Source organism: Athene noctua, chromosome 1 (genome assembly GCF_965140245.1).
Source record: "Athene noctua chromosome 1, bAthNoc1.hap1.1, whole genome shotgun sequence".
Lineage (NCBI taxonomy): Eukaryota > Metazoa > Chordata > Aves > Strigiformes > Strigidae > Athene > Athene noctua.
In genome coordinates this window covers 8,559,387-8,703,565 of record NC_134037.1, presented here as the reverse complement: position 1 = coordinate 8,703,565, position 144,179 = coordinate 8,559,387, and the positions used below count along the sequence as shown (strand labels likewise).

Here is a 144,179-nt window from a genome sequence, read left to right as displayed (position 1 = left end):
TCATGAAAATTCAAAGAAGCATAAATAAACAGCTCCATGCCAAGTCAAACTACAGGATAACTCTTAGCTGCTGAGAAATGCGGGGTGAGAAACACTGGACCAGTCTGTGAAGGTGGTACATTCATTTACCCTAAGTGTATTATTGTCCAAGTGCCTGCTCTGTGGGCTGAGCTTGTTGGGTTAAAAAGAACCTCACATCTTCCCTTGCAGAATGAGAAGTTATTCTTAATGCACTTGTACTTGATGCAAGAGTAAAGGCAAGCTGCATACTCACAGAAGAAAAATCCATTTTATTATGACTCAGTCATAGGGAGAAGGCCCAGAGTCACCCAGAGGTTAGAGATGGATTTGCCTCTTTAAACTGCTCACCCCACAGCCATCAGGCTGGAGCAAGAGCAGTTAACTTCATGCTCTGCAGTGCCTGCCCTGCTGCAGGCTCTCTCCTCCACCTCCCGCTCTCCCGACCTGCTCAGCACTTTCCCCTGAGCACGTTCAGTGGCTCCTAAGGAAAAGTGCAAACTCATTTTCCTTTTCCCCCTGGTTTTGCAGTTTATTTGATGCTCAGCAGCAAGGAAAAGGCCAAGAGGCAACCTTCTTCCCTGCTGCTCACCCACAGCCTTTTAGAGGAGCACAGAGATATCACACATACCGAATACCATCGGTACAACAGCCGGGCTCTGAAGCACAACCCCGGTGTTGCCATTTCACTCCTCTGTGTGTGTGTAGGTGCATTTATGTGCGGCCCACAAACATTCCCAGAGAAACCTCAGTGACTGTGCCTGAATATAATGTTAAACTTTAATAAAGCCGCTTGTGCTGAACAACCTTCCTGCTCTCTTCCCTTCCCACGCCAGCTCCGAAGCCTGATTGCAGAGGCACTGACTGATGGGCGAGTGTAGAAAAATGTAAACAATTCTGTGAGCAGGGTTTTGATATTGCTGTAAGTGCTGAAAGCCTCATTGACTGGTGTGATGCTCTCAGATGGTAATTTTTGTCTCAAAGAAAGGCCATTCTTACACTTTTTTTTTTTTCAGTGATCATACAACATGTATATGGCTCAATTTTCTGCAACGGCACCTTAATTTGTTCAATTTAAACATTAAATTCTAGAGAGGGTTGAATAATTTGCAGATGAAATAACACATAAATTGGATTAGTTTTTTAGAATACAGTGTGGATCCCAAATGGTCCCTTTGTTCTAACAGGAAAATCAAGTGCTCATTAAAAAGCTGAGTAGCCAGTGATAAAATTTAGCAAAATCCTAGGAAAACACTGTTAGTGATTTCTTTATTGTTTCCTCCAGCCCATAAAATATAAAGTATATACCCATCATAATGTCAGATCCCTGATATGGGCCAGTCTTGGGCAAGAACCTAAGTGGGTACAAGAACAATTAGTGGTACAGTCTACAGTTCATTTTCATGTGTCAAAGCAAGAAATTATAGTTCAAAGTGATTCTTTAATGGAATATCAGACATCAAGATACTCTTGAACCAGAAAAGGCAGAAAGACAATGTAGAAATAGAAGCAAAATGACAAAAAGTTGGAAAGGGATTTTTATATACTTTGAGAGCGAAAAAAATCCAGGAAAATGCAAAGAAAATTTAGGATTTTATGTCAGGGCTACATTGATCATAATTGGTAACTGAGAGCTTATTCTCCATTATCACCTTGTACTTTGGGGAAAGGCTAGATTCCCACCTCAAGCAATTAAATTAATACTGGTTTTGCACTTGTTCTTTGTTTCCTTAACTGCACAATGTCATGAATTGGTATCAACCCAAATTGTTTGTATCAGCTGTAAGGGTCACCAGCTTTCAATCCAATTCCTCTTCATTCACTGTCCTGGTGCAGTTATCTTTCAAGAATATGCATAAATTTATGTTTAGCTAATGTCTGATTTTTGAAATATGTTTGTATGTGTGTGCAGTGTCAATGTTTGCTGAATTTAATCAAGAAATGCAAAGATAGATTTATTGCCTGAATCATTAGGCTTATATTTTTTTAATCATTATGTGTTTGTACCCACAATATCTTTTAAAAAATACTTGATCAACATACAGAGATGATATAACATGGTTGGAAGGACCATGGGGAACAAAGTGGAACATCTGTGGGCCCCAGTCCAACATCTATGTAGGATGAAGTGAGCCAACCTCTCCCTTCACCCCATATGCCTGCACCTTGCTGTATCTCAACAGGGATTTTGGTGCATATGACTTGGATCTTCAGCAGGTTTCTCTGTCTCTGTGGTTCCTCTCCTCCTTCTGGTGTGATTCAGCAATTTTACACAGATTTAGAAGTTGGCTAATATCAGTAGTCAATAGTAAAGCTGGCAAAAATATTACTTAAGCTAGTTAAAGATGTAAATATCCACCCATTTGAGTTGAGGGCCAGAGATATATTATTGAGTGTCTCAGGACATGTCTTCTGGAAGAGGCTGGACCTTGTGATTGCCTTAGGACAGTCTTCAGACCATTTGCCATCTACAGAGGTAAGAAAACCCAAAGAGGTGGGATGGAAAGAAAATTGAGATGCTGACACTGAAAGCAGTATAGGCAGGAGACTGTACCTCCTAAACTGGAGCAGAACTTGACTGCTGAATTTGAAGCTTTTATTTACTTCAACAGTACAGTTAAATCTGATGCTTCAACATCAGCTAAGTTCACTGATCCAAAGCCATCAGGTCCATGACATGATGGCACAGCTATCCTACCCTTACCTAACCTCCTTAGGTCCCAAATATATTGTTCTTAGCTGAGGCTTTTTCATCCTTTAAAAAAGGATCCTCTAAAAAAAGATATTTTTTTTGTTTTTTTTTCTTTTGGCTTCCATTATGGTAAAGCTCAGCCAGGCAAAGATAATGCTCAAACTACTTAAAATCTTGGAAGTGGTTTTGTTTAAATTCTCAGAGCCTCTTACATACTTCAGCCTGCTTTAAATGTTTAATTTAATCCACCTATAGGCTCACATGACTGAAAACAGCACACGTGTGTTACCCATGGCATTAGTTCAAGGTCATGAGAAAAAAACACTTATTCTTTGTCAAACGCTAACCCCAGAGTAAAATGATTAGAACACAAGTGGAAACATGATTAACACTTAAAATTCTTGATCTGTAGTCCATAACTTCAAAGAGATGTATCTTGGAGGTACTTAAAAAAAAAAAAAAAAAAAAAAAATCCGTGAAAGAGCTGTGCCAGCTATGCCTCTGCACCTGATAATCCTTTCTGTTTAAAAAAAAAAAAAAAAAAGAAGTGAAAAATTTATGACTTTCAATGCCTGGATGGTACTATTCAATATGCAGCTGAATAAAATCTATAGAACAAGTCAAGTTTTGAACTTCTGTTTTCAACAAATATAGCTCATAGATCAACATCTCTTGTCAGAACTTGTAGGGAAATTGTAGTCAGAATCTTAATTCTCGGGACTTCTTTCAAACTGTTTTTCTCCTTTAAGAAAGCCTTGGTTTTCAAGTTAAAATCAAGTACAGGGAATTTGAATCTGAATGGAACTTGATGAAAGATGACAGAAACTAAGAGGAATTCTTAAACAGAAGTGTTGAATGAGAGGTTTTTTATGAGACTCCAAGTCCTGTAAATGAGTTGTGTGTAACCGAGTGCATGTTCATAAAATATGCTTTCTCTTTTATGCCTTTTTATTATCTGATCTATTTATCTAAACCAGTGTAGCTAACCTTAGCAGCTCTTAGAAGCTTTATTAGTTTTTATCTTGCACCTTCAAAATAACAAAAAACCATAAGCTATGAAACCAAAAAGCAAATGTAAATATTTCAGACCATAACCATTTCAGGGCATCCCATGCCATGGGCTAAGAGATTTTATGAGTGGAGTGGAGTGGAGTGAATCCACTGCAGCTGCAGTTCTCTCCCTGCTTGCAAGACCTCCCCCTGCTTGCAGCTTTCAGTCTGGGATGGAACTGACCTTGTTACTACTTTTAAGCACATATATATATGTTAGTTGATTGCTGCTATGCAGATGATGGTGAAAGGAAGGAGGAGGAATGAGTAGGAAAAAAAACAGAGGACAGAAAAGTAGCCTTGATTTCCTGCCACATGCAAAGAGCATCAGGAGAGCAGTAATGGAACATCTTTGTCTTCTTGAAGAAATAATGACAAAGCTGTTCCCTAGCCAGGAAATGGATCAGCCTCCAAATAAACCTGAACAAATCAAGGAATTCCTTCTTACAGAAAATATACATTATCTTTTTTTTTTTTATTTATTTCAGTTTGACTTTCTTCTCTGAAACCCTGGGATTCTGACATTTTTTGGGGGTGCTTTACTTGCAGATCTCTTCTATCCGTTCTGCCTACAGAGTGTTTACCCCCATGGGGGATTTGTGTGCATCTCTCCAGCTAAGCAGAACTCGCCTACGAGAACACTTGACATTGGTGGGTCCTGGGGCATGTGACAGCATCAACGACTGAGGTGGTGCTATTTAATTTATTAATACAGATATAGCTATAATGTCCAGATTCAACTATTACAGTCAGCAGCTTACTATGGCTAATTGATACCCATGACCTGTATGCACAGCATGATGCTTCCACATTTAATGATATTGTTATCAGTGATCCCTAATGGCCCTCTGTGCACTCAGCCATTAAAACGTATCTGCCAGCAGCAAGAGTCCTCCTGGACTCTGATGAGCTCTCCAACCACCACAAGCAGAAAGCTAATTTATAAACTGCAAAACAGCAGTGGAGATTGCAGTTCACTTCATCTGAGCTGCCTCAAATGTGTCACTTGGTTGGCTTACCAAGTGAGCATCTCACGTGGCTTGATGAAAGTCAGCCACGTCTGCCTGCTTCATATCAATAGAGTAAAGCCAGGACAAGGGCTTCTATTTCGCCTCATTCCTGGGAGCTCTTGAAGAATGCTTTAAGAACCACTTAAGCGTGCAGTAACTCAAGTCCCACAGGGCAGGGGACTTGACTCATGTGATATCACAGAGCCAAACTGTGACACCTTCTTCCCAGGCGGTGCTTCCACCATGGGCAGATGGTGGAAAGGTCTCACCACTTGATGGAACATCTCTGCATGGCAACAGGCCAGGGCTCTGGTCTGCCCCTCCAGAGCCCTCAGCAGAGAAACTCAAACAAACTAGAGACCCAGCTAGGCTTTAACAAGTTTGCTTTTCATTTTTCTTCTGTTAGGGTGACAGGAGCAAATGAACAATTACAGTATTTTTTGTCCAGCTGACAAATTATATGTTAGCTCAATTTAGCCTAAGCACAATTTCACAACCAAACCCAAACCCAAGCAACGAAACAAGCTTATATTTTCTAAAATTCATTAATCCTGCTTGTCTTTTTCACCTCTCTAGATTGTAATTATTCCATTTTCTCAACCAATGAAGAGAGCAAGGAGAGTTTCGGTTTTGTTTTGTTTTTTTGTTGTTGTTTTTTTTTTTTTCTCCAAAGGAGCCTATGTTATAAGGGTTACGAATATTTAGTTAAAGAATGGAAATTCTGCTGAATGACCAAATGCAATTAAGCTATCCAGCTCATTCCAAAGTAGGATGTGAATTTAAATAAAGCTCAGCTTTGTGGAAGCTGCCTCCCTCTGATGGACACTTTAGCTGTGGATAAAAAGAAAGAGAGGCTAATTTCCTACTATTCACTCAGCTCCGCTATTAATACAGATATCTGGTTAGAGTCACTGCCAGACTGCAGGGACTGAAGCTAAAGAATACCAAAAAATGTCACAGAGAATGAAGAAGGAAGAGAGGTATGAATTTAGATGTGTTTAGCTCAGAGTTTTATATTAGTTCCTCAGGGAGCAGGATCCAGAATAACCATCTGTGTGAGTGGGGATGTGCCCAGAGCTGATCATTACGATACCGTGCAGAGAAGTGATTTTTGCAAAGAAGCATAAATGTGGGTACCTAAAGAACCTGCATGACAAACAGGATGATTCTTTCTAAATTCAAGTGTCTCCACTGGTGAAGGGAGGGATTTTGGGATGAGAATTTTAAACTTAAGTTTCTGCATCCATCTAAATAATATTAAATTATGTGTGCATCTTCCTAAAGTTTTTGATTGGCTGTAGATTTTATTTTTTAAAAAAGCTAAGATGGTGGAGAACAACAGGGTATCTGCTTGTCCCTCACCCCTTTTCTTCTCTCAGCCCAAATAACACAGATAACATCCTGCAGCTTGTTGAAACAGTAGCTAAATCACTGGGACTGCCACCATTTTCTTAGACTCAGAAAGTCAGAGAAGATAAATGATAATGGTTAGCTCTTGTAGCACATAATGCTTTTCATCCGCAAAGCATGCAGCTAATATTCATACAAAAACAGAGGGATTTATGCAATAAAATTCAGCTTATAGACACTTTTCAAATCACTGTAGAAAAGACTATTAGCCAAAAGCCAATGAGGCATTGGCTCAGCCATTAAACACCTTGTAGATGTTTCCTAAACACATAACGGCTGGATTTTTGAGGAAATTGCAATTCCAACAGTCAAAAGAACATATATTTTAAGGCATAGTTAATTTTGCCCTTGCCCTCGGAGTTATTAATTTTAGACATGAAATACCCTTTCAGTGTCTATGCATCTACGTTTAAAACCAGACACTTTCAGGTCCAATGTCTCTGACCACTTTTAGACTTCCATTTTAGGATTAAATGATCCCATCCAAAAAGGCCATATATTTCTTCACTGAGACAAGGGTGGTCTAGTCAAATGTAGACACTTATTTTAGAGACAACTAGTTTTGGTTGGATGTACTCACTTGAAGTGGGTAGAACTCTAGAACCTTGCCCTTGTGTTGTAAATAATCTTGGACACGTTGTGCACAATATTTTTTTTTTTTTTAAAGATTTTTTATGCTATTCTTTATATCTTTAAATATTTGGTTTTATTATGTTAGAACTAACAGGTCTGGCAGACTTTGCCTCTATTAGTAAATAAAAAGGGACTGAGACATGGGATGAAGTATTACCCATGAGTGCCCATATTACTAGTTCAATTCCCAGGCCAAACTAGTTGAGTTCCTGAGCAAAATGTTCCCAGATGTTGTATAGGCCTGGAGCAGAGAACAGCATCAGCCAGTGACTGTTCCCGGTAAGCAGTTTGAACTGGGGAAGGAGGTTAGATATGTACAGAAGATGTGCAGATATGTCTGACCTCACTGCTAGAAAACAATCCTTGGAAAAGTTATTTGATTATGTAAACACGGGTATATCATCTCAAAATACTTGAAGTTGCTGTGGAATACTTCAGTAGAAAAAGCCCAAACGGCTATGACATAACATGGAAATTTGACTTTTGAGGTATAGGTGTAGTGATGCATGTTTATGATGCCTTACCAGGCCATAGTCTTTTTTCTTGCTTGAATAAAGCTCTTTTTTTTTTTCTCTTTCTTGCATAATACAGTGAATGACATGGAACAAGCTTGTATTCTTTGAAGCAGAATCATCTGTCAAATACTACTGAGGTGGAAGTATTGATTTTACTTTATAGACAACTTCTGAGGCATGACGAAATGAGAAAGTAGGGAGTGGGCTGAATGGTTTGATCCAAAGTCAGTCACAATTCCTTTGCTTGACATCCAGTGCCAGTGAAGACAAAAAACCCCACACCCTATTCACCTTTATTAGTAAATACAGATTGAAAAAAATGATAATATGAATTGCTATGGATAATGGCTCTTCACTGATTGGGTATCTTCTATGTTTTGGACTCATTACTGCACAAATTTATGAAAAGTGAGGAAGCTGTAAGATTTAGATTTTAAACTTTCACTTAACACATCATCTTTGACAATGCAAACTGGACTGAGCACCTGGAAAAAAAATTTCACTTGGATAAGTTTACAAATAACTTCTGGTACTTCCATATCTTTGTCCATATTTGCATGAACCCGTTCATTTCAGTGAGTGCTTGCATAGCTTTTAAAACTTAGACATGAATTAATTAGGACTAGAGCTGATCTCAGCTCATGAAGTGCTCCAAAGCACTCGTGGAAGTCAATGACTGTGTGATGCAGTCTCACAGAGCACTCAGTGATCTGAAAAACTTGAGAATTTTTTTTTTTTTCTCCATAGACTCATTTAGGTTGCAAAAGACCCTTAAGATCATCAAGTTCAACAATTAACCTAGCACTGCCAAGTCCACCACTAAACCATGTCCCTAAGCACATCTACAGGTCTTTTAGACACCTCCAGGGATGGTGACTCAACTATTTCCCTGGGCAGCCTGTTCCAATGCTTGACAACCCTTTATTTCAGTGAAGAAATCTTTCCTAATACCCAATCTAAACCTCCCCTGGCACAACTTCAGGTCATTTTCTCTTGTTCTATCCACTTGTTACTTAGGAGAAGAGACCGATCCCCACTTTCCTGCAACCTCCTTTCAGATAGTTGTAGAGAACTATAAGGTCTCCCCTGAGCCTCCTTTTTTCCCGACTGAACCACCCCAGTTCCCTCAGCCACTCCTCATAAGACTTGTGCTCTAGACCCTTCACCAACTTCATTGCTCTTCTCTGGACACACTCCAGCACCTCAATGTTTTTCTTGTAGTGAGGGGCCCAAAACTGAACACAGTATTTGACATGTGTCCTCACCAGTGCCAAGTACAGGGGGACAATCCCTTCCTTACTCCTGATGGCCACTCTATTTCTGATACAAGCCAGGATGCTGTAGGCCTTCTTGGCCATCTGGGCACACTGCTGGCTCATATTCAGCCAGCTGTTGATCAATACCCTCAAGTCCTTTTCCACCAGGCAGCTTTCCAGCAACTTCCCCAAGCCTGTAGCATTACATGGGGTTGTTGTGCCCCAAGTGCAGGACTCAGAACTGAGCCTTGTTGAATATCATGTAATTGACCTCAGCCCATTGATCCTTCCTACCATCAAGCAGATTAACATGCCTGCCCATTTGAGTTCCATCTGCAAACTTAATGAGGGTGCACTCAATCACCTCATCCAGATAATTGATAAAGATATTAAACAGAACTGGCCATAATACTGAGCCCTGGGGAACACCATTTGTGGCCACCAACTGGATTTAACTCCATTCACCACAACTCTTCAGTCCTGGCCGTTCAGCCAGTTTTTTACCCAGTGAAGAGTATGCCTGTCCAAGCCGTGAGCCTCCAGTTTCTCCAGGAGAATTCCATGAAAAACTGTGTCAGTCAAAACCTTTACTAAAGTCCAGGTAGACAACATCCACAGCCTTTCCCTCATCCACTGAGCAGGTCACCTTGTGATAGGAGATCACATTAGTCAAGCAGGACCTGCCTTTCATAAACCCATGCCCACTGAGCCTGGTCACCTGGTTGTCCTGTACATGCCATGTATTGGCATTCAAGATGATTTGCTCCGTAACCTTCCCTGTCACTGGGGTCAGACTGACAGGCCTGTAGTTCCCTGAATCCTTCTTCCAGACCTTCTTGTAAATGGGCTTGATGGATACCTAGACAAATACACCACACTGCTATAACTATATTCAATACCACACCCAAACTAGTTTGTTTAAGGATAGCTAAGTTAGCAACAGCAGGGACTGTGCTGGCTTTGTGTTGGTGGCGACAGGACAGAACTATCCCTAGTATCAGCAAGATTCAAAGAGCATGAGAAACAAGGGAAGGGACTTTGAATTATTAATAAATTACAGCAATTTTGATCTCACAGAAAGAGACAAAATAGATCATTCTCACAACCAAAGAGAAGAGAAAAAACTGAAGCCTATATTTATCAGAAGAGTTTATTCTGCTACTGAGACCATTTTGACATTGAAAAAAAATGAAATACCATGAATTATGGAGATTGTTTAATGTATCTGATGGCTTTGAATAGAAGAAAGTACAGAAATATGTCAAAAGGGTGGGAAAATTAGCAGCTGAAATTGGCAGCTAGCTAGGAAAGAAGACCATGTGCAAGGAGGAGGATGAGGATGAGGACTAGGATGAGGTGGAAAAAACTGTCATGGCAACATTTCATATGGTGTGGCTGGGTTCAGAAGTATGAGTGTACAGGGCAAAGAGCTGCAAGCAAGTCATCATAACTTTGTGAAGCCTGATGAACCCACGCCTCCAAGGCATTTTAATCAGAGATAAAGGAAAAACAAAGACAAATTAATAAAAGGAAAAGATAAGGAAAAACTCAATAAATTCCATTCATGGATAAGGATGGCTTCTGCACCCACAAATCGATTAGTGAAAACATTTTAATTCAATTTAATGTTTTGGTCATAAATTCTCAGTGTGGCATAAAAGTAATTAAACAAAGTAAAGGGGTCTGCAGAAGTATCTAATTCCCACCTGACAGTTGTGTTATGAAATTTAAGGCTAGTTACAGGCACAGACCAAGCAAAGAAGTTTGCTAAAGATTTATTTCTTTTCTATATTAAAAAATGTGCCCTTTTTTTCCCTCACAGAAAAGGGTTCTTGTGTCTCAGTCTGTCATTAGGATTTCTTTCAACCCAAAACCTTGTTTTACACCTTTTTTATTCATAACTATAGCTATGGGCTGGTCCCATTTTCATACCAGGAAAATTCAGTTGCTTTCAATACAGGCAGTCGTGGTCAGACTTTTGTAAATGAGATTAGAATTGAACCTATGTCAAACACAGTAGAGCCAGAAGAAAATTTATTTAGATCATTGAACTCTTCAGGTGAGGATTTGTCCCATTAAATTGTATTATCTATTGTATTTGGACAGCATGGCCAAACTAAACTAAACCTCAGAAGTGGATGTTTGGAAGAAATAGGCTTCTGTTTTTCTCCTTCAACACAAATTCTTTTGAGAGCTTTTGCTTATCTGGGGGCTTTTTAAAGACCCAAAAAGATAATTCTACAATAATCCTGAAGACTAAACCAACACCTTTGGTGAAAGTCCTGCTCTGTGTTTCAGTGGAACGAGAGGGTTCTTCAGGGCACTCCGAGTTTGAAGATGCACAGTCTGTTATAGCCATTGGTGCATTGGCTAGAAAATTCTTCAGGAGATTTGTGTTTGTGGGGTGAGCAGGACCTCGTGTTCACTTCAGTCTTGTGAGATCTAATTAGAATAGAATAGAATAGAATAGAATAGAATAGAATAGAATAGAATAGAATAGAATAGAATAGAATAATTTCAACTGGAAGGAACCTGCAACAATCATCCAGTCCAATTGCTTGACCATGTCAGGACTGACGAAAAACTAAAGCATGTTACTAAGGGCATTATATAAATTCTTCTTAAACACTGACAGGCTTGGGGCACTGAGCATCTCACTAGGAAGCCATGCCTAGTGTTTGTTGTGCAAGTGACCTGCTGAATTGTAGTGTTTCTTCTGATGTCTATTCAAGAGTAAGTAAAATAATCCCTTTTCTTTAGCACTAAGCGACAAACAGATGCAGTCAAAATGACTATTACCCAGAGGAGTGCAGATCCCCGTCTTACCAGAAGCCTAAAACTCACCAGGAGAACTACTCTTACAAACTTGCAGCACGACCCCCAAATGTTCTTGGGTGAAAGAGCTAGAAACATGGTTTTTGATAACTGCAGCTGTGTCTGCCAAATACTTCTACAGAGGATCCTTAGGAGCAATGTTCCCAGTGCCAGTTTTGTTTATGAATTTCCATGTTTGACCTTGAATATTTCCACTGCATCTCTGATGGAGGTGACTGTTTTTGTGCCTCCTACCATTTACCCTGGGTAGTCAGTCCTGGACATCCACGATATGTGTCTAAATTATTCAACATAGGTACCTGTCGATGCTAAAGCCACAATGTATGTCTAAAGTATTTAGCACTGATAGGTCCCTAAATCCAGGAGGGATCATTGGTTTTAAAGGATCCAAGGCATCCAAATATCTTTAAGAGTTTGAAAGCAAGCTTTTTTCCTTCTTCAGGTGTCATACACTGACCTTTATTGCTTTCCCTTGGTTTTGCTTCTGTTCCTTCCATTTCTTGATGTCGCAGTGGTTCTCAGACTAGCTGATCTTGTCTCTCAAAAGACACAGATATCCTGAACGTATGTCTCTTTCTGTGACTTTTGCAGGTCTCTTTTTCTTCCACTGAAGTCTTAAAATAAAACTCTTTTTCATTACACCATGACATTCATTTTTGGGGTATGATACTCGGATAGTAGCAGTATTTACTAAAACTATAAAAAGAACATGAAAAGCTGATGTGATGAAGGAATAAAATAGGCAGGAGCACAATACTCCTTAAACTAGCTCTTTTAAACTTAGATATTGCATTCTAAAGATGCCAGCAGTGCAGTTGAAAAGGAATCACATCAAGAAATGTGAATCACAATCCCGTTTGAAGGGCTGCATTGTAATTAGTTTTTCTTCCTCTTGGCAGACTCAGTAAATAACTGTTGAAAGAAACACTAATGGCATTAGGAGTGCAGGAGTGCGGAGCCCGTGCCACTACAGCACCATAGCCATACTGCTACCCTGCTGCAGGGTTCTGAGGTCACATCAATTACATTGATATCCACCCTGAAAGGGAGATTAAGATGCAACATCAGGCACTCTTGTGGATCCAGGAATGGTTTTAAAGGTCACTGACCCTCTACCTATGCTAGCTGAGAAATGATAACTGCTCATTAGAGCAGTCCTAAATCCATGCCAGCTCAAAGCAAAATAGGTTTTATAAAGAAAAACCTATCAGTCTTTTCAGTCCACGTCTTGCTCACGTCAATTAAGAAACATTTTTCAGCTCAAGATAGGAAACAGGTCTTGAGGCTGCAGAGTGGCGCTACTCACCTTATTTGCTGTTTATACAGTCCCATCGGAGATGTATAGCTCAGGAATTAACAATTACTGGTATCAACTACCCCTTACAGGGCAGTTTCATGTCAGCCAGGTATTGTATAAGCAAATATTCATTATTTATATTTACTGTAGCTTCGGGAAGGTTAATGCAGTTTTTAAGGCTGTATATAGTGACTTCCAAACATGAGCTAGAAACCAAGGAAATCAAGGCTTACATTGATATAGACAAAAAAAATAACCAATTTAGAAATACAAATGTGCATTACCCATGCTTAAATAGAATATATTGCACTATTAGTAGGTATGAAGAATAGTCATATGGCATTTATAAAATCAATAACTGCAGGGGCAATTAGTTGGTAGCTTATATTCAAAACTTTGGTTATACACAAGCTGGTGGTCAATGTTCTGGGAAGAAATCTTAGCTAATTTACCTGAGTTCAGAGGCCACTTTGTGAAGGTTTCAGGGGATCTGGAAGCAGGAACCTCAGCCAGATCACAAGTTCAGTAGTGCCTGGAATGACATTTCAGCACAGAAATGTTTTATTGTCATATCACCTAGTATAAAACATATGACTCTCTGTACAATTATCAGGTGTTCTTTTTATTAAATTACTTTAATCTGTATCAAGTAAATAACTGCAGACACTAGTATTCTAAAAAGAGTAAACAAGTGTATCTCATGCAAGCTGGCTTTCAGTATTCATGTGAGAAAACCCCAACCCATTACTTATTTTGTAATATTTTTACTTTCCAGATTTTCTCATCTTCCTCATTTCTTATTAATTAGCAGCTTCTCATTGACATTTTATCAAGTGGTTTTCATATTGTTCTTTCTGATGTTATGCCACTGAAATATCGAGGTATACTAAATGAATAATGTCTAAATGATACATTGCAGGTACATCACAAAATTGACTGAAGTTGTCCTGTAACATATACTTAAGAGCATTTAAAGAATACAGAACAAAAGCACAAAACTAGTCAGTTATTTCCTTCAGTGAAAAACAGTGTCTCAAAAATACCTTATGTGGAAGCCTGAAACCAGGCTGGTTGATGTGAGAGGGAAACAGTGTGGTCCTCCTTGGGCTGAGTAGGTATCCTGCATTCATTGCCCAGGAGATGAACAATGTAGAGCTCTATTAATCATAATAAGGATTTCAATAAATCATAACAAGGATTCTGTCCCAGCCAAGGAATGATGCAAACTCCAAATCCGGGGCTGAATGCAGAGACAAGTTAATTCATCAGTGAAATGTCAACGAAGAATGTGCCTTAATCTTAATTATTGGTAGACCACCATGTCAGAGCCCTGAAACATGTCTGAGTATTAATACAAAGAGCAAACAAGGTGTCAGCATGGAGTGATGTGATAATTTCACAGCCTGAGGTGATACCGGCTACAAATGGGAATGCTTCTTAGATTCACAAGCACCTTTAGCTCTCCATCATCCTCTCCTTTATGAGCTATGCTGCCCCAGATGTAGCATACCAGCCAACAGCAAAGTCCTTCTCTGTCTTCCATGCTGGAAGATTATGGATCTCAGGCTGCTAAGGAAATGGCATTTTTTAATTTGCCTTTGAGCATGAGGAGGGAGAACACGAGGCTTCTTGCACCCAGACAAGCTAATCTGTACAATCTTGTGGTCAGGCCCCTGGTGGGGTATTAAGGTAAATATAGTTGACAGTAATGATTATTTTTATATGTAACACAGCTGTCTAGATTCCCTTTATAATAACGAGAAAGGATTAGATGCTTGTAAACTGAAATGCATTTTATCCTAAAACGGAAATTACAGTAATAATTTCGTAAAAGTGTTTATTTCTCTCCACCGATAATTAAGAGATTACAGGTAGCGCAGGTGCAGGTATCTGTACAGTAAACTTCTGAAGGCAGGTGAGGAGAACATCCTCCTGGTTTCTTGAAGACTTGTTGCCTTTGGCAACAAATAATGTGCGGCGTGTCCATGGGTTCAGTAGGACAACATGCGATGTACAGAAGAGTTCCCAGCATGGTCTGAGAAGAACAGATAAATGTATCTGTCATGCTATTCATCACTCCTGGGAAGGCAAGACAAACATTTTTAGAAGATGTCACACACATATGTAGGCTTACATTTTACTAACAGATAGCTTACATCGCTATCTGAGATCTGTGTTCTCTCTGTCACTAAAGTGATGCTAGCAAAGGGGGCCAAAGTCCTTTGTCTATACAAGTCACAGACACTTTTATTTAGTCCCCAAACACCTATTTCTTACCCATTTTTATATCCTACACTGAGGTCACTTAAGTATGATGACCTGGAGGCATTTACTTATCAGCAAACCTGATTGGATTTGGGGATAGTTTATCTTGTAGCAAGAGAGTCTCCTTGATATGTGACTTTCAATAAAGTTTTGCAATTTGTAATTTTACCCCAAGAGGAAAATCCACGAATTTGTGAGTGTCAAGCTGAACTGTCACAAGCACCAGCTAGCACTAGTTTCTGATCAGATTTAGGGTGGTTTTTTTGTTAAGAAAGAAGTAATCAGTCAAAACATTCTGTTCTTTCTTGCCAGGATCTTCATCTCTAACTGCCACCTTCAGCAGTGTATTGTCAAAGTCCTTTCTTTCTTTCTCTAAATGCTATACCAGAAATTTCTCTATCACTTTGGATTTTCAGTTTCAAACATATTCAAGTGATCTGTGTCTTCTTATCAATTTCTGCCATCATTACACTCCCCTCTTTTAGATATTAAAGCCTAGAAACTCATGCAAAGCAATTATTGTTCTTTTTCTAACTTGGCAGTCTTTATTTGTAGTTCATACTGGTTTTCTTTCAAACTTTTTCCCCTATTATTTTTTATTTTACTGGCGACTGTGAGCAGTTCCTTTCTAAGGTGACCTACAAAGGATTTTTTTTTTAATTGGACTTATACTTTGTCTCTCTTGTGTACAAATATATTCTTTCTTTTTGTTTGTTTATTCATAGCAATTATTTTTTCTTGGCTATTTCAGGAATGTCAGTGCTGGCCTTTTCTGATTTTTCTGGATGCTACTTTGAATCTTCCCAAGGACAGTTATTATTAGCTCTTACATTGCAGCTGACTGGATCTGAGTGTTGAAAGTTTAATCTGTTATCTCCATAAAATATAATTACTTGTACCCACCAACCTTGAAACGAGCCCATATTTATATAAAAAAGCTAACTATTTCTCAGTGAAAGCAAAATTTACTAGCTACCTTGTATCTTCCAGAAATATTCTCTAAAACTGCTAGCTTCATTAGATATATATCATCTTGGCTAAATCTCAACCAGACTTTCTTATCTATATGCATGTACCTAATATTAATAAAGTAAAATCTTGCAACTTCGCTCTCACTATTGCAGAAAGAAACACATTGCATCTAATTTCCTTCAAAACTTCCTGAGGAAGATTTCACTGGCACTGTGTAGCTGTCTAGCTTGCAGCTTCTTATCCTAACATTAGTGTTCAGGCGAATCAAACCTTAAATGCCTGTTTCTCTTCTTTGAGTATAAAGACTGCTAGCTCTTACAGCAGTATGTTTTGTCAGGTGAGGTAAACCCCATGTCTTGCCTTCATCCCCTAATTTCCCTTCCCCAGTATGTTCCTCTTACCCTCCCTAAGGAAGGCTCTATGATTTACATCAGAACATACAACATGAGAAATACACCACTGATATTGGCCTTTATGCTGTCAGAAGTAGCAGTCAGCTTGTGTATTGCCTTGAAAACTTTATGCACAGGTTGGTTTTGACATACATGGACCACATGTAATCCTGACACTGGAACTCTGTTAAATACGTGTCCAAGCAGTGACTTCTGCCAGCCCTAAGGGAATGCAGCCTGAGCTGTAATGCACCACAATGAAGCATTGCCTAAAGGAGAAGATCACAGCTCCTCATGTCTCTGATGCTTGCATTTTTCACAGCTGACTTTCAAACCATTTTTGGTGACTATTTTGGTCTTTAGGGTAATTAGATCTTCTCACTCCCCAGGTTTATTTTTTACCCCAATGGTTTCTCATCCCTTTCTTTTAACATTTTTTTTTAATTAAACTGAGTAGACCAAGATCCTCTAGTCCTCTCTTACTTAACAGGGAAACATTTTTTCTCTGATCTTCCTTGTAGACATTTGTAATTTCTCTTCCTTGATGGTGCATGGCCAGGACAATGTTCTAGATAAAGTCTTGCAGGGACTTTCTTCAGGGCCACTAATAAGAAAACCCTCTCTGTGGATACTAATACTTAACTGTTAAATTGGAAAGTAGACATCACTGAGGAGGAAAGATGAAGGACTGTTCCACTCAGTGATATGTCTCTCCTCAAATTTTAATACCATTGTTTTATTGCCATTTGATGGAGTAAACAGCAATCCTGTGTTAAAATAAAAGGAACCATGGCTCAAACACCAGTGAAGAGAAGAAGTTGTTGAATTGTGTCCTCGCCTGCTGTGGCCAACAAGCTTAATGACAGAGACAAATATAAGTTGGCAGCATTACTGGATCCATATTTTAAGTAAAAACTGAAACCTCGCTTCAACAAAGTGCTGACATGGCTATCTGGAAAGATGAATTAAGTGCAGATCCATTCTTCCTTAACTGCTGTACTGAGTGCTCTGCAAGTTGGTATTTCACATACAAGTGGAAAGAGCCACCTGATGTAGCTAAGCAAATCTGAGTGGAGAAAATACCCTAAAACCAATCAAGGTCAAAAGCTCTGGACAGGACAATGAGCCTAGAATAAAGGTGTTTTGGGTTACAGTTCTGGCGGATCTGAAGGTGTGGAATCAGGACAGGAGATGACATATGCTGAGCTGGTCCATTGTAAGACACAGACACACTCCCTGAGACCAAAATGTTTTCATTTTTTATTATTTCTTAATTACTTGGTCCTAACCGGAAGGAAGGTACTGTTCATTTCTATACAGGCAGCAAACTATATTTGTGAACAAGACTCTGACTACTTTAATCCTGTCTATTCCAAGAACTGGTTAATTAGGATATAATTCATTTTGTATAATAATTTATTTGGTTTTTGTCTTAGAAAGAGTTTCATCCATCAGGAACAATTTCCAGCTTTGTCTTACCTTTCCAGAAAATCCTGTCTGATTTCAAATAAGTGGTTGATTGCTAAGTGATGACCATTTGTAGATGTCATCATCTTCAGTCAAATTTCTGAGTGATCAGCTATTCTGAAAATTAGGTATATATTGTCTGATGGAAAAATTCCTACTTACTGTGTATGAAATGAAATATCAGGATAAGCCATGTAGGTTATGTTTCCTATGTTTTTACCCCTATACCTATAATTTTCATGGAGGAGTTGGCTGTATTTCATATATGCTAGCTATTCAATTGTTTATACAAACAGTAACGCTGATATCAAATTATTTGGAAACGGTAAACATACTTCACTGTTAAATACCACCTACAGGAAAGCCCAGAAGTAAAGGTCTAGGGATTAATCTAAAGAAGGATCTTGACTAAAGCTTTACATTAAATTAGAGAGGGTTGGACCTGTAGGGCTAATATAGTGATGATTCTTCAATATTTCCCAATGCCAGTGTCTCTGTGCTGCCTGCTAGGTGATTCTTCAGAATTATGTATTACCTTCAGCTATATTCAATTTGTGCCCATACGACTAGTGTCTGACAACAACAAAAATGTGTGCTCTTAAAAGCATAGCCATTATGGTATCTTCTTTTATTGTCTGGTAGTTGCAGTGTGTTCTATTACATTACATGAAAAATAGTGTCTGTCTCTTCTGTGATTAGATAGAGAGGAAAGATGGGGGCTGTATTTTGTCAGAATTTACAGCAGCTGATAGGGTAAATGAATAAAATATTCTAAGTTAGTGTTTATCTTGTTTCTTTCTTTGCTGACTATCGAGATCACTTCATATTCTTTCTTTTTATATAACAGACTTAGCCAAAATTACTTTTTTTTTTTTTTTTTTTCCTGATCTTCATCATATTTAGTGAATGCTGGAATTTATGACGGTGAATGCAACTTTTACAGTGGATGGCTGCTTTCTGAGTGGGCTAGGGGGAGGATTATTCTTGCCTTCCCTGCAATGGGTCATTTAAATAAAAGGACTACAACTGATGACTACTCTTGACCCTTAAAATCCTATAAAATCATCAATGTCTGACTCTGTTGCTCTGTTTGTGTGTGGAAGTGGAGAAGTTCTGTAATGGACAAATTTAAAGCCAAAAAGCAGAAATAAAGATTTTTCTCCCCAAAGATTTAGCTTTTAATGCATGCATTGGTTTCCTGTTTCTCAGATGGCTTTGGAGATTGTTCACAGGAAAGCCACTATAGGAAAATCACCGCAGGAAAAAGTGTGAGTGAAGCATTTCTGGTATCTATTACTAGCTCTACCAAAAAACAACCCAATGTAAGAATATCATGGACTAGATTTCTGAAGGAGGCTAGTAATTTGGGGAGGCCTAATTTTCAAAGCAGATAAGTATCCAAAACCACAAGTGAATTCTCTTAGAACCATTCTTGACACCTCACTGTCAAGTCACGTATCTTCTTTTGGACATGATATACTTTTTTGCAAGCCTGCAAAAGAGACATACTTTGGAAAAGTAGGATCTTTGGTGAATTTGGGATAAAAAAGATTCCATTCATGCAAGACAAAGAAAAATTAAACAAACTCTTCTATAAATGAGCCATAATTCATCTCCCATGCTCAATTAAAATGCTAGTATATCTCTAGTCTGACATGTATCAGTTCAAACTGAAAATTGCCAAAGCAACATTCTTAATCTCACCCATTCCCTGTACTTGTATTCTTCTCTCCTTTTCAGTCATTCTGAAAAATAACATCATCATCCTTGTCAATCAAGATTATAATGTGGGCATGATATTCACCCAGATGGATTTCTCTACATCACATCAAGCTGTTGCTAAATCCCACAGACACTTCCTGGAAAAACATGCAGTTTTTTTAATCCATGGAGTCAAGTTGTATCTGGGCTCTGCGTACCTACCTGATGTCTCAATCCTTGATAAACATAGTTCTGTCTTATTGATGTCTGTCCAGAATTTGGGTGCAAAAGTAACTTTCCTAGCACATTATTTTGATCATATTTCTGTATATTTCTTTAGTCATGATGGGTCTTTTCTCTTCCACCAAATATATTAAAAAAATATTTTTCATAGTTTTACTTAGCTCTCTATGTCTTAACTCATCCTTTGCTTCAAACATAATGCCAACAGAGAGCTTTATGTTTTGTCCTTGTTTTGTTCTGGATGCTTGGAGTAAGTTCCCCCAAAACAGGCTTCGGTTTAGTATTAGTCAATATGAACAAAAGTCCAGAATATGGATTTGGTACATATCAATGTGTTTACTGATTGCGACCAACCAGTAACACAGATGATATTACCAAATTCTGGTCTGGTATGAGCTGAAGTGACTGTAAATGAAGATCAGTTTAAGAGATGATCTTGGATAGGAATATTTTTTCACATTGTTTCTGCCATTAAGTTAAATAGAATGATCCAATCTCCCTCTGTCTAAGTCAAGAGAAAAAGTAAAAAGTATTAGGGTAACAGGCATGAAATCCGTAAGTCTGACTCAGCCAAAACCACTATTCAGTAATTCTTAGCTGGTCCATCATAGTAAAAGGTTATGGAAAAGGTTTAGCTGATCCCTTAATATAATTGTGTTTACAACGTAACACTATACATACCATCTGCTAATAAGCAAATCAGCTAAACTAAAATAGCCAGATGATATTATGATCTGCCAATGATTTGCAAAGTCATGTGTTCTTTTTTCTTCATATTTTTTCTTGAGTCTATTATTTTCTGTGATGTCTATAAAAACTTGATAGCATTCAGATTAGGTGGGTGCTGCAAAGCACTGCCTGTAACATTATCCATTTCTTTATGACTGCCTTTTTTTCTCACCTATCAGAATTACCTGCTTAAGAAGTTTTGAAGAAGGAATAAATTTTTCTTTTATATTTCTATAGTAGCTGTAGGGACTACAGTAAGATTTAAAAAAAACAAACAAATAAACAAGATAGTTACTATATTTACACCAAATTACTCAAACCATTTACAAAAGTGAAAATCTAAAAAATTGCATGGAAACAGCTAGCTCAATTGTATCCAAATATCAGAGTAATCTTGTGAACGTCATCCCCATCTTTATCAAAGATAATGACCTTCAAATAATGGTAAATCTGAAAACATTTTGAGTCATCCTTCTCTATAAGACTGCAAGGCACACATTTTAAATTGGATCAGTGTTTACCTCTCCTCTTTACTGAACTGATCGTTTACTTTATTCCAGCTTGTTTACTCTACAAAATGAAACTAATGCCTTCTAATAATGGTTGGCACAGAATGCTATGCTACTTGGACATGTTTACATGAATTTTACATAAATGAATAAGTAAAATAATGGTGGCTGTCAGTGCAATATTTATCATTACTTGCTGAATTGCGAGTGTGTTGTTTAAAGGACATAACTTAGTACCAATGAGAATCTGCCCAGGTTGTTCTAGCAAATGTCATCTTTTGTGATTTGAGCTTCAGTTACAACTGAGTGGCCAGCCGTATTAGCTATAATTCATTTGTCAGTACAACAAGAGTTGCATTGGTAGGAAACAACTGCGGCCTCGCTCCTCTTCAGGGGTATATAATCGTGATACTGCACCAGAACCACCCAGGCAGGGACAACGGAGTGAGGACCCTCTCCTTTTGGATCCCTCCTGGAGGGAGGTGCAAGAAGCTGTCCCACAGGATTCCTGTCACATCTGCTAGAGCCAGGTGGGTGTTTCAGATGCTCTGGTACATACCAAGTTATTAAAGCCTCATGTGTGATCAGTTGTGTTGAGTCCTTGGGTCATATGTAAACATGCCTGTAGACACCTGCAGTTAACAATAACTCTAGACTGCAATACCCTTCGAGATGTTGAGACTATGTTAACATGCACTGAGTGACAGGCAGACAGCAGAGAGAGGGGTATTCCCTCAAAGTGAATCAATTCCTCTTAAGACACAGGGAATTAAATGATGCGTGGACATTCCTTGAAAATCTTTACATCTAGTTCACCAGACTAAAGTAACCACATAACAGTTAGACATATAAAATTTGGGGAAATGCTTCTTGGCCAAAAAAACACAGGAAATAACAAGAAATGGAGATCATGATTTTTATCTAATAAAATCTGACTGCTAACACAGAAAATGGATAGAAGTGCAGGGTCATCAGAACTGAAAGCACATGACTCTAGCAGATGAGCTGCAGAAATAACTCTTAAGGGTTAGTACAGGCCAGCTGAATAGCCTGGAGGCTGTGTTTTAGAAATGTACATGCATGTGTGGCCAAAGCTCAACACAATATGCCTGTTTTCACTTCATACTGTTGAATTTCCCATGTACTTGCAGATGTTCATGAAATGGGACTGAGCTTGAAAAGAAATCCTTACATCACAAGTTATTCCTGACAGACTAAAAAGGTGAAAAATCAGCCTTAAGGAGCTTATTTCTGAATGTGCAGCATTTGAAGATAGTGTAATATCAACACACCAGGGGGTGAACCCAGCAAGAGGTGACAGGAATTGATACCTGAACCAAACCCAGGCTCCAGGAAGACAGTAAAACTCACTTCAGAGGAAAAAGTTCTTATAAGTATAGCCAACTATCCATGGTTTTTCGGTTTGTTCATGTTCAGTTTCCCTGTTTAGTGCTTCATAACTAGAATAAGAGAGGTGGCACCTCACCTAGATGCCAGAGTATATGCTTTCAGGACACAACTCATTTTACTAAACTGTTGCTGTCCAACAGTTATCCATCTAGCTTAAGGTGGTTGTCTCAATTTCTACTGCAGTCATCTTACTTCTGGGGGTGGAGTTACCAAACTTGTTTTAGAACCTGCCTTTGGATGGGTTGAACACACTTCAGGAGATGAACAGCTTGTGGTGATGCATGAGAGAAATTTCTTATGCCTGCCTAAACTGGAGCCATCCTGCCTGTAAGTTAGTGACACATTGGGTGCTGGGCTGTTCTCAGCTGGCCTCTGGAAAGATGTTTGCACCCACTCAGGGCTTGTCCCGTTGAACAGAACCAGAGTCTCCTCTTTTCTAGAAGAACTGCTGTGACTTGGACTTGGTAAGGTTTTAGCAGATGCTTCCCTTGTATCAATGGTCTTCACAGTGTCGCTGTTAGTTTTTGAGCAGTTGGGTTTCCATCTTCAGTTGACATAAGAAACACGCCTGGGGCAGGATCGAGGCTTGTCACAATTCTCCGAGAGAAAAAACAGATGCTACAAAGGACTGACCAATCTCTGTAATTTTCCTTGCATGCAGAGTGATCTGTTTTGAGTTATTTTAGCTGAGACATCACATTCAACACGCAGAGCCCATGTTTGATTACACAGTTTATCACACCCCTGAGTTTAAATCAGGAGTAACACTCCCTGGCGCTTATCATGGCCACTGTGCTGCGTATAAAACCTACCAAAACTCCTTCTCGGGGAAATGAAAGAAATCCATGCAAACATCAGCAATCAAGGTGTCAGGCCCAGCTGTGCCACAGCACCTAACTTATATATAGCTATATTATACATTTATAACATCATATATAAAATATATGTAGTATAATATATAATTATAGCTGTAATATAGCTGTATTATACATAGGATTGTATACTTACCTATGTAAGAAATACTGTAAGCTATGATGTGTATATATATGATCATAGCTTATACTCTTTCTTTCATAGATAAGTACTAAATCAGGTCTTACTATGTATCTAGTTAAAGGCAAAGAGTGTCTTCATCAGCTTTTCTATTGACTACCTACATACTTCCCATATGCTCTGCTCCTGGAGGGGCAACCGTTTTGTGTTCAGGTATAATTTGCACAGCATATATGACACGCAGTGCTGTCTGCAGCAGTTTTCTTCCACAGGGATTGCATTTTGGTTATTTTCCCTCCAGAAAGCATCCTCTTTGAGAATCTCTGACTACTGCTTGTACAGTATTGCAATGTCTGTATTTTTCCCAGTGACCCCTCAGGCAGCTGCATTCCCTTAAACACCTGGATGTTCCACATTATGCAAAGTGTTCTCTGTAAATGCCCGGGATAAATGATGAGATTCAACTGCTAGGAGAGTAACCTAATCAACATACAAGGTCACATTCAAAAGCTTGAATGTTACTTCCCAATTACAGCTATGTATCTGATGGAAGGCAAGAGATTAAATATTGATGATTTTCTTCACTGGTTAGTGATTTGTTTTGTCCAGGGAAGCAGTTACAGTTTCTCAGCTGGTGTCCACACACAAGAAGCATTCTTCCACTAGGTATTTTTTCTTCCCTTAAATCAGTAAAATAAATCTCAAATAAAATTTGAAAATGTACCCTGCAGCAAAGACAAACCCAGAGGTGTGTTTTTCCATCATTCACGTTGTGGATTAAAATCACAAAGATAATTGGCTGCGTTCTGTTTCCAATTACCCCTACTTCTACTCCACTGATATCATTAGGGTTTTCATAGGTGCTCCAGAACAGATTTAAGTTCGAATATCTTCAAGGCAGTAGGTACTTCCATGTGGTAGGAAGGTTGTTCAACAGGAGAGATTTCTGGACGAGAGGGATAAACAAGATCTAGAGACAGCCTTTGTGCATGGCAAAAGCTGAATCTGAGCACTGTGAGAGGCGTTCGGTGCAAGGATGTTGAACCACACTGGCAGCACATAGGGCTTCTCTTCTGCTTATAAAGAGTGATGTGGCAAAGTATTGCAGTGACCAGAAGAGGCTTTTAAGCTGTATCTTTCATAATACCTGTTTCTGGGCTGTAGCTGTCACCATCCTATGCAACCATAGGCTTGCTGTTCGTTGTTTTCCTCTTCTTTTGCCCATTATCAGTAATCCATTGCCTTCTCTCAGCATCATACATTTATATTATAGAAAAACTGGATTATACTTTTCAGTGAATTTTAGACTCTAAGGCTCCAGAGCTGCTTGAAATTTTGCATACTATTTGGAGAACCGTTTTTGACCTCAGACATTGACATTTATTTGAAACGGTTTGTTTTCAAACTGAAGTATCCCCCCCTCAAAAAAAAAAAAAAGTAAAAAAAAAAAAAGTATTATGTTGCCACATCACCTGGTCTTACAAAATGATCTGAAGGATATTAAAAGGGAAAAAAAACACCTAAAAGTTTCATGTCAAGTCCATCCACATTGAAAATATATCTTAGATAGTAACATGGCAGTAACTGAACTGGAAATATTGTTTTGTAAGCTCCCATTCATTGCCTAGACTCTTCATATTTGTTGAATGCTGGATTTTCTTGCTATAATTGCTTCATTGTGTAATTAATTTTACTGGAGAATTCATTCACAGTTATTGCTTTGCATTATTCAATAATTAATTCCCTATAAGCAGCTTCATGTTTTTTGTATATTCCCCATATTATTCCTGAATCATCTTCATTTTGTTAAGGTGACTGAAACAATCTTATTCCCAGCCTTTCTTTCTGTCCTTCTCTCATCACTCTTTTTCTGTCTTCTGGTCCTCAGCCCCTCAGCACTCTCCAGTCCTCACTTTTGACATCAAAGACAATTCTCATTCCTTGCATCACAGCCAAATGAAGCCAGTTTCAAGACACACACCCCCAAAAAAGTAGATAGATGAGACAGCGACAAGGTTTTTTGGAAGATGGTTCAAGCTGATGAACCCTTTGATGGTTCAAAGTTGGCTTTGGGTTTCATGGCAGTGGTAGGGCAGTCTCAGGGATGTCAGTGAAGGCTGGAAGTGGCCAGTAAGTGTTTGTGAGGTCTGAAGTTGAAGTACTAGGAAGACTTTAAGAGACTTCATGAAATTCCAAAGACCTGAAGTGAGTGAAGGGATCTGGGAGGAGATTTCAAGGTGCCCAGTGGGGGGAAACATCGGATGAGACCATTTTGTGGAGTTTCAGAGGGCTGTTGGTAAGAGGTCTGCCTCCTAACCGTGAAAGGCATCATAAAAAGTAGAGAAGTTTGGTGAACTCACTTTTCCTGGGAGCTTCAGCAAATACCATTTGTTTTTCTGGATCATAACACTCAAATTGTATGCCTCATTGTGGATTCACTTCAGATTTTAATATTCACAGAGCTCACGTTTTCTTCACAGGTTGGTTGTTTCTCAAACACAAGCTTAATCTGAACAGCTTTTTCTTAATTTCTGTTTTGTTACTTTGTTTATTAGGTTTTTCTTTCCCCATTTGTAGTGCTTGATCAAACAAATCAATGGCAGGTCAATATTTTTTATTATTTTTTTCCTCTGTTATACCTTATATTGATTACTATTAATAAATGAATGGCTTTTTGGTAAAAATTTGGCTTTTCAAAATTAACTGTGACCCTATACGTTTTTGTCTTGGACATGAGTTATGCCAATGTTATAGAGTGCACTTTTTATACTCCATAGGTGGATACAGTTAGGTGAGATGGAACCTCTGGATGGTCTCTTAGAAGAATTTCTTAAGTGAATTTGCATATTTACAGGTTTGTGATTTGCTTTTGCAAATATTTTGTATTTCCCTCAAACTCATTTTTTTCCAAGTAAAATTTCTGTCACAAAGCTTGTTTACTCTAACATTTATCTAAAGGAGATAAATAAAAGAAAACTCAAAAACTTAGAGCAACATTATTCATTGACTCCTTTGCTCAGTCCAAAGTGCTCACTTCCAACACTTCCAATGACTTTATTTGCCTTTGGATTAAGTTCTGACTGCAAAGTTTGGCTATCATCAGGCACGTTTCTGAAGCACAAGACACTGTTCAAATCACCAGCCCAAAAGAGATCTGTGCTTCAGGGGAAAGCAGTCAGAATACAATTAAAAGATGATGTCTGGATTTGTCAAGCTTATGGACACTTCTTGTGTCACAGTAGAACTCACATCTTAATATGCCAGGGCTCATCTACCTTAAATAGTCCATGATATTCCAAGTACTAACTTTGAAGTTGCTCATCAGAAATATTCTCAGTAACCATCCTTAGAAAAGTAATACAGCCTTTAGGGATTAATCCAATTATCACTGGTGTTGCTAGGAGCTTCACTTTAAATACATTGGATCGGAGATATACCTGATTAATCTGCTTTTAATCTGCTTGTTTTGTAGCTGATTTCATGACCTTTTACAGGCTGGTATTGGTTCATTCAACCCATAATCTGAAATGGCTAGTAGCTATTGATAACGACAGCATGACACTGACTTTGAATTATATCTTTTTTATTCACAGAGCATCAGAACTGTGTCTCTGTGATCATGACTGTGCAGCTTCTTGTCAGTTTGAAGCATGGACACTGAATGAGCTCAGGTCTGCCCGCAGAAGATGCTGCAGCACATTCTCCTCCATCAGTTCTGACCCTTAGCAAGAGCGGGAGAACAAACATTTCAACCTCAATCATTCAAGCCTCGTTGTTAGAAAGGCTCTGGAAGGGCAGTCTCATGCCATTTGCAGAGTTCAAGAACATACCTAATACTTGGTCCTATTGGAAGCACAAAACTTTGATGTTGAATTTCTTTATGCAGGCACAGCACAACAGGATCAGCATGTTAGATGGACTCAAGATGCTCTGAAAGTCTGCCCTTGCTTATCCCTCATTAAAACAAGATTTAATATGAACTTTATTTGAACGCATTAGCATACATATATTACCATTATTCCTTGATATTTTATCATAAGAACACATTAAGATGGCTATATATGGGTACTGAGTCTCTGCTGGATGAAATTTGCCTGTATAATGCACTCACACAAGATCCAAGCTTTCCCTCATCCCTGCCAGCATAAAGTATTATTAATAACGTTAAAATACAATTTTTAAAAAAAATGAACAAAGACAGAGGTGTAGTGGCAAATAGTTCTTTGCCACGGAAAGAGAAATTTAAAGTTCAGGAAATTTTAATTTTAAAAAAAAAAGAAAGAGAAAGAAAACTGGGTTTAACTTTTCTCAACAAACTGATAATTTCAAATTGAAAAAGTTATGATCTGCAAGAAAATTTGTTTAAAATTTTAATGCTGATTTAGGATAAAAACATTTGGGGAAAGTTTTTAAATGTGTAGATCTCAGTATTTCCATCAGAATGGAACCTTACATTGGCTATTTTGTTGCAGACTCCACAAATGTTACGTACAAATGTTTGCAAAGACTATGTCCTTCATGAGAGAAAAGGGAAAATGTTCTCGCTTGGCTAAACGTCTTGCTCCAGGCTCAGTGAACACCTGCAACAGATTTCCAGTTCCCCAGCATTTCTTGCTTCTTGCTCCTGCAAGGACCTGTGTCCGTTGTTCATGGACTCAGCCTGTATCCTTGATGATTTCCCATAACCCTACTTTACTCTGTGAAACAGTGATGATATTAATTCTGAACATTAAAAATCAAACCTTGGCATGCAGTTTTCTGGTGGCATCCTAATCATGAAGATTAAATATGTGTAAACTATGCTTTCCTTAGTGTTTCAGGGAGGCCTTTCAATGAGATTGGGACTATAAACTATAGCCCTTGAGAAACTCCTATCAGCTTTAATCTGAGATTAAATTTTATATGCTCAGCCATCTTTGTCATCAGAGGTATTAACTTCTGCAGTTGCTGCTGCGGAGTTTATAGGCTCTGTAGGTTCCTTCCTTCTTGTACAGATTACTATCTTTAGATAAGGTTTCCTCCTGTGGAGGAAACTCTTCTTTTCCCCAGCTACTGTGAAGCCATGTAAGATCTTCAAGAGAATGTAATTTTCAATAAAGGATTAGTTTCTTCACTGAAATGGATTCCTGTGCCAGTCTGTATTAATACTGATTTAATGTGATTATATGATAGTTTTAACAATGCCACTTATTCCAACGGAAAAACTGTTGACCATCTTTGATATTAGCTGCAGCAATCTATTTTCCTTTTAGTTTCTAGATGGCTTTCAGTTTAAACTGTTAATTTTTCCTACCACTCAAACACACTCAATGTAGGAAGAGTAGCTGTGGCCTCCAAGAATATCAAAACATATAGGTACTTCATTATTTAAGAAAAACTCACACCTGTTTACCTCTCACTTTAATTCCCTTTCATTTTAGTAGTACTTCATTAAGCGAATTTTTCAGGAAATGTAAAGAAAAACTATATTTCTCACTCTTCCTGTCTGGCTGCAACACTTAAAACAAGTATAGATGTTCTCTTCCCTCCGTTTTCTTTCTGTCTGACATCTGTCTGCTGTTCACTTGCCATTACAAGACAAACTCATGTGATTTGTTACAGTTACGTTCACCACCAAGGTTTGAAAACATATAATGTTTTATGTTTTGTGGCTAAAATACCCACACAATTTTGCATCTGATGTTTTTTTGACACGTATTGATCTGTGAGACTTGGTGTTAATGTCACTGTCATGCCAAAATTTTAGAAGAAAGCAGAGATTGGTGGCTTAAAGCTAGATTGTTTTCTTCTACACCTTCTTCCCACATCTGTGTTCTGCACTATGTATTAGGCTTTTTTTTTTTTTTTTTTTTTAAATGCACATAATCTTTAACGTCACTGGAAAGTTAAGGAGGAAGAAAAGGGAATGTGTTTCGGTGTTGAATAGCAGCCAAATTTTTTTTGGCAGTTCTGAGTTAAGAAAGCAAGAATGAAGGTTCAGAAGCCTCTTTTGAAGATAGATGTTTACCAAGAAAAAGATCAGATTGCCTCAGCATATTCCAAAAATTTTAGAAGTGAAATCCCGACTCCATTGAAATCCCTGTCAAAACTCCAATTTGTATCAATGAGGCAAAAGTATGTGTTATAAACTCTCTGATTTTGGAGGAAAGTAGTTACAGATGATCTGTTAATTTGGACATAGAACAATCAATTAAATGATGAGGGATTGCTTAATATTCAGCATCCCACTGAAATAAAAAGTCTTAGCCTGAAAAAAACCCAAATATCAAGTCAGGCAGGGTTTGCTGTACAGAGCAGGATTAGCCATACCCAGCCTTTGCTCTTTAAAAATTAGGCCTGTTCTCTGAGGTTGTTGTAGAGCCTGGGATTCAGGTCCAGCTTCAGACATCTACATGTTGGCACGTCCAGGTGGATTCATGAAAGTGTTTAAATTGCTATTATGCTCAGTGGGAATTTAGTCAATACTGTCGAAACAACCTGCAAAGTGTTTTAACTCGTGTTACACTCAATGCCATGATGCTGTTTCCAGTCACAAGGAGGAAAATGGTACCTCTGGAGGGAAATTTATCCCATTGATTTTGAGACAAGATGGACTGTGATCCCCCATGGGGCATTTGCCTCTCCACTGACCACAGAGGAAGCCCAGAAAAAACAATTAAGATTAGACCTCTTAATTGTTGTGATAAATAAACGCATCTTGTAACAGGAGGGCTTTTGCAAATGCTTGTGGCAGGCTAACGTCAATCAAATTGACTCCTAATCATTACAGATGTGCTCCTTTACTCCGGTAGCTTCTTGGCAGATAGAGAGAGGATGGTGCTGGGATAATTGCCCAGGGTTAAATTTCTGAATGGAAAAAAACTGTTTTCAGAAAACCATTGGCATTGAAACTTTGAGATCAATAAGATGCTTGAGATTTCTGTGGATGAAATATACGTGAATGCATACACCAGCTTTGAGCACCGTGGTCATGTAGCATTATACTATCTCCATGGAAATATGTTTTGTAACATTCTCCTCCCTTGGTATGGAACTTATTTTTAACCTCTGACTCCTCCTAAAAATGACTCCTTACTGTGCTTCAGAAGGGAAGATGGCTGAAAATGGAAGGAATGTTGTCTTAAAAATAGGAAAACTATTAAAAATAGAACACTATAGATTGGGGGGGGGGGGGGGGAATTAAAAAAAAAAGAAAAAAGGAATGTTTCTATAAGTAATGGCTATTTTTAAAAAGGCAATTCCATGAGTCTAACATCCAGAAGCTTTTCCAGTCCCAAACTTAGGAAATCTCAGGGATGTAGTGTAGAAAGTTATGCATTTAGAACTGGAGATAAGGAAAAAATGGAAATTAGATAATGCTTACCTTGTCACTGAAAAACAGAACATATTTTTATGTCAGTTATGGTGGCTATACATAAGTGTTATCTGATATTCATCAAGAACTGTGCATATTTGTCAGAGCTAAGCAGTACCATAAAGCCCTTAGTGCCAAACTGTCCCCTTCTGGAGTAGAGATAATTAATTTGAAGGTAGTCAAACAAAACCTGAGGTATTGGAAGCTAGAAATGATGGAGGCAAGCATGGCAAGACTGCAATCTTTGCAAGTAGGAAATAGCAAGCAACTCTAATGAGAAGGGACTGTAAAGCTGCCAAATTAATACCTATAACCACCTTACCATGGTTGCACATCATATACTAGAAATTCAGCCCCTTAGTAGGAAGTGAAGCCTTAATAAAACTAAAAGTATTACCTCTGTTTCTAATGAACATCAAAATCCCAAAGGTAGGGCTTATGTTCTCTGCGTGAAGGGTCACAGGAAGCCTCTATACCTGGATTATGAAGGGCAACAGAAGCAGAAAGTTTAGGCTGCTGGTAAAGCATAAATAAAAAAAGTGGTCAAACTAGAGTGGAAACAGCTTTTCAAATCTAGATGTCAGATTATGAAGTAGGTAGGAGTTGCTGCATAGGAGCTATGGTGCATTTTACAAATTAAATTGAACTAGATGGTCAAAATGCTTCAACAAACTCTGAGCACTGGAAGATTTTGGTCAGCTTTCTATCCTGGGAATTAAGTCTGTGAATTTTATTAATGGGCTGTAAAAAGCTATGGTTGTTGTTTTTCATGGATTTATTTTTATTACAATGTGGGAAATCATTAGTTAGGTGAACAAGATGCCTGGTTCTTACAGGTCTCTGGATATTATCTGTTCCCCTAAAACAATATGTCTTTGAGATATTGAGAAACTGTCTCTGTAGTTTCTTCCAGGAAGCACATATTTCTTGACATGTAAGCAGACTATAAGCACTGACTTTTCACTAGATCCACAATTCAAACTATTTTTTTTTTTTTTTGTTTAGCATTGGAAACACTACAGATCATTATGGCACAACGAGCATCATTTTCATGTTGCATTGTGTGGGTTTTGTTAGTAACCATATCTTTTATCTTCATATGGAAGCAAATTGATGTGAAATAATGCTGGACTTTGTTTATTTATCCTATTTTAAATGTCATTACTGGGCACATGCTTAGGGTGATAATGCCCCATAAGATGCATGGTATTGCTAGGTTATTCTTTTACCATATTTCCAGGCACAGAAATCACTAGCATCCACTGAGAGGCTGTGATTCCGCAATGACAGCTTATCCTATGCTCTTCATGCATGTAGCAAACCCTGGTCCAGTGCAAGGAAGGAAATATGCCTCCTGTCCATCCAATGGACAGGATAATGCCTCCTGTCCATCCAATTGCTAGGATATTTCTCGCCAGCACTCATTTCCCATGTACCTGAGCTAGTCCATCCCATGCACCTTGGTGCAGTCCCATCATCTGTGTGCTCAAAGACCTCTCCTACCTTGTTTTGAGCCTTCAGCAGTGTAAAGCTAGAAATACCAACAGAACTGTAAATTCAATACCAAAATTTGCTTAAGAGATAATGTCAGGGCAATACAGTGCTGTGACAGGATAATGGTCTCCTGACACAATAAAACTGCCAAAAAGAAGTCAAGCAGTTTATAGATAATAAATGTCAAGACGGAGGTAGATGTTTATTTTCAGAGCATCACAAGCCTATTATCCTGTCAGGCCCTCCTGTTTCAATTTCTTTATTTCCGTTATACTACATGAATAAAGAATAGTAAGGAATGAGATATCCCTCAGGCCAATCACAAGCTCGTTCTGCCTGACAGCTCCAGCAAGGCATTAGCTCACATCAATGTTTATTGAGGAGCTGCACTGCTCTGGATCACTGACACATGAACTTCAGATGAGTGGAAGTCCCTCCATCTCTTCAAGGAGGTGTTTACCTGCCAACCATAAAGTTCTAGTTGCTGTTAAACCATCTTCACTTCAGTGAAGGGGGCACACGTGGAACAAACAAGGAGAAAACATTTGTCCCTGCATTACACTACTGGCATCTGTATCAGTCTGGCAGAAATGAACATTAAGTGAGTCTTTAGAGGGGATAGGTGAGGATTGTGGCAGAGTCAAACAGGTATATATTTGTGTAAAGGCTGTGAGTTTCTAGAAGGGGATAACGCAATGGGTATCTTCATTTACGTCCACGTTGCTAACAGATGTGGGTTGAGTAAACCCAGTGTCATCTCTTATCTTGACATATGTTTCCTCAGATAAGCATTTTGCATCATTCACTCATCTTTTTCTGTTGTTGTTATTATTATTATTATTTAGAAATAATTATGTGTCTTATGGAATGGACTAGTAAAAATAATCTCTGCCCCAAAAGATGGCACTGTCCAGAAATGAAAGAAAACTTGTATGTTGCTGAACAAAAAGGGTAAATGGAAAAGGAGCTGGCTGTGATTTTATTTGCCACTGCACATAGCAAATAAAATTCAGAGCTGTTGTAGTAAGATATCATGAACAGGCCACACTGGCATGGGTCTGGAGAATGGTCCAGAGAATGGATCTGAAGGAAAGAAAGAAGTAGTGTCTGAAATGGGATGAAAAGTGTGAGAAGTAAAGATCATCCTGTGAGAAGAATGCTGTGGTGACATTTGGTCTCACAAACATTATTTACTTCATGTGCAGCTTTCCGTTCACCAACTAAGTGGAGTCAAAAGGTCTCCAGAAAAAGCAGCACGACGAAGGAAACTCTTGGCAGCTTTCCTATGCAGGGAATGACAAGGGCACGGTATTAACCTTCAGACTTCCTGCTGGTCCCTTTCTCCTCCTTTGCTGTTTTTCCTCAGGCTGCTCCACCTTCTCTTGGCAGAATGGCATTGCATTAACATTTTTTACTCTCCTTCTTTCTTTATGACTGAAAGAAAAACACCCAAGATAAAAACCCTCCACAGAGGAGTGCTTGTCTGGAGATGAGCCCTGATATTGTCTGGACGGCAGCCTGGACTTTAACTCATGTACTGCCTAGGAATTCCTGAACATTCGAGAGTCAGTGTGTGAAAAATGCCCTTCCAGGAGGAAGACTGATCTGTGCACCAGGGGTAAGTGCCAGCATGTCATGATGAGGCTATTTCAGGATTATCTCATGGTAGATAGATTCAGTCCTTCGCGTTTGCTGTGAATTGTAACTGCATCTGTCCACGGAGCCATGTTAATTAACATCAATACAGAAGAGGGAACAGACTTACTGAAACATTCCACAGTTTCTGCCTCATGCCTTTCCTGACCAGGTTTATCAGCACCTTTGCACAGAGCAATGTCTTCGGTAAACCACCTGGATGAATGATGGTGACTGACAATGTAAGTGACCCTCATAGTCTCTAAGAGTCCGTTCATCTTACCTGACTTCAGCTGTCTGAAGGTTAGGTATCTCATCTGAACTAACCGTCAAGGAGCCATCAATAGTCCCTGGAGGCAATCATGTCCAAAGGCTATTTCATCTCCATCTAACAAAAAGTTCTAAGATAAGTCTAAGATGAATCTCCCATTGAAGATGTCTTTTTGATGATTATTAAGGGACCTACCTATGTATATGAGACTGGGCACTTAATTTTTAAACAATTAATGTTAGGTGAGTTGTAACCCATCCCATAAATGAATTTCATTACTTCAATATTGCAATACAAAATACACTCTGTAAACCGAAATCACAGTAAAAATGAATATATACTAGAATGTTAAAAACTTATTGTATCAGATGATGAGATTTTCAATTAGGTTTTTATTTCAATAGTATCCTTAATATTTAATTTTAAATTCTGACACCTCTGTTAATCTATTTAGAATAAGCTAGAACTGAAAAATATGGTTACTGCCATTTATATGAATCATTTAAATTAAAAGAATTTCAAGCAGTTCAAGATTCTTACAAAAGTTACATAAATGTGAAACCATTTAACCTGTGAAAAGCACCAAGCAAGTAGCAGGAAGTGCAATTTGTTAAACAGCTAAATTAATGCTGATGTCACTAAGCTCTGTCTCAGTGCAGAGTATTTTCTCTTTATACTGCTGATACAGTCAATTTGTTCAGGTGTTAGCATGTTCAAAGTAAAGAAATCAAACTGGGAACGAAAGAAGTGGGAAAAGTCTTTATTCCCTTCTGGAAGGATGAGAACTGCTACTGTAATCCTGTGGTAAAATCTTGTGGGGTTCTGAAGTAATCTGTTCAATTTACTGTTCAATTTGTTTGTAGAGATTATAGTTTAAATTCATTCTAGATGCAAAACATGTTAAAAGCTCTCCAAACATGCTTATGCATCTAGGACATTTAAGATATTTTTATTTGACTAATAAAAATAGTTTTTAAAAGCCTTGGTTTCTGTACTTCAATTAAATTTCTGGATACATGTGAAAGCTATTTGGCACTTACTGTGCAGGGGAAGGGGAAGTTAAGTGCATCTTTAGAAAATAATAAATTTGTCATCATACTTTTTCAGAAAAACAGAAATGAAAACATAAAGAACCTAAATTAGGTTATTCTGTGTATTTTCTTATGTAAATATATATAGAGTATATCCAGAATTTCCAAAAGTGTGTCCCAGATTCTGCCAACCACGGAAATTGAACATAAGAATATATATCATACTTTTTTTTTTTCTTCCTCTTCTTGTTATAGGAAAAGAAGTACCATCCAGGTTTTCTTTTTTCTTTTTTCTTTTCTTTTCTTTTCTTTTCTTTTCTTTTCTTTTCTTTTCTTTTCTTTTCTTTTCTTTTCTTTTCTTTTCTTTTCTTTTCTTTTCTTTTCTTTTCTTTTCTTTTCTTTTCTTTTCTTTTCTTTTCTTTTCTTTTCTTTTCTTTTCCTTTCCTTTCTTTTCCTTTCTTTTCTTTTCTTTTCTTTTCTTTTCTTTTCTTTTCTTTTCTTTTCTTTTCTTTTCTTTTCTTTTCTTTTCTTTTCTTTTCTTTTCTTTTCTTTTCTTTTCTTTTCTTTTCTTTTCTTTTCTTTTCTTTTCTTTTCTTTTCTTTTCTTTTCTTTTCTTTTTTCTTCTCTTCTCTTCTCTTCTCTTCTCTTCTCTTCTCTTCTCTTCTCTTCTCTTCTCTTCTCTTTTCTCTTCTCTTCTCTTCTCTTCTCTTCTCTTCTCTTCTCTTCTCTTCTCTTCTCTTCTCTTCTCTTCTCTTCTCTTCTCTTCTCTTCTCTTCTCTTCTCTTCTCTTCTCTTCTTTTCTTTTCTTTTCTTTTCTTTTCTTTTCTTTTCTTTTCTTTTCTTTTCTTTTCTTTTCTTTTCTTTTCTTTTCTTTTCTTTTCTTTTCTTTTCTTTTCTTTTCTTTTCTTTTCTTCCCTTCCCTTCCCTTCCCTTCCCTTCCCTTCCCTTCCCTTCCCTTCCCTTCCCTTCCCTTTCTTTCTTTTTTTTTTTTTTATCCGTGAGGAGGGTGAGAGTGGAGAAATATGATCTACTCCACAGCTGGTGAGTTCTGCGCTCATACTCGTCCATCAGGAAGAGCTTCAAGAAACTTATAACAGACTCATAAAACTTTCCAGTGTTGAAGATGGGACCACTTCTCTGGGCAGTCAGTGCTAGTGCTTACCTGTTCTGTGTTAGAAGGTTTTGGTGCAATACCCAACACCCTGCTTGTTGAAGTTTATTACATGTTATCCTATTTACCAAGGACAGGCAAAACACATTAATTTTTCCTTCTTTTATTCTGCTTTCCATATATTTGAAAAAGAGCATCATGTTCCCTTTGTTTTTTACCTTTGAATATGCATACTGCAAGGAATATTTTTCTTAAAGGGAGTAATACTGCCTCAAGAGGAAACTAAATAGGTAAAGCATGAAGAACTGAGAAGTTTGCAGAGAGAAGAAGATTTAGGATTACGGAGAAATCTCATAAATATTTGGGAAGGGGAAGGAGCGTGATATTCTCAGAGTATCACATCATATTTGATAAGTTGGTCCTAATATGCAAAATACTTAATGATCTTGGCATGGCATTCCTAAAAGACGACATAATTTTCTCATTTTGGCAAGATGGAGCCATTCACAGCAAAGAGAGGGCAGTCAGGTCGTCTTATAGCAGAGCACTGTGCAATTAGTTTACTGAAATTCTACTTCATAGTCCCTCACCATGGGACAGTGTGTAATTGGAATCAGCTCAGCAAAAGTGAAAGAGGCACATAATGGGTTTTATTACTGACATTTCGGCTGGGCAACTTGACTTCACAGGAGATAGAACCAGTAATATTTAAACAGAGATAAATTTGCTTTTGAAAAGTTTTGTTTATCTTTTATTGCAATTTAATTAAAAACAACTGATATCAAATTATAAGGTTTCTCTGCAGAAGTTACTCAAGCAATCATTTTCATGCTGATGATGACAGAATCTTGAAGTCAAAGCCAATAATTAAATTGAGCAAAGAACATCAGAGGAAAAATATTGACTGAAGCATCAATTTATGGTTTGTTGAGGTACAGAGAAGACAGTCTAATGCATTTTGCAGCTCTTTCTTGGGTTAAGGTTCTGACAGAAGTGGACACTGATTCTTGTAACTTGCTGTCACACAGATGTGAATTTGCGAGAGAGGAAGAAGGCACTATTACAATGACAGAGATTTCTACAACTTGAGGAAAGTTTGGAGGCAGTGATGATTTATGTCCCCTTTGGGGTGAGAGAAGAGTGACAATCACATTACATAAACACCTGACCTATCTTAGCTCCTTATGGTTTCTCATGTATAAGCAAGGGAAACAGTCCTTCAACAAAATAAAAGAAAGGTGACTTTTTTTGGCCAATAAGTAGAAATTAAATCTCAGAGTAGAGTGGCTATCATAAAACAGCACTGAGATAAGATCTTTCAAACATCATCTGGTCCTTGAGTTATGGCCAAAGAATTAAAACATCAAGTCTGGACCACACTTTACACTGGAAAAATTAAGTATAATTCTGTTTTCTCCCTTTATAGCTTGCAGCAACACTGAGGCTAAACCATATTAGACCTTAAAGTGTAAGGAGAAGGATTATGTGACACATTCTCTATGATGTTTGGCTATTTTGGAAACTGCCTGATTTTGTTGAAACATGTCTAGATTGTGATGCAGTAAAACCCCACTCTTATTAAAAAGTGCCTATTAGTCCAGAAATCCCATATCCTGTCTTAACATCATTGTTACTTGACTGTCCAAATGTGCATTTAGTTGAATCATAGGCATTTCTTCCACCCTGTTCTGATTTCTATTCCATTCCCAGTTCTTTTATCCTTACTGTATTTGATCACATTTTCAAGTCTAAAACTCATACTCCCTGTTTGATCAACAGCATAACTCAAAATATTTGACCAAAGAAAGAGCCTTGAGAAATCTGTCGCAGTACATACATTTGGAAAATAGACCAATCATAATTACTTTCAGTCATTTTCTAACCAGTTTTTTACCCACCCTACTTTAGTTTTATTAGGACCATCTTTCTGCAGATTCTTTGTGAGAAAATAACATGAAACAATGTCAGTAGATGTTCTAAATCAAGTATTTAGTTACTGCTTCTTACCTATCCTGAAGCCTGCTGTAGAAGGAATGGACACTTTTTTCCTCAAAAAAACCCCCACATTAGTTCTCTTTTTTCTCTGTGAGGTTTAAAATAGTTATTGTTCCGTTATACATATGACTGGCTGGTCAGTATCCTTTGGTCTTCTAGTCCTCCTTTTCTTTTTTAAAAATGTCTACTTTATTTGCTGTTTCCTGTCTTATGGGACCTCATCTGACTTCTAGCAGTTCGTAGACACCTGACAATAACACCAAGACATTTTTACATAAATTGTTTGAGAATCCAATTAAAATTCATCTAAATCTTGTCTACAAGCCCTTCCAGTTTTGGTCCACTTTGATTTTTATTCCTTTGTTTCTAGCATTTACTTTTTTTAGCCATCAGATTTGATTACACCCAAACTTTGTGCTGAAAATGGAGGCAAAAATGCTATAAAATCATAGAATTATACCATGGTTTGGGTGGAAAAGGACTTTAAAGATCACCTAGATCCAACCCTCCTGCCACTGGCAGTGCCACCTTCCACTAGCCCAGGTTGCCCAAAGCCCCGTCCAACCTGGCCTTGAACACTGCCAGGGAGGGGGCAGCCACAGCTTCTCTGGGCAGCCTGTGCCAGTGTCTCAGCACCCTCACAGTAAATAATTTCTTCTTTAACCTAAATCTACCCTCTTTCTGTTTAAAACTGTTACCTCTTGTCTTATCCCTACACTCCCTGGTACAGAGTCCCTCCCCATCTTTCCTGTAGCCCCTTTAAGTACTGGAAGGCTGCTATAAGATCTCCCTGGAGCCTTCTCTTCTCCAGGCTGAACAACCCTCGAATATCTGTCCTCATAAGGGAGGTGCTCCAGCCCCCTGATCATCTTTGTGGCCTCCTCTGGACCTGCTTGAGCAGGTCCATGTCCTTCTTACACTGGGGCCCCAGAGATGGACACAGTACTCAATATTTAAACCTCTTAAGGTTTCTAATGAGTAAGGGAGAAAAGCATTTCATTAAAATACCTCTCTTGATGAAGGATCCTGAGAATCCAGTATAAGAAAATGTTAATGAGTTTGATGCACAGCAGTGTCCATTCCCTCATGGGGTGATTTAAATCATCAGAGATTTCCCCTCTGGCCAAGAATAGTACCAGATTTTTACAACAGTCGATGTGGTCTGAGAGGAAGGACTCTGTCCTCGTATATAACAGCTCTTAGAAACTTGAGGTCTTTGGTGAAGGCTAGGATCCATCAAAGGCAGAAGCAGCTGGTTAAAGTGGACAGTTTTAGAAAACCACTAAATGCACATGCAGAAGGGAGGGGAAGAAGGAGAGGGGGGAAGCATTTGTATAGCAGGGTGGTCTGAGACTGAAGTGACAGTGTTAAATTTTCTGTGGATAGGTGCAGTTCATGTAAAGTCATAATTGCCTATTGATCTTCTCTCTATTCTAGTTCTCTGTAGCAATTCTCACATTTCAAAACTAACAGGCTCATTCAGGACTGGAGCATTTTTTCTGCAGTTGCTTCCTCTTTCCTTTCTGCTGTATTCCTCATCTCCCATAGAAATCGCATGGAATGACACCCCTGGTTTTGTAACAGCTGCTCAACAAAATCGCAAAGAACTAAGAGAGGCTCTGTATCAAAACATAGCAAATTTTTCAGGCTGAGGTAACTTTCATGCCCAAGAATTTCTAGAAACATGTTTTTCAGAAGAACAGACTCCGGGGGATATTCCAGAGGGTGGGAAAACTGCTGATGTGTGTCAATAATAGAAAATGATGAATGAGATCTCCTCAAAAAGCCAGTGTTACATCAATAACAGAACCAATACATGGAAAAAAAGGCAAAGTTATTACAGAATTAATAAAGAATAAATAAGTAATAGGGAATATAATTAATACTACTCACCAAAATTTTACAGAAACCATGTCTCATAAAACAGATGCAATTTAAATATTTGATGATTTTCCAAGACTGTTTAATTAAGGTAACAACGAAGATATAATCCATTTAAAAAACTGTGTGGTGTTTGACTTTTTGCTGCGTAACATTTTGATTAAAAAAATTAGCTCCACTTAATATCAACACAGCACATGTTAAGGAGATTAAGAGCAGAGTAATTCACAAACCTGCAAAAGGGTTTGGTCAATGGGAAACCATGATGGATGGAGGATGCTCTTAGTAGGGTTCTGCATAGACTGTTGCTAGGTCTGTTGCTATCCCATATTTCTGGAAGGCAGTTTGCAATCACTGCTGGTAATATTTGCAGATAACACAAAAGCTGTCAGCATGCTAAATAATGCAGGGAATGGAGCAACAGTGCACAGCAATACACATCACTCAGCGAGTTGATCCCAGACAAGGTTATGCAGCCAATGACGAGGAGAAGTGAGGAGGAGGATTCTCAGGGCTTAGCACGTGAATCACTCAACATGAGCAGTGGTGTGTCAGGAAAGGGACTGCAACCTCTGCCGAGAGCAAGCTAGCAAATAGGGCAGGGAGGTGAGTCTCTGTTGAAGGACATGCTTTTTTCCTTTCACTGACACCCCAGTGCTTGCATGTGACTTTTCTAATATATCTTTTCCTTAGGAGGGATCCAGTTTGCCTGGATTGACTCTCTAAGCAACACTTGTATTTTTGGTTCCTATCAGAGCAGTCCTACAGAAAGTACCCTAGTTCCCAGGCAAGTAGTGATGACAGATGCCCTGAAGGCCTTGAAAGGAAGATCCACTTTATCTCATTTAGGTGATTAAATTAAGTCAGGTAAGATCTCTCCTTGAAGGCCTCCAGAGCACCCTGCCTATCTCTACTGACCATGTTGGGAATTTCAGCTCGACTTTTGAGAGGAACTTGACACTGTCAGATAAAATGGATCACATTCCCTGGGAAGCCACTTGGCCTATGTAAATCCATAGTCTCTACTGATAGTGAAATCTGTATTGTTCCCTCACAAGTATTAGCTAAGCAGCTTTTCTTGCTATTAAGTTCATTAAATTAGTCCAGTACAACAAAAACCTGATACCACACATGAAAATCACCTTTCCTCTATATAGTGCATATCCTATGTCAAAAGTTAAAAGCATCCAGAGTTTTCATTAAGGCCCAGATACATCCTGAATTAACTTCATGCTTTGGCAGGAATTTAGACGTGAAAATTGAATTTCCAGTTGGTGTAAATGGGGACAAATATCATTGAGTTCCTGGGTTTATGGAGAAATAATGGTCCTTCCTTTCTCTAACAGTATGCTTTTCTTTTCTCTTTGCCTATCTCTTGGTTCCAGTCATTCATAATCCACTCTTCTATTTTTCTATTTTATAGCCATCCCACCGGAGTAATGTGAAACATAATCAATCAGTATTTGTAAAGCACTCTGAGGCTATCAGGTGGAAGGAAGTGTATAAATGCAAACTGTTATGATTGCTCTTACACTGCTGCCAAGGGACCTGCAGACAGAATCAGGCCCCTGTATATTCACATATACACAGACTTAGTCACATCTTGTGAGAGGAATGAGAAGATAAAACCTGAGGAAGCACAGGATGATAGAAGTTTAATACAAGATAGGAAAAGATAGTTCAGGGATTGTTTATGAGTTTAAGACCGAATCTTTGTTCTGTCACAGATTTTTGCCCAGTTTTGCTTCTAGCACTGTCTACAATACCTACATTTGGAGTGTAATTATCCTGTTGTCTATATAGGTCTATGTTGTTCATAATGTAGTGACCTAGCCTTTCTGGGCTCCTCTTAGAGTCAGTGTTATCTAATACAGCTTTTATGGTGCAATTCATGTGACCGTTATTAGACATCCACTTAATGATAAGTAGATCCTATATGATGAGAGAAATTATGCCAAGTGTTTCTCTTCATTAACTATACATTGTCTGGGGTAGACCCAGACAACTATCTCAGATGTAGTCATGATTTGATTAAGCAAATCCCATCCTATAATTACTTCTGTTAGTAGACTGAATGGTGCCAGGGAACATTCCCAAGCACTGGAATGCAATCTATATTCTTCAGTTTTTAGAATGGTGCCTGGAATGATTTTGGCCCAAACCAACCAACACTTTCCCAATGCATTCCTGAATGTGGGTCAGGATCCAGAACCAGCCAGGGATCGTTCTGAGCTGTTGGTTTGGATGCAGCTACCCTGTTCCAGAGACAGATACTTTAATGCTATAGAAGCAGCCAGGCTGTGCCAGCTGGCCTCAGGGTTAGAAAATGGGCCCTGGCACGGCTTAGTGTACTAGGATAGACATATCCACAGCTCAACACCCATCACAACTGTGGCTGGGAATGTTCAGTGGTTTGCCAAAATAGACCTGGTTATCCCAAGTTGACAGGAGCCTCACAGCCCTGCTGGGAATAAGCCATTTGAGAAGCATCCCAAAGGAACAATGTGGCAGAGGCAGGAACAGGATCAGATCCCCTTCAGGCAGCACTCAAATGCTTCACACTCCTGCAGCCACTGTCCCCCAGGTTTTGGTTTGTTTCTTTGGTTTTTGTTCCTGTTATATTGAATTCTTTATTACTCTTTAAAAGACAGACTGAAAGAAAGAAGCTGAACTGAGATATTTTGCATGGACTCATGACCATGTAGCTTTGCTCTTTGTGAAACATGTTCTTTGGTTCCCTGTTAAAAATATCTTAAGGCAATGCAGCTTTTAGGAATAATGAAGTACTTTATCTTGAGAGTATTTTCCTAGGTAATAAATTAATTAGTTTTCATGCTCCTTTTTACCTCTTGCTGAAACCACCATGCACTTCTGTGCTGGTTTTGGCTGGGATTGAGTTAATTTTCTTCATAGCAGCTAGTATGGGGCTAGGGTTTGGATTTGTGCTGGAAACAGTGTTGGTAACACAAGGATGGTTTAGTTATTGCTGAGCAGTGCTTACACAGAGTCAAGGCCTTTCCTGCTCCTCACCCCACCCCACCAGGGAGGAGTTTGGAGGTGCACAAAGTGTTGGGAGGGGACACAGCCAAGACAGCTGACCCCAACTGACCAAAGGGATATCCCATACTGTATGATGTCACGCTCAGCATATAAAGCTGGGGGAAGAAGAAGAAGAAAGGGGGGGACATTCGGAGCAATGGCGGTTCTCTTCCCAAGTAACCTTCACATGTGATAGAGCCCTGCTTTCCTGGAGATGGCTGAGACCTGCTTGCTGATGTGAAGTAGTGAATGAATTCCTTGTTTTGCTTTGCTTGCGTGTGCAGATTTTGCTCTAACTATTAAACTGTCTTTGTCTCAACCCATAAGTTTTCTCACTTTTACTCTTCCAATTCTTTCCCCCATCTCATGGCGGGGGGTGGGGGTGGGGGGGTGGGTGTGTGGAGTGACTGAGCAGCTGTGTGGTGTTTAGTTGCTGGCTGGGGTTAAACCACAACAGTCCTTTTTGGCACCCAACACGGGGCTCAGAGGCTTCGAGATAGCCACAGATATGACAGGAATGTGCTACATGGAATTTATAGCTGTTATTACTCGTTAGCTATTAATTGACAGGCTTCTGTGCTTGCCATGAGGCTTGCTTGCCTCACTTCATATTAGAGTCTAGTGCTCATTAGTGGCTGTTTTTTGCTTTTGCTGCTTGCTGTAGTGCTGTACTGCTTATCATTTTACGCTGCCGTGCCTGGGAACATGTTGATAACGGTAATGGCGATGTGCCTGGGCTGGCAGATGGCCAGGGCATCGCTGCTGTTTCTGTGCTGCTGCACTGGACAGGCTGGAACTCCAATGTGAACTTGAGTCGAAGGGACTGTGACCTGTGGGTGAGTCTATGCAGGAGCAGGACACCCTGAAGCTTCTGTTGTCATGTATAAGTCTATGCCAGAGCAGGTATATCTCAAAGCATCTGTGGCCATGGTTTTGCCTGTGCCACAGCAGGTATATCCCTGAAGACACTGTGGCTCATAGGCAAGGCTCCACTTGGAGCAGGTACAACCCTAAGGGGCTGAGGTCTGAGAATAAGTCCAAGGTGGAGCAGGGGCATGGGGAGGAGTTCATTACAATGTTAAACCCTATGGTCTGGTCCAAAGGGGACAGGGAGTGATATTGTAATGTAAATAACTTTACATTGTTGTACCCCATGGTTTGAGTTGCATGTTGTAGGAGTTACTATAACAGGAACCACCCAGACCAATGGAGGACAAGGTTTACAAGAAGCCCTGCAAATGCAGCAGTGACCTGATCTGAGCTGGCCTTGGTGCCCAATAACTCCACACAATGCACCACCTCTCCTGTCCTGAATGACCACCATAACAGACGGAGCCTGAAGTCATGGACTAAATGAACCCAGTGAATATTTTATGGACATTTGTGGACAGTTATGGACATTTTACAGACATTTCACAGGGGTTGTCCGTACAGTAAGAAAAAGATATCTGTGTATTGTAACAAGGGATGGGAAGGCGAGTGTGGTTAGTGAGGGTGTATTAGATAATGTGGGACCCAAGCATGACATAAATGGTATAGAATAAGGGGTGGAGAATGTGCTGGTTTGGTCTGGGATAGAGTTAATTTTCTTCATAGCAGCTAGTAGGGGGCTGTGATTTGGATGTGTGCTAGAGACAGTGTTGATAAAACAGGGATGTTTTAGTTATCACTGAGCAGTGCTTACACAGAATCAAGGCCTTTTCTGCTCCTCAGTCAACTGATGGGAACACAAGATGTTGGGTACACAAGCCGAGGGTACACAAGAAGTTGGGAGGGGACACAGCTGAGACAGCTGACCCCAACGGACCAAAGGCATATCCCATACTGTATGGCATTGTGCTCAGCATATAAAGCAGGGGGAAGAAGAAGAAGAAAGGGGAGGACATTAGGAGCTATGGCAGTTCTCTTCCCCAGTATCTGTTACACTTGATGGAGCCCTGCTTTCCTGGAGATGGCTGAAGATCTGCTTGCTGATGGGAAGTAGTGAATGAATTCCTCGTTTTGCTTTGCATGTGTGTATGGCTTTTGCTTTACTTATTAAACTGTCTCTCTCAACCCACGAGTTTTCTCACTTTTAATCTGATTATCCCCCATCCCATCTCAGGGGAGGGAGTGAGCAGCTGTGTGGTGCTTGGTTGCTGGCTGGGGTTAAACCATGACAGTCCTTCATGTCATTAAACATTCAACTAGGTGAGATTTATTGCATATGTCTTGATTTCATGTCAGCCTAAAGAAATAAAGTCCTGAAGTTGACTGAGCTTTGCTCCTTCTCATCAGTTTCTGTAGCAGCTTCTCTTCTGCATTCAGTCCTGTCCTCACAGGACTCACAGCAAAGGCCATCTCAGGCCATCTCCAAGAAGGCAGACTCAGGCTCACAAAACCAGCAGAGGCAGCCTGCAATAAAGGAGAAATGGGAAACCTCTCAAGAAGAAATTTTATGAAGGTGGCCTCTTCTACAAGACCTATAGTATCACCTTTCTATTCTGAACCTGCCTGTAAACAGCAAATAACACTGCCGCATGGCACCACCCTCCAATCTGGGCTAAATAACAACACTACCCTCCACTCTCAATGAGGAGGTGAAATAACACAAGGCAAGTATCCAAGATGTCATCAGACCAAGGATGAACACCATCTATTTTCTTACTGGGATTCCTGTGTTTAGGATTGTCTTTTCCAGCTTCCTTTGGCTCTGTAGAATTAAAAATGCATTGCAGTAGCTTCCTCAGCTTGAAAGCCCACAGGACAGATACAGTCTCTGTATAAAGCCCTTTAGCAGGACATGGGTAGCAGGTATAATTTACAGTTCCACAGATCTCCATCTACAGATCTAGGGTTGTTACAGACACCTTTGTTTTCAAAGTACTTTTCCAAATAAGCAGGGACATGAAAATAAAGACATATGGTGATGGAAGAAATGAATATTCATTGTTAGCCTTTTATGGTAGTAAGAAGCACAGTAACAAGAACTGAAAAGATGGGTTTTAATTTTTGCAGAAGTGATAAGGAGAAACACATGTGGGAGCGTATTTGGTTTTTTCACTCTTCTGAGGTAGCTTCCTCAGTCATTTCCATTTTCTCCATCTGAATCAATATTTTCTCTCTCACAAAAGAAAACAAAACCACAACTTAACCTCCCCACCCACACAAAACATATTACTTAACAGCCTGCTTCTCCCAGCTATCTTTGCAAGCTGTCTTCTTTCAGCATTTTAATTTTTTAGTCCTCTCAAGAAATATAATACATTAACATTATGCATTTAATGATGTTCTTACTTGTCACAGATCTCGCAGCTCCTTGCTAACACCGTAGGCTTTTTTCAGGTGACAGTGTGAATTAGCTATAGTTGCTTAGAAAACGGCAAGTAGAGTTTTGCAACCAAAGAAAAAACCCTACAAAGGATCAAAACCTGTTTATTTCTTTCTAGTACATTTCAGGAAAGTTTCCGATTTTTGGTGAAAAACTCAAATGAAAAAAGATTCAAAGAATTAATCAGGAAAAAATATTATTTTAAATCTGTTCCCAAAAGCTTGATTTTTGAACTGACACTTTTTACTTTTCAAAGACGAAGGAACTTGTTTGTTGTAGGAGAGACAAAACAATACACTAAATGTAGAATAAAACAGTGGGTTTATGCCCAATGTTTTTCAAAATCTGTTTTTCTTATATGAAAGTATTGACAAACTTTATTCAACAAATATTAACCCTTTGAAAATGCTGGCTTGTCAATCTTTATTTATATGAGTAGTATTTTATCAACTTCACTAACTGCCCTGTAGCTACTTAAGGAAATACCTGATTAGAGGACTAAATCTTATAATAAAACTGGACATTTGAAAATATATCAATACATAAATGATCTGATACTTGCTTCCTCCTATTCAAGGGTTTCAAAGGCTCTTTAGCTTTTGGCTCTTTTGGCTATTCCTTTTGTTATTGCCACTACAGCCTCCTGTGTGTTTACTAGCAGCCTGACCGTCCATACTTTTCATCAGTCTCAGGTATTTACTGTTTAAAATCTCCAAAGTCAATGGGTGCAGGTTTCTAGTCCTACAGGTCCTGACATCCTCCCTAAAAGGCATGAGGCACCTCGGTGTTTCATACCCTCCATTTCTGCAGCTGGCAGGGTTTTCTCAACTATTTTCAAAACCGCCACATAGCACAAAAACAAAAGAGCAAATTCAACCACAGTAACCACCGTTTGTTGTTATTTGTTTTTTGTTTTTTCCCTGAAGGATCACCCTAGCTCTTACATCCTTTCTCTAGGGTTGTCATCCACCAGTACTATGCACAGAGCACCTCTGTCTCCCCCTTTCCACCCTTCCCTTCCTTGCCTGACTTCCATGTAGTACTCGCCCTGCAATTCAAGGAAGTTCAGAACTTAAATGAGAATTGCTAAGGGATTTTCTCTTAAAATAAACATTTCTAAAATTAAACTCTGTATCACACTGGAGATTCTCTTTCCTGTTTCAGGTAGAAAATCATATAAGTGTATGAACATGAACTGCTAGTTGGTCTGAAGTCTGTTCTATTTACTCTTATATACACAGACTCTGTGTCTATTCAAAATTATTCCTCTGTTTTTTCACTACTTAATGTCTTTTTATACCATTAATTTTTACTATATCCACCCAGCTATTAAACAATAACAACTTAAAATCACTATGTCAATAGAACTGTTTGTAGCTTTACTTGTAGCTTTACTTCCTTGTGAATCAATGTATGGCAATCTGGCTCTCAGACACACAACTTAGCCTTCTTCAGTACCTAACCAGTGCACCTATGACAACACCTCAAGCCCTTTGATAGTTCTTATTTAAACTATGAACAAGTTTACGGCGTCTCAGTAACCCTCCAAACTAAGCACAGTCCCCCAGTGCAACCACATCAGAGTAACACAGGGGGACTGTTCCCTCCCTGCTTTAGGATATGTCTCCAAGTAAATTTGTGCTGCTTTGACTTTCTGCTATGTAATGTTTTCTCCCAAAACATGTCTACCTTGCCCTGTGCTGTAAACCTGGGGGTTTTTGTGCTGAATCATTTTTTCCCAGAGTTTTCTCCTTTCTGGGAATAGGCTCCAATTATTTTCCCCAGATATGGTTACATTTTTTTCCAAGCTGAATCTTGTTTCAAATATTTCTGAGTGTTTTGAACCTCTCTGTGGTTTGTTATTTCTCTGGGGTCCATACTCTGTGAACCATCATTCAGTTGCCCCAGCTAACACCCCTGACGTGTTGGTTATTTCCCTTTAAAGAGTATTCATTGGATGACACCAGGGAGGATATAAATATCAGCATATCCCAACACTGTTCTCAGAAAAGGCTCTGTTGCCCTGCTTGTTTCTGAGACGTACTGCAAAATGAATTTTTAGATCCTTCATGGATTTTGCCATTTGAGATGACCAACATAATGCATTGGTCACTTCATCATACCTGCAGGGCACTATGCTGGATCACACTTTGTTATTGTGTACTCCAAGAAACGGGCAAGACCAACTGCCAGCGCCCTTTGGCAATATGGTTTTATTTTCCTGCTCGGAAAGGAAGCAGTGTGTGCTCAGTTACACCTTTCAGTGGACTTATTTCCTTGCCTTCTCTTTGCATGGTCTGTGCTTCAGCAATGCCGTATTTGAATGCTCCCCTGCAGCGTCCTGGCAGAGAGAAGTTGTCAGAGACCAAGAGAAGATGCAGAAAAAAAAACCCAACCATCTTTTGCCATAGCTTATTAGGCACTAGAGGGACCTGCTCCTCCCAGGGTGGTCCAGATTGCTTGCTCTGTGTTCCTGAACTCTTCCTGTGATCAACAGGAAAATCTGGCCAACCTCATGGGCAGTGATGGAGGGCTTACTGGGCAAGGCCACTGCCACCAGGAGACATGAGTGCTGATTTCTCCCCGCCAGACTAGGTACCAACACCATGCAAGTCATGGAAGCAATAAGTACAAAGGACCCATAGGCTCCAGGCAGAGCTTCTGCAGCCTGTGCAGGAGACCACAGTGCTGAGGTATCTCTGCCAGTAGCACCCATAGCTTAGACACGGTGACATACTCTGTCACAGGCTATTATTAGTCTGCATGTATAGAAATGAGGAATCAGGTTCTGACTTCCACTCAAGGTCTCACTTATGTGTAAGTACAAAGGCTCAATAAACTCTTTGCATATAGACTTTATTCACTGGGAGCACTCAACCATCGGTATAAGTGCATCATAAAATAGACAAAGAGCTGTAATTTGTACCAGTGGAGCTTAGCATTTCCTGGGGTTGTTGAGGCAGATTTCCATCATGGCCAATGTTTTCAGCTGAGCAAATAGGAGGCTGACAGGATCTTTTCTACAGAATTTCCCACCTTCAGCCTCTCCTGCTTGTCACCTGTAAGAACTAGAGTCCATATGTGCAAGTGTCTCCAGATGAGCAGTACATAGACCAGTAAATAAAAAAAGCCTGTTTGAAAGTTGTAATGTGCTTGCAGCACCCATTCAAATAGCTAAAGATTAAGCCAGTTTTACCAAGGCAGCTGTGAATCTTAGCCACTGATTTCAGTCAGGTAGGTTTCCAAGCCAATATTCCCAGCATCTCCATTGCATCCCTTAGAAGAATGTCACATTTCCACACTTCTGCAGGACTTCAGGCTCCCAATCAGAATCACTGCCTGCGAGTTCACACAAGCCCTCCAAACCCCTCAAAGATAGGCTCCTTCTTTGCACGTCCTGTTCATCCACACAGAAGTGTGTGTGTAGGGGTGTCAGAATGAAAAACATTGCTGAATATGCAGCTTTTCTCCAAAACATTGACAATTACTTCAGGCTGAGCATATCCTGCTGTTTGCCTAGTCCTGGATCAGGCAAAGTTTGCTAACGGAGTCTTGAGGTCCCCAGTTTCCATTTTCCCTCCTTCTGTTTCAGTCAGGGTTCATAATGGAAGAGCCTTGCTTTCTCAGGCTTTGCACAATGTCCTTGGTCCCATCCCAAAATAAATCCATTTCAGCTTGACAAAACTAGCTAAAATACATCAGGAATTTGGTGGAGTGGGAGACACGGAGTAGAGATCTACATTTTTTCAGGTTTTGTTTTTAATTACATTTTTGTGATTTATACTTGGGAGTTAAGTTGAAAGCTCCTTCACGGCAAGCCTGCCTTTTCTCCTGCTTTGCCTGCAAGGGGCTGTCAGGTCTGCTAGGGCTGGATCTGCTGTCCCAAGCAGTCTTGGCTGAAGCTCCTGGAGGAGCAGAGCTTGCTGCCTGGAGAGTTGGTGGGCAGCTCTCCTACTGCAAATGAATGCATTTCTCTGCTGCTCGCCTTTGGTCCGGGGAGCTGCAGAATTTTTCTCCTCTTATGTAATGGTCTGCTGGTGTCTTTGCTTGGAAAACCTCTTTTTCATCTGGAGGGTGTCAGGACCCGCGTCCTACCTCTCTTGGGTCACTGCTCCGGGACCTGTTGGCCGGAGGGGCGATGGGGGGGTGGGGAGAGGTGCCAGGCTGTCGGGCAGCAGAAGGGAGCAGCTCACCCCCCCCCTCCTCCCCTTGCCCCAGGCCTTTCCCGGAGTCACTCTCCACCTCGGAGGAGCAACGGGGCAGCTCCTCCTGGGCGACCTCGGGCTGCAAAGAGGGGAAAGGAGAGAAGTGGCAATTTGGGATGGGAGCTTTGTCTGGAGTGGTGCGTGTCCTGTGTGTCCCCCGGGTGTCGTCGTGTCCCGTCTACCCCCCCCCCCCCTCCCCTTTCAGCCAAGAGCCACAGGGCTGCTGGGGCAGGGCTGGGTGCGGCGGGGGGGGATGCAGCAGCCCTGGGACCGGGGGACGGAGCGCGGGGAGCGCTGGCTGCCGTGGGGAAGCGCTTGGCAAAGTCTCGGGCAAAGCTCTCCCTCCTCCGGCAGCCGCCGGGGAACGGGGGCGCCCGGGGGGCGGCGAAGGAGGGGCGGGGGGGGGGGGGGGGGGGGGTCGTGGGACGTTAAAATGCAGCATCATCCTCCCGCCCCGGCAAATTCCGTGGGTGTGGGTATGGGGAGGGGGTTGAAGGAGGAAAGCGAGCAGCGGTGCTTTGCAGCGGGTCCGGGGATGGGGGGGTGGGGGGGGGGGGCGCTGGCGCTCGCTGCACCGCCCCGGAGAAGCGGTGCCCGCCGCGGGGCTGCGCGGAGCGGCCGCGGGGCTGCGCGGAGCGGGCACTGCAGAGCCGGCAGCGCTCCCGGTGCAACGCCTGAGCCTCGCCGGCGAAAGGGGGGCACCCGGGCGGGGGCGATGCTAGTTGGCTGGGGGGGAGGGAGGAGAGAAGGAAAAAAAAAAAAAAAAAAAAAGAGAAAGAGGAAGGAAAAAAGCAAGGACCCCCCCCTCCTCCCTCCTCTGCCCGGTCCCTTCCACCCCCGACACACACACACACGCGCGCACACACACACACCCCATTGATCAATATTTGGCTGTCTTGCTGCAACTTGCTGCAGTCTTTTAAAGGAGTAGTAGAGAGAGAGGGAGAGAGAAAGGGAAACTGGCAGGAAGGGGTAAGGAGCTACACATGTCACATGTGCTTTCTAAGACGGCCAGGAGCATCTGCAGGCTGGATCTGGTGGAGGATGCTGCGGCAGGTGATACACAGAGGGCTCCAGTCGTTTTTCTACAAGCTGGGCTTATTCGTGAGCAGGCATCCGGTGTTTTTCCTCACTGTGCCCGCAGTCCTGACCATCATCTTCGGCTTCAGCCTGCTCAACCGCTTCCAGCCTGACACTGACCTGGAGAGCCTGGTAGCCCCCAGCCACAGCCTGGCCAAGATCGAGAGGAGCTTAGCCAGCAGCCTTTTCTCCCTCGATCAATCTAAAAGCCAGCTGTATTCGGACTTGCACACCCCGGGGAGGTATGGCAGGGTGATTCTCCTCTCCAAACCCGGAGGCAATATTTTGCATCAGGCTGATGTGATCCTGCAGATCCACCGAGCCGTGCTGGAAATGAAGGTGAACTACAAAGGCTATAATTATACTTTTTCCCATCTGTGTGTGTTGAGAAATCAGGATAAGAAATGCGTGCTGGATGATATTATTTCAGTGCTAGAGGATCTGAGGCAGGCTGCCCTCTCCAATAAGACAACAGCCAGGGTGCAAGTGAGCTATCCCAACACTAAATTAAAGGTATGCTCTTACTGCATGCTTTTGCCAATTAAAGAGGCAGCACTTCATTTCTTGTCCTAAACAGCAAAGAGAAATATAATCTATCTCTCTACATCTAAATGTGTGTGATCTGGGCTTTCCTCGGGACGCAGCTGAAACCGGTGCCTTGCTATTGTTCTGTACGAGAAGGGAGGGTGGGGGGATTGTACGGTAACGAACAGGAGAAGCAGGGAGCGCAGAACAGCCTTGGGACCGTGAGACCTTGCAATGCCTTGAAGGGTTAATACATTGGGGGAAAAGGGACAGGAGGTCGGGGGGTGGTGGGGGTGTTGAGAGATGTGTTTTCACTATCACCTTTTCCACCCCCACTGCTGTGGCGGGATAATTTATCTTTAATATGGCCAGAAAAGGCTTTCCTCAAATGCACAGTGAGCTCCTTTATCTCCCTGCCTCTGCGAGTGCCTTAGGAGCAGCAGAAGGTTTGGGCCAGAAGCGATTTCAGGTGTCCTGCTTTCTTTTTCTTTACCTGCATGCAAAAAAGGGGAAGGGAGGTGGAATTTTTTCTCTCGGTGTGAAAATAATTAACTCTGCCGCTGATGGATGGGCTGGAGTTTTGGGACGGATCCCATCAGCTAGAGGCTTCCAGCAAAGGCGAAACAAGGTAAAAGGTGAAAGAAGTTTCAGTTCTTCCAATAAAAAGAATAAACAATTCATCACAAATGATCTCAGGAATATTACCCTGGCACGCAAGCACCTATCTGTGTCCCCTGTCGTCTGGAGTAATCCAGTTCACCAGGACTAACCTGTCATGAGTAAATAAGATCCAAAGTTTGCAGGTGGCTGCTGAAAGAAGTTTCTGTGAATTACAGTATATTTCCATGCTCCCCCAGGCATCGTGTCAGAGGCAGGTTTTATTTAACAGTGTAACAAAGTCCCTAGCACACTAGTTACGCATGGCTCAAGTCATAGAGAAGAGGATATGGTCCTTCTTGCAAACCAGAGAGGCACTTCAGAATTACCTGTCCCTTTTTTTTTTTTTTTTTTTTTTTTTTTTTTTCCAAAGAGATCCTCGGGGATGAAGGAGGTAATGCTCTTGCAAGTACTGGCCAGATCCTGAAGTTATCATTTGTTCCTTTCTGTTCATTTACCAGGAAAAAAAGTAAAGCCCGTCCCTGCCCCCAAAATTGAAACAGAGGAATATATTGATTTTATTGGTCTTTTTGCTTCAGTAAAAGGGCCAGGTGAGACAGTTGGGATGTGGTTCTCATTGCTCCAGATGTTACAGTAATTGTTTTGTGAAGAGTTGTGGCTTTTTGAGTTGAGTGTGTGGAAATGAAAAGGTGTCCTTGCTGCTGCTGGAAACTCCTGAGCACAAGGAGTGCTCAGAAACATGAGCTATTCTGGATTAAATAGCTGGCAAAAAAAAAATTATCTTTTAGTTTGCTGTGAAGACAATCCTGCTGTTGCAGAATTGTTTTCTTTCCATTTTGCTTATTTTTAAAGTCAAGATTAAGCTAGTTCAGTAGAGAACACCGATAATCTAGACTAACATCATTATAAACCAGCTTTATATAGAAATAGTCATTTTACTCTCTCAATCTAGATTAATTTTCTTGTATGGAGAAACCCTAACTGATTTTGGGAAAACTAGGATGGGGTCACCTACAATGTGCTTTTTTACTAGGAGAGTACCTACATCTCCTCGTTTTTCAAAGATAAAAGCAAAGGAAATAATAAAGTGGAGTGGATTTATTGGAATAAAAGTGCTTGGTAGATAATTCACACAGAGAAAGGTTTTCCCAAAGCACTAATGTCTGACTCTGAGCAATGCCAAATACCAGTCCAGCACCTCCAGTCCCCCAAGTAGTTGCTGTGTACTATCTTCCAGATGAAGGAATAAATGCCCTTAAATATCCAGGTTTAGAGTTGGACAGAGCAGGCAGCTTTCTACCCAATTCTCAGTGAAGGGAGGTAAAGCTGCCAAAATCTGTGACATCAGAGAAAAACTAACAATTACAACCCATTTCTGTGGATAGAGTCCCTAGTGTTACTGAGCAAGAGAAATATACTTTGCCACAGTTTTTCTTCTTCTGGTATGGTAAAGACTCTGAGTGGAACCACAGTCAGCCCTGAACCCGGACTGTCCTTCAGTTATGGCATGTCCTCAGAGACTCACCTCATCTGGTCTCTTTGGCTCCAGCTGCTGGGAATGAATTACTACTTTGTACAGATTAATTCATTAGATTGTCTTTGTCATCTCTCTTGTCCCATCTACCACGGCTTAGGACATTGTGGACAAACACCTCTTGTGCTCCCTCAAGCCATGGCCAAAATCTTGGTTTCATCCAGGTTCCCAGGCTGCCCACTGACCTCCCTCTCTCTGCACCTCTGAGCAAAGGCTGTAGAAACCCAGGCCTGTGTTGCTTGTTTTGGGATGTCTAGATGTGTTTAACCAGAAATATCTCAGAGACCACTAAGGTCTCTGGATGTTCAGCAAAGGGAAACAACCCCTGTGGCTCTAGACATGAGGTTTTTTATTTCTTTATACTTGAGTTATGACATGATGGAGTGGTTGTGGCCACAAAAAGGCCAGATTTGCCTGCCCTTATTAAGTGCGGACCAGTGTTCAACACACTCATCGGTACATGTCCTTGAGAGCTTTCTCAGCTAAACTTTCCTGCACTGTAAGGACCTGCCAGGATCTCTGTGTTGCTTCACTTTCTCAAAGGACATATTGTTTGGTTAATACTGGTAGATTTTACTCTGTCTTGTTCTTTTAATAATGGCCTCAGATTGAATAAGATTCTTCTAAGAACAATACAGTGAGTTTACAAACCATTGAAGGTGTCCCAGATGTGTTTAGTCTGAAGCTGACATGGGTCAAGTGTCAACCTGCACTGGTTTGGGAGCCACAATGACAATGCTGAGCTGGTCAAAACTCTCTCCGGCTCCATCTGGGAGCTGCATAAACATCTTGTAGTTTTTTCTTTCCCTCACGCCTTGTGAGTAGCTCTCACTTTGTCCCTCTTCTCATCTTCTGCTGCAGGCAAAATTGGTTCAATTCTCTCAGGTGAGGCTGGCTGAAGGCTGGCTGTGGGTGAGCTCTTGACAGGTCTTTCACAGGAACTTTGTGGGAGCCCTATGAGCAAGTTTCAAACAAATTGCTGTGGTTTTGAAACAGCTGGTATTGGGGTGCAAAATCTAATGAAACTGCTTGGCTTGTTCTAAGAAAATCTGGCTGTGAAGTGTAATGATTGTTTAATCATTACTTGGTGTAGTGTTAGAACTAGCTTATAACCCTGAATACACCTATCTTCACTGCCCCTCTGTAAATTGGGAAGTCTTGGTCTCTCCCCTCACCGGAGGAGGAGCAGAGAGATGGCACTTACATTCAGAGTTCAGACTGCAGGGTTAAATGCCTGAGGTGGGTTTAAAATCCATGCTGGCAACACAGGGGTCATTGTAGGCTAGTTTACTCTTCTGAAAGGATGGGGGAACCGGGCTGTAGGAAAATGCTGTTCCCATTGCTTTGGGGACACTGCCTAGCCTGTTTGCAGTTATTGCTATGCTACGCTGCAGTCTGCAGCCCAGCCAGAAGAGTGATTTGCCCAAGGTCATGCAGATAGACTGTGGCGGAACAGGAAAACAAAGCTGGATGTATGAAGTCTTGATGAAGACTTTTGAGATATGTCCTGGAGCAAGGTTGTTCATGCTTTCCCCAGCCCAGGACAAAAACCCAATGTTCCTGTGCTTGGGGTCTGGATTGTGCCCTAACCATGTAGACTGGGCAAGTCTACACTGAGCACAGACCATCAGTCATCAAACTGTTAACATGCAAGTTCTGACAAATCCCAGCATCATTTTTGTCAATTAAGACTTCCAGACAGTGTCTGGGCATGGCTTCAGAGACAGTATGAGAATAGGTCCATTCCTGGTTGGTATATATACTCTCCAGTGTATATCTTCTCGGATATGTTGTATCCCTTCCCTCAGGGCCAGAGTATGGTCTGAGGCACATTTAATATATTGGTATAGGCAGAATTATTGATTGCACGGGGATTACTACTTGTGTACTATCAGGAGGAAGGAAATAGGATTTTGACCCTCATTTGCCAATAACCCCAGCAAATTTGCTGTCTTTATCAGGAAAAAAGAATAAAAGAATTCACTACAAAGAATGAAAATTATTTCTGAACACAGTCCTTACCTAAAGGAAAGGAAAAAAAAAAAAGGCATGAAAGCATTTTTTTCCAGGTATTTCACCTTTAGTATTTCTTTTCATGTTTATTTGCTAGTTTGTCCGATAAAAGATAATAACTTAGAACTCACATCTCTGAGATCAGAACGAATATGACAACTCCTGGTTAAAAGAAGCCTTTGTAAGCAGATTGTTTTTTGTAATACCACCTTCAATTAATTAAGTATCAGTCATTTATGAACACTAGGCTAAAGAGCAGCCAATAAAACAGACATCTCTATTACCACATTTGTGATAAACACATCAGCTGGATATCGAATCCTTTATTGCTTAAGTAGAAAAGTTACTTGCATTCACTAAGTATCTTAAAACCTGTAATTGCTACTGGCCAGATTCTCAATTTTTCTTACACTAGCAGCTGTACTTTTAAATGAATCTTTCTCCAGTTGCTTTTGTGACGTCCTTCCCATGGCTCTAAGATTAATCCCTCCTTAGATGACCCAGAGGCACTGGCCATGGAAGAGAGAGGATATAAAACTAGAGCCCACCTACATCAGAGTAAGCATCTGTGTATCAATAATATCCACAAACTGATTATTCCTTCAGTAAAGTTGGTTCAAGTATAAGATTACTCTGACTCCAAGGACCAGATGCTTACTTGGAGGCAATGTGGCTCTGTACCCATTTGTGATACCACCCATCCCAACTCAAGCCTGTGGCTCAGGATCCTGTGAAGTGCTCTGCAGCTGGAAAAAGTTGCTAAGTCAAAATAAGAAAAATATCAGAAGAGAAAAGCTGGAGGCTGGAGATAGTTTTCATCTCAGCCTCTCAGATCACGACAGGATTGGGCAGGCTGAGCGGAGTAGCTGCTCAGTAGCATGAAAGCAAGTGGAAAATGTTTCAAGGCAAGTAGCTTCTTCTGGCTCACAGGCTGGGAAACATTCAGGAAAAAAAAAAAAAAAAAGACCCTCTTGCTCTTCCAACCATGTTTCCATACTGTCTATCAGGACTAGCAAGGGCTCCTCACCCTTCTTGCCTGGAAGGGCTGGCGAAACTGGAGTCTGTGGCAGGTTAGTTGTGTCCTCGCTGTGAGATGTCCCTGCAACTATCAGCTATTGAGGACATGATCAGACAGCCTGCCTGCTCCACATAGGCAAGAAATTTTTTGCATTTTTATGAAAATCCTCCACTCCTTCCTCTGCTTAGTAAAATAGGAAAGGTCTCTTCTTAGCTCTGATAGACCAAGTGTTAAGACAACCATCTTGCCTAAAAAGAAGGCCAGTCTCTGAGCCCTGACTACACCAGTGATATGAAACCAGGTTAATCTGTACTAGGACAAGTTATCTCAACATAAACAAACAGGAGAAAGACAGCAGAAACCTATCAAAGCAGAGACGGGGTTTAGGATGCTCTTTTTGCATTGCCATTCTTCAGTTATGAACTTAACTTTCCTCATCAGTCCCTGGGGTGCATTCCATGTTCACCTCACCAGAGCTGCAGACAGCCAGTTCCTTGTTTGTGGGGCTCTTTCCTTCCCATCTAGCAGCTGAGATCAGTGGCCATGTCAAAGACAGCAAAGAAAATATTCTCCATTGACATCTCAGATGACCTTGGTCAGCTGGTTCATGCCTTTCCTTCCCAGCTATTCCACTTTTTAGTTTTGTCAGCACTTGCTGAGGCGCATGGCCTTTTATGCAGTGCCAGGCCTTCTGGAGACCTTGCCATGATATGAATAATAATAAAGAAGCAATTGGAAGTTTGTTTGGGCAGAGAGAAAAGGAAGATGCAATTGCAAACCCCTTCAGTTAGTAACAACTGCTCATGACTGTGGATCTGAGATGGATGTCAACCCTTTGCCAAAGGTAGAAAGTCCAGTAGCACTTTTCCATCTTCCTGCAATAGCTCCTTCTCTGTGGACAGAAAAAAATATATATATATTTCCTTTACTAAATATTTGGTTAACACTTGGCAGTGTTTCTATGCTGACCTAACATCTTCTAATCTCAGCCATCCCTATGCCTTTCTAAATTGTCTTTGGAACCCCTTGCTGTACTGGCTGTGTGAGGTGTTGCAGGGCTCTGAACTTCTTCCTCTGGATTTACAATGCATGAGTATTCTTGCTATCTGTAACAAGAATTAAGACAAATTCAGATACCGCCATGCTAGCAAGGTGAGAGAATTGACAAGCTTTAGTAAAGAGGTGCTGTCATCTTCCCAGCCAGAGAAAGATGCTTTTACAGAGAGGGAGATCCTTAAACCAACATTAACTGATTAAATATATGTTCTGTGGTAGAAGTGGGAGGACCTTTATAAGGAGAAAATGAGATTAATAACTATGTTAAAAAAGTTCTTAAATTATTTAATGTCCTTTATGCATATATGGGTATGCATATTACATACATATCTTTCTTAGTAAATAATGATGTAGGTAAGGTTGTACCAGACATTTTGAAAGCATTAATCTAAGAACAAAACCTGTATTAAACCTTTTCAGCCATTACGAGATAAAAGACCCTTATGCAGAGCTCTCCACAGTTGTTATTACAGAAGCCATGGTGAAAAAAACCTGCTGACTTGTTTTCCAAGAGGAGTGAATTGAGTTATTAAAATCACAACCTTGCATTACTACAGAAAGCTTGTCCCTTATGCAGACCCCACATCCAGTGCACACTCTAGTGCAAACAGCGAGACATGCTGTGTGTGGCTGGCACTTGAGCCGAACAGCAGCTTTAAATACAGATGAAACAAAGTCTTCAACAACATGGGAAAGCAGGTGCTATGTGTGATGGAAAAGAGAGGGAAAGACAACAGGAGGCAGAAAGGGAAAGCTACAAATTCTTTTATACATCCGTTTCTCACTCTATCGGTCCTGTTCTCTGTTTTCCTACTTACCAAGGTGCAAGATGCTCATGCGGAGAATAGATAGTAAAGGAATTTCTTGGTAACAAGGCTGTGAAGAATCCTACAAAGGGTGAGAGCAGTGACAGAGCTCCTGAGCATTTCAGAATTGCAGAGATGATCATATGCAGTGGCACATGGCATTGCCCTAACCCTGGATTCACTTTGACACTGGTTAGTCCATTTGGGAGCAGGAGCTTTGGGAGAAGTGCGTGGAAATCACACTGGCAAGTGTGATCTGGTGGCAGTGAGAGGATTTCCAGCTAAAAAGAATTACTGTGGAACTGGCTCAAGGGCAAACTGGGAATAATTTGTTGGTGGACATCTCTGGTATGGCACAGAAATTTTGCTGAAACTTTTTTTTCTCCTTAACCCCACTCACACGTTGGTGGGTAATTCCCGCACAATGCCAGTTCTGCATGCCCAGGAGCAGCTCTGTGAGATGTTGGACAGCCCTCCCACAGCCGTGAGTCAGACAGATCACCTTGTCTCCCTTGTTTTGTGTTTCGACATCAAATGTGCCCTCCTCCAGTCCACTTTCGCTAGCAAACTGGTACCACAGCCAGGGAGATCATGGGTTGTGAGACTGGCATGTCACTATCAGTAATACTGCAGAAAGATTTTGGTCTGATAATGATTTATAACTAAGATAGAAGAGTCAGTTGGCACACAGGTGTATAACATTTCCCAAATACATATAACGGCATATGTTTCGGCATCTTCCAGAATAATTTTTCTTTTAAAATACCAATTGCACAAGCCCTAAAGCCTGCTTGTCTGCTCTGAGGGCATCGGGGAAGGCCAAGGGCAGTCCTGCCTACCTGTCCCATGCCTTTGAATGCAATGCACATCGCAGAGACTTTAAATGCAATGCAGCCCTCCTGCCTTGGGATTAAAGATCAAGCTCCTTGTGCGGTCAGTGAGAGACCTGGGAGATGACATTGAATACCCCCATAGGGAAGCCCAAACACCTAACATGTATGCTCCTGCAATGTCTAGGGAACATAAACACCACTTATAGGACCAATAGGACTTACTCAAGTGAAGTACCTAAGCAAGACAGAAAAGTTGACCTTGTGTAAGACAGGGTCTTGCTTTTCTTACACATTACATAATTGTTTCCACCAGCCTGACACAAGTGGTGTCAGTCTGATGAGGAGGTGTTATTCTCACCACATACATGGTGTATTTTTGCACGTGTGTAAACAACTTTGTAAAGGGTGCTACAATTCGGAAGTGGCCATAGAACATTTTGCTGCTTCTGTGCTAATCTATGTATTACCTGTGCTAAATCACACAATAACGGTGTTTCATGTAAGGCTGGCTCTTAAAATTTCAGCTGAATCTTTTTCTATCAGAAGTTAGAGTACTCTTGAAATCAAAATCATCTGTGAAACAATGTCTACTTTGCACTAAATTTTGTCTTGGAGGAAGAAAAGAGAAGGGCATTTTCCCATAGTTCCATTTTGACATGCCCCTAACAAAATTATTCAATTTTTTGTGCTGAAATGGTTGTTTCAAAGTATTCTTTCAAAATTCTTTCAAAAATACTTTGCTCTCACATTATAATTTAGATTAGAAAATAAAGGAGAAAAAAAAAAAAAAAAGTTACTTTAAAAGGAAATGTTTGCCCATGTTCAAACTTCAGGGAAGGAGCGGTTGTTCTCTTTTGAAAATTGTAGAGAAATGAGGTCACCTCACAAGCTCTGCCTGGCAGGACCCCTGCATGGCTGAGGACACAGCCCAGTCCCTGTGGACAGGAATGTATCCCCCAACAGGGTGCTCTGGCTCTTGTTAATGCCATTTTTCACTGAAGACCAAGGCCCTGTATTGATGGGCCAAGTGATCCTCATTTCCAGTTTTCCAAGCAGGTTTATTTTGAAAACCAATTTGCAGTTCATTAAGAAAAAAGATGCTGTTAGCAGTACTTCATTACGCAACACATTCTCTTGTTTGACAGGACCCGTGACTTAAATATAAATCACTCTTTTCCAAACCATTTTCCAGGATGGTTTCTTAGAGAAGGTTTTGATTCATTAACAAAATACATTAACAAATTCAGTGCTGAGCGAATGCAACATTGAAATATTCACATGCATTTTTCTCCTTAAATCTGCACTTCAGTTTGCTCATGTTCTGACTCGTGCCCTACTGAGTGAAGTTTTATTCACAGATAAGTACAAGACATCCTCCAAAAGAAATTCCACCACATAGACTTTGGGGTGCAGATGACAAACCCACTTCTCTTCGGGTGTGTTAATAAATGCTCTACCAGTGGTGTTTCTTTGTTAACTAATTTTCCTGTCCATAACTGATTTTCCACCTGCACATAAAAAACACTGGTCATCCATTTGATGCACAACAGACTTATCATTGTAAACTGCATAGAAAGTTGATACACCAGCAAAGAAACAAGAATATTTCTGAATATTTACAAATTTCTCTCTAATCCTTTCTTTCCCTGGGTCTCAAGATTAACACAAGTCTTAGGTTTTAGGTATATACCTTAAAAAAAATTTCACAAACTTGACAAGCTTAAGAGCTCCCCTGCTCTTATAAAATATCTGATGTTTTGCTTTTGAAAATAATTTAATTTTAAAGGAAAGTTATATTTCTTTCTCCTAGAACAATAAAGCTTGTATCTTTACAACTTTTACCACCTTCTTGCCTCTAGTATAAGATTTTGGAGGTGAGAGGAAGAGGAGGACATCCTTGAATGGAAATTTGTGTTATAAATACTGTAATTGCATATATTCACTGGTCTTTTCATCAGAATATTCACCTTAAGAGGAAGGTTAAAACAGGTCATTTGTCACCACTTAACAGATCTGAACAAAGCTCCTTTAGGAATGATTCTGATACTTGTGTGGAAAACCCAATTGCTTTTTGAAGCAGCAAAAATGACAAGGAAAAATAAGGCAGAGTAGGACATTTTTTCACTTCCTTTAGAGCAGCTAAATAAAAGGTAACCAGGATAGAGAACAGCCCAGAATGAAACTCAAAGAAACTCGAGTGCATCCTTAAACCATTTGAACTGGATCTAGAGCCTCTCCAGTGAGGATACAATGGACAGAAAGGACAACATTTCAGATGCTGTTTTTTGAAGGAGAAGTTTGGGGTGTGGGATGGTGATTTTGGTGCAGGGCCATGTATTCAAGAATTCATATTCTGCTGCGACTCAGATCACTCTCTCCCTTACATTGATTTTCCCCTCATAAAGGAGTGCTGTGGTGCTGCTGGAGAAATTCAGTCAGAGAGCTGTTGGAGTTTTATGGGCAATCTCATGCCTCTTCCGTGTAGCATCAAGAGGTTAAAGACATAAAAGGTTTGTAAGGTCAGTCTGGCCCATTCCCTGGTCTGTGCAGGATTATAAGGAAATCCTTATAGAAAAATTAATTCAGATTGGCCTGGATGTGAAATCAGTCATGTGGGTTGGAAACTGGCTGAAAGATTGTAAACGAAGAATCATGATAAATGATAATGTAACAAGTTTATGGAAGGTATCTTGCAGGGTATCTGGAGAATTTGTGTTAGGTCTGGTCTCATCTAACATCTCTATTAATTATTGGGAAGTGGAATTGAATAGCACAGGAGTGAAATTCACAGATAATATTCAACAAGGAGGACATGTCAGCAGCAGTTGAGTCAGAATTGAGACAGAACCAGAGCAGTTAGAAATCCAAACAGAAAATAAAACAATTTTCTGTAGAATTTTGGTTGCATTCTGGTCCCCAAAGGGCAATCTAGGGTCCCCCCTTGGAACAGATTTCTGTTAGCTGAGTTTTGCAAATGTCAAATTGAAAATGCAGTGCTTAAATGATAAGACCAAAGTCAAAGACAAAGTTGATGCGAAAGTTGGGATTTTGCAATCCCACAGAAAGGGCACTTCATTTTACTTCTGACTCTGACACTGCTTTACAAGTATGGATGTTTCACTACTTGGTGTTGTTCTTCATCCTTCACCTTCCTGAAGATCAAGTTCTGCAGGACAAAGACAGCTCTGTACATTGGGTTTGAACAGTGCTTTGGAGACTGTAGATGATGTGTTAAATAATCAGTGAAGCCTTTGATAGATTGTTTCTTTGCCTTAGTCCTTTTGCTATCTTTCTAGAATGAAATTGGCCGCCTTCTGGAGTTTCGTGCTGACTGAATGCAGTTTGGATGGGCCAACCTTGAAGTTGTTTTGCCATGTTGTGCATCATCTGATTGTTCCCTAGCACTTCAAATTCAAATATCCTTATACCCCTAATGTCACAAATTGGCTCCATTTTGTCCCTGTTGAATTTTGTCATTCATTAATTATATTCTGGTTCTGCCAGGGGAAAATGCTTGCAAGCAGACAATCTGAAAACTCAGTTGAGCCGGATAGTCACCAAATATTCAGCTGGATCATTTCTACTATTTTTTGTCCAACTTGAGTGTGATTGCAGACCAAGTCTCTAGGAACAGTTTGGTGATGTTTGTGGAGTGGATTGTGGAGTCAGGCCATTTTTTCTCCTCTTCTCTATAGATTTCTATCATGCCAGGGCATTTTCTGCAGTGGATAGTACCTGGTCTGGTCTGCAGAATCAGGCCTGAGATCTGCAGAATGTGACCCTGCCCTCCCACTGAGGGTCCATGATGTAGCAGTTTGTGGATGTTCATACAGTCTCAATGGGAATACTCGTCCCAAAGATGGGATATATTTCTTCAAAGCTGAGCCCTTTTACGTTCATCATTTAATCTAAACTGGGCCCAATGTACAATCATAGGAGACAAGAGTGAACTTCCAGAAGCACTTTTTCTAAACAGCTACATTGGAAGGGGATGAACTCACCCTTCAGAGGCATGATGGACCAGAGAAAGAATGGTTATATTATGCATTTACCCTTCAGATGGTTAAAATTAGGTGAGCTGAATCCCACCATACACTTACTTCAAATCATAAAAAAAGAAGTTCCATGAAATTTCTATAAGCATGGGATTATGCTAAATCTGGAGATCTTTATAGAAAAGACTTGTCAGGTGAAGTGTTTCTGAATGACCTAGGGAATAATCTGCATTTTCACTGACATGGGAGAAAACTTCCCAGAATAATTTAATGGGGAAAATCAAGACTTCTCAAGTCCATCGCAGCTTTGTCTCACACCAAATCTCTGGCAGGGTTTTGAAAGACCCTTTTTGGAAATTATTGTTATTAGACAATTGCAAAAGATCTCAAATACATTAATTTGAATAAGGAATTAGCTTCCACTGAAGGAACTGGAATTAAATGCCATCCTCCTGCAAAATAGATTGCCAGATATTAGCAGTTTATTGCAGTGGGGAGACTGAGATTTTGCAGGGTACTCAGAATACAAATGCTGAATTCTATCATCTGGAAGTGCTTTACCATCTGATTACTCTTCAGCTTACTTTATCAGAATTTTTTCCTAAATATTTATTTGCTTCAAATGCAAAGGTGCCTAGATACCACAAGGTCCCTCCATCTGCAGCACTCTTGTTTAAATATTAAAAGTCCAACCCTTCGTGTTCTGCCAGAACCCAAACCTTTCCAAATAGATTATACTAATATAAATTGAAAAATCACTTTTCACTCCAGGGGACTTTGAAAAGCCTTTTTAAAAAATGGATATTACATTAAAGTAACTGTAAAATGCCTATTTGGGGAAAAAAGTTTTGATGTCTTGGCTGGGAAATGTGTCAGATGAAAAGATGTCTGCTGTTATTATTATTGTTATTTACAATGAAAATACATTTCTTCAGAAGTGACTAGACACAGTAACCAAATATTCATCTTACTTGATATCTGAACTCATTCTTAACAATGGCACTACATTGGCATGTAGATCTAGGAACACATATAACCTAACTTTAATCATTTAATGAAGGTACTTAAATTAGGGTTGGGGACACTGTAGGCTTTAGGAGGACTGAAAACCCTAAGAATGAACTTCAGTCCATTTAAAATCAAAACTGCCCTCCAGAGGTACCCAGTTTTTCTCTCTCCTTGAGCAGGCAGCCTGGTGGTCCTGGCATTTCTAACTTGTCAGGTTTGATCAGGCAGTCTGAGTCAGGACCTCAGAGCCTAAATTCTGACTTCCTGGTTTGTGTCTTGTTCTGGCTGAAGAGGCACATCCAAATCAGAAACTCTGCTTGAAGTTAATAGCTACTGTGTACTTGCACGAAAGGACAAATACTCAGCCGTGAAATACAGCCACCTTGAGGATGAAGCTATTCAGGTGTTGCACAACTGACACCACCAGACTACTGGGTTTGAGCACAGGAATTAAAGAAACCTCTGCCAGCTGGCAGCAAGGAGGGGATTAAATATTTCTCTTTTTTTTTTTTTTTTTTTTATCTCTTTTCCTTCCCATTGAGTTTGCATAAACCTGGATTATTCCTCCAATCCATTTCACCACATGCCACATGAACTGCTGCTCCTGAGCTTGGCAGGGAGGAGGTGCTGGCTCAGGAAGGAGAAGGAAGGGACCCCTCCTCTGGCCACATTCCCAGTTTGCACTGGGAAATACAGAGTCTAAGGAAACTCCATCATCCCATGGGAAAATCTTTGAAGCATGGGCAGCTTCTCCAGCTGTGCGTTTACACACCTTGCACAGTGGGGTCTTGGGCCATGCCAGAACCTCACTGGTGACCAGTGATTATGGTCTGAGAGCTCAACATCTGCTGTACCTCGTGTGGGTCCTCCCTGGCCTCCACAGCACAAAGGCTGCATCAAAACGAATTGATCCCAGCACATGGACCTTGTTCAGTGGCAGTTAGCAACTCCTGCAATATCTAGAGGAAGTTTTCAGGCTGATGCAAAATTTTCAAGTTGTTGCACGCTGTTGTTTAATTCTTGCTTATCATTGCAAATGTGCTCTGTGCTGTCTGAGACACCATGGGACATTCTCTCCCACAGAGCACGGCTAAAAAAATAAAGAAAACCTGGCCCTTGTAATGTCAGCAAACTTCCAGTGGGAGAGCTCTCCGGTGACCCAAGGCAATGAGAAGCCCAAAGTGGAGATGATGCAATGAGCTCTACTTTTTTGACTGGAACAAGAATTAAAGAAAACATATCAGAGAATCACACATGACAACACCTTCATGTCTGTGGGCTACTAAGAACATAAGATTTTATCATGAAGGGTGCTTGCTAAAGGGTGATCTTGAGACAGATTTTACACATATAAATACTTCCTGCTGGTGTTCGTATGTGGGGGTGAAAAATCTCTTCGAACATTCTGAATTCAAGAGCACCTTGTGTGGGAGTCAGCTATACCATACGAACCCCAGCTTCAATTATATTTTCATGCATGTATACAGGCCTACTAAATGCCTGATTCCCTCTCCACCTTTCCAGATTCTGGTCCAATGTTATGAAAAAAAAAAAAAAAGGAAAAACATCTGAAACAAGACATTGTTTTGGCTCTCTCTAGCTAACAAATGGCCAAACTCATTAAAAATCTGTGTGTGCTGAAGCAAAGGGGGGGATGCTTCAGGGTAGAGAAATTGCTTCACGATGCCAAATTTGAGATTAAAAAAAAAAAGAGGGAAATTTATCTCTTAAAAAAGAGGAATTTTCAACTTGAAGTGTTAAGTGTTCTTAACTGTATTGGCTTTGCACAATGTCTTTTTATATCTTATTGAGCGCTGCAAAAGTGGAAGATCCTGACAGGACTTGGGTAAAAGCACAGCAGTGCCTTGATTCGAAGGCTGGGCTTACTTAAGCCTGCAAACTGCTTAGCTGGAAGTTAACCTCAAAACCACACTAGTCCCAAAATCTTGCCCCATCACGCTTGACTCTGATTCTCAGTTATTTCTTTTCTTCTTGCCTTTGATAAAACATTATTGCAGTGTTTCAGTACTCTGGCTGCTGGTCCCCAGAGAAACCAGGAAGAGCAGAAAGAAGAGAAAATTAAAGAGATGTTTGGCAACATAAAACATAATTTAAAAAGAAAAAAGCACCTTTTTCTGTGTCATTATTGAAACTTCAGATTGTAAGAGCTTAAATGATTCCTGTGGATCTGCTTTACTCCTCACTTCTTTTCATTCTCTGTTGTTTATTTTTTAACATTTCCTTTAGATGGAGTAATAAAACCAGGCAAATCCAATTCCTTTTGTTTCCTGGCAGGTTTTCTTCCTATTTCTTGTGTCTATTGGACTTCAAGTGGTGCAGGAAAAACAATTAGAAGTGCACAGTGAGATGCACACAAAGCAAGAGGGCCTACAAACCTGCCAGTGAAAATGTGTGATCCCTTTCAGGATCTCCTTTTAGGGACAATTATTGGATCCCATTCTGGTCCCCCCAGAACCTTTCAGCTTGGGCATATGATGTGTGTGATCAAATTTTGCAAATACTTTTGTGTCTTTTTGCTTTTGTTGAATTGGAAAGAAGACAAGAAAGTAGGTTTCCTTAATTTTTAGTGTTTTCTGCTGTCTTTTATATTTTACTTTAGGATAAGGAAGAAAGCTTTAAGATTAGACCTTCAGAGAAGACAGAAAGCATTCTGGTGGAATATTATCCTGTTTACTCTCATTTGGAGAAAGCCATGACCCTCTTGAAATAACAAAACTCTCTTGGATTTCACTGCGGCACAAGATTGCTTTAATTCATTAATTTTGCTTACCTTTTATTGCCAATGTCATTCAAATCCCTGCATTTGGCAGAAGGATTTCTTTGTTTAAAAATGAACAGTTGCATTCTTTCTCCCCCTTCTCAGCAGATCATTTCACTTTTTTGTTTGTTGAAGAGCTGGAAAATCCACAATAACTATGACTTCCAAAAGCATCTTCCAGCCATGCTATGGAAGACACTCTCTTGACGTGTCATGGTTTAGAAATGCACAGAGACTAAAAATTGGGCTAGATGGACCACTGTCCCGCACTGAAAAAGCATTATTTGTCTTTTTATGCTTTTTGCAATTTTATCGCTTTCCTTTGAATATTTTTAGCATTGAGATTGAGCTGTGGACGAAATCAGAATATGAAGTATTCATTAATATAAAATGTTCATGCTATAGATTCCTAGAGTTTACCAAATATGAGAGATGGTAAATGTCTTCTTCATATACATGCCTGCATGCATGAGTGTGTTTAACTGTTCATATCCAAATATTGGTGGTTTGTGCATCTCCCTTGAGGCACTGCTCTCTCCTTAGTGATTCAGTCCTACATTTCTCATTGGCACAAACAAAATCCTTTGGGATGAACAGTGACTGTTCAAAAGACCATGGAGATAAGAACAGCATTTTTTTAATTGGACCTGGGTATTCCTCATGGCTTAGCACCTGACAGAGGCTTGGATGTTGTCCTACTCTGCATAGGTAGAGGGCCACAACTGTACCATGTAATACAGGAGCTTGGATTTCCCCTCCTAAAACCATGTGGCACCTCCTTGAAAAAGTCTGTCATAAAGCAGGATTTGAATATATGGAAAATATGAATGTTGTCTTCCTTGGTGATGTGAAGCGTAGCAGTCCAGGGATAGAAATTTTAAGGGATAGAAAAGCTTCTGAGGAATATCCTACACCTCAGTGTGAAGCTCCTGGTTAGCTGAATGAGTTCAACATGATCTGGAGCTGTCCTGCAAACAATGCAGGTGGGGGAATAATTCAACAATCTGCAGTAATCAAGGCATAGTCCTGTTTATGGTTAGAGGAAGCCACTGAGCCATAAGCCAAGTCCCTGATCCTTTCCAGATGAAAGACAGAGCTGGAATTATTCCTGCAACACTCTCTTCCCCCACTGCCCACCCGTTGTTACAGGCTGCTGGGGAGAGCCCCAGAGCTGGGGATGGGGTTTGAATCCTCCCGTGCTGTATCGGTCCCTACACACTAGGGCAGCACGGTACAGCCACACAGGGATGGCAAACAGATACCCGGGAGCAGATAGACACCAGAAGGAAGAAATAACACATGTGATACCCAGCCTGAAGTGTGACTTCTGGGGTGGAAATGCTTGAAATTTCCTGTTCTTCTGTTGGGGTGCTGGGGGGAAGTCGGTTTAGGGTAGCTAAACCCAGCCCTGAGTTATTGTCTTTCTGCTACCTTGTGGTGCAGGGTCCTGCGGGGAGGTGAGAGGGAGGGATGCTGGAGGGGGGACGGGAAGGCGGTGAGCACTGAAGCAGGGACTGCAGTGCAGGGCTGTGCTCTTCTACTGCCACTGGCACAGTGGCACAGGGCATGGGAGACACAGCTCTGCTCTTTGCAAGAGGATTTCAAAGCAACTTTTCTCACCTGCTGCCTTCTGCCTCTTTCTGCGTGGCCATGGTGCAACGAGAACTGCTGCTTTGTTACCCCTCACCCTGTACTTTCTCCCTCCTGCCTTCCTCCTTTTCATACTACCAGTCTCTTTAGGGCATCTCACTCCTAGCCCTGGTTTTATTTTACAGTCACAACAAACTCCCCTTATCTTGCATCAGTGACCACTTGCTGCACAAATCCCCTCACAAAGCACACTTCCCACTTGCTTAATTTGTCCACAGCCATCCCTTGGACAGGAACATATTCAAGGGTGAGCAAGGGAAACTGTTCTGGTCTGCAGTGATTATTTTTACCATCATCCTTTATCCTAGGGGATTTAGGGGACAGATGCAGCCTGACTTTTTGCTCTATTATACCAGGGAAGACCCACTGGCAGGCACAGGCTGTGAAAAGCAAAGGGCTGAGCCCCAGGCCTTGAGGACTTTTGATCCTGGGCAGGGCAGAACACAAACTCAAAGGACAATATATGGTGAGGAGGGATTCGTGGCTCTGTGCCTGATGGAAACAAGAGGACAGCAATATTTTAAGACCTGACCTGGTAGATTTACACACCCAGGCTTACCTACGACTTGAGAGGCCCTGCTGACACGAATCTCCTGTGGAAGGTGAACATGTGTCACTGTCAGCAAGTTGAGCTGAGCCACTCACCTTCGTTTCCTCCTGAGCAAACTGTCCCACCAGTCCCCAGGGTGCTGGGCACCCAAAGCAAGCGGTGTCTTTCATCCCTGGATCCATCTCATGGGGCTGGGGTGCAGCCACCAATTCACCTGACTGAACTGTCAGTGTTATTTCACTACTGTGCCTGTGATCCTGCTCCTGATGGAAGGGAGAGAAAAAGACAGATAGGGCAACTGTACCCAAGAATTTCTTCCCAGTGCTTGCAGTCCTCTTTGTGCTGTCTGTAACCCCTCCACCTTCCAGAAGTAGTGCCCTTCCCCTCCTCGGGTAAGTGTGTAATCACGGCTGACTCAGCAGCTTCAAAGTCGCCACTGTGTCCTTGGGTGCACAGCTGGGGACAAAACTGTGCTGGGAGTGAATTGGACAGTAAATCTATCCCTCTTTTCCCAGAAGAACGGGACAGGTTCTGAGATGGATCAAATGGGAATCTGACCTTGAGAGTGGGAGGAAGGTCAGTTGGGAGATGAAGAACCCGAAGATAAGACAAAGTTAAACAGAGGCTTGAAAAGGATGTAAAGGTGAAATATAGTGTAGGAGGGAAGATTTGGTGTGGAGTGAGCTGGTCTGGGAGGTAGAGGACTTATCTTGTGTTTTCATTACTGAGGGATGTGGAGGGGAAGCAGAAGGTGAAGGTAGAGCCTTTTCTGCTTTCCTTCTGTCCTTCCCCTCTCTTGACAGAGATGCCCAGTTGAGGGTGATGAAACACTGGCACAGGTTGCCCAGAGATGTGATAGATGCCCCATCCCTGGAAACATTCAAGGTCGGGTTGGATGGGGCTGTGAGTAACTTGATCTAGGTGAAGATGTCCCTGCTTATTGCAGGAGGGTTGGACTAGATGGTCCCTTCCAAGCCAAACCATTCTGAGATTGTGTGAAAACCTGATGGGATAATAATGAAGGAACAAAGTGGGAAGTACTACTCAGAAATACAGTGTGTCCAGCACCAGAAGTTCCTCCACAGAGAAGAGCTCTCTAATAGCAATCACACTTTGCTATTGCACCCTTATGAATTCCTCCATAAACGGATTTATTTGGAAGGAATAGAACTGTGTTAGGAACATCTCTGTTATTAATCCTAGAGTATATAAGTCTCTTGAAATACTTTTATTCTGTTCTTGTCTCTTTTCAAATTACCAGATCAAAAAATAGAAAGCCAAAGCAGTAAGGGAAAGGGGCACAGGCCCAGACTCATCAGAAGGAGGTGCCAGAGGGTCTGTTTGCCTTTTGGGTGTTCTGGGTACACATGTTCTTCTCTTAAAGATCACACTAGCAATCCTTGATTTCCCTGGGAGGGGGGACAAAGTCCATACATTTGTTAATGTGCAGGACATGCCTGTGAGGGGGCCAAGACAGCTCAGCTAGTTTTGTGTTTGCTTCTGCCATTTACGGTGGGTTAATTTCTCCTAACTTTTGTAGCCTGATAAAAGTTAGGATGAAGTATAAGTATTCTTGTGCCTCTGATGTAAATAGAGAGAGACAGGCAACTGCAGAGGGCAAGTCTGGTTTTGACCCATTCCTTAGGATGGAGTGGATCATCCTCTGGATGGGTCTGACTCTTACAGTGACTATAAAACAAATTTTCTTGACTAGCTGGTGAGCTGAACCTCACCATTGCCAGATAGCTGGAAGTAACTGAATTGCTCTTTATTGAAGCAGAGACCCTGGAGCATTATTTCCTGGATAGCTTCTTATGACCACTTTGATGTATTTTATTTTTGCTGAGTGAACAGACCACATGGCCACTGCTGTGTCCCTGTTCCCAGACAGCCAAGGTACAGTTTTACCTCAAATGTGTTGCCCTCAGGGCTCACTTGCCCTGGACTCTCTCTCCATTGCTGAGCTGTACAGAATAGCTGCACAGGCACAAGCACAGCAGTCTAGTGTGTGGGCAAGAGAACCTACACAGCTCTGAAGTCAGGAAAACTGCTACACTGACATAAATCAGCTTTATGTGCAACTGTTTATAAGGCATGCTTCAGGAACTGGTGATAATTGGTGGCTGTGTAATAGGGATGAACTGTTATCAGGTGAATGAATAACTATACTGGGGACAAGGACAGAGAAGGCAGTTTGGTTGGGGAGAAAGAAGCTCCCTCCGAAGTATTACAGTGAGTCTGAAGGGAGGCCAGAGCAACCCAATGTATTAAACCTTAAATGAAAGATTTTAATTTTCTTTTACCTTGAAAACTTTAGGTGAACTAAAGCAACTGACTTCATCCTAACCTCTATGTTATACTTTCTATGACCCATGTTTGGTAGAGTAGGAATGTTCTTATCATGGAGAGAAACAACAGCATTGATCGCATTGTCACACAATATATTCCATCAGAAATCCCTGGTTGACTTCTGTTGAATATTTTTGAGCTTTTAAGATAAAATAGAGTTTAACCAGGATTGCATGCTTTATCTTAACATTTCTATAACGTAGCTTGATAGCTATCCATCATTCCAATTGATAAGAGGTAGCAGTTAAAGAAAAATAAAAATAGAGATAAATTTGATGGCAGAGGTCCTGTGAATGTACTTGAATGAGAGTGATCTGGCAGCAGGATACAAGGGATCCTCTTCTTGCCATGGGTCTGAAATGACATTTGAACCTCTCACCAGCCCTAATCACCACTGAGCAGGGCACTGGGAAGGCAGAAGCCATGGCATCTCAAAAATACCTTAAATCCTCTGTTTTTCGCATGAGAGGGAAGTCAGTGAAGGCTGGTGCCATTCAAAGGAGGGAGAAGACATTCCACCCCAGGGTGCGACAATGGGAGTGGCCACACAGAACTCCCAGGATGGGAGTTGGGGCTGCAGCAGCCACACTGAAATTATTAAGGAAACAAAAGAGCTCTCAGGTGATTTATCAGTAAGGGAGTAGTGCTAGCATCCCTCTGGGCTGCACACAGAGAGAGGGTCTATACCTACCTTAGCACCAACAAAAGATCTTCAGCTCAGTGAGAGCAGCTGTTTTTGTTACCCTGAGAGGTTCTGCACTCAGCTTTGGAGCAAACCAAGCAGCGCCCTGACAATTACACACCTTTTTAGGATATTAAGTGTCCAAGCATCCTTTACAGACAAGTATACAGCCTGAAATATGGTAGGGGTTTATTATGCATTCATCCATTCACCATTAGTGATTTTACTGCTGAACAAAAAAAGAGTTTGGATTTTCAATCACATGCAAGTCCAGGTCTGCACAAACGCAGGTGGCAAAGTCCATCATGCTGGGGGAATCCATGATGATTTTCAGGAGAATGATGTCATTCACATCTGTCATCTCTCACTCCTCTGAAAGTCCTTAGTTCTTGTCCTCCTTCTTTTCAGAGTCTAAATGTATCAAATGTCTTTGAGGCATCTAGAAAAAGAGAAGGGAGTACACAAAATCCGAGGTCATAGTATCCATTAAATCAAAGATTTTTTGCTTAGCCCCTGTTTAAGATCAAATGTCACATGCCCTAGAAAAGTGACCTATTCATGCCATCATTAAAGATGCTCAGATTTGGATAGAATTAGATGCCATCAGAATGGGCAATGGCCCTTTCTGTCCTCTGGGAGAACAGACCCTGTGAATTTTTCATTAGACATTATAAAAAAAAGGGAAAGAGAAAGACACATCTGAAATTCAGGCTCCAGCCATGCTAGTGATCTTGCTGAAGACAGTTATCATCTTGTGGGTGGATACACATGGGTGTAAAATGGTACGCAACCAATAAGTATTAATATTATTATTATTATTCTACTTTTTGAGTTTGCTTTTCTGTGTATAAGATCAGAGAATAGCAACATAGGTAGGTAAAATGTATAAGGGATCTGTAGTCTGAAAAATAAAACCATTGTTATGAAATTAAAAATAGTCATGTAGGCATATACTAGGAAGAATGCACCAATTAACATCAGAAAGTACTTTTTTTTTTTTTTTTTCTGTTGAGCAACTAAAGGGAATGAAGGATCTCATTTAAAACTTGCCTGCTCTTCAGGCCTCATTTATACAAGTCACTGCAGCCTCATTTTATTTCCCAAACCTTTGGCTTAGCTTAGGAGCTTAGCCTTTCACATCTCCTTCTTTCACCAAGGTAGTTCTGGAGGACAACAGAGAACTTGGGATGGTGAACGCACTCCTGAAGTGCCTATGAGACACCAAGACGTAGTTAGGTCTCTCGCTTGGAGGCCCCTGGGAGATGCTGAAAGTCATGTTGACAGCACTGGGTCTTCATTTTCTCACACTTCAGTCTCCATCTGTAAAATGGGATGAAAGGCAATATTTTTCCCCATCTTTCTTCTGTCTTCCTTGCTGAGATTGTAACCATTACTGTGACAGCCCTGCCTAGCACAACAGGACCTTTATCTCTCTTGGAGCATTTGGCAAAGACAACATTTGAGCTGTATTAGAAAGGGGCCCCATTTTCCCAAATGCGGTGGTGTCAGGTTTTTTTTTTGCATGCTATAAAAGCAGCAAAGGCAAAACCCTTGTGTAGATAGGAAGCAATCTGCCTTTGGAAGGAAAGGGACGGACAAAACGACCTCAAAGCAATTCAACATCTGTGATTTCCTCGATTCCATCTGAAAGCTCACTCTCTATTTTGCTGACATATGAGCTGGGTGCCCTATTGTACATCAGTGTAACAAATAGCCATTATCTTCTGTTTCATGGGAGATACAGCAGAACATGATTTATTTGTGCCTGCTCTGGTGCCTCTTTTGAAATGTTGCCGTCGTTCGGTGCACCTTTCGCAGAGGAAGGCAGATGGTCATCACAAAGTTTCCTGTAACCTTGCCATGAATGTTGCAGAGTGAATCAATGAAATCTGAATTACAGTCCATTGTCTGAGTTTGGAGCTGTGCTGCTAAAGTATCCTGCAGTGGCTGAAAACATTTGAATGTCAACACTGCATATATACTGAGGAAATATGACATTTCTCCCTCAAATTTCAAAGCAGTGCCAAAGGGGATTTTTAACTGCTAAGTTGCATCTGATGTGAGCAGGGACTGCATTGCTCAAACCTAAATTACCAGCTTGGAAATGTACCTTTTGTTAGTGTTAGGTGTGACCCCTTCTTGGGGAAAAAAAAAAAAAAAAAAGAAATAATGACTCAAAACAGGATTCTAACATGAAATGCCAGAGACAAGGGGGTTTTGGAGTCCAAACAGCACCAGCTGCCCCTCTATGCTAGCTGTCTCTGCTTATATGACATTTGCAATGAGGCTTCAGGTGATTTGAGAAGCTGGCTTAGACTGCAAATCACCTTTCATGTCAGCTCGTGCCAAGATACTTCGCCAAAAGCCGTTATTTCAGTGGGAAATAACAACTGGGAATAGGGAAAAAATGAACTTCTGAAAAGCACTTTGTCACGTTCCCTGTGCTGTGGCAGGCAAATACTAAAAACATTGTGAGTTCCTGCCATGAAAGCAGGCATAGGCAGAAATTTCTCAGTGGGAAATTTACACACGAGAGAGAAGACAAGGTGAGTATATAAAACATTTTCAGCACTGTCTCTTAATTTCTGACATTTATTTACTCTATAAGCAGACATGCTGGAAGGTACTAGTGTTTCATAAAGTCTGTTACCTTGCTTCATTGATTTTTCCTTAAGATGGGAATCATTACAATGAGCAGGTGTGGCAATTTCAGATAATGACCCATGTGCAGCACAGGTGTTTCTAGAAATGGTTAATGTTGGATGTAATAGATGTTAAGAGCGTCTCCTCCAAATGCTTCTGGCCTTTTACAGATGACTGCTTCTGTGTGTATAGGGCAGAGCATCTCCCAAATTCAAGCTGTCAGTCAGCTCATTCCCATAGTGCATCTAGGCAAAGAGTATTATCTCATGTGAACTTGCCACTGCAAGATGTTTTATACATTAACTGGCTTGAGAATTTTATGTTTTTATTAAATACAAGAGGAAAGAAATCTGAAAACTTATAATCCAATTTACAGGGAAAAAAAAAAAAAAAAGCAAAATGTCATCATTTGGTGTGCAACAGACATTTAATTCCTGGGTTTCGAGTTTTTTGATCATAGACATTACTTGTGCTAGGACATTCTTATCCAATCTACTGAGTCTTCTTCCTCAGGTTGCAACTGACTTTGATCTTCTAAATCCACACAAGCTTACCCTGTCTTGAAAGGGGCACATCACAGTTATTCTAGAGAACTAGAACAGTGGCATAAAAGCAAGGACCTTCCTTATAGGACCTTTCTTACTAAATTTTTCTTACAAAAAAGAAAAAGAAAAAAAACACATCTAAATGGGACCAGATAACTCTACAAAAAGAAAACGTCCTGGTCTTGTAAATAGACAGGACTTCATCCTGAGTGGACCTTGATGTGTCCTTTACTGATTGTCATGAAGTTGTCTTATATTGAAATAAGTGAGACCAGAATAAGGTTCATATTTTTAAAATATAAAAAACTAAATCAAAGTGTAAGGTAAATTCTTTTATCTGTACCACTGATATAAATCCATGAAATCTCAAAAAACAATTCCAAAAGTCTGATTTTAATTATATGTTTCTAGAGCCAGAGTAGCTATTAAACTTTGTGGATCTGTCTACATTTACTTCTGTATACTGAGAAACCGGGCCTCATTTTCTGTAGATTTCCAGTTTTTTAAAAGCGTTTCCAAAGTGTCAGGAAATCACAAATCTTCCAGAAATTCATCTTAATCTCAAACATTTCATACTTCAGTACTGAAGATTTGTTGTTGTCTGTCAGAGTTAAAATGTGGGAAGCAATCTTCTGTGGGGTGAGGAGCTTGCATGCTACATATCAGTCCCCTAATATTTGGGACTGCAATGAGTACCTGAGCAGTCCCCGAACTGCAGCAAAATTGCAAATGAGTCTCTAATGAGTGAGAAACAGAGTTGTGGCAGGGAACAAGGATGTGTCCCAAAGCCCACTGAAGTGAATGGCACCACTCTTGTTGACTGCAGTGGCCTTTGAGTGGAGCTCTTGGCATGTCTGTGAAAGGAAGGTAGAGTCAAACGCAGGATAACCACATGCTCATCTTTTTTACTTTTTCTCCCAGGATGGAAGGAGCAGTTTTATTGGCCACCAGCTCGGAGGGGTCATGGAAGTGCCAAACAGCAAGGACCAGAGAGTCAAATCAGCCAGAGCCATCCAAATCACTTACTACCTCCAAACGTATGGCTCTGTCACCCAGGACCTCATTGGGGAGAAGTGGGAGAGTGAATTCTGTAAACTGATGCACAAGATGCAGCTGGATCACCAAGATCTGCAGCTCTACTCACTAGCGTCCTTTAGCCTCTGGAAGGACTTCCACCAGACCAGTCTCTTGGCCAGGGGCAAGATTTTGGTGAGCCTGATGCTGATTCTCCTGACTGCTACCCTCTCGAGCTCCATGAAGGACTGCCTGCGTAGCAAACCTTTCCTGGGACTCTTGGGAGTACTCACTATCTGTATTTCCAGTGTCACTGCTGCAGGGATATTTTTCATTACTGATGGAAAATATAATTCTACTCTGTTGGGAATCCCTTTCTTCGCTATGGGTAATTATTTATCTTCATAATAATAGGATTAACAGAGCTTAATGGCAGGATTGTAAATTACATCCTGGGTTATAAAGTGCAGATTTTACCTTGAGCGAAAGTCTAAGTCATTTTCATCTTGTTAAATTGATCTGTACTTTGCCAAAAAAAAAAAAAAAAAAAAAAAAAAGGAAAGAAAACAAAGCATTAGCAACAATAAAGAGAGCAAATGACGTTGCTGGAATCTTGGCCAATATGAGAGAGGGGCAGTTTTATTGATCTCTGTTACAAAACGAAGGAGAAATTGTTATTGAAAACTAGTCAGCTCAGCACAGAAAATAGATATGCGTTGACCTGTCTTTGATGAGAGGCCAGATGAAAGAGTAAGTTAAAATAGGAGCGTGCCAAGGAAGAAAGATTTTCACATCCTTTCTGAGGAGGTCTTCTCTTCCAGCTCTGTCTGAGTGGCAGAGCGGAATGGGTTGGTGTAAGAATAAGATTGATGGACTGTATCTCAGAGAGGAGATTACTGTTGTGGTGTTTGCCAGGCTGTAAGCAAAGGGGCCTGTCAGTATCTGTAGCACATAATCCCTTGGTTTGTGAAGTCCCAGATCAGCTGCAGAGATTTCCTTTGTGTTGCACCCGGGCAGAGGAAGGTGCAGATGAAGAACAAACATAAAATCCAGCTTTTCTAGCAGAATTGTTGTCATTTCCTTTTGTTCTCATTTCTGTTCCAAGTACTTTTAGTGCATCTGTATGGTTGATGAGTTTGCTGGGCAGGTACGTTGAAAAGGAGGAGGGAAACATGCCCAAAATGGCTTGCTGAGTCAGCATTGTTTGGTGCAATCACATCCAAGTTTGTCAGGGTTTCACCGTATCATGAGTCTGAACCCCAGCAATGACTCTATGGAAAATCTCAGCAGTGTCAGCCCAGACCCCAAAACATTAGTGCTGGCTTTTCGATGGCAGGAAATCTTACCTGTGGACAGAACTCTGCATCTTTACAGTTAATTTCTTAAATTTCATTCATGCTTCTAGTACTCAAGACCAATTGCCATGCTACAGTGAGAGATACCTCAATAGCCAAAGCTGCAAGGCTTGGAGAAGCTTATTTTTTTAACAAAAAACCCCTCAAGCTCCCCAAAAAATATATTTTCTTGCTCTTTACCTCGAGAAAAACCCTGTAGGTGTATGCACCACCCAACTCCCACCTCCTATTTTGTTTGTCTCCTGATAAAGTATTCATGTCACTAACCAATGAGACCAAGCCATGGCCTCACCAATCCTGCACCCAGCATCTCTGAAGCATCTGGCCAAAGTGGGAAGGAGTAGGACAGAGTGGATGGTCAAGATTCCAGAAGGGAAATGGAAGAGTGAGGCAAAAGACCCCGAGGAATTGCATGATTGGTTCAGCCTCATTAATACTGATAAATAAATCCATGCCAAAGTGTCTAATTCGATCTTCTGCACTGTTAAACTGTTAGAATGGCCCCTAACATGGTTTGACTCATGTCAGCTCTTGAGATGCTGTGCACAACTCTTCAGTGTAAGCAGGTTTGATGGAAAGAACGTGATGAGAGGGGGAAGAGGCCAGCAGGAAGATCGGAGAACATGCCAGGTTGTGACAGGGATGGATCCTGACCTGAGCAAGGGGTGCGGGTTTAGGGAAAAAAGATCTGTGTGGCTGGATGGAGAAAAGAATGAAAGTGGGGAAGGGGAGCTTATGCTTGTTGTCAGATTATGGCAACCTTTCTGTTGGGTGTCAGGAGGTGTGTATCAAAGAGTGGGGCCAAATGGAATTGCCTTGCTTGTGCAGCGAGTAGAAGGAAAGGCAAAAAAACACTGAAGTGATGAAAACCACCTTTCCTTACTTGTTTATTTCTCTGCTGGTGTCCCTTTTTAGATACCTATAGAGATGGGTGGCCCATACTCTTTCCTCAACGGAACCCAAATTTGTCACTCCCTAGGAGCCCCAAACTGTGCCTGTAGGTGAAGCTCATCTTTGGGTTGACCTCAAAAGCATCAGCATCCATACAGGCCAGGAACATCACAGCAGTAACGTTGTGCTCAATTTATACATACCCTGCAGCCCCAGGATGAGACAAGGCTGGGAGTTTCTGAGAGAAGAGTGGCTCAGTTTCCTGCCTAGGGTGGTGGCAATCCAGGAGTTCGCTGTCTGAGGAAAAGTAATGTTTATAACATTCTGTTGTGTTTTGTGCTGTCATTCTTGTCACAGCCTCTGCCAAGAGCAGAAGGAAAAAGAAAAAAACCTTTCCTGAAGTGAGATATTTGCAAGGATTGTTTCTATAACATTATATTCAGCAAACTTCAGGTTGAAAAAGAAAATATTTAAGTAATCCTTCTACAGAAATTTTATTCAGGAATCTCGGGCTGAATTGGAAATATCATTAGAGAACAAGTTGCTATACCCGGGAACTGCAGCTGGTAAATACTAGGCAACAGTTCTACATTTTGGTGAACTAAAAGACAGGAAACATGTCTTACCAAAGTCATACTGGGTTACGTCCTGCCAAGTGCCATGTGCCTTTAGTCCCTTAAGTGACAGTGCCAGCTAAGGAGACCTTGCTCTGCCTGTGGTACGCCCAGGGCCTCACAGACCTGGGCTCCTCACAGAGCAGGGTTTTCTGTTCAACCTGGTCTACCATGAACTGATGTGTCAACTTAAAATAGACCCACTGAGGGTCCAAGACTTTTAATTCTGTGGGGTCAATACATAATTCTGGCCTGTGTTGCACCAGTGTCCCTTGCTGATAGCACAGCAGAAAGCACACAATACATCGGATAAGAATGATAATCATATAGATGATAATGTGTGCAAAGTGGGGTTTCCCAGAATTACAAATGCCAGATTTGCAAGTCAGCCTTTTAAATTTAAGTTACTTAGCTTAAAAAATAAAAGCAAAATCAGGCATTAACAGCTATAAAGTGCCTGCATGTGCAATGCTATGCAGAATGCACAGGCAACCTTGAATAGGGCAACTCCTAACTTTGGAGCACTTCAACCTGACATCTGCAAACTGTCCATTTAAAGTATGTTTGGTACAACATACAGTCTCTTCTGACATTCACTTTTCAAAGTATTAGTTTTAATGGAAATTCTGTGAAGTTCTTCTACACTTGTCCTTTTTCCTGAAGAGATGGAAAGATGCTGCCATCTGAATGACAGGAATAACCCTGGACTTGCACAAATGTAGATCCATAATTCCTCTTGCATTGTAGAGCTTCTGTGGGTTTCAGTAAGTGACAGAAACCTATACAAAAGTGAAATGTCTACTATTTTTCTAAATAGGACTGAATGACCTACACATGAATTTCTTACTGTAGTCCTGCTGTGAGGGAACGGTCTGCTGGGATAAAGCATCTCTCTGCTGTACTGGGGGAAGAGTGTTAGCTCAGAATGGCTTCTCTCTTCTTTATCCTTGAAGGTGAAAAGCTTCAGTCTTAAGTTAGGCATGAGGACAGTGGTGGAAAATCCTGCTAGTTCTGACTCCTTCTTCCTAACGCCATGGTGTTCTCAGACAGCTACCTCAGGAAAACCAGTTTCCTCAGTACAGCGTCTACCACTGCTTTTTTGGAGTCAGTGTGGAGCAACTCTTCAGAAAAATCCTGTGCAAATAATGCTCTGGCTGCCAAGATCTTCTGCAAACAGGAGCAAGAGGTGCTGATTTTTAGCTGTTCATACTCCAGACAAATGACTAAATGCGGTGAGTTAGAGAAAATGTGTTTCTTTAGTTGCAGGGCTTCTTTAGATACTGAACTGGACTAGATGTTTTATTTGTCTTTTTTTTTTTTTTTTTTTTTTTTAATTTAAGTTGGATTTTAGTAACCACCATGTGAAATCAGAATATGTGACAGTTCTACCTTGTGTTTCTCCTCTGGGACAAATACAAACTGCAGTTTCTTCTGCAAGTTTGAGACCAGCGGAGCTATCACCACAGGAGGTGTTTCAGATACGAGATAGAGGGTCAAATCACTGAGTTTCAGATTTGTTCTGGACATCAGAAATGGACCTGGTTAGATGTTCACATCTGCCTTTTGAGTTTGGATTCAAAGGGATATTATGTACATGACATAATTATGGTTTCCCATGCCTAATCATCGCTAATTAATATAACCAGAAGGTTAACTACATAATTGAGATATTATTGCTCCCATGATTTGCTTTTCAATGCACAGAAACCAGACTGATATCATCAGAGAGATAATTATTTAACTCAGCTGAGAATCTGACTGTGTACTTTTAAATGCAGGTATATTCGTTATGTCATTTTACACTGTAATTATTTTTGGCCAGTCCATGAAGTACCTCATTATACAGATTAGTGCAAATTTTATGTTAAAAATGTAACTACAGTGTAATTAGAGTATAATTATGATCTTTGTATTATAAAGTGTATGTGTTTCTTAGATTACTATATTCACATTGGATGTAAGAAATATTTCTTGTCCTTTGTAAGTCCAAACCATGAAGACCATAAGGGCATGGCTATTTCTTGTTGAATCTTTAGAGAATACCAAGCTCAATGGATGCCCTACAACACATTGCAATACTGTTACTACTACTACCAATAACAATACTATTAGTAGCGGTGCAGTAAAGAGATACAAAATCTTTAGGAAGCAATAGTCTACCTATTCCCAACCATAACCCCATGCCTGATGTAAGACCGCAACATGGATGGCAGAGATTGTACTTATAGTTCAGACTTTTCTATTAAAATTTCCAGTTATTCCTTCCTCTGAGTTATTCAGATGGAAGGAGGAAGCAAGGCAAAAGCAGACAAGACTCCAGGCAGTTATTAGCATTTCAGACAGAAGCCAACTAACCTCTTTTGGGTGGCAGTTGTTAAAATAATGGCTGGTCATCACCTTTAAGTAAATTTGAGATGTCACAGTATTACCATTAGTGGAAGAGTTGTGGGAAATTACAGAAAAAGTCCTAGTGCAGATGAGGAAATTATTTTCTTTAAACCTCAGAAAACAAATATGAGTGCAAAAGTGCATGCTGTCATTAGTTTACCTGTACATGAAGTATCAGGTATTTCTAACCATTGCTTCAAGCAATAGAGTTTCTGATTGCAATTGCAATTGAGAAGTATTTCAGGAGTGACTCTGACTTTGGCTTTGTCCTTTTGATGCAGCAGTAAAGAAAATCCCATGTGAATCTCATGTTATATGATCATCTCCTATCTGTATGAGGAGCAAGAGAATGACCCTCTAGAGCAAAGATACCTACTGACATAAACTCCCACCACTCCATGCCTTGGAAATACAGTGAGTCTGTCATTTCAGATGTCATGGCAGTCATGTCCCCACCCACTCAGCACATCATTAAGGACTTGGAAATACCTTGTCCTTAATTAGAAAATGTCCATTCTTGACTTTTACAGTGGGAAATGGGAATAACAAAAAAAAATTTAAAAAAAAAAAAAAAAAAAAAGGGACCACAGGAGAAAAAAATAGAAAGATATAAAAAAGTTTAAAATTACCTATTTGGTAATTCATGCAAATGGGTTTAGACGTTCTCCATATTTGTGAGGTTGATTTCCCCATAACTTGATATACTCCATAGTAAGTCTATTCCCAGTTGCAAAGGGTTGTTTTTTCTAATTTCCATAGGAAATCTTAACATCCCCAGAACAGTCTTTCCTGGATTTTGAGTAGAAGACTAAAGCCTTTCTGGGATAATCTGCTACACTTGCACTATGCAGTCTGGCCCTGCAGCTAGATCCTGGAGCTCTCATGGTTAGGGGAAGGCATCAAGACTGGGGCTGTTCTCTCCTCAAACACACACAAGATGAAGATATCTCTGCCTGGGTCCTTTGGGCCTTCTCACGCCCACAGAAAGGGATGCAAGAATCAACACAGCCACCCTCAGTCCTAACAACAGCGTTTGTAGCACTTAATTTCAAGTGTCCTAAATTTTCCTCCCTTAACTGAGGTGACACAATCTCAATTTCCTTTGTAGTCAACAGAGAGAAATAGGGAACTCCAAAGTAATTTGGTCCATCGCTTAGTACATATTTGGGATGAATGTGTTAATCTCTGAAGGTCCTGTCCATCTCTGAAAAAGCTAAGGTGACTGTTTAGACTTTAACATCTGAGGTTATGTACATAAGCTCTAAAATATATATATGCATGTATATACAGCATATATGCACAAGCTGACTTGAATCCCCTACAGATTGAATTCTAGCTCTTCTTCTTCTGTAGAGACTTACCAGAAGGTCTCTTATCAGCTCAAATGCAGTCATCCCTTAGGGCCATTGCTCCACCCTGGGAGATGGGTCTGCTGGTCCGTGATTCTGAGGCTCAGCTCAGACTGAAGCATTCATCCTTGGATCATTACCCAAGCACCGACCATCACTACCAGGTCCTCCATAAAGAGAGAGCAAATACAAAAGATATTGGCTGGGTTTGTTGCTTGTGAACAGTCAGCTAAACCCTTTCTCCTTCTGACTCTAGTGGGAACTCAATTAACCCATTTGTGCAAAGTGAAGTCTCCAGATAGAGTTGTCTTTTATTGTTATTATTATTATTAAAACAGCTTCCTCGTCTCTCCATCTGCAGCTAGCAAACTGGTAGCTGTCTTTTGCTTTTAACTTGCTGCAAGCATTTCTACAGTCCTTTGAAAAAAGTAGTTTGATAAGACAACATATTTTGAGCTAAAAAGTCAAAGGCTAAAAGGAATGGTTTTCTTCTGCACTTAGAAATATATGTTTAGTATATATGTTTAATACTCTTAATATACTAATTCTGTTCAGATAGCAAAGGATGTTTCCTTTTCAGATGCCTCATACGTTTGTCTGAACACCTCTTGCTTTCCTTTTTCTACCTTTTTATGAAAATGCTCATTCCTATGACTGGGTTATCTTTATTGGATGCACCTTTTCTGTGTGTTGATCTCATTTAGAAGGAGTTTCATTCCTTGTACTTGGTATGTATCGATGCACATCACATTTACATTTGGCTCATTTGGGCTGGAAAGGAGCTGCATCATGGCAGAAATGATTTAGCTCCACGTATATCATCCCTAATAGGGCAATGCCAAATCCAGCCTTGAATAGCACCATTGCTAGCAATTCCATAACCTGCCTCGACAGCTTGTTCCGGTGCTTAAACAGCCATACATTTATAAAGGTATTTCTTAATATTTTCACAGCTGCAGTTTATGCCTATAACTTCAGAATCAGTCTGGCCTGAGCGTGGAGTGTAATTTTTCACTGTATCTATGTATTTGCAAATCTTTTAGGATATTTTGTTTGTAGGGCCGTGCTTACTTCAGCTTAAATATAATTTCTACCAGATCTTCTTTTCCCGTATATTTTACTGGAGTTCACACTTCCCTGTGAGCTCCATCCGTACAGGAAGATTGATAGTGGCTTCTGGTCTCTGCTGGAGCACTGTGGATCTGCAGAAAAAAGCAGATGTGGGACAGGATGAGGATCTGACCTGTGTTCTTTGGTGTTTGGTGGGAAAATATAATCTTGCATCGTTCTTTCTTTTCTGCTGGGCAGGAAATGTGGGCTCTGATACCTGAGGAAGGATAAGTGAATGATCCTATGTTATCAAGCACACTGTCTGCTCACCTTGGGTACCGTGCTCCTCTGTAAGGAAATCCAAGGTTGTACATCTATTTTTTTAAGCAAAAGTGAAAGGCAGGAAACACGTTTACTTTCTCCTGGAATATATTTTGTGTGCAAATAGCCCCTGGAACTGTCCTGTTGCAAGATATGGTTGTACCTCAAAATTCAGCCTGATTCAGAAAGGGTTGGATTTTTACACAGCTAACTGAACCATCCTCATTATTTTAAGTAACATTGCAACACTTAAACATAATAGTAAGGAAGAAGTATAAAAATTAATGACCGTGTTCAAAAGCCCAGTTCAAAAATGGGTAAAAGAAATTTCACTTATAAAGAAATTTTCCCATAGCTGGCCTTTTTCTGTCTGATAATTTTCCCCTGAAGAGTTAGGAGAAGGATACAGACCTCAATAGGTCATTTTCCAATGTTCTAGATCAATATTTATCTACTATATTCATCTGCAGTGTCAAAAACTTTCCATAGAATTAAAGATTTAAAGAGTTTATTACAAATGCAAAACCAAGTAAAAAGATCTTACTTGATACTGTATCATTTATATGTCCTCCTTTGCGCAACCACTAGCCAGTTGAGGTTTTAATAATTCAGTTTTATCCTTCCATTTTCAACCCTTTTTACACTTTCTTTCCCATGAAGTGGCTTCTCCTCTCTGGTGGGATAACTGCCTACAGTAACATACAGCATGCTGAAGCCACGCTGGCTCAGGGCTCATTGCTCCCTGAGTGGCAACAAATGATAACATCAGCCTACATTATTCAAGAAGTATCTTCCATGTCGTTGGCACATGCCTGTGTTACTGGCCTTCAGACAAAGGTATATTCAAATACTACAGCTGTGACTTTCCATGTGTCAGCCCTGGTAGGTGTGGCAAAGCAGGTCATGTTTCATCCACACTTGCCTGACTGCAAGATGACGAAGGACATGTTATTTTAGGTGCTCAAAGTGGTAGTGAGAGCTGCAGCAGAAAGAGAAGTAAGCACAAGGTTGCAAGTGATGCCACCAACTGAATGAGATTAAAACTTCAGGCCTTTGCATCACTAAAGATGCTGTTTAATTTTTGTTCTGCAAGAGTGGGTATATTGTCCTCACTGTCTTGGCTGAATTTCAGTGTGCCTAATTGCATTTTTATCTTCTTCAAATTCCCCCCACTGTGCAGGTTAGATACAGTATTGGTGAGCACTGCCTGGCTCAAAGCACTGTGCAGGTGGTGCTCCGTTAAGCAGATGCTGGGTTTTACCCAGACATGGCTGTGTTTCGGTGGTGAATGCAATGGCCACATAATCCGGCTCAGCAGTCTCTAAAAACATTCTGCGTTCCCTGAGAATATGTAGCTGTGTCTTGGCATGTTATCATTGTATTTTCCTACGGTAATCTGTGGTATTTCAGCACTATTTTTTGCTCATACTCTATATTTTTAAAGTCCAAGGAAGAAAAGCATTACGTTACAGCCTGATAGGATACTTAGACCTGCCCAACCCATACATCCTAACCCATATTCAAATACAAATTTGCCACAGAAATTTTAAATGCTGTAGCTTTTCCTCGTGTTATGAACTCCCTTGTTGTTGATACCCTGCGTATAAAGAAAACTATTTTGCTAGCATAGCCATGAAACCAGTTAGTACTATATCGTTTTGCAATCTTTACATAAATTCAGAAACTGCAGGTATAATCTACTAGAGGGAGCACTTGCATTGCTTTAAAAAGACGATCAAACGGCAGATTACTGCACTCCCGGTGAGACCCTAGCAGGTGAAATTTTCTGTATTTCTTTAAGTTTCTAGTTGATATTTTTACTATTATTGTTGAGAAATTATCCTCCAGGGAGGAACATAGAGTTGCAGAAGCTGAAGGGAGGTATTCTGCATACTGAGTGCAGAGCAATGAAAACTTTTGTTCTACAGTAATTTAAGGGTTTAACACGAAGTTTTTGGTTAAGGCAATTTAAACATTCTGAAACTAGACTGGGAGCCCTGGGAACAAAAAGCCTGTTTGTGCTTAGAGTAGATATCACAGCAAAAAGAAACCGTGCAAAGAGCAAAGCCAAAACCCTTCTAATGCACACTCTACTTGTGGGAGCAACTGAAAGAGGAGAAGAACCCACAAGAGAGATGCTAACTACACTGCTGAAAGCATTACCAGAAAGTGCAATGTTGGGGCTGTACAAGAGCTGAATATATTAAGCAATAAAACAGGGCAGATATCCCTCCTATCACACTTCCAGTCAACTTCAAGGCACCACTTTTAGGAGTGAGAACTGCTGGACTCATCTAGTCTTTGCTCTATGCAAAGTACATCTCAGTGTCTTTTGTAATCCCTTATATTGGCTTTCCACATCTCTCCCATCAGAGCTAAGAAAAACTAAGAACTTTATCATGCAGTTAGCTTGCTCTTAAATGAATAACCTTGGTAGGGTATTGAGGAAGAGAAGGCTTTACTAATCATAGATACAGATGTTCTACCTCTCTCTTAGGTTATTGGAAGTCAGACTCTGAACAATGCAGTTAATGAAGCAAGTCTCAAAAGATCTCTCTTACGTGGATTTTGACCTCTAATATACTTATTCTTTCCCTGAGGGGAAAATAATAGAATCTCTTTATGGACTATTTCCAAAAAAACTGCAGAAATTTATTATGATTGAAATCTCTTCGGCCCTACCATGATTTTTGAAATTAGTCAGGAAGTATGAAAGCAATTGGTGGTCAAGGACAGACAAACCCAAATGCATACACAAACAGAACATTGGGCAAAACATGGCAAAAATATCAATCCATTTTCCTTAGATATAGCGTAAAAGAAAAAGTAAAAAGCTGTATATGTGGTAAACAGCCATGATTTGGCTTTCACAGCAATGCAATCATTAGACCTCATCCACTCAGGAGGTTTTTTTCTCACAAGGTGGAAAGGATACTTTGTCAGCTTTTAAATTGCTAGAATATTGTCAGTGTTGCTTGAGACCTTTGCTTGTTTTTTGTGACTTCTTTTACCCAACCCTGTCACGTTTGCATACCAAGTCCCTTGGACCTGACACTGTATTGTAGAACACACATCAAACAATGAATTCCTTATGAAACATTTTATCTATAGATAAATTTTCCTTGGAGTTTATTTGATGTTTCTTTGAAAAGATGAGGACACCTTTAGTTTCGTTAGTCAGTGACATAAATGCCCCATTTAATGTCTTTTACTGGAACATATTGTGAGGTTCTTAACTCTTAGAGGGGATTGTCTGACATGTCATTAGCAAAGAAAAGTAAAGCATCACAGAAATTGTTGAAAAATGAAGATTTTTTTTTACCTGCAGATCAGGGTCTTCCATGAATTTTCCCTCAACAGTGTGTGTAACTGGGTCACTGATCCACTGGTAACTTGCATAAGTAAATGGAGTACACAGGTCATATTGGAAGTCCTTTATCATCAGATCATTTTGTGATTCTCCCAAGAATTTGGGGTTTACATTTCAGAGTCGTCAGAGAATTACAGTAGAATAGAATAGAACATTATATTTTCAGCTGAAAGGAACTACAATGATCATTCAGTCCAACTGTATGACCATGTCAGGGCTGACCAAATGTTAAAGCATGTTATTAAGGGCATTGTCCAAATGTCTCAACATTGGCAGGTTTGAGGCTTTGACCACCTCTCTAGGAAGACTGTCACAGTGTTTGACCACCCTCTCAGTAAAGAAATGCTTCCTAATGTCCAGCTCAAACCTCCCTTGGCGCAGTTTTGAACCATTCCCACGTGTCCTGTCACAGGATCCCAGGGAGAAGAGATCAGCACCTCCCTCTTCACGTCCTCTCCTCAGAAAGGGGAAGGGAACAACGAGGTTGCACCTCAGTCCCCTTTTCTCCAAACTAGAGAAGCCCAAAGTCCTTAGCTGCTCCTCATAGGACATGCCTTGCACCCCTTTCACCAGCTTTGTTACCTTCCTCTGGATGCATTCAAGGACCTTAAAATTTTCAATACAGGTTCCAATTCAAGTTTTACCAAAAGTCAGCAAAGTTAGGAAGCTATTTCTCATAAATTCCTTTTCCAAATAAATAAATAAGTCAAAAATTAAGTCATTGGTCCAAATGTAAGAAGCTTTTTATTTCCTGTGAAAAAGAAGTGATGTTTTTTAATTTTCATAATTTCTAAGTTCTTCGCTTTCCACTCTAAAACCTTGTTTTATTTTTTCTCTAGGAAAAAGGGAAATAATAGAGAAACAGGGGAAGCAAAATGTCAGGGTGTGAGGAAATTAAAAAAGGAAAAACCCAGGAGTTCCTTTTGCTTTTTATATTTTAAACATGCAGGAAGAAAAGAACAGATTTTAATAGATAAAAGATTCAAGAACAAAAGTTCCAGTAACTTTATCTTCTAAAACCTTAATGTTAAATATGATGGTAACAGATGTTTTAGCACCATAGATCAAATATTTATCTGGAAAAAATCAGTAAATATTATCCCATAAAATGACCTTTTAAATGGTGCAGTAATTATTTCCATGATATGGAAAATAGGTCTTATTAGACAAACCCAATATTTTAAAATTCCCGTCCAAGTTTATGCAAGAAAAGGAACCATGCTGGTACAGTATATTCAGATAATGGTAATTTGATTTACTTCTGCACAGCATTTTGATAGATGCATGTATTTGCACTACATTAAATCACTGTAGTTTATATTACATGTAATAATGATATATTAATTTGTAAATGTGCACTTTTCCTTCTTGGAAGACATAAATAATCAGGTCCAAAAAAATTTCTTCTAAGCTATTCAACACCTTTCCCTGTGTTCTGGAGTGAAAAAGAAATCAATAGTAGTAAAATTCTCAGATAATGCATGGTTTGGCAGATAGAAGTAATGAAAAGGGAGCCCAAGCACATCGTCAGGCAGGCTTGTTTTGTCAACGTGTGCTTCATCAGAGTTAAGTGCTAGATTATGCATCTAGAAACAAAGAATGCATTCACATTTGCAAGATGAGCAATTGCATCCCCAGAAAGAAAAAGCAATGAGATGACAGTAGATAATGCATTGAATATGAATTTCTAGTGCGCTGCTGTTGTTAACACAGGAGGATGAAATTGCAAATGTATGTTGGAGAAAGAATAAGAAGGTGACATCAGTTAGGTGAATGACTTTAGGAAGGTGTTAATTGGCATTTTGAGTGGAATTCACCTGATAAAATAAAGATGTCTATCATGTATGGGGTGTCTCTATGGCACTGTTGAGTCCTTCCTAGAGTGTGTTTCAAAGCAGACTACAAAACTGGAGTCCTTCACTGGAAGGAATATGATGCCCATGCTGTTTTCAACAGCAGGCAGTTGTATAGGTGGAGATGACCTAACAAGATCCAGGGTCTGGAAGCTGCAGTTAAACCACTTCATACCAGAATAAAGGTGCAATTTTTTTATACCAAAAGCAGTTAATCACTGGAAGAGTTTTTCAGGGCTTGAGGGATTCTGTAAAACTAAAAACTTTCAGACTAAGATGGCATTTCTTAGCACATAGGCTATGCCTCAAAAACTGTGATTTTGATGGAGAAGTGATAGGTTACAATGTTTTGGCATGTGATCATAATAGTTTTCCCCAGTCTTAAAACCAATGAAATTTCTGTTGTAGAAGAACAGAAATTTTGTCTTCTGTCTGTGTGACAAATCAGCTTTTTTTTTTTTTTTCTTGCTCATCCTAAATTCTCATCTTCTCAAGTTTATCCCACAATTCCTATTTTATGTCAAACTTTAGGGAACTTCAGAACGTCTTTACTCACCAGACTCCTATAAATATTCCTACAGAAAAAACTTATGCTCATATCTCTATGTGGTGTACCCTTTATTCTGAAAGACCTTGATAATAAAACCCACTGCTATTTAGCAGTATTTTGTAAGACTGTCACATTACAATCGACATATCAAAAATCCAAAATTACTTCCGAAACCTTTCTTCTTAGTGCATTTTGATAAGTGCCCATGCTTTGATATACACAAAGGTTTTGCAGTTTTACTTCATTTCTTCTAGCTTTTAGGCTCTTCAGAGCAACTGTGACTCACCTGGTAAACTCTTCCAGGCCTACATGACTTTTTATGCATATAAAACCATCATGTATGAAAAATATGAGAAAGCTATAGTTATTCATATGGCTTGCTGGATTTTGATCACAGTTTACTTAATTTATATAATAGCAGGGCTGTGTGAGATGTTGTATCACAAGGATTTTCTCTAACCAAGGCATACCGCATCTCTTCTGGTTTATATTACTTTCAGCTGCACGTTAGTTTTCAACAACATTGCTCTTTCATAAACCCATCTGGTGATTCTATCTTGTGGCTAGTGTGGAGTCCCAACAGAGAGCCAGTGAAATGTTCATATATCTATTAAACCATGTGTTGCCTCTCAGCACAGAGATTAATTTCACCTGGTTCCCTTATCTGCTACCTCGTTAATGGTATTTCTCTTTAATGCTTATCTTTCCTTTTGCCTAGACATGAAAGCTAGTTTCAGTGGTTAGCAATTGCAGTACTCTATTTCTTAAGATCATGACTAGTTCTTCACATCGTCAGTCCTTTGACACCCCTTTTTATGTATTTCCAGTACAGACTGGCAGCAATTCAGTGAAGCTGGTCACAACCACCATTCCCTTCACACTGGTACAATAGATGCAAAGGCTGAATATTCTGACTTTATGAAATGCAGTGAAGGAGGAATTCTCAGTAAGAGCTGAAATTCAAGCTCTTCTTGAACCAAATTGTAGCACTTGATTCTTCACACACTGACTGGTTCTGCGATAACCACAATCTGGACTTCACCACAGTGTAAAGCCCATATGCAGTGTCTCAGCTGATAACACAGGGCAGAAATAGACCACTTAAACTTTTCTCTCATCACAGCTATCCCTTTATGGCTTTCTTTCAGTAGCATGCTTTCCTCGGGTCACTTTTAGATACTGAATTTCCAGTATAACAGATTAAGGTAATAGCCAAATCATTTGGGAATCTAGTACTTTCTGGAAACCAGAATTTGCTGCTTTATGCAATCTATGTTTAGAATTACTAGTCTAAGGGAGCAATTTTTAAAGGAAATGAAAATAAAAGAGTTACATTGTTTTTTTCTTTTTGTCCCTATTAAGGCAGTTTTACTTACTGCTGACCATCATTTAGAGATATGCCATATAATTTCCTTGCTTCCACAGATTCATCTAATCATATATTTTTCTTCCACTCTGTTTTTGCCTCCTATACACTGGGCTTCCTGTGGTCCATGTAGTATATCGAATATTCTTCCTTCATCCTTTCTTCCTACAACCTTATAAACCCTTGGCTCTTTAACATCAAACTGTGGTCTCTCTTGTTTCTCTGTTTCCAGTTACAGCATTTGATTCCTATTTGCATCAAGCATATGACATGTGACCATGAGATTCCTCTAAGCACTTTGCAAATCTCTTGTTTGGTTCCTAAAGAATTCAGGATAACTGTGTTTCCCCACCACCTCTTCTTCTTAGAGGCAGCATCCTTGTAAATCCTTCTGTGCCAGCTGCATGCTGATAATCTCCAGACAAGGTGACATTGCCAAAACATAATCCATAGTCTTCTTGTCGCCTCTTCATATTTGCTAACTCTGTTCTTTTAATAGTCAAGCACAATAATCTTTCAAATGACAACTAAGGCCTCATCTTATCTGCATGGAGCGGCAGAGGATCCAAGCAGCAAGAAAAGTGAGAAATGGAATTTGCTTCCAGCCCCATCCCAGTAACCCTGCAATATGTGCTGCCAGCTCGCCCAGGTGCTGGTTTGTAGAGTCCGCCCACACCAGATCCTTGGATCTGGGAAAACAGCTCTGTGTGAGGGCTGGGAGTGGGACCAGGGTGCGAAGCACCGAGGGACCTGACTGACTAGAAGGTACTTGGCTCTCAGCATCCTGGCACCTTTTTCTGCATCTTTTGAAATTATCTCATTGCTCTTCAGAAAACACTTTGGTAAAATGAGCAAGGCTACACTGTTCGTCTGCATTTTACTTTTTGAATTTTGATGAGTGAAAATCTACCATGGGCTGCAGTAGCTCTGTTGCTAAGTGGGGTCTTTTCATGCCTTTTCAGAGAGAGTCCAGCTCTTAGGTTTTACTTCTCTCTCAGATCCCCATCTTCTTCAATCACAGGCAGTCAGGTGCCTACAGTAAGGACCTCCATTTACTGGAGGGAGCTCTGATGAGTCCTGTGATGCCTGTGTCAGGAAGGGCTTGCTGTTTTGGTCCTGATATGAGCAGAGAAACAGGAGCATCCTGAAGTAGGAAAGCTCCTTGTACCAGACACTTCTGAATGCTTGACTAAGATGTGTTGGCTGTTGGCTGGGTTTAAACCACAACAGTCTGTTAGAAAAAAAAAAAAAAAAGTATTGTTGGCTTTGTAGTGAGACAAAATATGTATGTGGTGTTGTCAGAGATGGAGCTTCTCTACCTCACCCTCCATCAATCTTCCCCCTTCCCAAAACTCTTCTCAATAAATAAGTGTGGAAATGGCAGAAATCATGCCTTCTCCCTGGCTTCTCATTGTCATGGCTGAATTCACAGGATGAGTCTATCAAAGTCAATGGAATTGCCTCAGATATTAATTTGTCTGGGATAGCTTGCAACAGATGTGCTGTTGGCTTCTGCTTTTATTATTTCTGTGCTCATAGCAAGGCCCTGTTGTGTGAGATCCATTCCAGGCCCTGAGGACCCTGCAACACAAACTCACTCTGGAGACTGAGAGAAGGGAAAACAGAAAGATTTGACCAATGTCACAGAGGAGATCTAGCTTTAGAAATTTAACATGACCCTCATGTCTTCCTTGCACAGTCTGGTTTTGGACCATGCCGTCCAACTGCTATAAAATGTGCGTGGGAGTAACCGTGGAGAAGGCCAGATGTCTGCTTGGGAAGGTGTCCAGGGCTTGCCATCACCACGTGAAAAGAGAGAAGAACAAGCCACGCAAACCACTTTCTAATCTGACGGTCCTGATTGATATATTTTATCTCACTACAAAGCATTTGTGATAGATGCAACTGAACTCAGTTGGAATGAGGCCATGAGTTACTTGGCTCAGTAGGGTATTGCTGAGGAGGTGGAGGTGCATTGCACCACTGGGGTATAGCTGTTTGCTTCACGTTTGGCCATAAGCCACCACCAAAAACTCCAAGAGGACTGAGACCGCTGCTCTAATGCTAGATGTGTCTATGTTGTGCACTTGGTGACCTCCATTCAGGTGCAGATTAGCATCTAAGGTGAAAGAGGGTGAAGAAGAGAAGCAGGTTGCTCATCTGCTGGTCTGCACCCAGACATGCCAACCCAAAGAGCTACAAACAAGTAAGAATAATTATATCTTTTTAGGAGAGTCATAATGATATTGGGAAGGTCAGAGTCTTGCTGGAAATACCTGACATACTAGACATTGGCTGATAAAGGAGAAAATAAGAAATCTCTTTTGCTCAATGAAAATATAAATGAACAAGAGTATCAGACACGGTGCCAGCAGAATCACTACAGGCACCAGCTTCACCAAAGAAGTAGCAACAGCAATGGCAAATAATTTTAATAATTCCTAGCTGATATGAGCATCCTTCTGTTTAAGTTTCTAGCTGAAGTCACAGAAAAATTAATCTTGACTAGGTTATAAGATCAGCAGTGTCCTGAAGAGACTTGCACTGTCACGTATGTGAGTAGGAAAACTGTATAAAAATCTTACCAGAAATTTTGCATATGGCATTTCACGGCTAAATATGAGCATTAATAGGAATGAAATATGTTAAAGGCAAAATATAAGGCCTGAGTCTTTGTAAGAGAATTTTTTTTTTCCTATTCATCTCAGAAGTAAGTGCATTCAGAGTCACAAGCGAATGGAGCTCAGGTACATACCTTCATGCTACTAGCGTACTATGCAACTAACTACGGTTATCAAAGTACTATTGATTTGGTGTATTCTTCCTTAATATACAGTTCAGCTGTTGTGCTTTCACACCAGAGAAGACACTACCTCCCCAAAAAACACCAGCAGGCAGTTTTGCACAGCTGTTCCTGTGCTGTGTAGTTATTTTATGAAGAGACTCTCATTTTTTGTCTTAGTGGCTGCCAGCCCATCTGGGACAGGCAAACAGCAGCTGTCATTGCAAGACTCTCAATAAGGCTTTATCCTGTTTCATCCTCCAGCACTGCAATATATTTAGGTAAGCAAAAGCCCCAAAGTTACCACTTAAATATGGATTAAAGCCAGATTTTCTCCTTTAAACATGTTTTATTGAGTAGATAAGAAGGTTAAAACTTGGAAAATTACTAAGATTTTGATCTGAGAACCAAACCTGAAACAGAACAAGCAACGATAAGCACCTTTATGCTCTTTTGCCAGTAACAACTTCTTACATGAAAATGAAACATCTAATACAGAGAAAATGTGGGGAAAAATAATTTAGATGAAAGGCTATCCTTGGATGGGTGAACATATTCAAGATGAGGCTCAGAATAGAAGAAAAGAAAAAGAAAAAAAAAAAAAAACACCCCAAAAGAAAAAAAACACACATTCTGGATCTTTTATCTATTCTGACGAAGTTTTAATACTTAAGTTTCTTCTTTGGGTTAAAGTATTTTTAATATATTTCTATAAAAATAGATTTCTACTCTGACAGAAGAAAAGGCATAAGTGATGTACTCTCAGGAACAGCTACTATAAATACTCTGTAGTTATGATGAGACAATAACATAGCTACATTGCAGTTAACTTTGAGATACTTTTAATGTCCATTTTTCACATAACTGACAGTTCATCTATGTGATGGAGTTATTGATTTTTTTTTCTCTATTTCTTTCATGCTCGATAAGCACAGTTTGTGGCATAGGAGTAGTAAAGAAAGCATTTTAGACTAAAATATAATTATATAGAAAGAACTTCAAAATTACAGCATAATTGAAATGCTATTACCCCCTACTAGCAGTTTTATATAATGACGTGTACAACCAGGAGTGTATAACTGGCAACTTTTGAAGTGATCAGATACTATACTGGCTGATCTGGTAAGAAACCAAAGTCAGATGTATTAAAAAATATTAGTGGTTCTTCCTCCAGCTAGTATATCAGCTTCATGGAAGGGTCTGTGCTCAAAAGTTGTGTTTCATTCATATTTATTTGTTTTAAATAGAATATTCAAAAATAAAGATCGGTACACAATATATGGCCTCATTGCTCATCTGAGCATTTTAATATCATTTCAGCTTTAGCTTTCTGTCTTTCCAATACCCTGTACTCCAGTAAAACTGGGAACAAGCAGAAAGTAGGAATCTTTGACTAATGAATTAAAATGTGAGTCCAATAATTAATGAGTTACAATAGCAGCATTGCTCCCTATTTTGAGCAAAATGAAATAAAGAGGCTAGGGGGATTCTTTATTAACAGTATACATGGAACTCTAAATCCTTTTTATGCTCTGTGATCACATACAAAAGATCTAATAAAAATAATTGCATTAGATGTCCTATTTTTGGAGAAATGCATAGCTAGTATTTAGGAAGACTCATTGCTCTGATTTATCTATTAATGAAGCAAACCCTAGTTAATTACCTAATTTGCATGATATTTTGCATCCATATAGATGCTGGGATGAGCACTAGGGAGAGGTTTTACATCAATCCATTTTAATAAGGTAATGAAATTGACTGGGCTGACTCTGCAGATCAAATCATCGAATGTTTTTCTCCTGTTGGACTGAGAACTTGTAAATTAAGGTACAGATCAAACATGCTCGTGACCTGGGGAAGGCAAGATCTTTCCTCCTGCAGTGCCAAAGTTCTGCTACTGTACTGGAGCTGCAGATCAGTAATCTGCTTGAGGTCCCAAATTATTGTCCCATGGCTTTAAGAGGAAGCAGTGAAAACGATTTAATAACTTGCAGCTTCCTGCCTCTTACCATCTTCCCTGCCTGCTCCACTGCACCATTGCTCTGAGGCAGGATATAACCTTGGAAACTGCCAGGCAGAGCTGGGTCAGTAATATCAAGGCAGAAAGTGGTAGGTCTACAGCTGCTTTGAGTCCCTTTTACATCACACCTTCTGTCCTCATGGTGTTTCTTCCCACTCTTCGTCTGTCACTCCTTTGTCCCCTTGTGTCAGGATGCCTTGTGTTCACCCTACCTTTCCTCCTATCAGTGTGTGATTGACGTTTCTGCACACTATGTATCTGTCAGGAGACACATCCTAAAAAAAAAAAAAAAAAAAAAGACATACAATTTTCCCTGAGGCCTTCCCAAGCCCAGTGCAGAAGAGAGTCTGGTTTGCAATGTAAAGATGATTTGTATAAGAATGCATCTTCCCTAACATTAGCTATTTAAAACCAAGGCATCCAGCCTAAGGTTCTGAGCTGCCATCTGAGCCTATGACGACCAGACAGAGCAGTACCTCCAGGGAGTGCTGCTTCCCTTCCCCAGGTGGGAACTGGAAATAGTTTTGAATCCCTGTTGATGTTCTGCTCTATCTGTGTTGAAAAGAGAGGGAGCCAAGGACAACAAATTTAAATTATACACAAAACTCTACATGGCTAAAGCTAGGAGAGATTAATTTCATCGTTAGGGTCTTCTGAAAAACTCCCACATGCTCTATGCAAGCACAGAAAAAGTGCCATTAAATACAAAAACTCCTGAAACAAACTAGGACTTAAAATGCAAACATCTGCCATTGCAGAAATGAGGGGATTTGGCAGGAAAGAGCTTTCCAAAAAACAGTCCATAGTCTTCCAATCTTTGCTGCTTCAAGTTAACAGCTACAATGTATGAGACATTTAATACTGAAAAGAGAGCAGACTCTCATCACTGGAGATAAATTGCTAGTTCTGGAGACTCAGCTATGGCATAAAAGTAACAACCAGATTAAAAAAAATATTGTCCTAATTACACTGGGTCATATATTGAAATATGGTAATTTGAGTGCTGAGTCACCAAGAGTGCTGAGGAAAAAGTTTCTGCTATAAAACAAGATTGGTGAAGTCTCTGTTTTCTGTTTTTAAAGCCATTGTTGGGAATAAGATAAATACAACCACATGGGCTTTTGATCTAATCAATGCAGTTGTGTTTGATTTTATTCCACCATTTCTTTTAAGTTTTATTCAGAGTTTTATTCAGGTGATTTGCCTTTGTGTTTAAGATTAGTTTTAACAACTAGCATGATATTGAAGCTCAAAGAACAATTTGAGCTACTTATCCAGGGCAGAAAGACTGTGGCTAGCCAGTGGAGAGAAGTAGATGTCTACATAAAAGTTCATCTTTTGTATTTTAGCTATTCAGATCTTAGGGTTATAGCCTGATTAGTTATCTTGACTCTTTTTATAATTGCTGGTGAAAAACAGGTACCCCAGGAAATGATCAATCCTACATATTTTACCTACTTAGTGGTATGGTGAGGTGCCTGTCCCTCCCCACTGACTGTAGGTGGGCTCTGACAACTGGTTTGGACTAGATGCATAACTTTCAGATCTCTAAAATTAGTGAGATGAATCTCACCTGTGCAGTAGATGATGTTTCATGTGTTCCTAAATTTAAAGCTGCATTGTGTTTAGAGCAGGCAAAGGTTATCTTTTTACCCTGATGTTCTACAGCACTCCATTCAAAGCTGAGGGGGAAGAGGAAGGGTGTGATTTGTTTGATCTATTGTGGAGGGGGATTTATGAAATCACAAGTTGCCAAGGCATTGAAATTTCTTGCTTGTTGGACATTAACCATAAATGTCATTAGAAGACATAGCTGCCTGAAAGAGCTTGCAAAATGTATAGTTTAATACCAGTGGAAGCCAGTAGAAATCCTATTAAATTAGAATTTGCATCAAGATAGCCATACATCAAGGAAACATCTCTGTTTATGAAAATGTTTAAATCTGATACTAATATGACAAAAGTAAAACAGTCCCGAAAAATAATGTTTAGCACATACATAATGGCTGTGCTGAATTAAGGCATTTTGAATGGCACCAGAGGACAGGAGAACCATGAAATGATCATTCCCATGAAAAGATGTTATAGAGTACCAAGGACAGGCCTGAACTACTACTCATACAGACTTACTTTTATAATCAGTGCAGAGAAGGAGGCAGCTATAAAGGGCAATCATCCTGCATACAGTCTCAGGAGGATACAGGGCATCCTGCATCCTGCTCCTCCTTTGCTGCAAAGGAGAAGACTGTGCTCAGCTTAGACATCACACCCAGGGGTATCTCTGAGGGCAGAGGAGTGCCACCTCCAGCACCAAGTTCTTGTGATAACATCCACATCATAAACATCTGACCACACTTCCCTGTTTGGATGGAGAGATCCTCCCTCAATATTTTTACTTGGGCATCTGTTCTGAGTTTTAACTCTGGTAGAGTGTGGGCTAAATAACCTGATGTGTATCAGGCCATTGTTGATCTGCAACTTCTCTGAGAATAATGCTAGATCTGTGTAGCTCTCCTGTTCATGAGATAATGCTCTCATGGCATTCCATGTAAATCTGATGGCACATAATTCATAAGAAATACAGAGACTTCGAAATGCAGGCTTTAAAAAGTACCTAACTTCACTGAAAAATATCCTGGCAGTCTCAGTTTCCCTTGCATTGTGCAAGGAAGGACAAATGCCATCTGATAACACAAAAAGAAAACAAGATGATAAAAGTCTCAATTCTAAGCTTAATCACCAACTTTCTCTGTTTTCTATATGTCTCCCTGAGTTTAGTCCAATAGCTTCCTGTGGCCATTTTTGAGATTTTGATCTGAATTGCCTAGTTGCCAGAAAGACAATGAAGTTGGGGTAGATCATGATGAAAAGGAAAATGTAACCCAACAGATTTGAGTATCATCTTAACTACTATTAGCATAACATAGAAAACATAATGAAACATTGGGATCCAAAATTCTGCGGCGATGTTTCCATACTCTCCTTCCTATTTTAAATTCTGATGCTCCTGAATTTCCAGTTTGAATAGACTAAAATTTCCAGCTCAAAGTAGTACACAGATGTGTGGTAGAGCTAGCATAAATCAGTCTCAGTCTGATGAAGATTGCAATGAATTGAACTCTGCTGTTTTACCCAAGCATTTTTCTCTGAGCATTACTTTCAGCCCTGGGTGATGCACTGATGGAGCCCATTGTTTCATGCAGCACAGGCTCACAGACAAAAACACATATATCAGTAGTTTGTCCATATTTGAATCAGGGTAGCATCACTACCAAGTATCGCTGGGCTCTGTTTCCCAACCCCAATGCTAGAAAATTACACAGAAAATACAAGTAATAGAAAAACTGTCAGTTCCATAATTTAATAAGGAATCAGCTGGTGACTTAAAAAACTCACTTTTCAGGAAACAGATACATGAGAACAAAAAACCCCATAAATTAATCCCTTAAATTCTCTCCTCTCCTCTGTATAAAATATATATAAATATATGTTTACATTTCTGAGGATAGATTTAGAGTGTCTTGTTTCATTTGTGAGAGCCTTTCAATTTTTTTCTGCAGCTTTTCTGAGGTCTGATAAAGTAGGAACTTGCTTTCTGAGCTGATTAAATCAAGTGAATTTCACAACCTCCACAGATGAGGGTTAAAGGTCTCCTGATGCAGTAATGGTGCACGCTCCTCTCCCAAGAGGTGGGATAGGATTATTTCAGGTTTGCTGAAGGCTAGGGTTTTTATGCAGGGTTTATTGTCATGTTGCATTGATCTGTGCTAAGAGATCTTTCGTCCATGAGGAAAACAGCTGACACTGGCAGTTTTCAAGTAAAATTCTTTGCAGGACAGAAAAACATAAGAGACCATTTTGACTTTCTGATGTGACCTCCTTTCCAGGACTGACAACAAAAACTCTTACATTTCTGGAACCAACTGAATAAAGCAAGAAAACAATGCAAGACAAGATGCTCTCGTACTCCTTGTGGTGTTACTTACCTTAACTCCACTGAATTTGGTGTGAGCCCTAGATGAGCCCTTGTGAAAAGCACAGATAGAGATTTTTTTGAGAGGGTACCCCAAAGTGAGTCAAAATGTCTGAAAATGTAGGCTGCAATCTTGTTACTCCCCAAGTCCATTGCATTGGGTCAGACAAAAGGAAGACAGACTAGAGCCACAGAGTATCTGGGAAGGAACTTGACTATGGGGAATAAAAAGACCCATGAGGAGGTTATAGGAACAGGGAGAAGCCCTTGGCAGCAAGTACAGTTCTCATGAGTTTGTCAGTAACAACAGACCAAAGGAAACCTGGCTCTTGCAAAGGGGATAAAAAACAAACCAAAACAAGATAGAGAAGGAACTTACACAAAGAGGAAAAGAGCTAGGCCAAAGGGAAAGGAAAAATGAGTTTGTTTAAGGACTGGCCATGATGCTCGAACAAACAGAGATGGAAACTTTTTCTAGTGAGATGGGGGTGATGGCAACTGGGAATACATGTTCCAAGCTCCTCAACCACCTCAATGTCAATGTGACAATCAACAGCCACATGTTTTAAAAAAACTCATCATTGCCATCACTGGATGTTTCCCCACTTGGAGCATCTCCCCTGCAGTCTTTGGGTTGTAGAGCACATGGCTGAGTCTACATGACATCCTAGTCGTTGCTGTGAAGCATTTCTTCTTTCTTGTGTGAGTTCATTTCTCATTCATTCCTTCTTGCACAGCGTTACACTTCACTCCTCTGATGATTACATGGTCCTTACTCAAACAGAAAAACACCCCTTAAAACAAATACTCCATCACAGCATCAGGAAAAAAATTGAGAGATTAATTCACCAGGATGGAGTTGGTATGACCAGATATTGTTCCCTCCCTGTTGTATGTACTCTTCTGATACTTATTATTGCATTCCTTTTGACACATTTTTTATTTTCCTCAGAGCATGATATAGAAACTTCCTCCTTGATTGGGTTTTGAAGACAGAATGTTGTCATGAACTGCCTCTGAATTAGAATTTTTCCTCAACTCGTGGTTAGTTTCCTGGAAAGGCATCATATCATCTATTTGACACCTTTCTCTGATGCACCCTGAGGCTCCCTCTGCTCTTTCCTAACTTCAGACACTCATGTGAGATGCCTGCTTGCCAAAAGTACTCTCTGTAGCCAAAGGGAAAGAGGGATCTCTAGCAGGTGTTTCTGATCTCAGTAATCTATCTCTTCCCAGTGATTATAAAGAGGACCGGTGCAACTAATAGTGTAGATATCTCGTGTAGATATCGCCTAAAATCAGGTGGTATGAAGCCAGAAAGCAGACCTAAAACTGAATGCCATATTCCATGTAGAAACTATACAGACATTGTACCCTCTCCATCCCTTAGGCTATTGCTGACCTAAACTGGATGCAATAAAAAACCCCACCTGCTGATCTGGTCTTTTTCAGCATCAGCCATCACTAGTTACTCCATCAATGATCACATGAGTATCTGGATCTTCCTTTTTGTTATTAGATTGTTATTTTCATAAGAATTTTCATTGTGACTTCTTCTGTCCATGAAAATTTTGTTGAATTTCACTGAAGGCATTTCTGAGAGACAGTCAGCTCAGGCTAAGAGAAAACTGGTTGAAAAGTGATCTCATTTATAAAGAGACAGAAGCACCCACCACTCCTGGCAAACTGAAGGTGATCTCTTACTCTTCAGTCTCTCCAAATCTCTATTTGCTCTGGTTTTGAATTACTGAATAATATATACAACTATGAACAATGAAGCCGGAGTCTGGGAGGCTAAAATATGAGAGAAAATTCACATATAAGCTTTGCAGCAGACTTCTGGATAATTGCATCTAGCATCATTCACCACCACCAGGGAATATTCCATGATTTATCACTTTAATCTATTTCTTTGTTGCCAGTTTTTGCCAAAAGGAAAAAAATCTGTGGATTAGGTGTTTGACTGACATGCATAGGAATACTTCCAGTTAACTCTGTAGGCTTATGTACTCCAGCACCCTATGGTGGATCTGGTGCTATTTATCTCTCATGGAAGAATGTACAAATGCAATGGAATAAAATATACTTTCACACATCTGTGGTCTTGCAAGAGCCATGCTTCTGCAAAATGTGTTCTTTAGGGCAAAACCGTTTGACTCTCATATAATAAAATATTAGTAAATGTACAAATTTTTATGCAGTTGAGAATATTTATATCTGCTTGCTTGCCTTTTTTTAAATATTTTTTTTTTTTTTTTTTTTTTTTTTTTTGTAATTATGCCATACTAGGTACTTTGAGGGCCCAAGCAAAAATTTCACTTTTTCTGGACTGGAAAGTGGGATGGGAGTAATCATATAATCTTTTCTGGCCTCACAAGGGAAATTATTTTCTCTCTGTTTAGTACTAGTGAGAATTTATCTTATTTGTATATTGAGTTAACTGAAGAAAGAAAATTTAAGAAAGCTGGTCTATAAAAGCATGCTACTTTTTTTTAAACTTCAAGGTGTTGGTGTTTCTCCTAAGAATAAAGCAGGCGCATAAATTTATGTTGTTGTAATTTTATAACGGTTGTCTCTAGCAGATGGCACATTTTAACGAGATTGAAAAATCCCTATCGGCTCAAAAGAAGAACAGGGAACATAACAAACATTTCATAAGGAAGCTAAATCCAATATATTTAAAAAACAAAAGATTACTTTTTTCCAGTAGCTAGCCTATATACTGAATGTTTTTATTCTCAGGGGTCTTTAAAATAAACCAAACCTCAACCACTTTAAATGTGCTTGAAAATCATTTTGGTCTCCTCTAGGATGTTTCTCATTAATGTTTTACCTCCAGTTTCCTCCACAGGCATACTTGAAGAGTTCTGTAGAGAATTACTAAAAATGACAGTGTATTTATATTTCCTAAGGGCTGTGACAGGAAAAAAATCACCCTTTTCCTAATTTCTGTCAGGACAACCTTCATGTAAATTCTTAGATGACTAGAGATCTATCTTAAATAAAATGAAGCTGAACCAACGGAGCTCTTTTATACAGGAGTGAATCCAAAGTAATATAAGAATTTTTAGCAGATGTACTTGGGTTTAAGACAGTGTAATTGAGACAGCAATTCAGAAAAGTGTTTAAACACAGACATAACTCCATCTCTCTTCGTGCTTAGCTTTAAACATGCATTTAAATCCAGTCACTTAAGTACATGCTTAAGTATTTCCCTGAATGGGATGCTTTCCTGAATCATAGCCTAGAGTCTAAAGTGATGTTCACTTTTTATGATGTGCAATATGTTTAGGCAATGACACACTTCACAGGCACTCAGAGGAGAAACTTAAAGTGATAGTGATGTTTTAAAGTCACCTTACTGTTTATTATGCAGACTTGACTTGTGGCTCTGTGTTTAAGGCCATTTTGACTTAAAAAATTCAATTCCTTTTTTTTTTTTTTTTTTCCCCCAGGGAGCTTCAGTTACTTCACCATTATGTTTTGAACTCTCAGTCAGTAGGTCTGAATGGCCCCATTAAAGATGGTGAGGAGGATCATGGGATACATAGTATAGGGTGAACAATGTATATGGAATTTCAAAGCTCTGTTGGAATGCCTTGAGAAGTCAAAAATGTTAACTATTGAGATAGCAAATTTTGTTTCACATCCAAGCATTTACAAAACTCTCTCTTGAAGCACACACTGTGTCTATTTATTTTTCCTCAGTCTTTGAACTGCAAGACTTGTGATACTTATAAATTTCAGATCTTCATAAAGACTCTTTTGAGAGATTAATCTCTTTAAGAAGGTGAGTCATTACAGGGAAGAGGATGGGGAACTTGAGAGAAAAAATCTCTTTATATCATGTGTATTGTCTAGCATGATTGTCTTTGGATATTATTTGAAAATAAATAAGCCATAATTATTATAATCAACTCACAAATTATCATCATCAAATACTTCTCAGTAGAAAGAGGTACCCATCTTAGGTACCTGGAGGGTCTCCTTTCTCTCTTCAGTGACCAAAGAGGGAGCAGTGGTGATCATTTTGGGCTAGACTCCTTTCCTCTTGGCTGAAGGTAGGGAAGATGACTCCCAACTATTCTTGGTGTCCGTAACATTATCTTCACTATGTACTGATCCATTACTGCAGTAGCTATACCTCCATTTCCAGACAGTTCAAGATTCTCTGAGACCACAAGGCAGTATAGCTGGGGAAGTGTGACAAATTCATGTTTCGTTATGGCATTTGGGCAAGCCAGCTTTGGGGATTTGCATTTATGTTTCCTCACTTTTTCTTCCTAAAGCAGAGCTGATCAAAAAATAATTTGTGAAAAGCATTCTTAGCTAAAGAATTTCTACATGAAAACACATGCTTCCCCCCTGGGGTAATGCTTTTTTGACAAACACAGAAGAAAATCATTGACCCTTGTTTTCCATCAACCCCTCTTTTTTTCTAGGCAAAAAGCAACATATTTTGACTACTAGACATCTGGTGATTCCTGCTTATCTGGAATTTGTTAGAAGTTCTGGCTACCTGAAGCTGGAAACAGTAAAAAATTAAGACATCCCTTGAAAAATTTAACCACAAGATGAACTTTTTGAATAAAAATAACTTGTTTTTTTCTCACAGTTCATATTCTGAAGTGTTCTCTATAAGCACAACTTCTTGAAATACTGTGCAGTCTTATTCTGAATGAGATTTGCTGTGGGTGTGCAGTTAATTTTGTGGAAACATATCTACTCTGTTCACCTACATCTGTTTAGATATCTTGCATGAGAAAAGAAAGTGGGCTGATATTTCTTCACGCTTCAGTCTCTTCGTGTTCTCTAACGCCCTCACATTTCTGAACAGATAACATTACTGGTGCCACTACCACAACACTGCAGCTGAAGACTCTTGGCTATTTTTGCAATTAGATTTTTGTTTAGATTAATGTCATGGGAGATAACTTCTTCCTTCCCCCACATTTGAATCTCTTCAAATATCACGTATTATAGTCTTTGAGCTATAAAGAACCTATGATAATGCATTTCCAATCTTGACAGATGTCTCTGGACAATATTTTAGTAAAATATATTTACTGTCAAATGGCTTTTCAAAGTTAATGGTCCATTGTTAAAAATGGTATCTCATGGTGATTTGAGTTCTTTCTGAATTTAGGATACTTCACTGTGCAAGAATGTTACCTCATCAAAAAGAAAAATAAATTGATATGAGTGACATCCTGCTTTAGTTTCCCGTTTACACCTTCTTATCCAATACAACTAGATCTGTTTTGCAGGAGAAACACAAAGTGAAATAAAAATATGTTTAAATCCAGAAATTATGTTTTCCAACCCCATTTTTATTATAGCTTGCAATATGTTTTGCTGGCATTGTGCCTGAAAGAGAAATGCTTTGGGGCTTCCTTATCCCCTGTTTAAAAAATATTTGTCAATTCAACCCAACAGAGTGGGAAAAGGGAAAAGCACAAGAGACGCTACAAAGCTTTGCCTGCCTCATGTGACAACACATACAGCAGGTTGTACCATGGGTAGGACATCCTTTGTCACCTTTTCTCTCAAACTCCAGTACCTCTAGTAAATTTGTGACTTTTTGTGATTTGAACTCATGTTAAAAAACACAACCACTGTAAGATGTTGCAAGTTTGTCTCCAAACTGAACTACAGGTTTAGACCAAAGTAAATAATTGCAGAAGATGTGAAAAATTATGTTCTTTCATATCTCCACTTCATCTTTGGAAAGACAGGAAGGAGAAAAGTAACATTCTTTGATATATAATTTTCCACAGTTACAAATCAAACAAAGCTTGAGTTTTCTGAATTAAACTTTTCCATTTATATTTACTCTTTTTGTTCTTCTTGATATGTGCAAGATTCTGCCAGTATTTGCTGACCTCACAGAAAATGCTTGCTGAACATTGATTGAAAAACTTGACTTACAAACATCTTAGTTAAGATAGATGCTGGTTTTATTATAAGGTATACGATGCGTTTTTAAGAAAGCCACCTTGGGAGAGTGTCATATTGCACTAAGAAATTATTCTTGTGCTGACAGTTTATCCTTATTCTATATCTTCTAAGAATTTATTGCAGCAAGAAAATTAATTATACAAGCTGAAGGGTGAAAACCAAGTTAAAAAAAAGTGGAGGAAGACATTCTTTCTTAGCTTTTGAGGAAAAATATAAACCAAAAGTATTCATTTTTCCTGAGCTGCAATGTTAGAGAAAAACAGGTAGCAAGGGGGAACATTACCTGAGTTGATAGGCTAAAGAAACATCACTTATGAAACTTGGGGCCTGCTGCTGCTGTTGAGAGTGACTTCCAAACATGTTCAGATAGTCCCTGTAAACCAATGAGCCTTTGGATCATTCCAGTTTTCTGGAAACAAAAGGTCTTGCCTCCACAGTTGTTTAATATGGCATAAAACAGAGCATGACAAGACAAAGAAACAAACCACACTTACCTGTAATTCCTACTTGACAACTGCTGCTGCCAATATTAACTTCTCATCTACTTTATCAACTTCTGCTCTTGGTGTTTTCTCTAGTCATTGTCACACATTTATTTTACATGTTTTCCTCTTCCTAATTATTAAATTTACATATGGATATTATATAAGTCCCTCTCCAATGTCAAGTCTGTCATGGTAGCTCTGATAAGGAAGCTCATACTACAAGTGGCATCTTCCAGGAAGAAGGTTTTTATTTCTGTGAATGTTTCCTGATGGCCAGACAATCCTAAGAATTCAACAGTTGTTGAAACAATTCCACCTGGTTCCAGGTCTGGGACTGAAAAGATTCCAGGACTTTTAATGCAAATCTGATAAATGTTGTAATCCATGATGTGTAGGTTGGAAAGTTTCACCTGACAGGGAGAGAACTTTATAGAGGCTTCTGCTGTAGAGGAGTACCTGACGTGGGAGAATTGGAAAGGGGCTGTGGGGTTGTCTGGCACCCTGTGCAGCAGTCACATAGAATTTCATTGCCATACCATGACATCTGTATGAAAGCAATCACAAAGACTGTTTCATGATATTGAAGGCAAATCATGGCCAACAAGGGAGGAGAAGAAAGTGAGAAAATGGGAAAAATGAACCAGAGGAAGCAAAGTCAGGTATTTAGATTAGATTCGCACCTCCCCCCCCCTCTATTTTATAAGATAACTGACAACTTTATCTGCTGCAGAATACTGCAACCTCTTTGTGGAAGACCTCACTTGTTTTTTAAATTCTACCAGGGGGCCATGTCTAAGCTTGTAAAGCTGTTTACTGTTTGCCCATCTGTCAACATACAAGCAAAACACATGCATAAAAGAAACATCTTCTCTAGGTCTTCAAGTCAGGAAAAATAATTGAAAGTGACAAAAATCCAGAACCTCAGAAGTATTTGGATATTTTATCCCATGTGATAAGGTGAGGGTTAAGTGCACCTCAGAAGGTTTAGGAAAGATCAGAGAAATTTTTATTCATAAGACACCTCTACCAATCAGTTACAGGAAGAAAAAGCATAGAATTAATGAACTGTGTTATTTATTTATTCTGACAGTCTGAATAAGCAACTGAATTGAGACAGTTTGGGAGTCTCTGTTGACTATTAGGGGAGAAATATTCAAGAACTTAAGGGCAATGAGTGAATTGAAAGTGAGTGTTTATTAATACATGATTGAATTTACTACTCCAAGGAGAAGTTTATCAGCATGTTATATCTCTTTAGTCTCCATCTACAGAAAAGGATAATTTGGAAAGGCCTTAGAATTGTTAGGCAGACTCTGAAACATAAAATTATTAAGACAATAAAAAGTTAGAGGGAAAATCCTGAAGGAGAATAAATTGTATATCTATCATCATTCCTATGCAAAGTGTAAACTAGACAAACAGGAAAGAAATAAGGTACCTAGATGAAGGACTTTTTTTTTTTTTTTTTTTTATGAAGACTAAAAAAGAAATTACACAGAATAAAACATTTATTATCACAGAAAACCAGAAAGACAACAGACTGATCTTGAGCTTCTTTTATTTGGATTAAGTCTTGGTTTCCATATTATGATGCCAACTAACTCTTGCTGAGCAACAAAAGCTTTGCAAAATCCAAATCAGAAGGCAAAACTGAAATCCTGAAACTCAGAGAAGCCAGAAGAAATAAAGGGTGAGCTATGCACAGTGTAGCTGTCTGAGTTGGTTTCCTGAGCAAGTCATCGTAGGCTCCCTTTGTAATCAATAGGATGAAACGTGCACTGTTGGGTCATAATTCATCTGTCCTGATTTAGAAGCCTGCCTAAACTGAAATGAATTGTCCCCTAAAAACATTGCTTTTTGAAGCACTAGAAAGAGTGTCATCTAGATCAGAGTTACACGTGTTCAGATGAACTGCACTACAGATGTTTTATGAATGCATGAAATTCCAAGGAAGAAAACAGAGTAGAATTCTCAGTAGAATCTATATGTAGAAATTAAGAAAAATAAATAATTTGTAAATTGGATTCCTGTTCTCTTCGGTGTTTATGCAGCTAATAAACACTGGAAGCAATGGCTGGATCCACAGTAGTTACCAAGACTGTGCCACTTTTTATTTTTTATCCTGGAGGCCAATTGGCATAATCTGACAACATCCATATGTTTCAATTCCCCTAGACTTCAAAAGAGAGCAGCTGTATCCAAATTTCGTATTGGGAAAGGTTCCTGGCCTATAATACATCTTAAACTGTGCATGGGAACTATTTGTGGGAACGTTACTTGGCCCAGACCAAACCTGTGCCAGGGATCTCTCTGATTAGAGAGCAAAAATAGAATTACAATGCCCATTCCAGGGCACTGTTTAATGTACTGATATAGAAGTACTCACTGAGAATTACTTTATAGCACAGCTTTAAGAATTTGAGCTTCAATAACCTGTAGAACACTTCAGTAGAGACAGTGGCAAAAAAATACCTCAGTGCATGTTGGATCCAGCTCTGAGTTATCTTCTCTCCATTTTCAATAAAATATAAAAAGAGATTTGGAAGCTACAGAAGAAGGTGATAATATAGTGAGAATGAATGACAGCTGGTGCCGATAAAGGGGAATATTTGCTGCGCAACCCATATGAATACAGGAGATACGATCAACAGGAAAACAGACATTGTAGTGATCACTGGCAAATGACTGAAGTCAAAGCAGACCAAAAGAAGAGAAAATGACTACACGGTTTGTTTCTGATCACTTTATATAATGACATGAAGCAATCACAGCAACATAGAGTTCAGCTTACAGCTTAACTTTTAAATCAAGAGGATAAATCTGGAGTTCCACAATATTACACATCGGTAAATGAGTAATGAGTAGTCCAGTCTAACAATGGGTATATCCTCACAACTCACACTTGATCTCAGTGGGAATGGGTGGAATAAGAATGTCACTGATCATTACACTAAAAAAAAACCCCAACTAGATCAGTCTGAAAATATAGACTTTCAAGGACAGTGCTAACATGATTAAAAGCCAGTTTGGGCTCTTGGGGACAAGAGACAAGACATGGATGGTTACCACCAGGCTTTCCCTAATAACACTGTAATTTTAAGTAAATTGTACAGTAGGATTATTGCAAAAGATAAGCTTTCTGTATGGAGGAATAGTACTATAGTAAAAACAATAATTGAAAATTTTTCTAAAGTATAAAATAATTTACTTAGGTATAGTAAATGTTTACATATCTTGTGCAACGGGTTGATTCAATTGCTTAAATAATGATGTCAACTTCTGCTTGAATCATGAGAATGGACCTGGCTGTAGAGACCTGTGGGATACTCATGCTTTTCTTGAATCACGGGTAGAAACCCATTAGGCTCTGTACCCTAGGATACCTTTAATGGCATGAGATGCCTATCCAGGGGCATCTGAATCAAGATAATGCTTTCTTGGTCCCCATTGTATCAACAGAGGTCAAAGGTAGGATTCAGCTTCTTAAATGTAGGGATCTTGTACTATTTAAGAAGCCCTGGGATATATTCTGTCTGGCCTCCAGCTGCCAAATCAAAAGGATGTGAAGAGACCCTGTGTTATTATGCCCTACATATTTCTGTGTGTCAGATGCTCAGAGGCATCTGAAATGTCAGTGGATGTCTACATTTCCACTACTGTATTTCATCACTAGTAAACAAACACAATTGGTCAAATATGTTTGTCCACTTCAGAATGTGCTGAATACTTTTATAGATTTTACTGACTATTGAAAGGGCTTCCACTGACTGTGATGAGTTCATTAATACTTACCTCCCAGGTTCATACCTACACTGCAGATACTGAAATTCATGTATCTAAATCTGCATCTGAATCCTTCCCCTTTGTGTGGATGTCTGAATCAAGAGATTAATTCCACTTTCAGGACCCAGTTCAATTTTCTAAGAGTATGAATTCTGTCAGACATCTTTGGATATCTTGAATACTCAAGTCCTAGACAGCTATGTTTAGACATCTGAACAGAGTCCCTAGTGATTTTGGGTAACTGTATATTATCAGGTAAGTTAAATGTCTCTAAGCCAGCAGAGTCTGATGACATTTATGTTCCAAAGGTTCAAGGCACTATCTGAAATAATCTTGTAAACTTTAGCAATCATTCCCTTAGAACTTATGGAGGCCAGGGCAGGCCCCAGCAGATGGGAGTAGGGAAACATAATACTTATCTTTAAATGACAGCAGAAAAAGGATCCAGAAACTTATAAACTGGGCCACCTAACTGTATAAGTCACAAAGATAGAGAAGATTGTTGAACAATCACTTTGCAAACACTGGCAGGATAATAAGGTGATAAGAAACAGCTGATGTGTTTGTCAAGAACAGGTCACATCCAAACAAAATTATATTCTTCCCTGATGGAGTAGAAGAATAACGTTTAATGTAAAGGACATATAAAGCTATTTATTTTAGTGATTCTTGTATTTATTTTAATTTCCCATAAATAATGGATCACAGATCATTAGTCTCTCTTCATGTGCTTTTTATGTCTTGCATGTGGCAAATGCCTCTGTTGAATATGTGGTACATTTCCTACGAAAATGTCATATTGTTAATTGACATTCTGCAGTAATGTCCCTACTTGGCAAGAACAATATGAGGCATATGTACCAGAATTTGTGATGGAAGTATTGCCACCATAAGAAATTATGTCCTTGAAGGATTCCCCCTTCTTGAATCACAGTTCTACATCTGTGTCAATCATGGTCAATATTTCTCAGTTAATCACCTTCTTCACAGATGCTATTAGCTTGATTTCCCCAACACTTACACTGGTACTCAGAATTCTGTGATCGTTAAACTACAGTGATGTAAAAGAGATATGGATTAGGCTCTTGATTTACAGAAACAACACTGAATTCAAAAACCCTTTTAGAAGAAAAAGAAGCTTTCAGTAAAATGACTTATGAAGATCCACAGTCCTTAGGATTTAATATGAAAATTATTGACTAGTTTTTTTGAAAGCCCAAGGCTTCACTCTTAATGCTTTTCTGCTAAAGTATTATAAGGTAAATGTCTACAGTGTTCAACTTTTTTTGCCCCCTTGTACTAACAGGGTGGACTTTTCAGTATAGACTCCTAATCGTAGTATTTCATTACATGGAACCTGCACTGAATTATTAGTTGGCTTCCAGTAAATATTTCAGTGGCTAGACAGATGTATAAAAACTAAATAAACTTGGTGCACTCAGCTTTTTCTGTATATAGATTGTCAATATTTTCTCAGCTTTTTAACTTTAAAATAGTTCTCAGGAAAACTGGTAGGGTGACATTTGTGAAGTTGTGCATAAATCAAATTTCAGAAGTGTTTAAGGGAAAACTGGCAAATGTTAATATGTCTACACATGCATACATACCAGGATTTTCAAAAATGGCTTTAAAATAGATAAACAAATTACTTAGATATGTATCAGTCAATTTAGATGTCTACATATATATTTTAATCACTTTTTTAATGTAATGAGTGCCTAAAATCCCTATGTTATCTCACTTACAGTTAGCAGTATGAAAATTAGATTTCTAGACTCCCTCAATAGTCACTGATGTGAGGCGGATGTCCCCAATCCATCCCACTTATTTTAAGATTCAACTAATAATTTCTTTTTTGTCTAAAGAGGAAGTTCAGGTGTCTATCTTTGGCTTGGTGTCTTTGAAGAGAAAACAAGAAATATGAGGACATACCATGTACAGACTTGTAGAGAAAACATCTTGGAGAGGGAACTGAGGGAGCATTTGGCTGGTTGTTTCCTATTTTACCTAATTATGGACAGAAAAATTAACATGAACACGCTGAATATGTAAGATGTTATAGTAAGGCTTCATGTATTAAAGCATCTAAAATTCATGGGAAAGTTAGTGTTTACTGAGGCTGTTCTCTGACAGATAAATGCCTCAGTTCTTCGTACAGTCCTCTAAATATTTATTTGAAGTTCTTTTCAAAGTTTCTCTGAAGGCTATCAACTTAAATTTAAGGACCTAAGGATATTCTGTAGGACAACTTCTTCATGAATCTGTAAATTTCAGTTTCAAGGTGGGGAATCTCAGTCTGAAAAGCTTGCATCTAACTCTATCCTTTTCTTGACAAGTTACTGAAAAAAAAAAATTACTTTGACATAAAATATTCAACCTGAATCAAAGCACATTTTTAGACCCTTGGGAAAAAAAGAAAAGCAAAGGAAAAACCCCCACCTGTATTAACAAATAATGAAAAGTATGCCCTTCCTGTCAGTAGGTCAATGGAAAGAACACCTACACTTGCTTAGATCCAGGGTTAATTCCCCTGTCTGCCCGAGAACATCTGTACCCACTCTGTTCACAGTCCAGCACATTCTCAGCATCACCGTTCAATAGGAGCACTTGGAGTGAGACAGTGCCTATCTAGGCACCACTAGTCTGCCCTGACAATATTTGTTGAATCAGTGATTGAATTGAGATGTCACTGGATTCAGTCCCAGATCTGTGACATAATCCCCAAACAAGACAACCATTTTCTGTTCCCTCACTTTGTCTCATCTCACTTGGCTTATGCATTTAAAAGGCATTTTTAAAGCCAGCTCCTAAGAACAAGGGAAGAAAGATCTATGTTTTTACAAAAAAATAAAACGAACCCTAAACATTAGTTGGTTGCATTTGTACTCTGTAATTTTATGGCAAACAAACAAACAAACAAAATCCACTTTATGGTACAAGACAGCATATAGAATGAGATATAATTGCAACCATTCCGTCCTGAAAGAAGAAAAATAGAAAAAATTTCCCACCAAGATTCCTTATTTTTCCAAATCTACTCTCAAATAAGTCTAAAACACTCCTATGGATGCTGGATACTTACCAACAAGGCTAAAGTCATTCCTTTTCTTTAGGAGAAAATAAGAAGTGGGTGGGAAGGATTATTGAGACACGATGGCATACTTCAAGAGCGGTGATAAAAATTGCTAAGTATAACCACAATAAAAAAGTTTACAGCTATCTCAGTTTGATTAGTTGCATCTTCAAGTAGACATTCAAGTCAAATTGTGCCTGTGCAGGTTAGAATATGTCTCCAAGGTCCTTCTTCAAGGGATAGTGTTTATGGGGTAAATTACTATGTAGATAAGTTCCCTGGTTAACAAACCTGAAATAGCCAAAACAGGACTCTTGCCTTAAGTAACTTAACTTCTATACCTGTATTTTTTAATTTAGGTTCTTCATCCTTGTAGCCCAGCTTTTTGCGTCTGCAGACAAAAATGGGAGTCACAAAAGAAGTGCAATCATTCACAGCAAGGCTGGAACTGAGTTTCCTGCCAAGCTGCAAGAATCACTGCAGTGGGAGTCACCAAGTGCCAGGGGACACTGAGCACTCTTCTACCAGTGAGTAGACACTGGAGAAAAAGAAAGTTACACCAGAAAAAACAAATCTGTGAAAAGCGATTGAGAAAGATCTCTCAATTGTCTGTGCTAAAAGAAAGATAAATAGTAGAGCTAAAAGGGCCAATACGAGAATGAACATTTTGTTTTCTGTTCTGCTTAGTTGATACCTGAAAGTCCAGGAAGCAAACAGAAAAGGGATATATGAGCACACCCTGCCTTCATCTGGGCTGCTGGCAAGTCTGCTTGGACACACCACTTCCCATTCTGCTGTTCCAGAAGTAATAAAATCTACCATCGTTGTTCTGATAGTGCCAAAGGCAAAGAAGAGTTTTCTCAAGAATGGTTTGTGAGAAAATTAATTGATGACAGGCTTCTTGTCAGTTTGCAACTATAACATTTGTATGATCTGCTGACAACATGGTTTTATTCTGTACCAATCCAATATTGTTCTCTTTGCTATGCAAGGGCATCTCTTCTAGTTATTGCTGGCATGGAGAAGGCAGACCTCCTAACAGTAATAACTCAAGTCCACAAGTTTTCAGTTCATATGAGCACATATTTTTATAAGGTCTCAGAATACTCCATGGAAACAACCTCAACACATAACACCCAAAATGTGACAATCTGTCTGACCACTTTGTGGTGTGGAAATCCAGCTTTTCCAGGCACCTCTTTGGCTTCAGAACAAATACGTACCTCACCAAATGAACCAGTTCCTAGGAGATAATCTTGGTCTTTATTTACACACACCTGGACTCATCCCACCTGACATAACTGGGTTGGTATGTCTGAATCTCTGTCTTCTCGAGCTTCCTCTAAGTCAGTGGAAGGAGACACACCTGTAGATCTCCAGATAGACAATCTAGGTTCTCCTAGAATTGAAGGGGCAGGAGAATAATATCAGGCCTCCCCATGATAAGCTACAGGATGACATGCGAAGGTTAGAGGGACAGGGTACTAGCGAAGGCCTTCAGTTTGTTTCTCTGAGACATGCTGGGTACACTGGAGCACACTTAAAGTCTTAGGGAGATGAGCCAGGGGATCCTGAGATAGTAGGACCCAACAGGGAAACAGCAGTGAAATCCCTTTAAGGAATTAAGGTGTGTTCCTCTAAGAAGGTGACATGGCCGACAGCCCAGCTGAAGTGCCTCTACACTAATGCACGCAGCGTGGGCAACAAACAGGAGGAGTTTGAAGCCAACATGCTGTTAGAAAGCAACGATCTAGTTGCCATTACTGAAACTTGGTGGGACAAATCCCATGACTGGAGTGTGACTATTGATGGCTACAGGCTGTTCAGAAGGGACAGGTGAGGAAGGAGGGGTGGAGGGTTTGCCCTCTAAAAAATAGATGGAGTGTGAAGAGATCTCTGAAGAATAGCCATGTGCAGGTTGCAAAGTTATGGGCAAGAATTAGAGACCAAGACAACAAAAGGAAACTTGTGGTTGGTGTCTACGACATGCTGCCCGATCAAGGGGAGACTATTGATGTAACTTACTCCAGCTACAGGAGACATTGTGCTCTCAGGGTCTCATCCCAGTGGGGGACTTCAACCACCCTGACATCTTCTGGAGAAGTAGCACAGTGAGCTGTAGGCAATCCAGAAGACTCCTGAAGTGCGTTGAGGATAACTTCTTAAGCCATGTAATAGACAGCCTTAATAGAGGGGATACGGTACTGGACCTGATGGTAACCAACACAAATGAAGTCAAGATGAGGCAGCCTGGGCTGCAGTGATCATGCATTGATGGAGTTTGCAGTCCTGAGGGATATGTGTCAGGCAAAGTGTAAAGTCAGAACCCTGGATTTTAGGAAAGCAAACTTCCAGCTGTTCAAGGAGTTAGTCAGTAGGGCCCCCTGAGAAACTGCCCACAGGGTCAAGGGAGCAGAACATAGCTGGCAGATCTTTAAGAACACTTTCCATGGAGTGCAAGAGCTCTTGATCCTGAGGTGTAAGAAATAAGAAAAAGAAGGCAAACAAACAGCATGGATAAGTCAAGGTGTGATGGTCAAACTAAATGACAAGAAGGATCTACACAGGCAATGGAAGCAGGAAGAGGTATCTTGGGAAAAATATAGGGATGTTGCCCAGTTGGGTAGGGATGAGGTTCAGGAAGGCCAAAGTGCAGCTGGAGATTAACTTGGTCAGGGATGCAAAGAATAATAAGAAGGGCTTCTACAGGTGTGTCAGCCAGAAAAGGAAGGTCAAAGAAAACGTATCCCAAATAAAAACAACTGGCAAACTGGTAACACCAGAGGAGGAGAAGGCTGAGGTACTCAACTGTCTTCACTGGCAACCTCTCTTTCCATACCTTTTGAGTGGATGGACCACAAGACAGGGACTGGGGGAGAAAAATCCCTCCCACTGTAACACAAGACCAGGCTTGTGGCCACCTAAGGAACCTGAACATATATAAGTCTATGGGACCTGATGGTCCTCTCAGAGTCCTGAGGGAACTGACTGATCTATTTGCCAAGCCACTCTCCATCATATTTGAAAAGTCATAGCAGTCTGGTTGAAGTCCCTAGTGACTGGAAAGAGAGAAACATTGCACTGATTTTTAAAAGGGTAGAAAGGAGGACCCTAGGAACTACCAACCTGTCAGCCTCACCTCTGCGCCTGGAAGATCATGGAACAGATCCTCCTAGAATCTATGGTAAGGCATAAGGCACATAGAGGACATAGAGGTGATTCAAGCCAGCCAGCATGGTTTCATCAGGGACAAGTCTTGCCTGACCAACCTAGTGGCCTTCTATAACAGAGTGACTACATCAGTGGACAAGCGAAGAACTACGGATGTCATCTATCTGAACTTCTCAAGGCCTTTGATATGGTACCTCACAACTTTCTTCTCTCTAAATTAGAGAGATATGGATTAGATGGATTGACCTTTCGGTGGATTAGGAATTGGTTGGATGGCCACATCCAGAGGGTAATGGCCAACAGGTCAATGTCCAGGTGATCATTGACAAGTGGTGTCCCTCAGTGGTCCATATTAGGACCAATACTGTTTAATATCTTCATCAATAACAGAAACAGTGGAATTGAGTGCACCCTCAGCAAGTTTGCAGACAACATCAAGCTGAGGGACAGGATGCCATTCAGAGGGATCTGGACAGTCTCGAAAAGTGGGTCCATGTAAGCTTCATGAGGTTCAATAGGGCCAAGGACAAGGTTCTGCACCCGGGTCAGGGCAGCTTCCAGTATCAATACAGTCTGGGGGATGAAGGGATTAAGAGCAGCCCAGACAAGAAGTCCTTAGGGGTACTGGTGGGTGAAAAGCTGGACATGAGCCGGCAATATTCTCTCATAGACCAGAAGGCCAACCGTATCCTGGGCTGCATCAAAAAAAGTGTGATTAGCATGTTAAGGGAGTTGATACTCCCCCTCTACTCCACTCTTGTGAGACCCCACCTGGAGTACTGTGTTCAGCTCTGGAGCCCTCAGCACAGGAAAAACATGGACCTGTTGGAATGGGTCCAGAGGAGGCCATGATGATCAGAGGGCTGGAGCACCTCTCCTGTGATGAAAGGCTGAGAGTGTTGGGGTTTTTCAGCCTGGAGAAGAGAAGGCTCTGGGGAGACCTGACTGTTGCCTTTCAATACATAAAGGGGGCTTATAAGAAAGATGAGGACAAACTTTTTAGTAGGGTGTCCTGGTTTCGACTGGGATAGAGTTAGTTTTCTTGAACTGGGAGAGGGAGTACCCAACACAGATTTTCGCCAGGATAGAGTTAACTTTCTTTGAGCTGAGAGGAGGCCCAGGTGGAGTGCCAGGAGGCCATTGGAGTATTCCATATCATGTGACGTTATGCTCAGTATATAAAGGAGGTGGGTTCTCTCTCCCTTCTGGTTCGCATGGCTGGATCTTTGTTCTGCCACGATTGCTGCTGGGGGCGTGCTGTGTATCAGTTGAAAGTGGTGAGCAATCGCATTGTGAAGTGCACGTTTGGACTTTCTGTTATTATTTTGTTACATTACAATCACTAAACGTTTTGGGTTTTTTTAAAATTTTATTTTATTTCAACCCACACAGGTTTTTTTCCTTTTTGTTCCTCCCCTATTTCCCCGGGTGGAGGAAAAAGGGTAAGCGACCATCTGCATAGTGTTTGGCTGCCAGCCAAGTTCAAACCACAGCATAGGGCCTGTTGCAATAGGGCAAGGGGTAATGGTTTTAAACTGAAAGAGGGTAGATATAAGAAAGACATTTTTTTGCAATGAGGGTGGTGAAACAACAGAGCAGGTTGCCCAGAGAGGTGGTAGGTACCCCATACCTGTAAACATTCAAGGTCAGGTTGGACAGGGCTCTGAGCAACCTGAGCTAAGTTGAAGATGCCCCTGTTCATTGCAAGAGGGTTGGACTAGATGACCTTTAAAGGTCCCTTCCAACCCAAACTATTCTATTATTCCTTGGGTTACAGAGGGATCTTAGGATGATTAGACACTTCAGATAAATACCTGAAGTTACACAGGAAAGAGGGATAGATTAAACTGAAAGAAAGAGGTCTGGTCAGGGTGTCTAAGTGAAATGAATATCCTTGGAATGACCTTCAGGCTGCATCTGTACTAGTAAAATCACAATGCCAGAGGGCAGGCAAGGCAAGACAGTGGCTCCTTCATACAGTCACAGAGTCCCTGGCATGCTTTTGGTCAGGGACAACTCCAATTTTCCTAACCAATTTTTAGACATAGTTTGAGAGTTGGGAACTATTTAGAGATAGCCATTCAGTCTTAGAAGAGAGATTTAGTGTTAAGGCTATGACCAGATTGTGCAGCTGGCCTCCAGACCAGGGAACGGTCCCTGATTTAATTTCTATAGCAGAGCAGACATATTCATACTGAGTTTTCCATTCACTGTGGATTGCACTATCTATGGAGACAGATTGGAGGACTGAAGAAACTGGACTGAAAATATTTGAAAGTCTAAAGACAGGGAAGTTAGGTCAAAACCACTCTAGTTTGGAAAGATGTGCTCTGCTATGGAGCAGTTTACAGTAAGGAAGAGTTGATGACTACTGCATTAGGACATGCTAGCATGAAGCACAGCAGAAGAGCTTCACATTACTACACACAGAGATAGCTGTGACTGTGGCCTCCCACATTGCTGGGTCAGCTCCATACCTTCTCTCAATACTCCTAACTCTTCCTGTGTCCCGCTTTCCCAAGTTCTTTCTCTTCTCTATCTTTTTCCATAGTACTCCAAAGTCTTCCCAGATCCATTAAGCCCTGATACGAGAACACCCTCAAAAATTTCCCTTATCTCTTACATTTGACCCCATACCATCAGCTTCAGACACATTCTTCATTCTCATAAACACATTTTTCCAGAAATGTCATGATTTAATCCATTCTCCATATCTCCTCCAAGGGCAAGTGAGTCTTCTTTCACCCTGAAGTGAAGAGAGGGAAGCAGAAATGAGGAGAGTGGGGGAGGAAAGCAAGAAAACACCATGGTCAGGGGATTGACCTACACCACTGCAGCCTGTGGCAGGGACTCAGGCTGGAGCTGATGACAGCTCTTCCAGAGCAGGATTGTCTCCAGCAACATCTCTTTTCCTATGACACTGGCAATGGCAGGAGCGGACGCAGCAGCAAAATTAACAATGTGTTGACTCCAACAGGTTGAATATGAATATATTTTTGAATTTTTCATCCACAGAATATCTCCCAAACATCTTGCTCCAAATCCTGTGTTTAGTCCACAGGCCTGCCCCTCTTCTCCTGTGGTATGGCGAGTCACCTAGGGCAGATGTGGTTGATTTAGAGAAGTGCACGTGTGACTGTTTGGCAGTTATGGGCACGCTGGCCAGCCGGCAGGCATTATGGGGCAGAGTAAGCAGGAGAAAGCTCTTTTCCTGCCTTGCCCTGGAAGGAGGCCATGAGGAAACCTATAACCTCTACTCAGTGAGGTACATCCTCGTCATTGAGAACAGTGCCCTATAAAACTAGTAACTGTTTTGCCAACATATTGCTTCTTTTGAAAAATACACTTTGAAAGTACATTTTACAGATGCTAGATAATGTTGTTGTAAGAAAACAAATTTTAATACTCCTGGCTGTTCCATTTTTAAATTTTGCCATAGTGCTGTGGATTGTATTTAGCAATCTTTTAAGTTTGTACAGAGCAGTTGGAGCCTCATGAATGAAAACACCATTATAACGATCATTTATCAGCTTGAGAGATATAGGCTGGAACGGTACAAATATCTGGCTCAGCCTTATAATGATAACTTATGACAATATCTCAAATCACTTTTAGTTCTTTAAAACTGAAGGGAAACAGTAATTTGTGATGTCATGGTTTGGATGAATGGGAAACATTCTCAGAAGTAATCATATAAAATAAACTGATATATAAGTTCCTGTAGAAGGCAAACAATCTTAAAATCTCTTTCTAAAACACAATATAACTTTGCATTCTGTCCAACATTTAAATTGTAGTGATTTATACACAGTTTGTTCATTTTTTATTTATTGTTATTTGCCTTTCTGAGTAAATTCAATATACTGACGACACATTGTGAAGTGCTACTCACGGAGCTTTGCTGACATAAAAGTAATAAAAAGAAGCATGCCGTGAGATCTGTGATTCATTGAGAACAGTCAGCACCTTGCTGCTAGTGTAGATTATAATTTTATTTCTTCTGAGCCTAGCAAGCAAAACTCTCTTTTGGTAGCAGACTAACAGGCTGCTTCTGTCCAAACTTTGTACACCTCTCAGTTACATCTACCAAGCAATTGAATGTGGTCTGTAGTCTGGGCGTGGGATATCTCTGTTTCACACCCATTACAATGACTGACAATGCAACATTTTAAAGTGTGTCACCAAAAGCACTAAAAGCGGAGGGTTTGAAGGAGCTGGATCTAGCAGTTTCCTCATTCCTCCTTATTCTTTCACAGCACTGGGCTTCTTATAAGCGGGTAATCTTCCATTTGTCAGATTTTTAGCGAAGAAAGATAGCTGAATCAGCACACCAGATGAAAAGAGAGACAGAGATTATCTCCCCAATTACTATTATCATGAAAAACTCAGTCTTTTCTTAATGACCAGAGAAATTAATGAATGCAGACAGTAAAGTCAGGTGGAGGTGATGGTCTAGAACAGACAAAGGCTTGGTCCTAAAGCTGGCACTAGACTACTGTGTTAGCTATCCTGTAAAGCAAGGCAGACCCCTCTCCCTCCCACAGTACAGCTCTAAATACTGTCAACCAGTGTAGCTATCTCTATAAAAGCATGATAAACTGAATTAACATATTATGCTTTCTCCCATGTCCACAAAAGGATTAAGACCCTCCCACCCATGTTTATAGATATAAACATGAAAGTTAGCTACCTCATTAGAACCAGGAAATTAAACATCTATGTGGTTCTCGTGTGTGCACAGTGGCAGAAGTGCATTACCCTTTGGTTAAATCCTTTTCTAGAAAATAGAACAGGGCCAGGGGTCTGATTGTAAATGGTATTAAATTGTTTGCATGCTCTTTGGCATGATATTGCCTTGCCCACGGCCCTTTCCCAAATAATTCCCAGGTGCAAAATCGGGTTTGGATGTGGCCACTCTATTTTGGAGGCTAAAGAAGTAAAGTAGCATAGCAATGCTTAGATTGCACCAGCTGGCCTCCATTAACCCTAGAAATTAACCCTAGAAATATTTAACTCATTAGAATGTAGGTTAGGAATCTTCAATGACCTCTGCAGGGATCTATGCACAACAAAAGATTCATCAGAGAAAGTACTCCCTCTCCAGTCTTCCTCCCACTCTCTTCCTCTTTGAGGTATTAGGACAGTACACATTCAAACTAATTTCATGTTCAAAATTATTCACATCTGAAATTATGACTATTCAAAATAATACTGGGAAAAGTGTGGGCAGCCACCTGGCTAACTGCTCCTGGTATTTCTAGCAAAAAGGCACACCCCCAAAACAGAAGTTTTGCTCATATATTGTTTTAAGGCTGCAGTGAGTTTAGTCAGCATAATAATTAAGTGAAAGTTTAATTATACCCCCCTGGGACAGACTGATAAAGGTCAGGTTTCAGGTACATTAATGAGCTGCTAAATGCTGCTAACTGGAAAAGGCTTTTTTTAAGTCCAACACAAGCCAGCCCACTCATATTTTTAATGCCAACACCGAGCATATCAGATGTCTGTGGGAGTTTTGCCATGAAAAGAAAGCTCATCGTGCGCTTTATTTACAACCATTTCTCCAGGTTTTATGAGAAGATGAGGCCATGCACCACAAAACTGGGAAAGAACTTATTGGTCTAATTTCAGCTCTTCACGGCGTCCTCTGGTCAGTCATTCGAGGGGACAATCAGAGTCATGCAGGGAAGGAAGCCTTTGTTGGTGGCATCCCTGCTTTTTGAAAAGGTTGAAAAGCAGCAAGGGAAGGAGCCTAGGGCTGGTAGAAAAAGCAGCAGTCATGTACTAACTTCAAAACTGGGAAAGCAACATATTTTAACAGATGCCTACTATTTTGCACAGTCTACTTCTGTGTCTTGGTCTAACACCCAAGGTATGAACCCCCAAAGTACGACATACATATATATTGTTTCATATCAAGTTTTAAAGATATAAATTGCAATAAAAGGCCTGTGTTACATGAGAACAGCAAGGCCTGGTCAAAGCCAAATGCTCACTAATGGATCCTGGTGATAATTTTAAACTGAATTTCTTTATGCCTCTATTTCTCTGCTATAAAATGTAATACCCAGAACAATCTCACAGAGGTCATAATATTCATTAATGTATGTAGTGCATGTGGGAGTTGATGCATGCACTACATCAACCCATTCAACCCATGGCAAAATAATCAATTTGTAATCAGTGCTGTAGAAATGGTGGGGGTAAATAGGACCATGCAATGAATGAAACAAGTATTTGAGTCAATTCAAAGACAGGTTTCTATACAGCATTACTGTAAGACTAAAATTAATAAAGTCAAAAACCTAAATGCCAGAATTAAGGCCCAGAAGAGTTACACAGCTTTAGTTCATTCTCCACATGCATATGGATTTTACTGCAGTCAGCCCCATGAATACATAGGGACGTAAAAACATTTGTACCGATTCAGGCCAAAAGGTTTATCTAGCTCAGCATCCTATCTTTGACAGTAGCCAAAGGCAAGTGCTTTAAAAAATGAGGATTTCAACAGGTCAAGCATAAAGTCATACTTTCCCAAAACAGTCCTCCAGGCTCCAGCTGTTTCTTGGCTCACTGTCTTCCATGTCCAAATGTGAAGTCTCTGACTTTAATGACACTTTCCATGCAGTTTTCCTCCATGAACACATGCAAGTCCTCTTCACCTCCAGAATGGTCCATATTAGTGTTACAGGTTTTCAAACAACTTTGACATGAGTCTAGGTGGGAGTCATGGAGCAGCAGGCATAGCACCAGTATGTTGTAGTTGTAAATCTTCAATAGATCTGCATAATGAAACGTAAGGAGTGGGCTTTATTCCAGTTATTTGGATAACTAATTTCTTCTCTCTCTGGTTCATTTTGCTTTTCACTCTGTCTAATGAGAGGAAACTCTTGGATCCAATGATAGGTTTTGCCCATGCAGAGGCATGTTAAGGACCATTACAACCATTTGGCAGCTTGACTGAATGAATTCCTGCATCTACAGCATTCCCTGGCACTGCTGTTTCATAAACAGTATATATGCACCCTACACATCCTGGATCTGCAACCTGTGATCCCCAGAATAAATCTGTAGGGACAAGCTGAGACTATGGGAGAGGCTGTTGCTCCCCCACAGCATGACTCTGTGAGCAGCACAGCCTGTGTGTCACAACACAGGGCAGCAGCCACATCACTGCATCAGCCGCTTGGCAGCTGCCTGTGTCTCAGGGCCCACCGGGAGGATGAGCAGTCCCACGGGTGGGACCACCTGAGCCAGAGCTGCAGCAGGTCACGGGCAACCTGGCGCTGCAGCGCGCCCAACGCCTCCTTCCCTGGCACCTCCTCAGGATTGGCAAGGGCAGCAGAGCAGCCTGCCTCCACATTCTTGTGCAATGCAGAACCCGGGCGTTTGGGGAAGGGAAAGGGAGATTTAATACCCATTTTTCAAACTGCTGAGTCAGTCCCCTGTGTTTCCTTCACTCCCAGCAAACAGAAGCAAGAAGCTAATGTTGCCTCCTGCTCTGCCTCCTCATCCCTTTTCTGAAGTAAACAAATGTCAGCAAATCCTGCACTAACAGTGCTGTTAAAAATATCACCCTGTCAGCAGATGGGTTCATTTCGTTTCATCTGGAGCTATCTCTTCATTGCAGAAAAGGTGTGCTTTTACATCGAGATAAGTAGTTTAGATGGAAAACTCAGTGGCCAAGCGAAGAGCAGGAGTGCTATGCTCTGCACCACAGTGTCACCGTCTGAAGTAATTTCCAGATAGATAGAAATTATTAGAAAAAGAATGAAGTTGACCTACATTAACTATCAAGACAGAAGTTACCCCTGATTTCTCAGCTAGAGCCTGGTGCTGGGGTAACAATCAAAAATGATCTACTTCAGTCAAGATGCAGTGCTCACACTCTTTAACGTATTACAAATTCCACAAACCAAGCTAACCACAGGACCAGATCTTCAGCCAATGTAAAAAGAAGGTGCCCCATTAGGCTTTGGGGATGTATGAGAGATATCTGCTATCAGACAGACTATATCCCTTTCAAAGGGAGATAAATTCCCACAAAGCTGTGTCCTGGAGAGTTTCCAGCTTTTCAAGCAAGGAGACATCAGTCAGTCAAATTACTATATTTTCACAGGGGAAAGTGAAGTGTGAACTCTTTACTGCTTATTGTTTGTTACACTCTGGTATCCTGCAGTTAAGAAACTTCAGATTGTGCAGAGAAATGCATCTTGTTACTGAAAGTTAAAAGTTTTCCCCTTTCATAAGTGGATCCCACCACTGAAAATTTTATACACTTCTCTCATAGATAACTCCACTCTCTTCAAACACTCGTGCTTTTTTCATTTGCTGAAACTTACACATACACTGGTCATTTTTCAGACATGTTCTTTCACACCTTTTATTTGTTTTTCCAACTATTTAACTGGCTGTTTTGCTTTTCTTTGAAGAATCCACAATTGCACTCTCTCTGACAGAAAGTAGCAAATGACCAAGCTCATTGTTTCTATAATGATTCAGGAATACATTATTTTTTCTGGATGCCAGAATCCACACTTGATCAAAACATCTTCCTTTCTTGAGATTCACTAGTACCTTATTCATATGGTTTTCTTTTGGATGTTACTGGATTATCAAATCCAGCTGATAAACAAAGCGTTCTGATCAGTGTCATAAATCCATTTTATGCTCTTTGCATAAATGAATATATAATAAATTCATTAATAGGTTGATCTAAATTCATTCCCTGTCTTCTATATGTCACTTAAACTCCTATCAATGAATAGCAATTTCCATATGTGCAGTCCTTGTTTACAATGTTCATTAAAAGGCTTAGATGAGAAACAGTGAAAAGCATTTTAATTCATTGCTAAGCACAGCAGAAAACTAAGCAGGATTCCAACTTTATATACAATTTGCAAGCAGTATACGTTAGCTCAAACGTAAATCTCACATAATGAGGTATGCAGCCTGATGACTAATCACATCCATTAGAAACCTTCTTCATGTTCAGCTCTGTTTCAATGCATGGGGGAAGGGGGGTTCTTATTTAATATTTCAGTTCCTCCTAACAAGAAGAAGAGGAGCTTCTAGGCATGAAATATCATAAAATTTGCCCTCAAAATGAACTGTAGCAAACAAACCTTGAATACAAATTGGTGTCACTATGGTTCAGTTAGAAAGATGTTTGTGTTTGAACTAGCAGGTCTTTGCTCATCTCCAGCCCTCAGCCCTGGGCTTCTACCCAGGGATATTTATGGTGAAGCTCTGGAAAGGCTGTGTCAATATGAAAGGTTCAAAATGGGATAAGATTCAAAATCAGAGATGCCAAATTCATGTTAGCATTAATTATTCTTAATTCAGATCAAGACCAAGGTCCCATTATGCTAGTCTCTATATAAACAGGGATAACAGTGTTTGCTGTGGAGTCTGCAAAATGAAAAACAGAAACTGATGAAAGCTTGAGGATGTGCCAAAGGGATGTGACATGTAAGCAAATGATTGCATGTGATCTAGCCCAGTTCCCAGAGTTGCTTGCTCCAGAGTTGCTTACTCATGTCTGAGCTTCTTTATGTTGTCTGTGACTACATTTATTTTGAGGCGGATGGGAGAAGGTAGAGAGAGAGGGATGTCAAGGACTGTGGAGCTGATTAGCTGGAGTATGTAAAAGAAGGGAGACCAAAAGAGCAAGTGAACCATCACTTTTCATCTGTGTTTCCAACAGATTGGCATTAATGTAATTCACAGATTGGTGTTCCTTAGGATTTTGGAAGGCAAATTAACAGAGAGACTCCTCTATAACTGCTACATCATTTTCTTCTTCTACAGGCATATGTTTCTACATAGACTTTCTTCTGCAGTGGAAAGATTTAAGAAAACAGATTGGAAACAGAAGACATGATTATTTTCATGTAATTTTAGCAGTCTAAAAGTCAGGCTCCTAGTTTAAAAGTCTCAGCTCTCTTTCTAACAGGTGAAAAGAAAGAGACATTTCATTGGGACAGTCATGCAGAGAGGTAACCTTAGGCTGAAGCAGTCAACATCTCCTGCTGTAGTCACTATAAGGACAGCAGCTGGCACAGCTATGGCTGTAGTTGAGAAGCTGGCAGTATCTATGGGAGCAGTGTTAGGCTGATACTGAGCTCTTCTGAAATGCCATTATACAGCAAACACCAGAGTCAAATGCTTGCCTCTCTCCTCGCTGCTTTTCCGACTCAAACACTCACAGGGTTGCTATCTGCCAGACTCCACTGGAATGCCCAAGAGAAGACTAATTCTTTCGTGTTGTGGTCTCATGAGCAATTCCCAGAATTGTTTAAGAGGCATTCAGAAGTGCTTGTGTGAGCAGAAATAAATGCAATCACTTGGAGCACATGTGAAGGCATCAGTCATAGTCTGTATGTTTAACAGAAGTGCCCCATGATGCATTCTTATTTTTTCAATGGGATTCGCATTCAAATGGGGATACACCAAAACTTGGAAGCTGGAAGCCACTAGTGTGTTCAAACCTGCAAAGTGACCATAGGCTGTCAGAAATATCTTTAAGGAAACTGCAATATCTGTTAAGCATATCTGACTTCATTTATGGTAGTTATGATAGCTTTAGGTACATTTGCTGTGTTTGTCAGAAGTGTTAAAATCTATCAATACGAAAATCTCTTGTGTAGCACTGGAGATTTCCCTGAGGTCCTTGTTGCTAAAGACGCATTGTTTAACTTGCTGAGGTTTCATTGCACTTGGTTAAACACTCCTGCTATAAAACCCAATTCTGTAAATTAGCCAATTTGTTATGATAGGGATCAGGTACCTAAAAAACCAATTCTACCTTGCATACTTTTCAAGATGGAAAGGCACAGCAGGTTGTAAACGCCTCTGTCAGCACGTCTGCATATATCTGGTTAAAGAAAAAAAATGTGTATGTCATGGCATCACAAGGAGGATGTATCTAGCAATTATTTAATTTATCTGTTTAGATGCTTTTTAATATCACAAAATGCATGTATCAAACGAGATAAAGAATCGTATGTTTAGTGAAAACAAAATTTCTGCAGGAGATTCATCAGCAGATCTTAGCTGGACTTTATTTTTGTCACTGTAAACTCAGTGACATTCAGAAGATATAAATATTGTAATATCGCTGATAATCCCTATGACTCAAGGAAACTCCTCCCTTCGGATAATGCCAATCAGCAGTGTGTTTCTTCCACAGTTAGAGTCTTTATCCCCAAAGTCTTCACCATTCCAGGCATCTTACTGGTAGGATGAGGCTGAGGTTCTGGAGAAAGAGTAAACCACTAATGACTGTGAGAGTGATTTAGCCCCTCATCTGCCTCATCAGACCCCCTTAGTTGCCCTACTTACCAGTTAAACAGCACAATAACTGAAGGAAAACTAGATAAAGAAGAAACAGTCAAGCATCCAACTATGTGAACAATTCAATTACAATCATTTAAGAGGTACCTAGAAAGATATAAAATTAACACCATTCTTTTCCATCTGTATTTTTAGATTATTTTTAAACAATATGTCTCCTCCTTATCCTTAATCAAGTTGTGAAGTTATTTACTCAGCCTTGTGGTCAAGGTCCTCTTCTTGCCTGGATGAATTGTGGTGAGGTTTACCTTTACAGTACAGGATATAGAATAAAGTACACATTTCCTTGTAGCTAATGCTACCTAGGGTATTACCAAGATCCAAATCCTCTTTGCCTTCTCCATCAAGGAGCCCAGGGATTTACTGACTCTTCATAAAGAAGCAGTTTAATCGTTCTTCCTATTACTTCTTCCCTTCTGAAATTTGGACAGTCCTTGGCAGCTGCGATTCATTTGCTTAATCTCCGTGCTTCAGTTTTTTAATTATAAGTGAGGATACTAATATTAGTGATTAAGCAGAAGAACAAATGCATCCTACGTTGCATTGTGTTGAGATGCAAAGTTCCTCCTCTGCAAAAAAGTGATTATGTGAGCCTAAACTATCTAAAATGTGGTGTATTTGCAAATCAGTAGACCTGGATAAGTGAATAATTTCATAAGTTTTAAGACCAGAAGAGAATATTAGATCACAGTCTCATCTTCTGAATACCACAGGCTGTTAAATTTCACGTAAATAAAGTATATTGTCTTAAAACATTTAATTAGACAGAGACAGGTCATGTCAATATGCTACTAATGACCATAGCCCCTGCTATTTTGGAACACTGATTAGATAAAACAAGCTCATTTTTTTCAGGAGATGAATTGGCCTCTCTAGTGCTAAGGAAGAAAAAAAAATCTCCGCGTGTCCTGTTTGTCTATTCTCAGGGGAAAAAAAAAAAATGTAATTTCTCCCTCAAAGAGCTTTGGGTTATTTTTCCAGATAAAATAGTGGAAAGGTTATTTCCAGTAGACTCACAGCAAAGAATTTTAGTGTAAAAATATACTTACTGCCCACCACTATGATTTTAAAAGAAAGCTGTCCTTGCATGTTGTGTATACATGGCAAGATTACAAGTGGGGTTGTTAATGAAAAGTTAATGTAATACTTGGGTCTCTTAGTGCAGAAATGTGGGTAAAGCCTTGACTATGACACTTCATTTGAAATATAGCATAAGCAACAAGGATATCACCACATTGACTGCTATCACCTATAGCAGCAAACCCTCTTCTTTATATCTTGACCCAAAAAAGTGCAGAGTCATGCTGATCCTCCTTCCTAGAAAGTTTACAAAGGCTGGCAGTACCCAGCCTCTCCTTCCAGCAGTGCCTGGTGACTTCAGACTAGGTTCTCATTCAATACTACGGTGAATAATACATGCAGGTCAAATTTCTATACCAATAAGGTGATAGCTTGTGGCAGAAGCAACAGATAAATGCTGAAGAGGGATGCTTTTGTTAAGACAACACAGAAGGCAGATTGGTGTTTGTGCTTAAGTAATCCTAAGCATCTTAAGTCAAAGCTAGGTATGATGGTACAGAAGTAAGAGACCTCAGGAAACTGCATAGAATCTACCTCACATCACTAAGACAGTCTGTACCTAGCACCTCCATTGACATCTGTTAAACTAACCCACAGACTTGCAATGAAGAAGACTTTATAATCTCCTCAGATAGTGTGTTCCAGTGTTTAATGAAACTTAGAGGAAGAAAGCTTTGTTTTTCCTGATATCTAACCTATATTTTTTTCTACAAATTAAACCAATGATTCCTTGTCTTCCTCCTAGAAGAAATGAGAAAGAATTGATTGCTGTCCTCTTCATAATAATTTTTTCACGTTGAATGCTATTGAGTTCCCATTGACATTCCAGTTTACTGGGGGAAAAAAGCAAACTCATTCAGCTTTTTTGTGTTTTCATATTTCACAAGGAGGCTATGGTTAGCTCATTTTATTCCCCAAGGTGTTCACCCTATTTCCCTATTTTTTCCATTGGTTTGGGTTTGTTTGTTTGTTTGTTTGTTTGTTTGTTTTTAAATATCCCTGCCCAGAGCAGGGGACTGGAACTAGATGATCTTTAAAGGTCCCTCCCAACCCAAAACATTTTATTATTCTATGAAAATATCGTGCCCCATTTCAAAACTGCTTCAGTCTCTGCCTCTATCATACTAGAGTAAGCAAAATTATTGCCTCCAAATTTTTGCTATTACTATTAATTCAGCTTTTTACATGTTGTAACAGAATACTTTTTACTTATTCCCTTTGAAGTTCCCCATATCCTCTAAACAATATTGTCTCACTTCTCCATCACCTGTTACTCCATATTATGCATTTCTTTAGTTTGATTTCCTAACACAAAGGACCTTGCATTTATCTTCATTAAACTTCATCTTAGCGATTTCTGACCAACTCTCCAAGTTTAAAGTCTTGCTCTATAGATGGTTTGAACTCCTCTGCAGTTTAGCCTCACAAAGATTCTGTAAGTGTTCACATCATTAACAGAAAATACAAAAAAAAAGAACCAGGCCCAAGATGGACCTTTGATGTAAACTCTCTTAAAATGTCCCTGTGAAAATTGATAGATCATTGGAAATAACTCTATATGTGCACACTTTCAATCAGTTGAACAATATTTCCCGTGTTTTCCTCTAGTTGCTATTCCCTTAATTTCCTTGTCAGAATACTAAGTACAATAATATTAAAAAACTTTCTAAGTCCAGTAGAAAGGCATTAAAAACCTTACCGAGATAGATAGCCTGTCTCCTCCTTCTTTCCATTAGGCTAGATACTTTTCAAAACAAGAAAATAGGTTGCCTTGAGATTGTTTGGTTTTGATAAATCTGTATTAGCTTTTTGTGTTCACCTTCCTACTCATTCAGTGATGGTAAATTGGTTAGCAATTACTTATTCTATTATATTTTGAGATAGGAACTAAGCTGATGGACTAAGTTCTGCAGGTCATCATCTTTCTCCTTTTTGAAGATAGATACTATGCTTGTTCTCTTCGTTCTTGTTGGACCATCCCACTTACTTTCATTCTCTAAGGTAAATGCTAATAGTTCAGAGATTGCTTTCTTAGCTTTTAACTGATTTAGTTCTCTAGGCTTTTCCAGCTTGAATATAGTTAAGTGATTAAAATGGTTTTTAATCTGTTATTTCACACTTCTACTTTCTATCCCTATCCTCCTCAAACATTTTAAATATCTTCTCATAATTAATATCCTGTTTTGAAATTTGAGGCAGAATTTTTCTACCATATTTCTACCTTCTCTGTAACCTCCCTTATTTTCTCTCCTAACCTCACTAATAATGCAATAAAAAATTCTGTTGTCTCCTTTCTTCTTAAGTAGTCATAGGCCATTGCCTGTCTGGCAAATAAAAAATTGCTGTACTTTGTTCATGTCATGTTAGTACCAGAGAAATTTGGTAGTTTTGACCCAGAGTCAAAGACCCTGTGAACTTTCCTAGAACTGCTCAGTTATCTTAACTTCACTGTCAATGTTGTCAGTGACATTAAAGATGAAGCTGAAGGAGTAGAAATTTACAGAGTGACTGTGGTGTCTGAATCATCAGAAATGTCAGAAAATATTCAGAAAAAAAATGGATTTGTATCTTTGTTGAGAAAGGAGAATAGAACTGCCTATCTGAGGAGAACAACAGAGGCTGACTGGAAATCTTGGTATCAGATTAATGATGTGGGGAATCCAGTCAGACAAAAATTTCTTCTTGTGGCAGCAAGGGAATTATTGCACTGTATTCCCTAATTCCTGTATTTGTGTCATAGAGCTGAAATTGTCTATAAAAGGGGGATAAGTGCAAATTTTACATTTGTGTAATAATAATCATAAGAAAATCGGTGGCAATTTTCATCCTCAAAGAAGTTATCAATATTTTATTTCTTAAGATACTACTTGTTCTAGTCAGAAAAAAAAAGTCTAGAGATTAATTACAGTATTTTAATTTTCAGTATTAACACAAGTTTATGCATACACATTAGTGTATACTCTTGGGTAGTCTTTGCATATGTACGTTTCACAATAAAACCTCTATTAGTCATTATGTACCTACCCTAAGATTAAATGCACGCAGGTACTCATCACTGAGAATGTGATGCACGAAAATTTATAAATTAATAATAATTAAAAAATGGCAAAGATGGAACTGTGAACATAGCCTTGTAGTGGGCAGATAAGTGAGACTTTGGAATAAGCAGGGAAAAGTCAATATTACTGTAAATTATTGACAGAGCTGGTAGAGGATTGTTTCACTTATGGCTTCTTTGGAAAGTGCCAATCCATCATAACTTAAACTGCTTCTGAAAAAAAAATCTTGTTTAGCTAAATTTCCAATTAAAAAACATTACAATGACCCACACTATCTGTTTTAACAGTTTCAAAATCTTCTATTTTTTATTTTATTTTGACAATCACTTTTAGTTGTGATTCCTAACAGGACACTCCCACAGTTATTCTCGTTGTACATTTCCATGTATAACAACAGCCTGCAAATAATGGGCCTGTTTCGGTCATATCTGGAAGAGGGATAGAGATCTCAGAGACTATGGCAATCCTAGAAGCTTTGTGAATACTCATGCCTAGAAGGAGGAAAAAGTCCCACATTAGTACCTCCTAGAGGAGGTAGGAGGCAGAACTCAGCTATTTTATATTCAGAAATATAAAATCACCCAGCCTGTCTTTGTGCTTGGGATTGCCTCAACCCAGAAGAGAAAAGCACACAAAAGGATCAGAAAACCTGTGCTATTACTCATCCCCACAGACTTCCTCATAAAAGAAGAAAATAAAAAGAGAGAGGGAGAAAGAAGAAAGGTGTGTAAAGCTGGAAGAAAACGTGCAAGAATGAGGTCAGGAGCTTGTTCAGAAAGAGGTGTTATGGAAATATGGGATATGAACAAGTCAGTCTCCTTGTCAGAAATGTCTGGAAAAAAACTCTAGAATTAATTGGTAGATGGAGAGAAGGTGAGCACAGACATCTAAGAGAGATCATTGTTCCCAACTGTCAACAAAAGAGAATGAAACACAGTCATGGAGGTGCAAGATTATGTCCAGAAAGGGCAACAAAGCTGGTGAATGGTCTAGAGCACGATTCTTATGAGAAGCGACTGAGGGAACTGGGGTTGTTTAGCCTGGAGAAAAGGAGGATCAAGGGAGACCTTACTGCTCTCTACTACTACCTGGAAGGAGGTTGTAGCAAGGTGGGTGTCAGTCTCTTTTCCCAGGTAACAAGAAATAGGGCAAGAGGAAACAGCCTCAAATTGCACTAGGGAAGGTTTAGATTGAAGGTTTAGTGGTTGAGTCCCCATCCTTGGAGGCATCTAAAAGACATGTAGATGTGGTGCTTAGGGGCAGGTTTAGCAGTGGAATGGGCAGTGTTAGGTTAATGATTGGACTCAATGATCTTAAAGGTCCTTTCCAACATAAATTATTCCATGATTCCTGTACCATTAAATTAATCCTTGCGAGGACATAGGCACTGGAAGTGGTGACCAGCCAGCCTGATCCACACCCTGTAGGGTACATACGTTCTTGTTTTTATCATAATATGAAATTGTATCCAAGTCACTGGATTCTGCAGCTTTACTCAGCCCAAGGAGCCAATACTTTCTGGTTGATGGTCCAACAGCGACAGTGTTGAAGGCAGCTGTGCCTTGAGAATTTGAACAGACTCGCCATAAACTTACCAGGGAATTCAAGGTCCCTCCTGAACCAAGGTGCTGATACATAGGAGAGCAACATTTCCACACAGGCTTTTTGCTAACTGGAAGACTTCTGTAATACTGTATGTTTATCTTTCACTGGGGACACTGATTTGCAGTAAAACAGGTAACATTCACAGAACTTGACAGTTTATGCTGTAATTTTCTCTGTCTAGAATGGCTGTCAGGAGTCTGCTCTGGGCAACACAAGCAGCTGTACGAATCCAAACAATTTAAATCAAAGGACAAACTCAACAGACTTTTTGTTGACCATTACACACTTGATTTTGCAAATCTCCTGTTGTCTTATTTCTGGTTTTGTTACAAAAAATTACCTTTGTGCATGTTTTGTTGCATGTAATTCTTCTACTGCAGAGAGTGAAGGCACACATACAGAGGCAGGAGCATCTGCAATCTGCTTCTATTTCTTTCTCTGCTCAGTAATGTGTTTCCTTACATTGTCCAGAATTTTTTCAGGGCTTGACCCAAAGTGCAGAGAACTTTCCACTTTCTCATCCAATTTTTTTGATTAAAAAATTTTAATTTGAAAGCCAAACCTTTCGGCTGTGTTTTTTAATGTGAGTTTTTATCTTTTCCCCCAGATTGAAATTCTCTAATGAGAAATAGAAGAATATGGACTTGTGTGTATATATATATATATATATATATATAAATTATGTTAATATGTATACAGAATGAATAACTTTTACTAGTTAAACATTTTCTAGTAAGATTACATTCTACTTTACCATTCTGTCCCAAAGATTAATAGCTGTAGACTTCCTGGATTGTGATTGTCATAAGTAAAATGAAAGTAAGTCTCTATTAAACTTTAATATATTGAAAAATCATATCCCTAAAATACTTCTCAGAATGGAATAAAAAGTAAGAACCGGTCATGGAGCACTGACCATATCTGACTCTTTTTCTGAATGTCCTCTCATGTGAGCTAAGGGAATTCCTTCTCACCAGGAGGATCTCTGGAGAGCTGAGAGAGAGGAAGAGAGACAGAGGAAGGTATAACCATTAAGGAATGTGGACCAATGATTTACCCAGTAATGTACTCTCTCATTACCACCAGCACATGCAATTCCATATAGTGTGGAAACTTGTGTACTATCACTGAAAAGTTCCAATTTAACTCAGTAAGTAGAAAAACATCATACTTATTATTCTCACTATTTCTACTTAACGGTGGTATATTTTTTCCTTTGTCCAGCATGAAGACGTCCCATTCTTGGTCACACCTACTCATTTCTCCAATAATGCCTTGTATTTATACTATTTGGAATAAAATGTTGTTACTTGAATTTGTAAGTGTTTCAAACTGAATTCCTTAAACCTTGAAAGATGTAGTAGGATACCACAAGGAATTTCAAGAACGAACCCCAGACTTGAACTAAATTTCATGTTCTCCTTTGTCCTATATATGCAATCTATTTGGGAACTCATTCAATGTCTATTAAAATCAATGAGTGCCTTTCAAAACGTATTCCATCATTTCATTTCTGAGCATGGAATGTCTCAGAATATCGGGCTGTTAATTTAAGTACGTGCATATAAATTCTGGTGTCTAGCTTTAGACAGACACTTCACAATTTTCCATTTGTTTAACTGGTGTCAAAATCATAACAAAACTTAGCTGACAAATTTTTTTGACTGTTGGAAGATGAAAAATCTGGAGGATGGTGGGACCCCCTTTATACATGCACATGTATATACTTTTTTTTTCTCATTTCAGGTCATGGAACCAAAGGAGTGTTTGAACTTCTTTCAGGATGGCGTCGAACCAGAGAGAATCTGCCATTCAAGGACAGAGTAGCAGATGCCTACTCAGATGTCATGGTCTCCTACACAATGACAAGCTCCTTGTATTTCATAGCCTTCGGCATGGGTGCAAGCCCTTTCACCAACATTGAAGCTGTAAAAGTCTTTTGCCAGAACATGTGTGTCTCCATTCTGTTGAACTACTTCTACATCTTCTCCTTCTTTGGCTCCTGCCTGGTATTTGCTGGCCAACTGGAGCAAAACCGTTATCACAGCATCTTCTGCTGTAAAATCCCTTCAGCAGAATACCTGGACCGGAAGCCTGTGTGGTTCCAGACCATGATGAATGATGGCCATCAGCATACTTCTCATCATGAGACCAACCCATACCAGCATCATTTTATCCAGCATTTCCTCCGAGAGCATTATAATGAGTGGATTACCAACATCTATGTCAAGCCATTTGTGGTGATACTATATCTAATCTATGCCTCTTTCTCCTTTATGGGGTGCTTACAGATTAATGATGGAGCCAACATTATCAACCTTCTTGCCAGTGAGTCTCCAAGTGTCTCCTATGCTCTCATACAGCAAAAGTATTTCAGCAACTACAGCCCAGTGATAGGTTTCTACATTTATGAACCTTTGGAGTACTGGAATGGCACTGTGCAAGAAGACCTAAAAACACTAAGCCAGGGATTCAATACAGTGTCCTGGATTGAACAGTATTACCAGTACCTTCGAGTGGGTAACATCAGCGCAACCAACAAAAGTGACTTTATCAACATCCTCCAGAGCTCCTTTTTAAAAAAGCCAGAATTCCAGCACTTCAAAAATGACATCATTTTCTCCAAAGCTGGAGATGAGAACAACATAATTGCTTCTCGTTTGTACCTGGTGGCCAGGACTAGTGAAAACACACAGAGGGAGGCGGTAGAACTGTTGGAGAAGCTGAGGCCACTCTCTCTTATACAAAGCATCAAATTCATTGTGTTCAATCCTACTTTTGTTTTCATGGACCACTATGGTTTATCAGTAACTATGCCTGTCCTGATTTCTGGTTTTGGCATCCTGCTGGTGTTAATACTGACCTTTTTCCTGGTTATCCATCCTCTGGGAAATTTCTGGTTAATTCTCAGCGTCACCTCAATAGAGTTGGGTGTCCTTGGCTTGATGACCTTATGGAATGTAGACATGGATTGCATTTCTATACTGTGCCTTATCTACACTTTGAATTTTGCCATAGATCACTGTGCACCCCTGCTTTATACGTTTGTACTAGCTACTGAGCACACTCGAACTCAGTGTATAAAGAACTCCCTCCAAGAGCATGGGACAGCCATTTTGCAGAACGTTTCTTCTTTTCTTATTGGGTTGGTCCCTCTTCTCTTTGTGCCTTCAAACTTGACCTTCACACTGTTCAAATGCTTGCTGCTTGCCGGCAGTTGCACACTTCTGCACTGTTTTGTTATTTTGCCCGTCTTTCTAACCTTTTTCCCACCTTCCAAAAAGCACCACAAGAAAAAGAAACGGGCCAAAAGGAAGGAACGAGAAGAAATTGAATGCATAGAGATTCAGGAGAACCCTGATCATGTTACAGCTGTCTGAAAGGCTTAGAAAAAAATAATAGTATATTCTCTTTTTAAAAAAGCGTTGCACAGAGATGCAGGGAAAATAGAGCAAAGATCTCAGCTGCTTGTGCTGGCCAGGTCTGACAAGGCAAAGGAAGATCAAGAAGGGGTATTCATGACACATCAAGGTGCAAACTTTTTTTAACAAAAATAGTGAAAGTTAAAATAGTCTCAGATGTTTCCTTTGAATCCTCATTCTCCACCAGGGAAGAGTCTGTTGGCCATTAAGTGTTCCTGAATCTCAAACTGTAGCTCTAATGGGGATTGCTTGATCTGTTGTGTGTAGGACTGAAGCAAAGATGAAAAAAAGAATTGTCATTAAGTAAACAGTAGGGAAACAGGCAGATTTGTTTCATAAAATTGTCCTTGGAAAAGAAAAAAACAACAACATCTCAAATGAGAAAAGGGAACAAGAGCAAGAGAGATAAAAAAATGCCATGGTAATTTTTTTTCTTATTTTCTTGAGCAAGTTGGTTAAGATGAAACCTATGCACTTGGGAAGTAGATGTTTAAAACAATGTAAGCCAAAGTACTTCCCAATTCTAGTATACCGTATGTATATCTAACACTATAATTAGAGTGTTGTTGTGACTATGGATGGCAAAGCTATACTGCTAAGGGATAGAGGTACTGTTTATATAGAAGAAATAATCATAGCCATTTGGAAAATTAACTTTTCGTTTATTTAAATGTGACACATGTCATTTATCCCAAGACGTCACAGCTGGTAGTTAATACCATACACACTTTTTTTGTATTTCTGAATTATGAAATCCCCCTTGAACTAACAGATCTCACAAAACTAACCCAGGCCGTTGCCACTGCAGCAGTGTTTGTAGTTCCTGCAGTGTAACACTTCTGAATTCTAATTTCTCAGTGCTGACATTAGAGACTGAATATTAATCAAGCAGGTGCTTTAAATGTAATGATGGATTGCATATCACAGGCATAACAGGATCGTGTAACAGCTGAGTCAGCTCTGGAACACCTGCACGGTATTATCGTTATATATTTGGTCCAACAGACAAAAGGGTATGTTTGCTGGTCCCTGCAATATGCTGCAGGAAGTGGGATTTTCCCTTTAAGCAGAACGTCAGTCAAATACTTGCCATACACACATAAAAGACCTTGTTAAGGTTTGCACGGGACTCAAGCAACCCCTAGTTGTAAAAAGACAGATCAGTCCCCTGTGGGAAGGAAAGGGGAGGGCAAAATGTCTTTATTATTATTATTGTTATACCTAAATATTTGAATGTTGATGTCTGCAACATAAAGCTTTGTTATGGCAGTTGAAATTTCACAGGAGAGTGCAGTAAATCACAGTTACAATGTGACACTAGAAACTGTACCGTAAAGAACTATGAATGACTTTCTCTGCTTTGTAAACTACACAGCTTAGTAGCCCAAGAGAAGGGATGAAAAAAGATCTAGCCATTTCAGTTCGCTCTTTGCCCAGTTTTGCACTGGAGCTTGCCATGTCCATTTCTCCTTTCAGTATTTTAAAAGGGCTTCTTGCTTTTTTACTCTCTGGAATATGGTATAGCATCACCTACATGAGCAATGTCTTCCTGAATATATAGTATCCATGAGGACACTATGTAAAAATATCGCTATTATGGAGTGTTTATGTCAACTTTGTTATTACTTGTGGGTACATTTAAAAGATGTCAGGAAGCTCTTTGCCTTCCAAATGTGTATACATGTCTATGTGGGGCTGGTTAATTCAGTCTCAAACCTGCGGAGTTTGCTGATGAGGGTGTGTACATATGTTTTACTAAAAAGTTCTCTGCAAGAAGTTGATTCTTTGTTATGTGACATGTCTCACCTCTTCCTACTGTTTCATGGTTCGGGAGAGCCAGAGGAAATTCACCTGTGGCACAAAAAGCCATTTGAATGCCAGTTCTAACGTTCATCAGCTGCTTCTGTTTCCAAGGAATGCAGTTTCTCCTCTTCTCCCTACTTTCTGTACTTTGCCATTACCATTTGCCAAAAATGACCTCTGTGTTTTAGGAGTGGTCACAGCTCTTGATTGTTCAAGGAACCTTTTGCATTCAACAAGTTTTAGAAAAAGACAAACTTTCTAGATAGGTAAAGCTTCCAAAGTTTGAATCCAGATCTAAACTTCAGGTGTAGCTAGATCAAGGTTATTGATTTGACCCTAGATATTCGAGGGCCAGTCTTAAAACTGAGATCTAAATAGTGTAGTAAGGTTTAGGAGCAGGGGATGTTTTAGTGCTGGCTCACGGCTCAGATGTGTCTCTAGCTGGGAAGTGTTTACTGACTTTGATTTGCATCTTGAAGACATTGTGCAATATCCATCCTTTTTAGAACAGTAGATTATGAATGTCAAGCTCTCCATACCTCTTCTTACATTTCCTCCTCTCCCCATACAAAACCTGGATTGTTGCAGCACAACTGTGACCCTTGGGTATCACTTCTGGAGGTGTCAGGAGGGAAGTTGTTGGCCTTCTCTTGTACTGCCCAGATGTATCCCAGGGATCTCTGTCATGCATTGTATTGAAGAAAGTAGCATTTGCCAAAGCCATCAAAGCCAGTATTCATCTCATCTCACTTTGGATGTTGACAATGTAGATATTTATATCTGAGCTTCCTTTATGGCCATAGGAGAGGGACAGACACTTTGGACCTATTTTACAGTTGTGCATTAGGAGTAAATTAATCACACATTTAAAAATGCATACTTCTGTGCATTGGTGATAAAGGAAGCTCAGCACAATTAGTTCACACTCATCACATTCATCACACAGATATCAGCAATGCAGACTTATCCAGATCTGGTGAGATTAACTCCACCTAAAATGACCAAATATCAAGGGAAAGAGAAAAGAAATAAAACATAGAAATTTACCTCCTGAGCATCTATTTTAGGGATAAATCCCAGGAGTAGCTCATCTTATATTTTATGTTTGGCTTATGAGGCTTTTATGCAGAACAGATGATTTAAAAATTGCCACCAGATTTCCCTAGCAGAGAATGGTGAGCTACGAAATCAGATGTCAATATTGAAAGGTGGGCTCATAGAAATTAATTAGAATTTAATGAGATGTCAAACCAGCTTCTCTCTCAATACCATGCATGCGCAGTAGCACTTGTATATACCAGACACAAGATATATAGATTACACTTTGGGACTGGAAGTTTTTTATTTCTACATCAATGAGGGAGTGGAGCAGAAAACAAATCAGATCTTCCATGGAAGTCATTTTATTACTTATTTATCAACCATTTTCCAGATCCACCCCGAAAGGCCATTGCAGCTGTTACTCCTGCAGATACAACAGTCTCTGTGGAACAAGGAAAACTTTCATCTCAAGCTAAAAAAGAAGATAATTTTCTTCCACAATTCAGTTCACAGTGGAATAATTTGGGGATGGGGAGTCCGTAATTTTTAATTCCTTCTCCTTCTTTTTGCTTGTTTTGCTTTCAGTCTTTTTCAATAAATTCTACCCTTTTCTGGAGCACCCGTTCAGCTCAACTGGAGCTACATAAACACCTGTGAAGAAAGGACATAGTCCATGCAAAACAATTTGACACTCTGATACATGATGTATATTGGATCTTCATTATACAATTTTTTTTCAGTTACCATAAATCCCCTGGGATATCACGCACATTCCTTTAATGTCTCATTTATATATGGTCTACATAAGCTGCCAAGAACCCTGTGTGCATTTCCTGCTTGGTTTGGTTTCATTCCCTCAAAGTATATTGGTTTGAATTCATTGTTGAGATAACTCTATTGAAGTAAACAGATTTATTGTCATGATATGTCTGGATTTGCATGCTTTCTATCTGGTAGGAAGTGAAATCATGACAAATGAACCTCTTGCATTGTTGAGATGCCGTTGAACAATATATCTGTCTATACTCTATAGCCATTGTTGCATGCTGCATTCAGGAGGTTGCACTGAAGGTATATTTTCTTTCTGTAATATTTTCTTTACACATTCCCATGCAAGTTACTTTTTTAATTAGAGTTAAGTCTTCACCTCTGTAGTCCAGTATTTGATCTTTCATAACATAGGTACGCATACAAGATAGGTATGGATGCATGGCACCCTGCATGTATAATTTAAAGATATTATCTTCAGAGTTATCATTCTCAACCTTTTACTTCAAACAATTCCTATTTTGGATGTAACCTGCCACATGCTAATAACTATTCGAGTGCATTTCACCAACTCTACTTTTGAGATTTTCTCCTGTGGGAAGGAAAAGAACCAGGGGACAAGGAAGAAATACAAAGTAAAGTAGTTGTGTAATCAGTATTCTTTTTTCCCCAAAGGCTTTCACTGCTCTGTTCTTAATTAAGTCACACTGAGTAGTGACTCTAACATAATTAAGATTTATTTCAATGAAGTTATTCCATATTTCACTATGACAAGAGCTTGGCTTACTGTCTTTATGCAAGTATCATGCTAAGTCTTTTTGATTAATTTTTCTGTAATTATAAACTTTAGTAAGTTCTTTCTCATTGCAACACTAGGTTTTTGAGTATCTCAAGCTCTCATTTGATGTCCTAGGAAACACCGAAAGGAAGCAAAGTTAGGCAGTTAGTGATCAAGAGACATGTTGTAGCGTTGGGAAAGAGGGATACTTCACAAAGAGGCAGTTTATCCTCCAACAAGGCTTTAAATAAAAAATCATGTTAAGGCTATCTCAGAAGATTAAAGTGAAGTGGAAACCAAGTGAAATGTTATTTGGAGGGTAGTACAATCAAATTATAGACAGTCAAGACTTCGATTCTTCTTTCATACCATCTTATATATGCAAGAAAGTACTTGAACAGGGAAGGAAACTGAATACAGAAAGCAGCTCATCGATCCCCTAAAATGCTTCTTTTCACCATAGTCTTGTATAAAGCAATGTCACAGACCGAGTAAGTGCAGATTGTCCTACTTCAGCATAGGCCTCTCCACGACCTGTTTACCACACAGCAAGGACGGGATCCCATCCTGGGTTTCACATACCCTTGGGGAGGAGATTCAGAGCTGCTTCCTTACCTGACGGAGCTGAGAGTGAGAGCTGAAAGGTGCACACCACGACACAAACACAGGCGTTGCACATCACCACTGTTGGCTCTCTGCCTTCTCATGAGCGGCAACACCACAATCTCCTGGAGATATGCAGAGGTACCTGCCTGGCACTGAGTTATTCATAATTTTCCCAGGAATAATCTGGAATCTGTGATCACAGCAGTTCACAAGCATACACCTCTGAACAAGAAGACTTTAGGGGTTTTTTTAGAGGTATTCTTTGAGAGATCCCTATTTCTCACTACAGAGCCCCACACCTCACCTCACCTGCCCAACAACAGAAAGGTGCAGCTGTTTCCTCTGACACATCAATCAGGTAGAAAAAAGATTTCTGGAAACTTTTCCTTTTACTCCTCAAGGCCACCTTTTCCCAAACTGTTTCTACTTCCTTCATGGCTTAAAAGCAAAGGATCCGGTGTGAAAGTTGGATGCTCATCCTACCCATAGTGGTGCAAAACATCATTGCTTAGCCAAAAGGTTGAGGTGGGTTGTGGGTTTTCAGGCCAAACACAGAGATCTGGCCTTCTTGTCCAGACAGACAATCAAAATTCTGCTGAAAACAAGTAAATGTGAAGCAGCTCTGAATTTCATCTTTCCTTGCTTTCTTTGTTTCCTCTCTGACATACCAATGTGCCCACAGCACTATTGTCATTTTCTTCCTGCTTCCTCATTAAAGAAAATAAAGTTTCTCTTTCCCATTCCCTGAGGCTATCTTTCCTTTGCAGCTCAACTTATTTTATACTTTAATCTTCTGTGTCTGCTCCCAGCCTCTTCAAAATTTTCCTATTTATTTTTGAAAACTCTGAGAGCATAAACCTCTTGAAATAAATGAAAGATGCTTGGA

The 144,179-nt window shown here is 39.9% G+C and overlaps 1 protein-coding gene across 2 annotated transcripts; it reads left to right on the top strand.

Moving 5' to 3' along the window:
• Positions 1 to 51,682: 51,682 nt before the first annotated feature.
• On the top strand, positions 51,683 to 138,255 carry PTCHD4 (patched domain containing 4). Of its 2 annotated transcripts, none has more exons than XM_074921797.1 (3): positions 51,683 to 52,142; positions 77,329 to 77,809; positions 136,622 to 138,255. In XM_074921797.1, the coding sequence occupies exons 1-3, from the start codon at positions 51,717 to 51,719 to the stop codon at positions 138,253 to 138,255; spliced, it is 2,541 nt and encodes an 846-aa protein (XP_074777898.1). In that variant the 5' UTR covers positions 51,683 to 51,716. The 2 variants fall into 2 exon arrangements, with proteins under 2 accessions (XP_074777898.1, XP_074777890.1); XM_074921789.1 differs by having other exon boundaries at positions 51,683 to 52,316.
• Positions 138,256 to 144,179: the final 5,924 nt, after the last annotated feature.

Excerpts from the sequence above, each read along its gene's own strand:
- PTCHD4 (XM_074921789.1), top strand. The coding sequence starts at position 51,717 with ATGTGCTTTCTAAGACGGCCAGGAGCATCTGCAGGCTGGATCTGGTGG. Across the intron at positions 52,317-77,328 it reads ATCCCAACACTAAATTAAAG|GATGGAAGGAGCAGTTTTAT; the intron begins GTATGCTCTTAC and ends TTTTTCTCCCAG. Across the intron at positions 77,810-136,621 it reads AATCCCTTTCTTCGCTATGG|GTCATGGAACCAAAGGAGTG; the intron begins GTAATTATTTAT and ends TTCTCATTTCAG.